Source organism: Corvus moneduloides, chromosome 10, assembly GCF_009650955.1.
Source record: "Corvus moneduloides isolate bCorMon1 chromosome 10, bCorMon1.pri, whole genome shotgun sequence".
NCBI classification, from domain to species: domain Eukaryota; kingdom Metazoa; phylum Chordata; class Aves; order Passeriformes; family Corvidae; genus Corvus; species Corvus moneduloides.
In genome coordinates this window covers 26,692,669-26,833,444 of record NC_045485.1, presented here as the reverse complement: position 1 = coordinate 26,833,444, position 140,776 = coordinate 26,692,669, and the positions used below count along the sequence as shown (strand labels likewise).

Here is a 140,776-nt window from a genome sequence, read left to right as displayed (position 1 = left end):
CAGGTTGAAAATTTGCAGTGAAATATAAAATAACAGAGATTTTATGGAGAAAACACAGCTAAAACATCATGTATGGCATTCATACAGAATATTAGGACCCTGCAAAATCTTAATGATGAGTAAAAATACCATCTAAGCTGGTTGATGTTTTATGTGAGACATTTTTAAATGTATTAATAAAAACGTAGCAGTCACTTGCTAATAAATCAGTTATTAAGAAGCAGTAAAACGTTTGATTTGGGTATCCAGAAGGAGGTTTCAAGGCAGGAAAGCTGCTGGCTCAGGCATTTGGATTCTACCCTTCCTGAATGGATCAGTAAAACACAAATCCAGGAGGATTTGAAGGGGTCTGGCTCTCGGGAACACGTTGCTGGAGATAAAAATGGTTCTCTTTGAAATACCAAACATGATTTTGCTCATGAAACAAGCATTAAATATGAAATTAGTTTCCCATTGAGTTAAAATAAATGAGTGGGAACAAACATCTTCCTGGAAATCAGTCCCAGGGAGTGGATTTGCACTGTCCAAAGTCAGGGTGTAGGAAATCAGCCACGTCCAGAGTGTCCATGCTTTGGGGGGAGCTTGGGGGTTTGCTTTATTTCGCTTTTTTCCCTCCCACAAACTACTCCAACATCCCTCTTTGGTACTGAAACAGTTTGACACTCCAGCAACAATAAAAACTACCAGGATTTGTGATTTCTGTGTCTTTAAAGGATTTTCCTTTCTGTAACCAGTATTTTGAGGATTTTTCTGTTGCATATTTCTCACAGAATTGTAAAGTTGGGATTATTTCCCATCATAGCAGGCATTTGCAAGAGCAGGAACCAAGCAGTTGTTTCTCCTGTTGTTTTTTGTTCTCGTGCTTGGTGTGACTCTCTGAAGATTCCCTTTGTAGGGGATTTGTGGGATCAGTTTGATTGCTGGGTTCAAGCCACTTTTCAGCCTCATGGGGCATCACCCAGTTAGAGGGAGGTGACAGGTCTGGACAAATGCTCAACACAGGGCGAGGTCTGCAGCATAATTGTCTAATCAAACAGACTCCCCAGATTAAAAATCAATAATGGTGATAATGTGTCTGTTCTTAGTGCTGGGAGCAGCAGGGCTGCAGTAGCACATGCTCCTAAAAGATTTCTGCTTTCATTTTATTACCAGCCAAATCCTTTACTTAATCACAGATAAAGAATCATTTTTCTTCCCCAAGTCCTTGTGGTTTTTCTTTAGCCCATCACAGCTCTGGCCTTGCTCTGGGCGGGTTGAAATTGCTGGTGATGCTCACGAAATCTGAATTTTCAGTCTTTTGCTGCTCCTGCTCCATAGGCTACTTCAGCCCCTAAACAGAAACTTCGTGGTGTGCTGCCATAGTGAGGCTGATGGGAGATGATGGAAAACTGCAGGCAGCTGGAGGAGCTGGGGGGCTGGAGAGGGGAATGTTAGCACTCCTCATGGAAAGGAGGTGTTTTCATCTCCTGAAGTGTATTTAGTGGCACTTTAAAGACCACTTGGAAGAGCTTTGAAAATGCAAAGGGGGAATAGTTTCCTGCAGTTTTAGGTAGGCTGCAGTTCAAACAGCCCCTGTTCATGCTACAAGTGCTGTTGAAATGTATTTTTTTATGAATTCCAGCTGCGGTGGGAAGGCTTGGAAGGGTGAGAGCTGGGGAATGCAGGGCTGCTGTTGGAGCAGAGTGTGACGAGGCAATGGCTCATTAGTGCTTTTCAGCAGGCTCAGTGCAGGAGGAGGCACAAGAATGGATGGAAAACAGTCCCAGTTCCCTGCCACGAGGGGTTGGGATCAGGCTGCTTCGGAGTGTGACTTAGAGAAGGTCCACACTTTGCTTCTGGAGGAAAAGCAGGAAGTCAGGTTCTCCTGTGGAGCCAGGCTGGGAAAAGGGAAGGCTCCAGGGAGAGCTCAGAGCCCCCTCCAGGGCCTAAAGGGGCTCCAGGAGAGCTGCAGAGGGACTGGGGACAAGGCATGGAGGGACAGGAGCCAGGGAATGGCTTCCCACTGCCAGAGGGCAGGGCTGGATGGGAGATTGGGAAGGAATTGTTCCCTGGGAGGGTGGGCAGGCCCTGGCACAGGGTGCCCAGAGCAGCTGGGGCTGCCCCTGGATCCCTGGCAGTGCCCAAGGCCAGGCTGGACATTGGGGCTGGGAGCAGCCTGGGACAGTGGGAGGTGTCCCTGCCCATGGCAGGGGTGGCACTGGGTGGGCTTTGAGGTCCCTTCCAACCCAAACCATAATTCCCATAATTCTATGTTAAAGGACATGTCTTTATTGTATTTTGTTTTGTCTGCTTGGCCTAAACACTGAGGGTAAAAAATTGTCTCCAAGGAAAATTAAGGTCAGAATCTCTTTTTTTTTTTTCCTGTTCAGTTTTCCCAGCCAATAAGTAAGGACAGTATTTCAAAGCAATTTTAATGTGTAGGAGAAGCAGGTCTGTAGGAATTTTGACATATCCCAAATAGCTTGGCTTCAAAAAGGCAGGAATACAGGCAGAAAAATTCAGGCTTTAGACCCAATCCTTTGATGCTGGAGTGTGAACTCTGGCCATGGGTGAGCAAATCCAATCCTTCTGAATGCAGGAGTGCTTGTAATGTGTCACTGGGGGACTGGGAGGGGAGCAGGCTTTGCCAAGATAACATTTGTTCCCTTCTTTAAAGATTTTTTAAGGTCTTGGAGATTGTCATGTTTGCATGGTTGCAGTTGTTGGTTTATTCTGTTGAGGGCACCGAGGCTGCCCTTGATTTGTGTCACTCAAAACTATTTAGAATCTGGTCCCTTTTTCTGCTTTTTCTCTGCTGGTTTTCTCTATGAAGGTAAAAGAATTGAGCAGAGGGCCAGAAAGCTCAGCCTGGCAGTGGTCAGCAACATGTGCTGGGGGAGATAAGCCCCAGTCCCTCCTTTCCTGGCACATCCTCCTGGTTCCTGGCAGCTTTCAGTGATTTGGACACTTCCTGATGGCACTGGTGAGGTCTCCAGAAGGATGTAAATCTGGAGTCCATCCCTGGGCTCCTTCCAGACTTTTGTGAGTCACAAATAAAAAGAAGGACTTTCTTGTACAGACAAAAAAAAAATATCTTAAGAGAACACAGTACATGAAATATTATAAATACAAATAATTAGTTCTGTTCTGTGCAGGGACTTGGGGTGTTACTTCACTTCTTTGGTCTCCTTAGAAACACGTGGTGAGGCCACGTTTTCCTGCTCTGACACTGTAATTTTTCATGGATGTATTTCATATTTCTCACAGATTGTCTGCTATGCTCTTTAAATAAATGTACTGGAAACTGTGTTAAGTGTACATCTGAATTTGGGCTGGCAATAATGTTCTGAGAAAAATGAAATATTTTTGCCCCTTTTGACACAGCTCATTGGCCAAACTCAGGGTCCATACAAGGGGTGTTATTTAGTAGGTTTTAAATAATTGCTGCAACCCCCTGTTGCCCAGAATACCACAGAAATCCAGCAAGAGGGGCTGGGTTCCAGTCTGCCTTGGCCAGGGATCTGTGAGCTCTCTATTCCACTTCCTTGACCATCTTCCAGGTTTGAGCTTCCAATATTTTCCAGGCTGATCCTTGATGGCTGAGAGAGGACCCAAAAGCCTGGGAGTGCCTAGAGCCGAGAGGAAGGTGGAGGATCCAAACCCTCCTGGGAGATGGCAGATGGCTTTGAGCCTCAGGCAGTGTCCCAGGCCAGGCTGGACACTGGGGCTTGGAGCAGCCTGGGACAGTGGGAGGTGTCCCTGCCCATGACAAGGGTGGCACTGGAGAGGCTTTAAGGACCCTCCCAACCCAAACCAGTTTGGAATCCTGTGACACTGGGAAGAGGTTTTCAGCAGAGGTTGGTGCAGCGTTGGTGAGCTGGGGTCCCTGCAGCCTTGGGGCTGAATTAAACCCCAGGTAACCCAGTCTGGTTTGGGCAGAAGGATCAGCTTTGCACCCCAGGGGTCCCTTCCAGCCACCCTCTGTGAAACCATGCCTGATTTGGCATGACAATTTCATAAAGCCCGATGAAATAAAACGTGTTTTCATCTGTGAGTTGTGCAGCGTGCTGCTGTCCCAGAGCAGTGGGGGCTGTGGGCAGCATGGGCAGCCCTGGGCCTGCCCTGCCAGCAGGGCCCGGAATGGTGACTCACAGCTGCTCCTGCTCACACCAAAACCCTGCCAGCTTCCCCCAGACCACGCTGAAAGAAAGGGAAAATGAAACTGCTCCCTGTGCCGCTCTCTGCGTGCTGCAGGGATGTGGGTGCCACCAGCAGATCCTCTTGTTTGCAGTGCCCAGCCGGGCAGTGAGGCACAGGCTCGACTCCTGACCCTGGGAGCAGGTGGGGTTTGCAGCCCTGCATTTATCTGTGATCTTGGGGGCAGGTGGGGTTTGCAGCCCTGCATTTATCTGTGATCTTGGGGGCAGGAAGGGTTTGCAGCCCTGCATTTACCTGGGGCAGGTGCAGGCATTTCAGCCCAGAGGCTCGCTGACACACACCAGGTTTGTGCCGTGGCTGCCCTGGACCTGCTGTGCTGTGGGGTTTCTGTCCAGCAGCTGCCGAGGCACTGGGGGCTGAGGGGCTGACGGGGTCTGCGTGTCCTCAGTGGCCAATCTGGGATCCCCAGCAGGAGAAGGACAGGGAGCTGCTGGAGTGAATCCAGAGGAGGGTCTGGAGAGAGGAGGACACCTCTGCTGTGAGGAGAGGCTGAGAGAATTAGGATTGTTCAGCCTGGAGAAGAGAAGCTTCAGGGTGACCTAACTATGGCCTTCCAGGGCCTGAAGGAGCTACTGGAGACACAGAGAGAGACTCTGGACAAGGGCCTGGAGGGACAGGACACAGGCAATGGCTTCCCAGTGCCAGAGGGCAGGGATGGATGGGAGACTGGGAAGGGATTGTTCCCTGGGAGGGTGGGGAGGGGCTGGGATGGAATTCCCAGAGCAGCTGCTCCTGGCTGCCCCTGGATCCCTGGCAGTGCCCAAGGCCAGGCTGGACATTGGGGCTGGGAGCAGCCTGGGATGGTGGGAGGTGTCCCTGCCCATGGCAGGGAGTAGGATGGGATGGGATGGGATTTAAGGTCCCTTCCAACCCAAACCATTCTGGGATTCCATGATCTATTTGAGCTGTGCTTATGAACCTTCCCATAAAGTCTTAACTACAGGAAAATAATCTTCCTTTTTGTGCACATGTATAAAACATTGGGTTTTTATTTAGATTACCCCCAAATTGTCAGAAATGATATTGGATTGGATTTTGTAGGTTTTGCAGGAAAAACAGAAAATTACACAGCTCTACCACATGTGCTTCTGGTCTGATCTCACTGGGAGTCTGTTAGGAATTAGCTGTGGAGTTGATGGCTTCCAGAGTGGCTGCTTACCCAATGTGCTGCTTATTATTTTTATTTTTCACTGAAAACTTCACCGGTTGTTGCTGTTTCCAAGTAGGAGCTGGGGCACTGTGCCCTTGGATGCAAACTGGATGGTTAAATTCCTGAAAGCCAGCTCTGGGCAGGCTCTCCTGGGTGTTTTGCACATGCCAGGGGCTGCAGTGATGGTAATTCAGCCAAGGAAGAGGAAACAGTCCCCAGTTTTTTTCTGTGCCCATGGTTCATCAAGTCCTCGTGTACGTTCGGGCTGTGCCCTCAGTCTCTGTCCTTGTCACAGCATGGGCTCACTGAAAGGTTGCTGGAAGGTTTCTGACTATGGTGAGAGCCATTCTGAGTCACAAAAATAAGTAAAATTAAACATGAATGAAACTGAGACGGATTTGGCCTGGTGAGACTTTAAGATGTGGTTGTTCTTGCAGCATTGAACCCAGTATCAGTATTACAAAGTGTGACTTCTTTCTGTTGGCTTTGCATGTTTTGCAATAGGCTTTATTTTCATTACCAGAGAACATTTTTACATAAGCATTTGAATACATTTTCCTCTGTTCAGCAAGTTTTCAGCACAGGTTTCCATTTGTATTACCATTCTCCTTATTAGTGTGCACATTTTTACCATGTTTTTCATTGAAATCTGCTTCCATGGATGTGGGACTTGGTGCTCACCAGCTCCCATTGACTTTGGTGAGAATTCTCTCCAGAGAAGACTTGCAGAAACCATCTGTATAATTAAATCCATCTATTCCCTCATGAAAAACTCCTGTCCATGCTCAGTGTGCATGAAAACTTCTGAAACCAAATTGAGTGAAAGAGGAAACAGCGTTGAAAGAGACCACCCAAAGTACAGAACCAAACCAAGCATCATCCCTCTCCTTTTCCTTTATTCCAGAACTGGTGTCCATACTCCCACATCGAGGAAGAAGAAAAAATGCCACATTTATTAATTACTGGCAGAGATCTTTTCAAATAACAATTTTAAAAAGGTCAGAAAGAGCTGTCTGGGAAAATCTTCTCCACAGCAGCCTGCAAGGATGGGCAGAGGGCTCTGCTCTTTCTGGTGTCCATCCACACTAATCTGGGCTTAATCTGTTTTCACAGAGTCACGTTCCTGCTGTCAGGCTTGGCTGGTTCCCAGTGTTGTGCCTCACATCTGCTTGGCAGCTGAAGCCAAAGCTTCTCCCTTTTCTGTAGGAATTCTGACAGGCAACGGCAGGATGAATGACAGGAAATGGAAGTTGGATTCTTTAGCTTTGGGAAAGTGCAGGACAATGCACTGCTGAGGAATGCCCAGTGAAGGGACCAGAAGGGACTGCAGGTGGCCTGATGTGTCCAGAGGGTGCTTGGCCACCACTGTGGCTCGGAGCCAAGGGAAGGTGCCACCAGTTCTCGCAGCTTGGAGCTCTGCTCACTGCAGTCCACCTTCCATCGCTGGCACTGACATCTGAGCTCTTGGTACCACAGGTGCAGTACACAAAAATGGGTTTGGTTGGTTTTGGCACCCATGGCAGGTGGTGGAGAAGGTGCTTTGACAATTAACTTCCATGATTTTTGCAAGGGTTTAGTCGAGTCCAAAGAAATCGTACCTTTCTCTTGAAAAAGCTGTTTATAAATGCTGATAGTTTGGGAATGGATCCAACAGGCCCTGTGTGTTTTACCTTGTATCATTCTCTCCCTGGTTTTTTTTGTTGTAGTCTAATGACCAACTTTCCTTTTCCCTTTACTGAAAAGAGAGGACCCTTCCAATTGTAGGATTTACCAGAAAAAGTGTGGCTGGCGGGAAATCCCACGCTGGGATCATCCATCAGCATTGCTAGAAATGACTGAAAGAGACATGTGGGAAAAGTTACAGAAATTCAGGAAATTGTGGCAAAATGATAAATTTAAGAACAGGAGTGACAGATTTGGCTTCTGGGAAGATACATCAGAGAACTTTGATGGACCGTCTTGGGAGCTGTCCTTCAGAGACAAGGTCACCTCACTTTGTTTGCTGTTGCATTCTGAGGAAAAATCATGTTTTTTCTTTCACTTTTAGATCTGTTGCAATGATTTGTCATTGGATTTTTTTCCATGTAGTTCATGGTGCTGCCTTTTTGGTAGAAACTTTGATTTTAAATAATTCTTAGGCTTTCTGGAAAGGCAGCTCTTGTTCACAAGCTTATTTAGAGATGCCCAAGTTGATGTGGCTGCCCCATCCCTGGAGTGTTCCAGGCCAGGTTGGATGGGGCTTGGAGCAACCTGGGATAGTGGAAGGGAGTTGGGACTGGATGAGCTTTAAGGTTTCTCCCAACCCAACCCATTCCATGATTCTGTGATATGTTCATGGAGATGAAAATCAGATTAAGCCATGTGCTGTTGTTTCAGTTTATGGGGCTTCACATCTTCAAGTTATGGCTTTTCTTAGGATTTAAAAACGTAGAAAAGGATGATATAAAGGCACACAAAACCAGATGAGATAATTAAACTAAGAAAACTGGGATATGTACTGGGGAAAAAGGCAGTGGCTGATTGGAGCTGAGGTGGTGCGTTCTGACAGATAACATTTGGAGAAGCACGTATCACCACTACGTTAGTGCCAAGGTTTCAGGTGAAGTAAATTCCAGGTGAGTTTTGGGTCCACCTTCCTGCATGTGTTTGCTGTCAGCTTTATGTACAACCCATATGATTTAAAGCATTTCATGTGTCAGTGTAGTTGAAGTTGATGTTTTCTGGTGGGATAAAAAGCCCCGAACAGACAAAACCCAGCTTTTTGCTGTAAAGGTACTCTGCTCGTGTGCACCACTCTGCCTGGGAGCAGGGAGCTGCAGGTCTGGCATGGAAACAAACCACTAAAGTGAATTCATTTAGTGTAAACACAGACACAACCTCGTGTTTTTGTTTTCAGATTTAACAAATCAGGTGGAGACAGCTGGCCTGCAGCTGCAGAAGGTGACAGCAGAGATGGACCACTACAAGAAGCTGTTACTGTAAGAATCCTGTTCCTTAATTGCTTCCCACTGCACAAAAAACACACAAACCACTTTTTTTTTTCCAGCAAGTGCTGCTTGTCACGATGATCTGAGAAGGTTTTGGCCAACAGAAGAACTATTTTATCTTCATGTTATTATTTCTAAGCACCTGCCTGAGCCAGCCTGGCTGTGGGAGCAGGGCTTCCTATCTCCAGCAGGCATTAATGGAACTGCAGAGGAGGGATAATGAGCCTGATCCAGTGCCTCACATAACACACAGGTGTAGGATGCATTTTGGGAAATCCACATAAATTCGGGACTGAAAATGTGTGTGGGAAGTAGTGTGTACTGACAGAGCAAGGGGGAATGGTTTCCCACTGCCAGAGGGCAGGGTTAGGTGGGATATTGGGAAGGAATTGTTCCCTGGGAGGGTGGCGAGGCCTGGCACAGGTTTTCCAGGGAATTTGTGGCTGCCCCTGGATCCCTGGCAGTGCCCAAGGCCAGGTTGGACGGGGCTTGGAACCACCTGGTCTGTGGAAGATGTGAGTGGAACAAGATGGGCTTTAGGGTCCCTTCCAACCCAAACCACTCCAGGATTTTCTCACACTCCCAGAGCACTCCACAGCCCCTCAGAACACTCCCACAGCTGGAGCCTGACACCCCAACACCACCCAAACATTCCAAATTCTACAGCCAAGTGCTGAAAACCTCAGTGGGTGCTGGAGCAGCCTGGGGAAATCATCTCCAGGAGAATTCAGAGGGTGCCAGAGGATGCTGGAAAGGCACAGGCCCTGCTCCAAATGTGAAGCTCAGGAGTCAGGAACTGGCACTGCCTGGCTCAAGACCATCCAACGTCACTCTTCTCCCACATGTTCCTGAAATTTAAGCAAAGGATTCCTGCCTTTCTGCTCTGCACTTTCTGGTTTCAGTTCCTGTATTCAGGGGGGCTGACCATGACCAAGTTGCAAATATTTGGGATGCTTAGCAACAAAGTATTTCAGAGATAATGTAAGGATTGAGTGGGAAACAAAGATGTCATGAACACAGTTAAATAAACACTGAGGGCTTTCCAAGTGTAAATTAACATTTCAGTGTAATATGGGCACAGTTTAATAAAACAACATATTCTATATCTGTTTAAATGTAAATATGAAGCTTAACCATGGTTATTAATTGGTGAAATGATGACATAATGACATGAAACCTGCAAAGGTTCCAGCCCTTTTATCTCCAAAATTGGGATTTGTTCCATTTTATTCATTTATTACTCAAAACTGTCATCAGTGTTGCAAGATCTCACTTCTTGTTTGCAACAGTTGTGATCCAGGTCAGGCTGAGATGACACTGGAAGTGTAACTTCCAATTGTTAACAACTTTGCTAGAGCTGACAGAACTTTCTATTCGTGGTCTTTCACCTGGAATGGAAAATGCAAGGTGGGAAATGCACCAGAAGTGATGTCCAGGCTGCTGCAGGAGTAAGGGCTCATTTCTTTGGATAATACCCTTTTATTTCCAATGTTTTTCAGGGTGAAGTCAACAGAACTTGATGTCTGTCAAAATGAACTGAAAAAGATCAAATATGAAAATGGAATTGCTGAGGCCAGGTAAATGCTGAAATGATATTTCATTATAGATATTTTTGAGCAGTGAGAGCAAAAACTTTATGATTTTTAATGCATTTTTATACAATATTTTTTAAATTTTTCTTTCAAATGTCTAGATTTTACTTCATGATGAATATGGGGGGTTTTGACTGATGTTTTCTTTTCTAGGCATTTTTATTTCTGTCTATAAGTAAGAATGTAGTAACTACAATGCTGCTACTCCTTTATTTCATCTGTAGACTTACAAAAGAGCTGAAGGAAAAGGAGGAATCCCTTCTCATTTGCCAACAAGTCTGCAAACATTTACAGGAGGAAGTGGCCGAGAAAGAAAGGAAAGAAGAAGATCTGAAGAGAAGAACTGGGAGATCAGAGAGTGAGCTGGAAACCCTGAAAGCTCTCCTGAGCCAAACAGAGCAGGAGCTGCTGATGCTGAAGCAGGAAAGGTAAAGGGAGCTGAGCTGGACTCAGGTTCTCCTGAAAATTCTGGAGATTTTGGAGGTCATTGGATTGGTTTTTTAAATTATTACGGGATAGAAAAAACTTGAATGGAAGAGAAAAAAAGAAAAGGTCCTATAAAAAAATAGGAGTAGACAAGTTCTGCTTGGACTGCAGGGCTTCAGCTGGAGTTTAATCTGAGCCCAAATCCCATTTCTTGCAGCTGTTCAGCTGCTCTTTGTGCTAAAGGTGCAGGGAATGTTCAAACCCCTGAAATGCAGAACAGTTGGTGCCTCCTGGCACTTTCAAATGCTGAAAACAAGCCCGTGGTTGTCAGGAGTAAAACTGGATACGGAGATTCTAGTGCAGGTAATTAAAAAAATATGGATTCAGGTTGGTGAGTCCAAAGCAAAGGCACTCAAACTCGATCCCAGTCCAGGGAAAACAGTCCTCAGAAGCCCAGTGCTTTATTTTCCACATCTCAAAAGCAGTTCCAGGGACAATGGCAGCTTTGTTCATAGCTGAGACCCTTCAGAGCCACACTGAACTGCTGAAGAGTTGCTCTCACACCTCCCCAAGCACCAGATCCTATCCAGGACCCTGGCTGAGGGAATACTGACGGCATTTTTGTGGTGGACAAGTTGTTAACAACATCACTGACAGGAACTTAACCTCTCCAGGAGTCTTGCCCTACAAGCCCCACGTAACAAACAGTACCTTGAACAACAGAAAGCACTCTGGGGTTTTCATTCCAAACCCATTACAATTTGTAAATTAATGATCCTAACATTCCAAGTTCATGAAATACAATTTCTGGTTGGAATATTTTAAGTTTCTCTGTGTTCTTTGAAATTTGTCTTGAGAAATATCAAAAAAATATTAAAATACCATTTGAAGTGGCAGGCCAAGTTCCGTATTTTCTTTAAAACACGAAATTCAGGAAGCAGGTCAGGGCATGGTGGAGATGCCAAGTGGCAACTCCTGCCCTGCCTCCGGGCAGGATTCCTGGGATTTATTGCAAATATACAAATATACATACTGAACAAAATATAAATACTGAGCAAAAGGGGAAGGAGAAGCAGGACTTCAGTGCAAGGAAATGGATTGCAGCAGTGTGGGCAGGGCCCAGCTTCACATGGAATTTTTGTTTTTAGGGAGCTGCTGCTGGTGTCGCAGCAGAGCAGGACGGAGCAGCTGCAGGAGGCGCTGAGGCAGAAGGTGCGGAGTGAGGACTCCTGGAGGGACAAGGTGACTCTGGGGGCTCTGCTTTGGGGCTTTTCAGTTTCACAAAGGGCACAGGAAGGCAGGGAACGACCTCCTCAGGTGCCACATGTGATGGAATCATGGACTCATACAAAGACTGGTTTGGAAGCCACTCAGCCAAAAGTTCTATCAGGAACACACAAATCTTGTTTGCCTGGGACCTCTGGGTCTGCTGGGGCCTCAAATGCAGAAATTTACAGGGAAGGGTTTGTTTTGGGGTGCCTCCTATTTCTAAAAGCACATTTAATGTTTGTTGAAGTTCATGGAATCACAGGATCCCAGACTGGTTTGGGTTGGAGGGACCCTAAAGCCCATCTAGTGCCACCCCTGCCATGGCAGGGACACCTCCCACTGTCCCAGGCCGCTCCCAGCCCCAGTGTCCAACCTGGCCTTGGGCACTGCCAGGGATCCAGGGGCAGCCACAGCTTGTCCAAAGTATCCTTTGTACAAGGAGTTCTCCTGCCAGCCTCGTCCAGTGGGGTTTGGGAAGCTGTTTCCCATAAACAGCTGGCACCATGTCAACTGTGTTTTCATCTGCAGCTTTTTCCCTTGAGCACCAAAAAACCCTGAACTGAATAAGAAATAAAAATACATTTATATATTAAAAAAAATTATATATTAAAAAGAATAAGGAATTAAAACAAATGTATATATCCGTGAAAGAAAATTTAAAAGCGGAGTTGAACAATAACTGTGACTTGTCTGATGTAAGCCTCACATAATTGGTGACTGAAATTACTGTATTTTTTGTTTCAATGTCTGAAAGCTTTATTTAGTCCCAGGAAAATCTGGGGACTGGTAGCAATTAGGATCAGTTACATTTCTTTGAAAACACCTTCACTGCCCTGTCATAGGATATAATTTGGGAAGGGGATCATGCTGCTCCATAATCACAGAGTGTTTTCAACCTGACATGAGAACAAGATAAAGATTGGTGGGAGGGAGAAGGAGCAGTATCAGCTTTGGTGTCACAGCCATTAAAATGCAGCCGTGGCAAGGCCCCAAAACCGGGCTCAGCAGCCAAAAAAATTCAACAAAGTGACAACGTTGCCTTTGGTTTGTGCCACTGCAGAGTATCAAGGGCTCAAGATTTCTGTCTAAAATACACATAAACCTTAAGTTGTTATAGTGGAACAACAAAAAAATCACTTTTAGGAAGTAATTTAAGAAATGACTCCATTGGAACACACCATATTTAGAGAATCCCAGGATTACTGAGGTTGGAAAAGTCCCCCAAGACCATCGAGCCCAACCTTTCAGTGACCACCCATCACCTTGTCACCAGCCCAGAGCCCCGAGTGCACGTCCAGTCCTTCCTTGGCCACCTCCAGCTGTGGTCCATCCTTCCAGTGCTTGACCACCCTTTCCGTGGAGAAATTCCTCCTGGAATTCCTCCTGCACACATTTGTTTTCTGGACTTTAAAAATATTAATTAATGAGGAGCATGTAAGTGGGTTTAAATCAATTAGTGGCCATTATGCTCTCTTGGAACATCAGCTTCCACTTTATTTCCTGTCCTGGTTCTCAGCTTCATTAATTTCAAATATTAGATGTGAAATGTTTGTGTAAATGAGCTCAGGTTTCTCTATTGCCTTTATTTGTGTAGTCTTTGTAGTCAAGTAGCCTCCAACAAGTGATCAGGATCTATAATAATAGGTAAAATTAATAAATTTGGGGAGTTATGTTCAGAATCCCAACTCCCATCTAAGAATATAGAAATAATAATAATAATAATAAAAAAATAATAATAGTCTACTTTGAGCATCTTACAAATACAGCAATTTTAAGCTAAACCTTAATGGGGCATTTGCATCTCTTCCACACCCAGAAGTTGGTGTATTTTGGTTTAAAAAGTAATGAAAATATTTCCAGTTTCTCTTTTCCCCCTAAAGAGTTCAGGGAGATTTATTATACTTCTGCTCATAATTAATGTGTGAAATTAGATAATTGTAATTAAGCTCATTGTGGGCTTTTGTGCTTTTAATCACTTGAAGTAATGAGGTTTGAGTTGTGCATTTAATGTGCCTGTTGTGCTCTCAGCCTGCTGCAATTAAATCCATTAGAATCAGCCTGCACAAAGGGAATGGGAACATCCTGGGTTAGGAAAAGCATTTTCCTAAATGCAGCCTTCAGGGTTTCCTCCAGAATCCAGGCTTTTCTATTGGGGAAATTACGGCTGAATTATTGGAGAAGCTGTACGGACTGGGATATTTTACCCAAAACTCCAGCCTGGAGAAGGGTCTGGGATGAACTTCCAGGGCCTGAAGGAGCTCCAGGAGAGCTGCAGAGGGACTGGGGACAAGGCATGGAGGAACAGGACACAGAGAATGGTTTCCCAGTGCCAGAGGGCAGGGATGGATGGGAGATTGGGCAGGAATTGTTCCCTGGGAGGGTGGGCAGGCCCTGGCACAGGGTGCCCAGAGCAGCTGGGGCTGCCCCTGGATCCCTGGCAGTGCCCAAGGCCAGGCTGGACATTGGGGCTGGGAGCAGCCTGGGACAGTGGGAGGTGTCCCTGCCATGGCAGGGGTGGCACTGGGTGGGCTTTGAGGTCCCTCCCATCCCAGACCAGTGTGACAATGCCACTGACACCCTCTTGTCCCCCAGCTGGAAATGGACCTGGCCAAAGGGGAGGCTCGGCACAAAGAAGCAATTCTGAAAGTCAGGGAAGAGGCCAGAGTGGAGCTGGACCTGGAGAGACAAAAACAGCAGGAACTGATCACAAAATATCAGAGAGAACACGAGGAGCTCCAGCAGAAGGTGTGCAATGCTCAAGAGAAAACTTGTGGCAGAAGATCACATAAATCTGTGAATGTGAAGGAATAAAACCTTCTCTCTGTGTCGTCCTCTATCTGGCTGATACAGTACTTTTTCCCACTCTTAGTATATGTAATTTTTTTTTAATGGAACAGGCTGAAAATAACTATTCCAGTCCAAGTTAATTGGTGTGGAAGTTCTTTCTCATCTCACATTTTCACCACCAAAACTCCATCTATGTCCCCAGACTAGTTGTTAATTATATTTAATCTGACATCATCATTTTTTTAAAGCTTGGGACTGTTTCAGGCTGTGATGAGGTGCCACAAGCCCACCCACATTTTTCCCCCTTCCCAAGTGAACCCAGCAGCTCCAGGGTGAGGGGCCAGTAAAGCTGGGCTGGACTGGTGCTGCCACCACAGGGGGTTGGGGGCTCCAGATCCCCCTCCAGTTTTATACAGAAATTGAGAAACTGTACCTGCAACCTGAGTTTTCAAAAGGTTTGAAACAATTCCTGAGAAACCTGGAAAAATTAAAAGGAATGTGATGAGGTTATATTGTTATTTAAAATCTGGGGCATTGTGCAGTGGTTTAGAGATGAGAATAAGGTTGGCTTTGTTCACTTGACAAATATTTAACCATGAGTTTTAAACCCTGAGGAAACACCGACTTGCACTAAATTTATCTTGAAGTTAAATTTTCCCATTTTTACCTCAATGTCTCTGTTTGATCCTGAACACTCTAATTAATCTCTGTGTTCTCAATGAGTGGTGATTAATTTGCAGCTCTCTGGTGTCCTCTGAGGGTATTATGTAAATTCAGAGCTTTTTTTTCCTCTCTGAGGACCTGTAAGTTTAAATTTGTTGGTTTTTTCCTCAAGTTAACATTTGTCTGCTACTAATTCTCCATATTTAGAGGTACTGAGTGGAGATTAATTCCTGTCTGATCTCACCCAGATCCCAGGTTTAATATCTAGTGCCACCAAGAGCTTGAGGATGGAGACGGAAATTCTGGAGAAGAAGCTCCAAGATGCCCAAATGAAACTGGCAGAGAAAGATGGAGACAAGGAAAAAGAAATCCAGAGCCTTAAAAGGCTCATCAGTGAGCTTGAATTCCAGCTGACCATGGAAAAGAGCAACAATGAATCATTCCTGGATAAACTGAGGAAAGAAATTAAGCACAAGTCAGATGAACTGGAAAAATTAACCCAGGAGAGGACACAGCTGATTCATAGTTTGAATCAAGTTCAAGAGGAGGTAGGAACATAACCCAGGAAATGCCTGGTTATTTTTACTTGGAGACATGTGATATCTAAAATCATTCAAAGTTCTGTGTTTCAGACCAGAAAATCCATTGACATGCAAAGATTTCCCAAACAAATCCATTGTCATTTCCTAAATATGGTAGATCACAAAAGATGGGAAGTTTTAATTCAGCAAATACTTAAATTAGTGTTTTATAGGAAAATGTATCTATTTTTCAGGTCCTGCAAGGCCTGCCTTAGTCTGTAGCCTCATGCCCCACTGCCCAAACATTGAGTAAACAAAAATGAATTCCCAGTTCTTAGAGTAGAAAACATGGATATTTCTCATTCCTTGGACTGGTGTCCCAGCTCCCACCAGTGCAGCCACGTTCCCTAACTCAGGAATGCATAAAAATGAACTAAATGCAAAGAGAAATTTGACTGATAGATGTTCTGACCACAAGCATTTGCTGAATGCTTGGAATATAATGGGAAGGGAGGAGAGAGCTGCTCCATGAGAAATGTGGAGTCAGGGACTGCAGATAAGATTAGGCTGGAATGTCCAAAGCAGTTAAGTGGCAGGAAAAAGAACTGGTCAACAGTGAAAATAAAACTCTTCCAAGTGAATTAGTGCTGGGGCTGGTACTGAGTTACTCCTTGGAAAGGTGGGAAAGCTGTGAGTGGAATTACAGTGAGGTTGTGCCCAATCTGTGCCCAGTCCAGGGTGGGGACACGAGGTAGAGGGGCATTGGCAGTGCTGGGACAACAGAGGGACTCCATGGCCTTTCCATGAGTGATTCCATGATTCCAAGTGTTCATACCTGATTCCATACCTGATTCCATACCTGATTCCAATCCTGATTCCATGGCTCCATGCAGGTTGTGCTCTCCCACTGCAGAGGGTTCAGGGAAAAGCAGTTCTGACTCCCTTCGGTGTCACCGCACCTCTGTCCTTTGCCTTTCCTTCCCAAGAGCAGAAATACCTTCTGAGCCCTTCCTTGGGATTTCCCCCCGGCTCCCGAGGGAACAGGAGGGCGGTGCAGGGCAGGTCCGTGTCCCGGGAGTGTCCAGGTTTGAGGGATGGCGCTTTTCCCGGTGTTTCTCTTTGCAGAACGCCCTGTTTGCAGGTCCGTGTCCCGGGAGTGTCCAGGTTTGAGGGACGGCGCTTTTCCCGGTGTTTCTCTTTGCAGAACGCCCTGTTTGCAGGGACGGTGTCCCGGGAGTGTCCAGGTTTGAGGGATGGCGCTTTTCCCGGTGTTTCTCTTTGCAGAACGCCCTGTTTGCAGGGACGGTGTCCCAGGAGTGTCCAGGTTTGAGGGATGGCGCTTTTCCCGGTGTTTCTCTTTGCAGAACGCCCTGTTTGCAGGGACGGTGTCCCGGGAGTGTCCAGGTTTGAGGGACGGCGCTTTTCCCGGTGTTTCTCTTTGCAGAACGCCCTGTTTGCAGGGACGGTGTCCCGGCAGTGTCCAGGTTTGAGGGACGGCGCTTTTCCCGGTGTTTCTCTTTGCAGAACGCCCTGTTTGCAGGGACGGTGTCCCGGGAGTGTCCAGGTTTGAGGGACGGCGCTTTTCCCGGTGTTTCTCTTTGCAGAATGCCCTGCTGCAGGACACGGTGCGCCGGGAGTGCGAGGAGCGCTTCGAGCTGACGGCGGCGCTGGGCCGGGCCCGGGAGCAGGTGCTGGAGCTCCGCAGGCTCAGCGGGACCCTGCCGGCCTCGCCGCGCTCCCTCCCCGCCGGGGAGCTCCGCCTGTCCGGGCACTTCGGAACGGCCAGGGCCGCCAGGGGCCCCGGCTCCATGGATCCCATCCCTCCCAAGGGAAGGGCGGCCTCGCTGAGCGAGCCCCGGAGCCGGGTTCTTGCCGGGATGAGGCGCCGGCCGAGCCAGCTCTGACAGCTCCACCTGCGAAACCATTCCAGCCTCCAACTCGTCCATTTCTACAACTTAAAGTCCAGTTAAATTTTTATTTATTTTTGATGCAATAATGTTTACCTGTCCGTTAATTTATTCACGGTGTAGTGAAATGCTGGGTGCATCTCAAGATGAGAAAAGTAAAAAGAGTCTCTCCAAGAGGAGCACAAAGAGCAGCACATCTTCAATGGGTGGGATTGAAATCAGAGAACCCCTGGATCCCAGAAGGTTTGGGTTGGAAGGAACCTTAAAGCTCATCCCGTTCCAATGCCCTGGCCCTGGGCAGGGAATAATGGCCCATCCTCACAGGATCCAGGATGGATGGGGCTTGGAGAAGCCTGGCAAAGGGAAGGTGCAACTGGACGAGCTTTGAGGTTCCTTCCAACCCAAACCAGTCTGTGATTCCATGATTTCAAATCTGGGCTCTTACCCACAGCCCCCTGTTTGTGTCCTGCACCAGCAGCTGGAGTAAAGGGGAGTGGGCCAGAGAGGAACAGCACGTAAAATAACGGGAGCAGGAACGGGATCATGGTTCTGGCATGAGGGAGTGGCCAGGTCCTGGATCCAAACCAAGTCCAGAACAAATATTTCCCTTCTCCCCCTCCCTCCCAGAACCCAGAGCTCCTGCTGCTAAGCAATAAGCAAAATAGGGAAATGTCAGGGACCCTTTTTTACTGGCTTTGAAAACAATTTAATGGATCTCACCATGTCAAGGAAAGTTTACCAAGTGTTTTCCATGGTGGGATGAAGGGCAGCAGCACAAAGTGCCACAGAGGATGTGGACACCTCATTATAGCCCTGAAATTTTAGGAAATCAAACTTCCTGAAGGGAGTGTTTCTTGTAGGAGTGGTGTCAGGGACCTTGCACTCCAGGACTTGTGGCACGAGGCAAAGCCAAACAAAGCTCCAGGCTTGGAACAAACCTGTCCCTGTGGATCCTGCCCTGCTGGCTGTGGGCAGCATTCCAGCCCTTCCCTTGGACAAAACATCCCATGGCACGGGGCTGTCTTGTCCTTCCCTGCTGGAAAGGCTTCAGCTTGCCCATGGCAGAGCTGGGCGTGCTGCCTGCTCTGGAGTGAGCTCCTGCAGTCCTGAACCTTTCCAGAAAGGATCAATGCTCTGTGCCAGGCCTGATTCCTGTGGGCAGGAAAATGGGGCTCAGGGGATGGGTCTGATCCTTCGTGTGAGCCCCAAACACGAGCCATGGTGGGGTCCATCCCTGCTCCCAGCTAACGAGAGACAGCACAAGAGGAAGCCACGGAACCTCAGTCAGTGCCTCGGTGTGGCTCACCCTTTTTCCACCCAAAGTTGCCCAAAACATAATGTTCTCCACAGATAATATTGTGGAGAGCCCAGCCCACGTGTGGTGCTGCTGCTCCTTCCGCAGGAGATGGGATTAGCCCTGGCCATACACAGCTTGCCATGGATATCACTTCCCTCCCACTGGGATATCACAAACCAAAGCTGGGATGATCACTAGACCTTGCTCTGAGGTGTGTGTAGGATCTGGGATCCCGACTGTGCCTTGCAGATGGAGTTTTTCTACAAAAGAAAAAATTGGACTGCAGGAAAAAGCATCTTAGTTCCTAAGCAGTGTTAAAAGTGCATGGAAATAGAAACTGATGCCACAGATCATTAAAATATATTAACCAGAACAAATCAAGACTGTCTTGCTTTGTACTGTGCATTTTCAATACCAGAAAAAGAGCAGGATAATGAAATTGAGGGAATTTCCTTTCTCAGACAAGCCCCCACTGCTGCATTTTTAGTTATTTAAAAGAGGCCCTTATTTCCTTCATGAAAATTCGATGTTGGGTTTTGTCCTTGGTGGTCACAGGTGGTCGAGAGTGTCCTGCTGGAGGAGAAACAACCCCCAAACAGCCGTAATGGTGTGAAACCCTAATCCAGGGGTGTCATCCTCACAGCACGGCACAGAATTCACTTGGGTGGGATGATGGAAAGGGCACTGCCAGGGATTAATGTTGAGGGGATTTTAACACCAGAGATATAATTTGTGTGGAGCATCTGGCACTGCCCTGGGAGCTGTGCCCAGATCATGGTAAACCTTCCATGCCAGCTCCCATGGATTGTTTTCCTTGGCCCTTCAGGCTCTGGATCCCTCCGTGCTCCACCCCGAGTGGGGACAGGGATCAGTGCCAGGGTGGGACTCCGCTCCTTCCCAGTGAACCGAGGGATGGGCACAGGTGCCACCAGACCTCTCAGGGGATGGAGACCATTCCAGTGAGGGGGGTTTGCCCCTCAGTGTCTCTGAGGCCACTTCTCCACTTCTCCACCCTCCCTTCTGTTCCCTGCAGTGGGATTTAGTCAAGAATAGCAGGACCCAGGCACTGGTGCCAGGCACGGAATGAACACAGGGTGGGAAATGTCAGGGAAAGGGGGGAACAACCCAGGGGGTCCGGGATGGGAGGAAAGGGCTGACATTTGGGAAAGGAAAGTCTCAGTGCAAGAGAGAGGAAAATGCCCTCCCCCGGGCAGTGGTGGAGCCCCTTGCTTGAGTCATTCAAAGTGGGTGGGAAAAATCCATGGAAAATGTCCTGTCAGGAGCAGCCCTGAGCTGCAGGAGTGGCTGAACCGAGTGCCCCAAAGGGTGTTTTCCATCTCCTGATTTATGTGACATGGAAAGTGGTTTGGTTTGGCCTGGCACCACTCCAGGGAGTAATGCCCAGCTGGCACCTACCTGCCTTGAACTCCAGGGAAAGAGTCCTGGCAGAAACCTCTGGGCACAGAGGAAAGGAGCCTGGAGAGCCACAGAATGCAGCAAGCTCTTCTTCCTGCTGGAGGGTCACACTCTGTGCTGCCCAAATGTCCTTCACCATCATCATCATCATCACAGGCTGGGTTGAGTTGGAAGGACCTTAAAGCTCAGCCCGTCCCCTGTCCTGCCCCCTACCCCAGGCTGCTTCCAGCCCCATCCAGCCTGGCCTTGGGCACTGCCAGGGATCCAGGGGCAGCCCCAGCTGCTCTGGGCACCCTGTGCAGGACCTCCCAGGGAACAATTCCTTCCCAATATCCCATCCATCCCTGCCCTCTGGCACTGGGAAGCCATTCCCTGAGTCCTGTCCCTCCATCCCCTGTAACACAGGCACTGCCCTCTCCTGACATCCCTTTTCCCACATCCAGGGCAGCTGAACACCACTTCACTGGCAGCAGAAAGTGGGGATCAATCCCCCCCCAGGCTGTATTTTGGGAGTTCGGCTGCTCTGCTCCATGGCTGGTGCCGGGGCGGGCACGAGGAATTCGGGAGTGACCCAGAGCGCGGCTGGCTCTGGAATCGTCTCCATCGGAAGAGGCTCCTCAGGAGCCCGAGGCTGACCCCGCTCACTGAACGTTTCCATGAATCATCGGCTTTTATGGAAATCCCGGCGTCCTCTCCCAGCTGTTTCCTGTGCACTGCGCTGCCCGCAGGGGTTGGTTTCACTTACCAGGACTGAGCGGTCATTTTAATCACCGTGAAGTTCTGAACAAAGAACCGCATGTGCCTTTGGGGAAACGTACCCAAAAAAGGATCCTCGGGAACAGCTGGAGGGCATCCGGGAAGGGTCAGACGTGGAGCAGGATTTGGGTGTAACCAAGTAGCAGCACGGCCTCAGTGGCTGCCAATGCCATTCTGTTTGCTGATGTCTGGGTTTGGGGGTTGTTTTTGTGGATTCCTTCTAAAAATAACCCCAGCATCTCCTTGGAGGGTGATGGAAGCCGTAGCTGGAGCTGGATGAGGCAGGAATTCACCCGCTCAGACACAGGGAGAACTTGGATTTCTGATCCCCAGGTAAAAGGTTGGTTCAGGAGACCAGAATTTTCTGTGAATTTGTGTTCACAGAAATCCTTTCCTCTGGCTGGCTCTGGGTAAGGAGAGCCTTACCTGTTCCAAACCTGCTGAAGATCCACCTGACAGGGAAACTGTTTCTTGCCCACAGGACTTCCACTGGGAGAGGATGTGTGTGTGTGCCTGGCCCCGGCAGCAATGGAGACGTGGGGAATCCACAGCTGGGCAGGGCCATGCAGGAGGGCTGTGGAACATCCCCTGCCCGGGATCTGTGGAACAGCCTCTCCCCCGGATCACAGCACGAGTCGGGCTTCATGTCATGAGCATTTAATCCAAAGCCAGCACCTGAAATGCCTGGAGAGCAAAAACCCAGGCAGGCTCCTGGCACAGAGCAGGATGTGTGGAGGAGATGCACACATCCCAGAAGGCAAAAGTCTCCAAGGATCCCTCTTAGCCTGACCCAGGGAAAATGAGGCCGGGACCTCAAACCTCATGATCACCATAGCCCTGAGAGTACGAGCAGGACACTCAGTGCTCAGGGTGTCCTGCCCCTGGATCCCTGGCAGTGTCCAAAGCCAGGTTGGATTGGAGCAGCCTGGGATAGTGGAAGGTGTCCCTGCCCATGGCAGGGCTGGGATGGGATGAACGTCTTAAAACCTCTCACCTGGGGGGTTGGAAGGTGGGTGAGGACACGTTCCTGCTCTCTGGCCCGTGCCAAGGTCAGCGCTGGCTCTGCTCCGTGGCTGCTCAGAGAGGAGGGCAGAGGGGAAGGCTGGCGGTGCTGCCTCTGTGTCCCCAGCTCTGGGATCCCTCCGTTGGCTTCGCTGCTGCCAGGGGAACCCCAGAGGAGTCCTGAAACAAAAAGCAGCCGCGGGCCATCCCGCATCCATTGACAAAGGCAGACGGAGCTCCCTGATCAGAGCCAGATGTCAGAGATAACACCTCTGCTTGCTGCTCGCGGTTTCCTGGACCGCAAAGCACCACCGTGCTCTCACCCCGCCCGGCCACGCGTCCTGAGCATCGTGCTGGGTAAAAGTGTGGAATCCTGGAGGGCTGGGCTGGGGCTGGGCTGGTGCTGAGGAGGGAGGAAGGAGGGTGCTCTCTGCCCAGGGAGGATGAGTTTTATTCCCTTGGGACAGCGGTGGCAGCACCAGCCTCTCCACTCTGTGCTCCTTCAGTCAGTCACCCCACGCGTGTCCTCAGGCCAGGTGTCTCCTCAGCATGGGGGGCAGGCTTTGAACCAGCTGGCAGAAAGATGCTGAAGATGTTTCCTGTTTTAGAGGTGTTGAGGCATAGAAAAACCTTCAGGCTTTGAACAAAACCTCAGCTTCTCAGCCTCTAAATCCCTTTAAAATGGGACCTCAGGCATTTGGGTCCCAGCTCCTGATTGCTCCATACAAACCTGGGGTCCCGAGTCATGAAAGAATTTTGGGAAGCTGCACCAATCACTGATCAGGGGTAATTAAATCTGTGAGGGCCCTTCAGGAGATTCACTTGGTTTGAGATAATTTTGCTGTGGATTTCCCCTCTTGGCTCCTGAGCACAGGCCCTGGGGCTGCCCAGCACCTGCAGGGCCTCAGAGGGATCAGCATTCCAGGGATGGGGCAGCCACAGCTTCTCTGGGACACCTGTGCCAGGGCCTGCAGGAGCTCAGGCCATGGTGAGAAACCCTCATTTTCCCTCCCCCCTCTGGGGTCATTCAGGGCTGTCCCCCGCAGCTGTCCCAGTAACTGGCCACTCCTGGGGAATCTCCCGCAGCTGGTGGCTGATGCCATCCCTCGAGGCTTTGATCCATCCTCAGCTCCCAACAGCTGGAATTCGGGTGTTCAGCCGAGGCTGAGACCGCGGGGATGGGGCTGCTCTGCCCCCATGGCCCAGGGCAGGACATTTGTCCCCTCCTCACCTTGGTGGCTTCTGGTGTGTCCAGAAGAGAGACAGAGAGCCGTGAGTGCAGGCTCGGCTGGGCTCTGCAACACTTCCACCTACAGAGGAAACCCAGAACGGCAGCGGGAGCAGCCGCGGCATCCCGGGAATGAGGAGTCCAGAATCCCTGGGAATGAGGGGTCCAAAGAACGCCCCGGGAATGAGGGGGACAAAGAACCCCCCGGGAATGAGGGGGACACAGAACCCCCCCGGGAATGAGGGGGACACAGAACCCCCCGGATGATGGGGACACAGCATCCCTGGAGCCCCAGGGGATTGGGAAGCTGGAATGTCTCTGCAGGGTGGGGACACGAGCCCCTCACCCTCTCCAGCAAACCCATCCAGAAGGATTCTCCATCCTGGGACAAAAACGGTCACTTCTGCCAAGTTTTTTCCTTCCACTGGAATATAAAGACTTTTTTCTTCAGGCTAGCTTTACTTCCTTTTTTTTTTTTTTTTCAATGGCCCTGCTGGGCTGTGGCCAGGCAGGAGGAGGGGATGGAAAGCTGTTTCCTCTGCAGGAGTGTTTTTTCCAAAGGGGGATGTGATTGCCAGCCTGGCCAGGGGGGTTTGCTTCCTGCCCCAAGGAGCTTGGAAGCAACAAGGAGCATGGACAGGAGAGTCACAGACTTGGCCTGATGTGAAGTCATGGATTTCATGAGCATTTCCTGGCAGGAGCAGCAACCAGGGAAAGATTTCCTGGAAAAGGGGCCCTTATCACCTCCCCTGCTGCCACTCACCTGTGGGGTTTGGGGGGGACTGAAGCCCTGAGAGGGACCTGTTGGGCCGATTTCCATCAGAAATGTTCTCACATTGTTCATTTTGTCTCTTCCCAAACCATCCAAAGCTCCTGGCCCACGCTCATCCTTCTGATATCTGTAACAAAGCTGAAAGTAAAGGACAAGCAGAACAGTTTGCATGAAATGCCTTGAAACCTTTGCATCTTTTTGTTGAAAATTAGTAAAAAAATTTTAACAAAATCCTTTTCTCAGAGAAAAAGCAACTCTGAGACCCACCCAGGCAAAGCCCTGTGCCCAAGGAGAGCTGGCTGGGACATTTTTCTGGTGCTGTGGGTCTCAGATGTTCAGAGCCCAGTGGCAGCACCTGATCTCCAGCAGTGTGGCAGAGGCTGCAGCACCACCCAGGGCAGGAATACTCCAGATTTCCCAGGAAAATTGTCTCAGCTACTGAGATACGAGCAGAGTGTGGCCTCAGGTGACTCCTGGAGGTCGGTACAGGTGCTTGAAGTCCATCAGCCCTGTCAAATGACTCATTTCTGTGGTTCAGAGCTCGATGAAAATACAGGGACGCTTCAAAATTCAGGGACATTTCCAAGTCCTAGGAGAGACAGGAGCTGTGGTACAGGGACATTCCGGTTGCTGTGCCCAGCAGCTCCCCTGATGAGTCCTGCAGGGAATGGGGCATCGAGGGGCCACAGCCCCTCAGGACTCTCACCTGCCTCTTGTCCCCCTGCAGAACCCACACAGGCCCTGAGGGCCAGGCTGGGACTCCCAGCTGGGAGCTGCTGCTTTCCCCTCAGGAAGTGCCTCCTGCACATCCCAGCGCTGGCACAGCCCTGCTGGGGGCCAGGCTGCCTGCCATCCATCCATCCACCCACCCATCCCTGGCTGGGGATGGGATCTTCCCCCAGGGAAGAACAAACTCTGAACTCCCTGCTGGGTTGCCTGGGGCAGCAGGTGCTGCCCTCTGTTCACAGCTCCAGCTGCTCCAGCTGCTCAGGGGAGCAAAGCTCTGGAAGCACGGAGGGGTCACTGGTGCTCCCACAAACCCAAGGCTGAGCCCTCCACGGGTCCCTCCAACACAAACCCCAAATCCAAGACAGTCAGCGGTGCTGCTCCTCCAGACCCAGGGTTTTCTCTCTGCTCTGGACTCAGCATTTGTGTCTGGGGGAAAAAGCTCCTTCAATTTCCATAGCAACGAACGCATTTTCCTGAAAGCAACACACACAAAACAGTTGTTACAGATTGAAAAACAGTGGAAACCAAGGAACAGAAAGAGACATTTTATCTTTCCCTCCTCCAAAATATACACTCACTTTCTGCATTTCCAGAGCAGCTGCAGAGGGGCCCAGCAGGACACAGGGCAGACGTACCAGCCACGGAGCTCCTGTTCAGGTTTCCTCCCCTCTCTGAGGTCTGCAGAACAACTGCCCAGCGAGACTGGCACTGCCCTGGTGCCAGGGACCAGCCCGCAGCACTGGGCTCTGCAGGGGGACACTGTGATCAGCCTCAGCACGAACAGGGAGAGGCCTTTTAGGAGAGCCCAGGGGCTCCAGGGCTTGGCACCACCTGGGCAGCAGCTGGAGAACCAGATCCGAGTCCTTCGCTCCCGTTCCAGCTCTCATTTCCCACAGCAGGCACAGCTCCAGGAACGTCCCAGCAGCTCCTGCTCCCAGCACAGCACAGGGAATGTCTCCCCTTCCCCAGATGTGCCACAGGGAAGGGGTGGCTCAGCCCCAGGCTGTGTCAGCATCACACCTGCAAGAGGATCCCCCCTTCCCTGCCAGCATCCTGCCACTGCAATGAAAGATGGGGATAAAGCCCTGAGACCTGAGCCCTCCAGGAATGGCACCCGGACAGCTGAGAGCAGCTCCAGGGGAGAGGGGCAGGGCAGGGAGACTCCAAACTCCCCAGGGGCAGCTGAGAGCCAGGGGACAGCAGCAGCCCCTCCCTGGCTCATCCATGACCATTTACTGCAGCTGCTGCGTGGCCGCACAGCTGCACCCCCAGGACACAAACATCCAAAGCTTCCTCAGTTTTGCCCTCCCAACAGCAGCACATCCACAGCCCGTGTCCCACTCTGGCACAAGGGTCAAGCCACGGCGTGTAAGAAAACCAAGTTCAGTTTCCACACATTTGGCATCCAACAGGCAGTAAAAAAAAAAAAAAAAGCTTTATATTTTATTTCTTGTAAAAATCTTTGAACACATGCAGACTAAAACCAGTGTAAGAAAGTCTCCACCATGTTTAAACAAATAACTATACTTAAATATAAGCGTCTGCAATTGACTGGTATAAAAATAAGGTACGTTTTGCTTTTTTACAGAAATCCTTTCTCCAGTTCTCAGCTCAATAAACAATACACAACTCTAATACATACAGTGAACCTGATCGTTTGCCACCTCTGGGATACTGCTAAGGTATTATGTGCAAAAGTTGATAACAGTTTCTTTCCCAAAAGAAAAGTCTTCTACACCTTTCAGAAACCGAGATTTGGGTTGAAGCTGCCCCAGCCCCGTGCAGTCCCCGTGCCGTGCCGCAGCCCGTGGGCTCAGCGCCGGTGCCGGCCGTGCCCCGAGCGGCCGCTGCCGTGGTGCTTCCCGCCCTTGTGGGAGCGCTCGAAGGAGCGCGAGCGCTCGCGCCGCTCCCGGTGGTGGCCGCGCTCGTGCCGGTGCTTCTTGGCCGCCTCCGAGTGCTCCCGGGATTTGCTCTGCGAGCGGGAGCGGGACTTTTTCCGCTTGTGGCCGTGTCTGCTGGCGCCCTTGAGCTCCTCGCGGCCGTGCTTGGCCTTGGCGTGGGGCGAGCCGTGGTTGTGGTGCCGCCGCGGGCTCCCGCTGTGGCTGCGCGAGCGGCTGCGCGAGCGGGAGCTGTACGTGCCCGACAGGCTCCGCCGGTTGTTGTAGCTGCACGAGAGGAAAGGGTTACAGCGTGTGCCCAACACCAGCAAAGTCAAACAGAAATCAGCGCTCAGAGCTTCCAAGCTACTGGAAGAAATCAGACTTTGCCCCACAGGGATGAGTGAGGGCGGACAGAGAATGTCTCGAGACACACAACCTGCCCCATGGAAGGCTGGGGTCGGTGATGTGGCATTTAAGGTCTTTCCAACCCCAACCACTCTGTGAGTCTTTTAGCTGAGCTCATTTGAAAACAAATAGCTCGAACTAAAACCAGAATGCAGCACCTTTTGTCCACCTTGTCAAGGGTCTTCCCTCAACAGCAGATCACTAACTGGGTATTGCCTTTTTCCTTCAGCAATGCTTTGGGGAACACTGAGATCCAAGCTGGCAGCCTCCAATTTAGATGTGAGCCTGAAGATTCTTCGAATATTCCCATCTAAAGGCAGCAGCTCTCACTGCATCCCCCTCTCCCCGTCCCAGGAGAGGGGCAGAGTCCTGAAGAGCCAGGCACTGCACCAGGGAGCACTGACACAAGGAAGCTGCCACACCTGGAGCACTTCTCCCCCTTCCAAGGGCACTGTGCTCCCAAAGACTGCTCTCACTTGTAATGGTATCCTTGTGAAGACTATCCAATGAGGGAAGACTAACCCCTGCCCACCTCAGACTCCTCAGGTACAGTGCAGTTAGGACAGGCTTAAGCTTCCATTTTACAGCCTGAACTCTTAAGAGCTGCTCCACACCCACAACCAAGAGCCTGAAGTCAAGCCAAGCCTCCCCCCTTTTGCTGGGCAGCACTTGGGAGTGCCCCTGGCTCTGAGAAGTGCAAAGCCCAGCTGAAATACCCTGTATTTACAGGACTAAGTGTGACAAAACCCACGAGCCCCCCAGTGCAGCCCCCCAGCCCCACTCACTGCCTGCGGGGGGTGTGGGAGCGGGAGCGGGACTTTGTCCGGGAGCGGGACCGGCTGGCGCTTCTGCTGCTCCGGCTCCTCTTGCTCTCCTTCCGCAGCCTGCGGGACAAACCAGCACTGCTCAGGCACTGCCACCCCAGCGAGAGCTCCCCAGGAGCTCCCTGGGCTTCAGCTGAAAGCACTGCTACTGAAGCCTTCTCTTACCAGGAGGGGAGTTTTACCTACCCGTTGTAAGGGCTCTTTGACGTTTGCTGCCTCTCTTCTGGCTCTTTTTTGATGGTTTTGGTATTCACAGACACCGGAGATTTCTCCTCAGCTTTTACTTCTCTTGGGGAAGCTAAGAATTAAATTTCAGTTCAAAGTTAGCTCTTTATTCATCTTTTGTCATAAACACACTGTACATCCCTGAGACACCTTCACCAGGACTTGCATTAAGTGTAGATACGAACTCCACAGCTATTATTTCATCCCATCTCTCCATTTATACTCACTCCTGGAATGGGATATTCATGGGGACACCCTCTGCCCATGAAGGAGGAGCAGCACTGTGACCTTCAGAGCACACAGCCAGGCTCACGTGGGGCCAAAAGGTACAAAACAAAAGCTGCCCTCGTGGCCCACAATACAGAATTGTTACCCTGACACTTATTTCCAATGTTATAGAGAAAGGATTAAGCCTGCCCAGCAAAACTACAGATTTCATCTTTACATTAATGGCACAAATACAAATGAGCAACAAATAAAATCATCTAGTCAGGATGTCAGTGTGTCTCTAGACAGTTGGTACAGCCCAGAGGTGGATTCCCCTTTCATGGAAGGGCTGTTAAGCCCACCACAGCTCCTGCTTTCAGACTCTCCCAACCCTGGCTCCCTCCTCACAGAAATGAAACACTTTCCTTGTTCAGTGAGAAATTCACACTTCCCAGCCCAAAGACCTCTGAAAACTCAGGACTCTTCAGGAGAAACCATGAGAGTTCAGACAGACTGGCAGTTCAAAATACATGCTCCAATTCATTCCCTCTGATGCCAAGGCAGTGCTGGGCCTGTCCCTCCCCCATTTCCTGCCCACCAGCTGTCTGCCCTCACTGCACCACACAGTTGCCAAGTACATTAAAAACAACCAGTGGAGGGAATTTTCACAGATACCTGCTGCAAAAAGGGGCCATGAAGGCTACTGCAGCACCCTCAAATCAAATCCAGAAAGGCTCTCTTCACATCACAGAACACACAGCAACTCCTGCTTCAGTCTCTTAAGGGTGCATATTATTCATGTATCACTCTCTTATCTGGGGAAATATGGCATAAAGCATCCCTTTTCCCTCTAATCTGGTTTTAAAATCTATGTTAAAAAAAAAAAAATTGCCTTGCTGCTTCATTCTGTGAGAAAACCTGAACTGCCTAACAGCTCAAAAAGCAAACCTCCTTTATTTTTACACAAATACTTATCACACAGTATCATGCAAGTTTCTGTTCAGAAAACAAGCTTACATGGTTTGGATGCAGGAGAAAAGCCACCCAGCGTTGAGAGTGCTGGAGTTCCATCTGGATTTAAACCTTTTGCCTTCAGTTTTGCTTCCTGTAGTGCCATTTTCCTCTTTTCTACTTCTTTATCCAGAAATTCGTAATTGGGCTGTGGAAGTAACAACCAGGTAAGAAGTTGAACTAATGTAATTCATATTTTCATCTCCTTTTACTGAGTTGGCTTTTAATGATCTGTCCAGTAATGTAACTTCCAGAATTTGTTCTCTCCTTCGAGGAACCTTCCCCATTAGTACATCTGTATTAGTCATTCCCAAACTTTTCTGGACCACCATAACTCAGCTCAAGCTGCACTGAGCCTCAAGCAAGAAAATCCAAGATGTCCAACTCACCTTCTTTCTGGTATAAAGCTTCAGAGTTGTTAGGCAGATCTCCTGAATCTCCTCTTCTGTGGTGCCAAAGAGCAGGAACCAGTGGGGACGGGTAGGCAGTGGGATCTGAAAATCGAACAAGGGGAAGCGTAATGGAGATTTCAGGCCAGGTTTTGCTGAAGTATTTCCATGAATTTTCTTTAAGCCAGACCAGCAGCAGTGCTCAGGGCAGCCAGTGCTCACCTGCAGGGCTCTAGCAGCGAGGTAAATGCACGCGCACGCGATGGTCTCCGGCTGGAAGCGAACGAACACGTTCGTCCGGAGGCTGTCGTTCATGTAATTCCTAAAAAACAAAGCAGCAGAGGTCGGATCTCCGGTTTGCTTTTCTTTTAGAGGATAACAACACTGGAGACTCAATTGACTTTATTATTTTTTCTGTTGTTATACGAAACGTGATTTCTTTTGGATGACTGTGTTGGATGTTTACATGTGTCACTTCGTACCAGTATGCACCGCTGCCACTGGTTTAAACCCAAGGCAGTAACGTACAGCAGTAAATTCAAGAAGTGTGGAATGGTTACTCCCGAGGTTAAATTATCCTGGGAAGTGTCCACTGAGTTACAATTTAACTACTTTGCATCCGTCCAGCTGATTGTCTTAAACACCAAAGGGTTTGTATTTAAAAATCATTGTAGAACTCAAGTACCACCAGGAGAGCAAGGTGTTATTTTCAACCTACCATGTTCCAGAGGCTACGTGCAACCTACGGAGTTCATAAAACTCCGACTGCATTTTAATTTTGTGTGCCTTGAGTCACATCAACTTCATCCAGGGAGATGCATCCCATTTGCTCACTATTGGAAAAGACCTGTGAGTTAGACCTGGACCCCCACTCCCCTGAGCTCCTGTTCTTGCACAGGGCTGGCACTGCCAAGCAACACACGCCCAGAGATACCGAGAACAGCAGAGTTCCACGGATTTCTAAATTCCCAAGCTATGGGAAAGAGGAACAGCAGTCAGTCAGTGAGGACTCTACACCCCCATGCCCAGCCTGGCTGCTAAGTGAACATGCTGCATGCACTGTCCTCCTCTGTTTAACTCAAATTTAAATGTTAAATCAACTAAAGAAATGCTGGTAGAACCGTCCCCCACGTGTCCTTTAACATACAGCAGGTAGGCAACAAAGACATCGAGAAACAGTTGTAACAGTTACTTCTAGAACCAAATATACAAATCCTGGCGCCAGGACAGAACTAGGAGGTGCTGCCCGATGGCAGTGAACTCGCTGAGGCTTGCACTGGCTTGGCTGGAGAGAAGGGCAGCCAAAGCAGCCATCCCCAGGTCATGGGCTGAGGTGCAGAGGGCAGAGCTCTATGACTTACCAGCAGGGACTACCCTTCAATCAAAGAGTAGAAAAAAGAACAAAGTTAAATTGAGTTCTCCATTGCTACGCTGGAATCAAGCCATGAAAATAGTAAGCAGAAACAAGCACCACAAGATTTTCCAAATGTATTTGGGTGGTAACTTACATCTCATTGCTTTGCATAGGGATCAGTAGGCTTGTTATTTCTGCTACTATTTTCCTGGCTAGGAAAAGAATGGAAAACAGCAAACTTACCAGGCTGTCTGTACCAGGGTTTGATTACGTTCACATTCTAGGACTTGTAAATACATAACAATGATCTGAGGAATAAGGGGGGGGAAGAGAAAAAAGACTCAGTTTCAACATATAGAGCAGGAGTAGGGAAGTAAATATATACATATGTTAAAAAAAAATAAAATCAAACACTATGCCCAAGCAATGGGGGCTCCTTCTCTCCAAGCACACACTCTCATGTTACCCACAGACAATTCTTATTTCACTACTTTTCCGTGCTTTTCACACCAGCCACCTTCACCCTTTCTAAGGGAAATGACTTCTACTAAAGTCAACAGGGCTGTTTGCCCAAGTACTCCGGCAAAAACACAATTAACTACAGAGGAATAAAGAGAAGAATCCAGGTCGTTCTGACACCTGTGTTTCTTGTTCCACAGCTCCCAGTGATGCCACCAAGGTAGAGTAAGAATTACAATTACATTATTGTTGAGAACTCACCTTATGAGGATGCTTGACATGAACACAAAATCCCAACTCCTTCAGTACCCTCCTTTCTGCTTTGATTACTTGATTTTTGGTGTTTATGTAGTTCTGATCAAGTATCAGGGGGCTTGGAGTCCTATAGTTTGCAAGAAATAAAATCAAAACTGTTTTGCATATCCAAAAATAACGGCAACTCTGTTTTCCCTTCCAACCAACTAATGGCAACAGAAACCGGTTTTCAACTCCTGCAAGCAAGTTTAAGCATTAATCTTGTGCTGTCCAAGTTTAGATAAACTAGTTTAGTTGCTGCTTTTGGCTAGCTAAAGATTAGATGGCTGAGATTAAAAAAAAAAATAACCTTCTGCTCCTGTGTATGCAAACTGCACTGCTCCAGCTGCTGGAAGGAGTTGGCTTGATGGGGCACGCCCAAGAACATTTCCTCTCTGTGGCAGAGGTGGCAGGAGTCCTTTGCCAGGCAAGATTTCAAAGCAGAAGTAAACCAGAACAGGGTTCTTACTGGTACTAAAGTAGCAACTCGTGCTTTAGAAATGGCAGTTTCCTATGCAGCTGGAAGAGCAGCTGAATCACCCTTCAGAGAAGCCAGCCCTGCCCTGTGATGTGCGAAAAGCTGAGTGAAGCACAGAATCACCCTGGGAAATGGGGACAGACCTGCCGGGGACTCTGGGCCTGCACCCTCTCCAGCCGTACCAGGGATGTTCCTGCTGTTTGCATTTGCAAAACAACAGCTCATTTAGAGAGAGATTTCAAACTCCAGCAAAGTCAAGCCCTAATTCCTTCCAAATCCAACCCCTGAACTGTCCAGAGCATGTTTAACCACAGTAACCTTCTGTACACTTTATGCACAGGTGTCACACGCCATTGCATATTCTTTGCTTTGTCCGTGCTTAGACTCGACCTTTCAACATTCCACATGGGATATTTTAATCCACTTCCTCCTGAAGACAGATCAGCTTTTTCCCTGTAATATGCCTCACACATTCCATGTGCTTTCCAAAGCAGAATAATGTTTTTGCAGCTCATTATGCTCTAATAAACCACAGTCTGTACATGATACACCCCAAGCACTGGTGACAAATTTATTTTACATTACCTTCAAAAGAAAAAAAAGTAATGCAAAGTGGATTCAAAATACAGTTTTTGTTGTATCAGACAAAATATTTCACTGCCAACCTGCAAATTCCACGAGTGGATCTTACTTCTCTTCCCTGATAGGTCACAGAGCAGAAAAAAACACTCAAAAAAACAAGGTTCCCACCCCAGGAAGAAAAGGTCAATTTGATGACAAGGCTGGATGAGCTCCCCAACTTCAACAATCCAGTTTATGGCATGACCTCTGCAGTCACCTGGACAGACACAGATTGCCACGGGCAAAGGACACAACAAACCTCCCTAATAAAAGCATCTTGTTGTACAACCATGCACGTGAAGCATGAGCTGTCCCTGCTCTTCCCAAGGGGCTGAGATGCAGCACCCAGCTCTGGAATGAACGACTGCAGCTTCCTGGTACAATTCAAGTACTGACTCATTATACAAATTACCAGGTTTTCCACGTTCCATCAGAGTAACTTCTCTAGTTAAGTGTGTTACTCTCACTCATCAGGAAAAGTTAATTTTCAGCTCCTCTAAATAAAACCAGACTTGAGGGATTTTTTTGTTTTGTTTATGGTTGGCTGTTTTTCTTTTCTCCCCATAAATTAACTGAAAAAGAAAAGGTTTTCAAGCCTCTTTAAGGTAACTACTTCAGTGAGGAGCTGATTTTGTCTGAACACTCCAGTACTACAGAGATGGGCTGAACACAGTGCTCTGGAGTGGGACAATGGAACAACCAAGCTGAGTTCTTCCCATCAGTGAAACTGATTCACTTCCAACCCATTCCTGTCAATTTTACTTGTGTTGATAATGTTTCCTTCAGTATTTCTCTCCTCAGTTTCATCTTGAGATCACTGGCATTAACAGGATCTGCAGAGCAGCATCCAGAGTGAGTTCAGGCATCCAGGCTGTTTGTTAGCAGAAAACTTCATCACAGGTAGGAGATCTTGGGTTAAACACTTAGGACAGCCATGACTTCCAGTCTATTAAAAAAATCTCCAGTGGGATTGCACAGGACCATCCAACACCCCACCTTCCACAGGACCCTGCATCCCCTGAGAGCTCTGAAGTTAAGGTGGCTCCAAGTGCAGCAGGACAGACATGAGCCTTTACTGTAGTTTAAGTTTTCACTGTCCTCACACAGGGCCATGGGATCAGCACCAACAGCTCACACTTGGCACATGTTCCACAGCACAGGGTCAGGAAACCCAACATACCAAGTGTGCTTTGCTTTACTCTGCTGTCCCACATTCCTTTGGTCACAAGTCCTAGAGACCTACAGCCCTAAGGAAGCCATGAAAACCATCAGTTTATCCAGACAAGATTTCCAAACAAATGCAACCTTTTATCCACTTATGGAAAAACAAAAATCCCCAGAAGGCTTAAGTGGTTTACTGCACCTTATTACTGGCAAAAGTCAAGTTCTCCACTGCATTGATTCGTTAATTTAATACTTTTGCCATAAAATCCGCAAGGCTGGTAAATAATCATTTACAAGTCAGAAACTTCAGAGATTCCCCTTTGAAAAACTTCTTTGCTTTCTACTAAGAAAAAAGAGGAACTTTGCCACTGCATTTGCTGCACTTAATTCTCAGTCCAAGAATTATCTTAGGGTCAAGTAAGAAACCAGAGAAAAAGAATTTGTAAACTTATATATGAAATATAAGCTTCAAACCCTGTACAGCCAAGGAGTCTTGCAAATTCTTACTTGGAATCTGTTCCTACAGACCAGCACTAGAACTCCAGGCAAGACTTTATCTTTAAGAACAGAGCACACAGTGGCCCCTCTGGGAAGTCAATCAAACACTTAAGATGCAAAACTTGATTGGGATTTAGATTGCGTAACAACCCAAAAGATTAACACACACTGTGTTTGTAACAGTAAATAAATTAAAAATACCTTTTTTTAAAATCACTCTGACAAATGAGACCTAAGTTCTCCACACAGCTGCAGCTTCATTTGGTGCAATAATAAACTCTGATGGCTTTGACGTGACTAATACTTGGAGGAACAGTGCCCTGCGTGGAGTTTTGTTCCTAATGAGCAAAGCACTTGTGACAAGTACAGCAGAGCACCAGCACCTCATTTCAAAGAGCAGATATCTGTTATGCTGGTCAGCAAAAGATCACCAGTTCTCTGTTTGTCTCCAGGATCACAAACACAAGCAGCACAGGTTTGCAGGACAGTCTGAAGGCACTAAGAATGTGTGTCATTAACGCAGCCCCGCTGCAGGGCCCCTGAGTGAGGAACAGCTGACTGAGCACCTCAAAGCACCATGTGAGATTACAGCACCACACGAGTCACATTTCCAGTCTCAGGACTTTCTGCAGCTTTCAGGCACAGTTAAAAGAAATATAATCAACTTCAAACTACATTCTACAAGTTAAACAACAGTTGCACTTTGCTCAGAACACAGAGGTTTTGGCACACAGTTATTTAAAAAGCAGTTTTTCCATAGTACGAGCTTTTCTCCATGCACACAAACATTTTTACATGCAGTTCTACATCACATATGCTCGTCAAAGATCCCAAAGAAAATATGCTTGTCCAAAACACTTATTTAGCTTTTTCTTACTTCTCAGCATTAGAAATACCACCTCAGTTGACTACATGTCTCATAAAAAGAAAATTCCAATGCAATTCCCAGTTCTGCAAACAGGTACATAGAAGGGACTGCTTACATCATAATTGATAAAAACGTACAAATTCAAGACTTCCGCACCCTTGTTTTACTGTGAATTCAAACTGCAATTATACAGAGCCAGAAAGTGGAACTAAGAACCCAAAACTGGTTAAGAAAGAAAGCAAAGCCTACCCAAACTACCCCAAATGTGTGCAGGTTAAGAGCTTCAGTTAACAGAAATGCTAGACTGAAAAAGAAAGTACAGCAGCCTGTTTCAGTTCTGGGTTGTGTGTGAGAGACTAACTATAGCCTAAGTGTTAGCTTCAGTAAAAAATAAAAAAGATTAAGCTAGTATTCTAAAAACCTGGACAGCAAAGAAAAAAGCTTATAACAAGATACAGGAGTTCTTCCAAATGGTTCACCAGCGGCCAACCTGTTAGTCCCCCGATTCCAGTGACCTATGCTCAGAGCACTGGCTTCTCCTTGGGGATTTTCGATACTTCACTCACTGTTGCCATGACGACAGCTTCATCTTTATGTACCACTCCACATCACCCAGGCTTTGGTAAATGTAGCTGGTCGCTGTATAGTCGGTTGCAAGGGAAAAAAGAGTTGAAGTTAATAACGTGTACAGGTGATGGAATTGTCAGCTTGTAAAAAGTACAGAAAAACGTTTACATCCTGCTTGCTAAAAAAAAAAAAGGGGAGGGGGTGTGCAAGTCTGAATGTCAGACTGCAGCATTTTTAAGGTTCGTTTCATGCAGATTCACTCAGAATCGCAGAGCAACAATACCCATTTCTCCCGAAAATAATGGGTAGCAGTGCACGATTTCTCTGGACATGATGCACTTTAGGCACCACGTAACATGCACAAGTTGGGATTTGGAACAGGCTAGCTGGAAAGATTTAAATTCACAGGTTAAGTTCAGTTTCTCTGATCCTTCACACAGCACAAAGAAACAACTAATTTGTATTCTTGATGCAAAGAAAAGCAAGGCATATGATTAATTAACCTTCACTGCCTGGATAGAGGCCAGAACGTTACTAATCACTGAGCCTGCTCCAGTAATTCCAATAACCAGACTCCCTTAATAACTGCGAAGACAATCCCACTGAATTCACACCTGGCATAACTCCACACAGCTCTCTTGGGGCCATCAGGGATAACAGCTTTAAAAGCCAGACAGAACAAAGCTAAATTCCAAAGGATAACACCGACTCTTTCTTCTTGGATCTAAAACTAACTAGAACAGCACCATCAGGAGGCAATAAAAGCCGAAGCTCTGGCTTCAACAGAAGCATAACCAGGATAAAGACACTAACAAACAGCTGGTTTCCTTCGGGATTTCTACTCTGTTTCTCAGAAAAGGTTCAACAACACTGAAGTTTAAATTCCTGCCGTAACCTGGTGACACACGGCAGAGAAATAAAGTATGAATTTAACAGTGTAGCTGGAAACAAAATCCTTTTGTAGCTACAGAGTACCTAGAACTTTAAGCAATCAGCCACCAGAGGCAAAGTTGAAGCCTCCAATCCCAGACTGCAATACTGCTGCCCGACAAAATTAAGGAGATTTGTGTTTAACAGCAACTTAGAGAACTCCTTCCCTTCAACCACTCCTTGCTCCTTTCAAGGCATCGTTAATTTGCTTTACACATGAAAAATGTTGCTTTACACACAAGAAGCAGCATTAAGTCCTCATAACTTGGACAGCTCTACACCACCTGCACAGGCGCACGGCACCAGAACAACGCAGCTCACACTTTCTGCACCTAAAAATGCCTTCAGCCTCCCAGACTCAATGGCACATTCCTCACCATTAAAGCTGCAAACACTGCAGGCCAAATCAGACCTTTCTTCAGGTACTCTCTAAAATGGCTTTTTTTTGAAAGTAACACTATCACCACTGAAAATTCAGCTTCTTCTTAAGAGGTACTTTCTTAGCACCACAACCACACTTGGGCAGCCACAGACTAATGACAGAAAAGCATCACAACTACTGAATACGCTTAAAAATCTGGAGAATACGCAGCAACTTGCTAACTGGCCACTCACACCTAAGACTACCTCACAACAACTACAAGACATCAAAAAAATCAACAAACAGACCTGAAACCACAACCATGAATGTAAAACTAGAACAATACCTGTCAACCATAACCTGTAGCTAAATCAACAACGAAAACGGGTCTACCACGTGAACAAAAGCAGAAGCAGCCGGGATTGCACTGTACTGCCTACACAGCAGCCAACGGGCACTCCCTTCTCAATTTTAGGTCGTTGAACTTAGCCTGGAAAAATACTGTGAATTGAGAACTGCAACGTACATTAGTGGTAACATGTGCTTATGCTCATAACGAAGCTGATCTTACCTTTTTGCTCTTAACTGCCGCAAGTGATGGAACACGTTGATCACGTCCCTTATCCGACGAGGCGCCTCTTCGATTTTGGACGCGAGATTGATGCAGGCCATAGCAACAATCTGAAAAGAAGCCCCGTTTCCGTTAAGCAAATAGCTTTTAACCCAGATAAAATCAGAATTACATAACTAAGAAGCAAATCTGCCGGTCTGGAAGCGAGCGGCCTGTGTAGCGCGTGGCCGCCCCATCCGCCCTCCCCCGGTACCCTCGGGCCGCGCTCACCTCGAAGCTGTGCTTGACGAAGGACTTGGAATAGAAGAAACGATGGAACAGCACCTGCCCCGTCGCCATGGCCACCTGTGAGGGCAGAGGAGGAGGAGGGAGAAGGAGCCGAGTCAGTGCCCTGGCCCAGCCGCCGCCATTTTGTGTGAGGCACCGCCGCCCCCCCGCGCCGCCTCACGCCCTTCCCGCCGCCACAATGGCGGCGCCCGCCCTTCCCTTCCCTTCCTCCCCTGCCCCTCCGCAAGCCCCGGCAAGGGCTCACCTGCGGCAGCCGCAGCAGGATCCCGGCCGCCTGGATGAGCTCGCAGCCCAGGATGCGCAGGTCGGTCTCGCACTGCAGGTCCAGCCCGTCCTGCATGGAGGGGGTGGGCGAGAGGCGCTCCTCAGGGATCAGCGAGTGGTCGATGGTCAGCGACACCTCGGAGTAGAGCCGGTCGCCGATGAGGATGCCCGGGGCGGCGGGGGGCGGCGGGACGGGGGCGGCAGGCGCGGCGGGGCCCGGGTGCGCGGCGGCCATGGCGGCGGAGCGGGCGCTGGGTCTGGGTCCGCTCCCGGGAGCGGCCGCGCGCCGACTGCGCGGCCCCGCGCGTGACGCACCCGCCAGCGCCGCGCGCGCGGGGGACGGCGGGAAAAAAGAGTCCGCGGGACACGCCCCGGGACCGGGAACAGGGAACGGGACCGGGACAAGGGATCGGCAGCGGGACAGGGATCGAGAACGGGACCGGCTTTAAACCGGTGCAGAGTAACTGGATGTGCGCCGCAGCAGCGAGGGAGCGGGAACGATGCTGGATAAACTGCGGTGTAATCACAGCTGAAAAGGATCGTTCAGGGTCAATCCACTGCAGCCGTGTCATGGGCGGAGACACGGTACAGAATAGGTACATAAAACACAGAAATTGCGCATAGGTGGTTAAGCAGGCCTCGTGTCCTGGATCAAAGCCCTGTCTTAGAGCTTTTGGTGCTCGAAATACGTCACATAGACAAACCCCGAACCTGAATAAAAAGGTGATTGTGGGCAAAAGGTTGGCTGCGCCGTTCCAGACGGGAAACGTCCAGCGGAAAGTTACCTCCAACTTCATTTATTAAGGAAAAGCAAAGTAAAAATGAACCAGCTCCTGCAGTTTTAAACGCTGTGGGTAATAAATTCACAATAAATGAAACATTCCCACATGGAGCAGCCGCTTACCGCCCTCACGGCGGAAGAGCACAGCGGCCGCGCACGCCGCACCCGCCGCTGCCTCCGGGTACCGCGCGCCCGAACGCCGCCCGGGCGGCGCCAGCGGTGGCTCAGCGCTCGTGGCCAGGCCCGCCTGTCGCGACATCCCCCGCTGTCGCGACCACACGGGACGCGGCGAGCGGGAAAGCCCCGGCGGTTGCGTCACTTCTGGGAAGGGCCGCAGCACAGCCCGCACCGCGCGCCGCAGATCCCTCCGCCGCCGTAACCGCACGCGCGCGCTAACTGGGAAATCCCGCCCCCCGCGCCAGCCGCGGCCTCTGATTGGCTCGTTGGGTTTGAGTGGCACCGGCCCCTCAGAGGCCGTGCCCGCCATGTTGTGTGGGGAGCGGGCGGCGGCCCCGCCCCGCCCCGCCCCTGGCCTCGGGGGTCTCTCGGGAACGGTCAGAGACTCCCAAGAGGTTGGAAAAAACCTCCAGGATCGAGTCCGAGCGGTGCCTGTTCTCCACCTTGTCCCCAGCCCAGAGCACTGAGTGCCACATCCAGGCCTTCCTTGGACACCTCCAGGGATGGGCACTCCACACCTCCCTGGGCAGCCCCTGCCAAGGCCTGAGCACCCTTTCCATGGGGAAATTCCTGCTGCTGTCCACCCTGAGCTTGCCCTGGCCCAGCCTGAGGCCGTTCCCTCTCCTCCTGTCCCTGTTCCCTGGGAGCAGAGCCCGACCCCCCCGGCTGCCCCCTCCTGTCAGGGACTTGTGCAGAGCCACAAGGGCCCCCCTGAGCCTCCTTTGCTCCAGCCTGAGCCCCTTCCCCAGCTCCCTCAGGATCCACGGGATCAGCCGTGAGGAGGGGGCTGAGGTGCTCGAGGTCTGCTCATCCTCCTCACAGGGTGTGGAGCAGCGCCTTATTTTGTGTCATGGTTACAGTCATTAATAAACTTCCCCATTTTTACAAGCACGTCCTTTAGAAAGCTCTCCACAGTGTGATTTGTATCCTTCTTTTCCAAAAATAGTTTGGGGCTTGAAAGTCTGTAACTATCACCAAAGTAGTTAACGGAAATAAAGCATTTAGTTGGGAGCAGTTATATGTGCAGGTTCATGACTCAGCAGTGATTCTGGCTGTTTGGAAAGGACGCTATTTATTATTCAGTTATTTGGAAGAGTTCACCCAATTTTCCTGGCCCTTTGACAAGCTCCCCTCCTATAGCCGTGTGCTGTACAATCCCTGGGATTTTAAAAACAATTTTACAGGGAATAAAAAAAAAAATCTCACCACCAACCTGGAAGAGCACCGGCCTTTTAGAAACCTGGAACAGTCTTTGGAGTTGTCATAACAGAGCCAAAAAAAGTCCTGTGAACCCACAACACTGGTGCTAAACACCTCTGCAATGGCAAAAAGCAATTTACAGCCCACAGAATGCACTGAAGGTTAAAGAAATAGTAATGAAAAGGAGAGCTGGGAAAAGTTGAGTCAGTTCTCTGACCCTCAGATTATTCTGAAGTGAAAATCCTGGGTTTACGTGGTATTTGCAGAAGGCGAGCAGCACTTTCCATTTCCCTCCCACCGCGTGCCAGAGGGGCTGGAGAGGAGGAAAAACAAGTCACGGAAGCAGCAGGTGTCAGCGCAGTGGAATTTGCCCCTTTTTTTTTTCCCCCATGCACACACCCATCATTTATTGGTTTTAATGTGCTCCAGTTTTCCAGGTTACACGTTGATATTTCAAAAAGCTCAAAAAGAGATTTGTATTTGCTCTTCTTCCGCAGCTCAACGCTCCTGACCGTTCTTACCGATCCTTGATGTTTTTATGTGGATATTTTTGAACTCAATAAAGATGAGCAGTGCCTTGTCCCCTCGGCAGCAGGAGCAGTGCTTTGTTGCCAGGACACTGCTGGAAAACAGCATCAATCAATAATTGCTGCTTGAGTCATGATGAGGCATTAACTAGCCTGGTTCTCCTGAAACCCTTCGGCCTGGAACTCTGCAGGCCACGGAAGCTCCTCTTCAAATCAGTTGTACACAAATGTAAACTGATTTTGTTCTTCCAGGTGTCTGATTGCAGTGAGAGACACCAAAGCTGAGCGATAAAAAAAAGGGAAAAAACAAAACACCTCATGGAAAGCGAGTTTTGGACATCCCAAACCCTCCTTCTGGTGGTCAGTGACATCACCTCAGTGCCTAAATCCCTCAGGATTTACAGGCTTGGCAGCAAATGTTTCCCGGAACAAAATACAAAGGGTTTCTTAGCAAATTACTACAAATTACAGTGTGCAATTACCTTAACAAAAAAGAAAGGATTATTTTGGGAAAATAAGAATCCTTGACGACAGAAAAATCTGATTTCCTTGAGGAATGATGGCTGTAAGAAAACAACGTGACAGGAATTTAGGCAGGAAACTATTTTGACATGAGCTGATATCTAAAAGTTTCTGCTGTCATATCAAATAGACAAGACTCAGACAATGCAGAATATGCTTAGATCAACTTACTGATCAATTTACTCATTGAATTCTAAAATCTCCAAGTAAAACATTAGTTGAAAGTTGTGTAGTTTTTTTAAAAATCAAACAATTTAGGAGATTGACTTTAATTCTTCATGCTGAATGTGATAAATTAACTGAGAATCTGGAATTCTCTTCCATCTCAGTGATAAAAATGTGCATTATCAGCTTGAACGGGACTTCTCATGGCAAGTACAGCCCCAGGATGTGTCGAGTACTGGGTTTGCATTGAGATAAAAGTTTGGTGCCAAAAAAACTTGGCAGTGGGATTTATTCCAGCTGGATAAACAGTGTGTTGCTCTGCCAAATTATAACTTGAAGAGAAATTCGTTAGATACCTTTATGAGAGATTTACAGAGACTCCAATTTTGGGCTCTGAATGAACAGCTCAGAGGAACAAGGAGGATTATTTGAAATCGTTCCCAGAGGGCGAGTTCTTTAAGCTCTTACTCACTGGTTTTGAAAGAGAAAAGAGGAACTGAGCAGGGGAGTCACACCCTGCAGTTTGCACCGTGAGTAACTGGGTGTGAAACCAGGGGAGCTGGGATACTCTTGGCCATAGATGTTTCTCTGTTTCAGGTTAACTGAGCCTTTACCTTCCACTCCCCAAATCCCTCCCTCTTTGGTTTCAGTGGAATTCCTCTCACTCATTTCTTATTTACTGCAGCGGAGGCACAGCTGGTGACTGGCTTAAAGTCTTTATCAAGAAACGATTTAAACATTGTTCATGTATGAAAGCAGGGTTTTTTTTCAATTATTCTGTCATCTAGAATGTAAAATACGCTGCATTAACTGGAAAATCTCTGCTCTTCAAATCTCATACTCAAGGCACAACATTTGTTGCTTTCTGTTTTCTCAGTAAATCTGCATTTCTGTGAGTGTTACACAGCTTTTTCAGAAGATTTAGTGCCTAAATTAAGCCTGTTTCTCTCAGTTCATGAGTCTATGGACTCAAGGCTTCAAGTTTCTCATCACAACATACACAAATTGCTTGAACTTCCATCAAAGCAGTGCAAGGCATTGGGAAAACAAGGAAATAAGGAATACTCACCATGTATTAAAGTCAGTTTTTCCTACCGACTGATGTTCACTAGCTCACCTATCTGCAACAGTAGTATTAATATAAATAAATACACAAATATAGCAGTTTGATGCATTTGCAAACTGAACATCAGGCTTGAAGTCACTGAAGTTCAAACCTGTTTTACAGCACATTTAGAACTCAACCCTGCTTTTCTCCTTGAGACATGCTGGTATGCCAGGAAAAGCATTTGGAATTTGATTTATTGGACCTTATCAAGTCCTACTGAGGTGTAGATCAGTGACAGTAATGACCTTTAAGGCTGGATCTCTGGGCTTCACTGCCTGGAGAGGTTGGGTGTGAGCAGCTTTAGCTCTTCCACAGGGTGTGTTTGTGCATGGCCTGGCCACGAGCAGCTGGAATTCTGTGTGGGCAGATCCAGAAGGTGGAAGGAGAGCTTTGCACTGGTGTCGGTAATTGCCCCGAAGTATGAGGGTGATGTGGTGACATCTCTGCTGCCGGCTGCCTCCGGGGGCAGGTGGTTTCTGCTGTGCCCCGGGTTTGACTCAGCACTGCCAGTGACGCCCGAAACCGTGAAGGTGTGACAGAAACAAACAGGCTGCTTCACGTCCCCGCAGTGGCACAGCTCCATCCCTCGGCACAGCCAGTCCTGCGGGGTCACAAACGCTTCTGGCCACCTTTGGGAACGGGGACAAACGCACAAGCAGCCCGGGTGACATCCCTGCCAGTACTTGAAATCCCATCTGGCCCAGTGAAGCTGCCATGGGTCTGGTGGTGTTCCCAGCTGGGGGTAAGCAAACTGGGAAAACAGCACCTGGGAGAGGATGACATCAAGCACGGACCAGGTTTCCAAACCCACTCTGCTTCAGCAAGAGGCTCTTGCACCCTGGATCGTCCTGATGGGGAAAGGCCTGAGCTGGGAACGTGCCCGGGTTTGTCCTTGTGTGCAGTCCCCTCCTGTGCCCTTGTGTGCAGGTGTGGGTGTCCCCAGCCTGCCCCAGCTGAGCGGTGCAGGAGGGAGCGAGGAGGTGCAGGTCAGGGGGTTAAGCTGGAGCAGGTCCCAGCAGAGCCACTGGCACAGGGGGGACAGATGAGAACAGGCTGTGTCCTGCAAGGCTCACGTCAGGGACAGATATAGCTCTGGCTCTGGCAGGAGGACATTTGTCACTACAGTGAGAGGCCTAAACTATTTTTAGAGCTTTCCTCATGAGTCTGCAGCTTTGAAGGACAGAAAAAGAAAGATGAGGCTGGCTTGGCTGGCGAGGCTCACCTGGCTGTCGTGGGGCGGGAGCTGAGGAGTGTGTGCCAGCAGGGACAAGCCACCTCCAGGAGCTGAGGAGCACGTGGACATGGACAAGCCACCAAGGGCAGTTCTGTCATGACTGTGGCACTCAGCCTGCACTCAGTGTTGGGGAAGATGAAACAGGAAAGCCTTATGATTGCCTGACAAAAGATTTTGGGAATGTGAAAACTATAAGCGACATCGAAATGAAGGCCACCTTTGAGATACCAAGTCTTAGTTACTGAACAACTGGAAAACAATGGTATGGCCAGCTGAAGGTAATCCCCTCTTGATTGAACAATACCCTCTGCTTGCAGGCAGGTCCAAGGGTCAGAGCAGACCCTACTAGCTCAGCAGAAGGGGTCCAAAGAATAGTTTTTAGGAGTTAAGATGTAACACTCTATGGTAATATAAGAACTCTTATAGGCTGTATGTAAATGCTATAGGATTTGTATCTTGTATTAGATTGGTTAGTGAAAATTAGAATATTCAGTACAGAAGATGATTTATTGTATTGTAACCAGGACTTCACCATTCCACTCTTACTTACTCCCTTACCCCCTTACTCTCTTACTTGATTCCACTCTACTTACTCCCTTACCTGCTTACTCTCTTGCTCTCTTGGGCCTGCTCAGAGCTGCCAGCTGCAGCTCTAAGCAGTGCCCCTGTACCCACGCCCTTTGCAATAAACCGCATGTTCCAAGATCTGACTTCAGAGATCTCTCGTCTCCGTCCGTCCCGACCGTCCGGCCCACCCAAGCTCCTGCACTCAGCCTCCTGAGGGAGCGACTGCAGCGTTCCAGTCCCAGAGCCCCCTCGCTGTGCAGCAGGAGCCACAGGTGCCTGTCCCGGCCAGGCTGCTGGGACACAGCGCGGCTCTGCAGCGTTTGCGAGCCCAGCGAGGCCCCGTGTGAGCACCCCGAGGCCACAGGCCCCGTGTGAGCACCCCGAGGCCACATCCTGCTGCGGGGACAGGGCTGTCACCGAAACCCTCTTATCTGATGGCCTGCAGAGCAGCTGCGCTGGGACGGAACTGGCGAGCTGCAAGCAGCCCACCGGTGCCAGCAGGTGCTTCCCCTGCACAGACACAGCCGGTACAGAGATGCTTCACCTCATGTAAATACCCAGCAAATCGTTCACCACTTCACCACTTGCATATTTGCATTTACTGAGCTGTGATCAGCCCAGGGTGAGGGTAAGGCAAGAGCAGGGAGAGCAGCACTGTCTGTGTGCATGGTCAGAGGAACCAGGGAGGCTCTAGGGCTGCTCAGATGTGCTCTGGAAGGGCTCTGAGGGGCTGACACCTTCTCCTGCTCTGCTGCTGGGTTTTTGTGGCCACAACTCACTGCTGTGGTAGTGAGGAAGAGCTCTTTGTGTGTATAAATGAAAAAAGCTGCTTTAATGTTAAACAAGTGGTTACTTCTATCATCCAAGTGCTAAAATACCAGTTGGCAAAGCAAGGAGGGCACAGAGCAGAGTGAGTGTAGAGCTGGGGGTGCTGGCCCCTTTTCTCCCTGCAGGAATGAATTCCTGTCATGGTCTGTGAGCTCTTCAAGCATTTTTTTCACAGCTTTGCAAATTTGTTCTGCTTTTAAAGCATTTTCAAGTGTCTCCTTAACCTCAAGAGGTCTTTTATGCTATTTTTTCCTCCTCAGAGAATGATTCACAGCAGAAAGATCAGGGCCATCAGGTCCTTGCCTCTTTATCTACTGCTCTGTCAGGGACTTTATTTCTCCTGCAGTATTTGAGTGAAATCTCCACTGAACTCTGAGTCAGTGGTGAATTTCCCATTGATTGCAATAAAGTGTGAAATTCTGTCCTTACGGGCGGAGCGGGGCAGTGCAGGAAGGCAGCACAACCTCTTTGAGGTGTGTCTCACACTGACAGAAGGAAGAGGGTGAACTCTGTCAGGATATTGGGGAGAAATTCTTCCCTGGGAGGGTGGGCAGGCCCTGGCACAGGGTGCCCAGAGCAGCTGCCCCTGGCTGCCCCTGGATCCCTGGCAGTGCCCAAGGCCAGGCTGGACATTGGGGCTTGGAGCAGCCTGGGACGGTGGAAAGTGTCCCTTTAAAGGTCCCTTCCAACCCAAACCATTCCATATAAAAGCTCATATTGTACCTCAACATTCCAGAATGTGAAACAGCTTTTACTGTTATATCTTACTAATGATCTTTTGACAGACTTCACTGTGGTCTGGGGTTAACTAAATGCCAAAATGTAATTCCATTAGCGATTTACCTGTGGTGAATTTTACCGGCTTTGTTTATATAGGACAGCTGTATTTGTGGGCTTTTCAAGGGGTTGTTTGCCATCTAGTGGGTTGCTGGGATTTTGCAGAACAGCCTCAGGATGGTTATTTTTGTGTCACCCCCTCAGCCACGGGACAGGCAAAAGGAACATGGACAGCAAGAACCTCCCCAGCAAAGGGAGGGGAAATCAAAGTGAGAATGTGTGGGCAAGATTTTCCTTACTGATATAACAGCAGCAATACTGAACACCCCCGGATATTGCCAGCCAGCCCATGAGCCATTTGTAAATAAAAGAAATTGGTTATTTGAAGTAATTAGTTATAGGTGTCAGCAATAAGCTCTCTGTCCCCAGAACACCAAGAGAAAATTGGCTTTTAAACATATCGAAGGTGTACATTGCCAGGGTGCAGTGGTGTATAAATTTAGTCTGGGATATTCATGTCTCAGAATATTTTCAGTTCCTGTTAGTTAAGGGAATTACGCAAGGGAATAAAATGAATTTTAAAAAATCATGTTAATAGGTCATTTATGAGGATGTGGGAAGACATTTTGTTCAAGGATTGACAGAGATAGGGATGTCTGCCTTTATGAGCAACGTTCCCCACAGTGTACAGTATCATGTATTAGAGTAAGGCTTTTCTTTAATATCTATGTCTCCATTTAGTCAACAGTATTGAGTAATTCTGTCACTCATTTTTGGAACAAATCAGAGTCTGAACTCTGAGATTCCTAAAGATGCTTTAAGCCTTCTCTAGTTTCTGGAAAGACTGACAATATCATTTTCTAGTATTTCCCTAAATTATTAAAGAATGGGTTTTGGCAAGTATATATAATAATAATGCTCAGCAATCTCTGCAAAGCCTTTTCCAAAGTTCAGGTGAAAGAAATCCTCTATAATAAATTCCTGAGCAGTCTCTTTTACAGGGCCCTGCACCCAGCAGGAGGCAGCACTTTACTGCAAAACAACCCAAAACTTCACAACATTTGTGAGTGACCTCAGGTAAAACTCAATTTTGAGGAGAATTAAACTGGAAAAAATCAAAATAACACCCACGGTGTGGTGCCTGTCTCCAGCAGCTTTGGCAGAGGCTGTACAGAAGTTAGGAGTGGATCCTGCAGTTCTGATCCTCCCCCAAACAGGGGAGGGAGGCCGAGGGGCTCAGCCCCTCCAGGGAGAGGGTGGGAAGCTCAGGGGTCTTTAGGAGAGAAATTCCAAATTCCTCCTGCACTAGTTGCAAATAGAACTGTACTAATAAAGGATTCTGTCGGGTTCAAAAGGAGTTAATTCTGATTTAGTGGCCCTTTTGTGCCTGCAGGTATTGCCAGGAGGGCTGGAAGAAAGACCTTCTGACCCTGTTGTGCAGCAGAACAAGACTCGTGGTGATTCTACACTCAAACCGTGCCAGACGCCTGCTCTGGTGTCACAGTGGAGCCCCAGAAGGGATCAGCATCATTCAGTTGTTCCCTTAAAGCCCGTTTGCATACATCATTATCAAGAGAAAAGTCACCATTTACTATAATTGTCATCTTTACTGCACTGGAGCTTAATAGAAGAGCTGAGTGACTCAGGCAGCTGAAAGCATTGGAATCTCAGCCATGCATGGAGCAGTTCTGGCTCTCCCATGCCCCCCCCCCACCAAAGCACCCAATTCAGGGTTTCAGACTGATGGATTTCACAGGCTGGGCTCCCCCAAATTATTGCCCCTTCCCTCTGTCACTGGAACAGAGCAAGGCTGTCCCTAAAGCTCTTTGCTCCTTTGGGATAGCACCAAACTCTAGGTGCCGGACACTCACCTGCTTCCCTTGGGCAGCCAGAGCAGCACCTACAGGGAGGTGGGACCAGCTAGGACCACCTCCTGAACCCCAAAACATCTGGATATGAGCATTCATCTTGCTCCTGGGATTCCTCTTGAGGAGTCCAAGACCAAGCAGGCCACACCACAGCTTTCTCCAGGTCACCACCCAGCTTCCAGCACATCCAGGAGCTTCATGGATCAGAGCCAAGCACCTTGTTCTTTTAGGTGGACTTTTCCTGCTGAACGTTTTTGGCCTGTGAGCCAAAAATCTCACCACCCAGCAGTCCTGAGCCACAATCCCCTCCTTCCATCAGCAAATCCTGCTCTTCCTCTCCATGCCCATTTTATCACTCTGGCACCTGCGCATTACTGCGTAAACCCCTGCAGCTGAATCTCCGTCAGCACAGGAGCCCAGGCACTCCCCTCTCTATGCCCACCTCTCCAGGAGTTCAGAAAGCCTTGTTTGCTCCACGATTTATGGGAAAATTCCAGACAGTTCTGGCAAAGTCCAGCTGACCACTCTGCAGGGCTGTTTTTCCCAAGCCACATTTTGGGATGCAGCGATGGCTGAGGGGCAGAGTGCTGTGTAACCTCACAGGTGAGCCCAAATAAAAGAGAGATGTCTCCATCACAGGACTGTCAGGTGTTAGTGGACACTGTGCTTCCATCATTTTCCTGCTGCTGACATTGTCCTGGTCCCTGCTGTCTGGGCAGTAGGACACAGAGGGATTCATGGAACCAGAGCCATCCCTGGCAGTGTCCAGGGCCAGGTTGGACAGGGCTTGGAGCAGCCTGGGATAGTGGAAGATGTCCCTGCCCATGGCAGGGGGTGGGACAAGGTGGTCTTTAAGGTCCCTCCAATCCAAACCAGTCTGAGATTCTGTGATTCTCTGAGCTGAGGCAGTCATGGACAGCTGGAAAAACAGACTCTGCTGCTGCCTAAACACCACCTGCACTGGAGCAAAGGATCTTCACACTTGCATCCTTCAAAGCAAAAACAACACCCCTGGCCACGAATGTTTTCCCTTGGGCTGGAGGCCCCGAAGCACAGCCAGGCTGGGCTCTCTGGGTACGGCTCTGTTCTGTGACACGTGGCCTTCTCCTGTTGTTTACTCCCAAAGAAAGCCTCGTTCCACCAAAGGCAGGCCTGAAGCCTTTGGCGGGAGTGTTACGTGGTGACGCAAAGTTATCCTTTACAAAAAATCCCTACGAACAAAGGACCCTCTTACAGACACATCTTTTCCACGAGGAGCTGCCAGTGAAAAACAAGGGTTTTTGCTCCCAACCTGGAGGCACTGGCGTTCCCTCTGTGATCCTGGATTTTCAATGACCTTTACCCACGCTCTGGGTGGCAAAACCACATCCAAGGCAGTGGTGGAGCAGTGCCCAGGGGTGGCTGTGGTGCCACCAACCCCAACGAGCCACCTTCTCTGACACTGCCAGCGAAGGCATGGCCTGGTTGGGAAGGACCCATTCATCCCCTCTAGGACAGACAGCCACCACGTGTCCACGCTGATTTTCCTACTGAGGAGGAGCCAGAAGGGAAGGGCAGGGCAGAGATCAGGAGGCAAAGCTTGGCTCTTAAACAATAGCTATTGTGTAAACATATTTTTATTTCTGTCCTAAAAAAACCAAGTGATTTTGGTGTGTCCTAAAAGTTACAGTCACTTAAATGCCAGGATTATCATAGAATCATAAAAGGGTTTGGGTTGGAAGGGACCCAAAGACCATCTCGTTCCATGGGCAGGGCCACCTTCCACTACACCAGGTTTGTCCAAGCCCCATGCAGACTGGCCTTGAACACTTCCAGGGATGGGGAGTGAATATCCACAGAAGATGGACACAACATTTGTATTACAATGTCCACATTTGTAGAAATTGAATTTAGATTTCAATCTAAATCTTGGGATGTCCTGAGACTGTGAGAGCTGTCAGGGCTGCCTGGGCCCAGGGGCATCCCCTGGAGGGGCCGAGACTGGGATCCCTGGGGTGGTACAGAGACCCTGAGCTGGGGCATTGGGGGTCCCAGGTGGGGGACCCAGGTGGGGCCAGCCAGCCACATCCAGGTCCTGGCAAAACCAACCCCAGCACAAACTGTTTTGAGAGCTCCAGGTCATTTCAGTGAAGCAGTCAAATGAATCAAGTCTGATTTTCCTTCTTTCTTCACCTAATTAGACAGTGGGGAGATTTATGGAATAATTGAGCCAGCCCAATGTAGCTGTAATTTGACATCTAATTAATCAATGTCCTGCTCCTTCACAGGTGCAATACAAACCCTTCCTAACTGCTGCAGGCATGTCTCTATTGTTGCTGTGGAAAAAAACCCCAGTCAAACCCCATTTCTTGTTTCCTCCTGCCACTGGAGCATGAAAAGCCGCAGGAATTCTGTCGTTGCCCCCAAGCACCAGGAGCGACGTTGCCGGGTGGTCACATCCCACAGCTCCCACGGGATGGCCTCAGTGCAGGCTGCTGGAGGCACAGCTGATTCCTGATGCTGCTAAAAGTTTGGGAAGCAGCTTTTCTCCCCAGAGTACTCCTGGCTGCTGACCAGGTGTCCATGGGGAGGGAGGGCATTGTGTTCTGCAGCTGGCCAAGCCTGGGGAGTGCAGGAAGCCGTAAAGGTACCACCAGGACATGCAGGGATCCAAGGAAAATTCTGGCCCTATTAGAGTTAATAGGAGTTTTGCGTTTGACCTCAACAAGGTCAAGGATTTTACCCAAGGAATATTAGTCATCAGCATTGGGATGAATTAGAGGACTTGTCAACAAGAAGCAGGCAAGGTTAGTCCCATGGGTAGCTGAGCTTGGAATTGGAATGGCTGGAAAAATAATGTCCAGCTTATTCCATTTCTCCCCGTGCTGCATGCGAGGCCTGTGTGCGATGCCTCAGCGTTTCTCGCCTGCTCTGTTCCATTGCTGTCAGACACGCTGGGGAATGCTTTGTTCGGGGGGCAGGGGGAATTGTGGGGTAAAATTTCCTTGGAAAGCTTCCTGGAGCTGGGCTCAGCTCTCACAAACCAGCCCTGGGAAGGCAGGGTTGGGGCACAGCCTACGGTTCCTGTTTCCAGGCAATCCCGTCCAGCAGAGCCCATGGAAGCGCAGGGGGCTCGGGGGGTGCACACCCGGCCAGCACCACGGCGTGGCCTTGGAAATTCCTGCTGGGATTTGAGAATGTGACCCACCTGGGCCTTAGTCAGCACAGCAAAAATGGCAGAGAAATTGGAATTTGTGTTTCCAAGCACAGGCTGTTAGCACCAGGGAGGGAACAATGATTTAAGCAGGAAGTTTGTGGGTGAAGGCTCCTGTTTGTCCCTGGCTCCGGAAGGTGTGATCCCACCATCGCATTCAGGCGTGGATGTGCCTGTCTGGGCAGGAAAACCTGACCAGCACGGCCTAGGTGTGATCAGAAGGAGCTGTTCGCAAACACTTCACAAGAAGGAACACAGGAACTTTTCAGGGAATAACAGAACCAAATAGAGTATTTGAAACACAAATGATTTGCTTGTGAGCAAGAAAGAAGTTTAGCCCAAGTAGTTAAATTTGTTACAGCAATCAGTGATTACCTATCATTTGCCTGGCTAAATATCACTACATTTCATATTTATCTTACAAACTTTTACCAGGGAACTGCCTCATTCTCCATGTTCCTCTGAGCTGCAGAAACCAGTGTTGTTCCTCGTGGTGTAACTGGGCCTGGGAGTAGCCACAAGCGCCGCTCTCCCTTCAGGAATCCCAGACCGGTTTGGGTCGGAAGGACCCCAAAGCCCATCCAGTGCCACCCCTGCCATGGCAGGGACACCTCCCACTGTCCCAGGCTGCTCCAAGCCCCAGTGTCCAGCCTGGCCTTGGGCACTGCCAGGGATCCAGGGGCAGCCCCAGCTGCTCTGGGCATCACCGACACGCAGAGTTCTGAAGGAAGGAAGTGAATCACATTTTCCCCTTTTCCCCCCAGCAGCCTGTGGCCTGACAGTCTATTCCTCATTTCCCTTCTCCTAGCAGTCCTCCCAGAAGGAAATCACCACAGCCACCCCTGGAGAGCGCGGGGAGGCTCTGGGGCCGTGCTTTGCAGCTTGTTTTGGAGTGGCGATCATGGCTGCTGAGACATTCCTGGCAACCCTCTTGGCCCGCTGTACATCACAGAACAATTCCTGCTGGCAGGGACCTCGGGAAGGGCATCCAGCCCGACTCCCTCTGGCAGCAGGGATCCAGCGCAGTAGATTCCCCAAGGACTGCACGCAGCTGGACGCCAGCTCGTCCCACCACTGCTCCCACCCTGCCAGGGGATACTGCTCCCGTGCTGCCTGGCCCAGGGCTGGGCCCGAGTTCCGTCCCCTGTGCAGGAGTGCGAGGTGACGAGCCCCAGGTGTGAGCCAGCCCTTCCCTGGCAGAGCCCTGGCATCGTTCCCATCACCGCAGCGTCGCGCGGGCGAGGCAGCGCTGCCCCAGCCCAGTTGTTCCTGGGTGTTCTTGAGGCCACACACTCACCCAGACTGGCATCCCTGAAGGGTAACCAGGATGTGGCACCAGAGGCATGGGGCACATCAGCTCCTTCAGGAAAACATGGATTATTGTCCTTGCAGAAACATGTTCATCGAAGTGGGAGCCAGTATTCTGAAGGATTTGTTTCCTGGAGAAGTGGTGGTGATCTGTGAAACTCAGGTTTGGAAATTGCTCACATTGGGGAGTGCTCAGGTCTGGATTTTGGTTTGGTTTTCCAGCGTTGGGCTCAAGTTAAATCCTAAAGCTGGGTCTGTGCCCCCAGTAGGTGGAAGGTACTGGGGGTGCTGGTTTGGACTGGGAGCTCTCCTCCGTGGCAGAGTCCTGGAGCTGTGGGCTCTGAGGGGGTGTTTGCATCCAGTCCTTTTTCCAGGATGTGCCCAAGGACCCTCAGTGAGCTCTCAGTGTTGTCATTGCAAAGGACCAGGATGGGTTCTGCAAGAATGAGCAACAGAGAAAATACTGCACAACCAGAGCTACCAACATGTTCCTGGTGGATATTTGAATCCAAAATGTTTTGGATATTTAAATCCAAAGTGTCTCGATATGTGTTGTTTGAAAAAGAACCAATAAAAGCTATTTATACATTTGCTTGAGAAGTCCCCTGCTCTCATTCTACACTCGATTGATGATCTCTGTGTTTCTGCTTTTAGGAGGGTGACTGGAAGAAGTTGCCAGCTGAATTTCTCTTTCATTTTCCTCCAAGTTTTAATTGAAGTCAGGAGAAGTGTGGCTGAGCTCCCTATTTTAGGGAATTATTTCCTGGCACAGCACCCGGGGTGTCTCTAACTCCAGAGCAATGCAATCCATATTGTTCCCATCACACTGAGGTTGAAAGGAAGGATGTGAGTACCCGCTGAGTGCTGGTGCCCAGCCTGGGGCCAGCAGGGGACACAGAGCTGTGTTTGTCCCCCACACGAGGTGCATCGATGACATCCTTCAGAGGTGGCAGACTGAGGCTTGGCTCCAAGGGTAGGAAACACGGAGTATTTTGTCTGTAAAAGTTGGTTTTGATGGCCGACTCACCGTTAGCACTGAACTCATCCCAGGGTGGGTGAACTCCGGGTGAATTACAGGATGTAATTTGAGCGCTCAAGGCCATAAAGCCCCAAGTTCTCACCTATAAATTAACTTCATTCTCCACAGACTCAGTGGTTTGTCCTGTGGGCAAGGTGAGGATTTGTTGGTCCAGGTATTGAAAATTAAATGGATGAAATCTCCTTTCCTCATCTGCCAGGCCTCCTGTGGAAATTCCCATCGTGTGTCTGTCTTCACCCTTGCCCTGCTGCCTGTTCTGTGGTGGGTTTCTGTATCTTCTGTGACTAAATTTAGCTTTAACAAGGTTCTTCTGATCACTTTGCCACATTCCAGGATCTGACATCTGTCTCCATGTTTTAGCTGGTACAAGGATTTTCAGGAATTTGAACATTTCACATCTTTCCCAAGAGCACTGGAAAGTCTGGAGCCAGTTTTGAGCCTTTTGGTTTTACTACCCACCCCACACTCCCTGTGCTGAGCCCACGGGTGGCCTCAGCGTCTTCCTGCAAGTCCCCTGGAGCAACACTGTCCCCTGGGGCCACCACAATGGGAAATGATTAAAAATTATGGGAAAAAACCAAGCAGGGGAACACAGAGATCCCCAGGAGTGCAGGCAGCCAGAAAGGGAGACACAGAGGAAGCAAACAGCCTTTAAAGTTCAGCCTGATTTCCCTTTCCCTGTCCGTGGCAATTCCTTGCGCTGGCACAGCTCCAAGGTCCAGGGTGTTTCTCCCCAGAAGGTTTGAGGGTGTTTGGATGGATCAGGTTGAGAACCCCCTCTGTGGAGCTGCCAGCTCCTGTGAGGCCCAGGCAGCCCTGGGCCCTGACCTGGCAGCAGAGCTCGGGCACTCCCGTGCTGCCAGGAACTCGTTTTTCCTCATTCTAATTTGGGTGAATGCTCATTCCCAAACATTGGCATCTTACCTGTCAGGATAACAAATTACAGAGCTCTGGCAGCCGCAGAGACAAACACCAGGAACACTCAGAGCTTGTGAGGGATCTGACTCCAAGGACAAACATTTGCATTTCATGGGACAAGATTCCCAGCTTTGAGCCATAAACCTGCAGAGCAACCTCACCAAGGGAGCAGGAACCAAACCACCCTGGTGGATCCCTCAGATCCCACTCCCTCCACACCTTTTCCAGCCTCAGGCCCATCCTCCTCCTCACACACTCCACAGGCAGACTGGGGTAAGGCCAGGAGCATCCCTGCTCCAAACCTGCACCCACTCAGTGGAAGGTACGGAAAAAAGCATTTTTTCCTCATTTTTCCACATTTCCCACAACCATGTTTTGCCAAAGATACATTTTGCTAGGTTGGAAAATTTCGATTTTATTTCTACTCAGCCTCGAGTGATCTCTGAGCTCATTTCTTTGCTTGCAGACCTCTCCTTCCTTTTCCCCCCCTCTTTTCCTTTCAGTCTCTTCTACAGCGCTTCCTCCACTTTGGAATCATTTGAAAGTAACAAAGAAAATCAAACAAACTGGGAATTTTCCAGATTTGCAGAAATTTTGAAAAGTTACAGAATGGAGAAGAGAAAAAAGAAAAGGAAAATCTAAAAATTACATTCAGTTACAAAGTAGAGCAAAAGCAGGAAAAAGAGGGGAAATCAAACCAGTTAAATATTTAAAATTATTTTCCAGCTGTACAAAAATCTTTCAAATTGCCCAATTTAAACCTGAAAGCAGCAGCATGGACACATAGAAACAATAAAATGATAAAGTCCACTGGGATTAAATAAGGAAAATTAACTTTTTACATCCAAGTGTTTGAGGAAAGCAGAAAGTCCTCATTCCTGGAATTCTCTTGGCAGTGTCAGAGACCTGGTGCACCTCAGGCCGAGGGGTTGGCTGTCTAACCACGTTCCCTGGCTCTCAGGCCACCAGGCTGAAGAAAAACCCCTGGATTTCTGCCAGGAATGTGGCAGCTGCTCCTGCACTGGGCAGTGTCCCCATGCCAGGGCACGCTCCCAGTGGCACTGGCTCCCCGGAGGCGTCCTTGCCCTGCCGGCCCTCTGGCTCTGCAGGCAGCTCTCCCTGCTCCCTGTGGCTGTCCCACAGCTCCTGGGGCCACAGGGTCTGGGGGTGGCCTTGTGGCCATCCCGCGGTGCCACGCAGGTGTGGTTTGGTGGCCCCAGGGCTGCAGGCAGGTGGTGGGTACAGGTGGTGGGTACAGGCAGGTGTTGGTTACAGGCAAGTGTTGGTTACAGGCAGGTGGTGGTTACAGGTAGGTGTTGGTTACAGGTAGGTGGTGGTTACAGGCAGGTGTTGGTTACAGGTAGGTGGGTACAGGTAGGTGGTGGTTACAGGTGGTGGTTACAGGTGTTGGTTACAGGCAGGTGTTGGTTACAGGCAGGTGGTGGTTACAGGTAGGTGTTGGTTACAGGTAGGTGGGTACAGGCAGGTGTTGGTTACAGGTGTTGGTTACAGGTGTTGGTTACAGGCAGGTGGTGGTTACAGGCAGGTGTTGGTTACAGGCAGGTGGTGGTTACAGGTAGGTGTTGGTTACAGGTAGGTGGGTACAGGCAGGTGGTGGTTACAGGTGGTGGTTACAGGTGGTGGTTACAGGCAGGTGTTGGTTACAGGCAGGTGGTGGTTACAGGTAGGTGTTGGTTACAGGCAGGTGGGTACAGGTAGGTGGGTACAGGCAGGTGGTGGTTACAGGTGGTGGTTACAGGCAGGTGGTGGTTACAGGCAGGTGGGTACAGGTAGGTGGGTACAGGCAGGTGGTGGTTACAGGTGGTGGTTACAGGTGGTGGTTACAGGCAGGTGTTGGTTACAGGTAGGTGTTGGTTACAGATAGGTGGTGGCCTCGTGGCTCTGGCGCTCGCGGGCCTGCGCCACGGCCACGTTGAGGCACTGCAGCCACTCCTCGGCGTTCTTCTCGTCCTTGGCTTTGAACACGTAGCTCCTGCTGTCTGTGAAGATCTCGAAGGCCCGGGGCAAGCTCCGGTCCCGCCGCTTCTTTGCCACCACTTTGACGCTCTGCACTTTGCTCAGCTCGATGGGGCACTCGTCGGGGTCGTCCTTCTGGAACACAGGGGACAGAGCAGAGTTCACCTGGGGCAGGAGTCACCCACCAGCCAACAAACAGCTGAGGGCTCTTGGGAGTGTCCCAGGCCAGCTTGGAGGGGGCTTGGAACAACCTGGGATAGTGGAAGGTGTCCCTGCCATGGCCAGGGGATGGAATGAGATGGGCTTTAAGCCCCCTGAAAGTTGGGGATGCAGCAGTGACAGCTCCTGTGCAGCACGTTGGCTGTGGCTGTCATGTCCCTTGCTCTCCCCTGCCATGCACTTTGCGAGTGGAAGAATTACCACGGGCAAAACTGGGGGGTAAAAGCCTCTGGGAGTGGTGTTGGGGAGCAGGGAAAGGGAGCAGTGCAGCTGGTGGGCTGTGACTCACGGATTTGCCCTTCCGGAACAGCAGCTGGTTGCCAGCCAGGGTGAAGTAGCGCGTTTTCCACCTCTTGATAAACTTCCAGCGGACCTGCTTCTCCTTCAGCTTGCCCTCCATCAGGGGCTGCCCGTCCTGGTTCACAACTGCGGAGGGGAACACACGGCCAGGGTTAGTCCTGCCCTCCCTTTGCCCCAGCCAGAGGCTTGAGCTGTGCTGCAGGAAGGCTGTTCTGCCTTCCTCACTTTCCTCAGCTCTCACGTCACAAAGACAGCTCAGCCCTCAACCATGTCCTGCTGGGGAGGCCAAGCAGATGGAGCTGACAGCTCCCTCTTCCATCTCTTTTCCCTCAGCCATCCCAAACTTCTCCCCACCACTACACCTCCCAGTTGTTCCTCAGCCCTGTGATAACCATTTCTGGCCTTGGGCACTGCCAGGGATCCAGGGGCAGCCTCAGCTGCTCTGGGCACCCTGTGCCAGGGCCTGCCCACCCTCCCAGGGAACAATTCCTTCCCAGTGTCCCATCTAACCCTGCCCTCTGGCAGTTTAAGCCCTGACATCTCCTAGTGGTCTCTTTTTCCTTTCTCTTCTATCTTCACACCGACAGCCAGGTCGCAAAGGACCAGACAGACTGGAGGGCAGTGCAAGGCATAGGCAACCTGAGAACAGATGTTTTTGGATGGGATGTTTGCCCTGGAGCCCATCCCAGCATGTGTCAGAGGGGCAGTCATCCCTGGCTGGCCACTCTCCTGTCCCTCAGCCTCCACGTCCATCCAGCCCTGCTTTTCCTTCAAAGCCGTCTGCAGCTCCTGGGCCCAAAGGCCGGTGAGGATGGAGGTGAGCGGGGTGCCCAAGTGCCACCCAAGGGAGTGCCAAAGGCTTTATGGCTTTTTGGGCACCCACCTCCTGTCTGGAAGAGGGCAAACCAAGGCCAGCACAAGGCATCAGCTGTAGATGAAGGATGTGTCCTTCCCCCGGCGTTGTTTTCCTTGGCAGCGGGGTGGGCGGGGGGTGCAGCGTGGACTTGTGCAATTTCCTCAGGAAAGACCGTAAATATTCCTGTCTCTGCAGATAGGGAGCGTTTGGAAGGAGATGGATGAATGAAAAGGGGGTTGGCAAAGCCTCAGCGCCGGGGGGGAGCTGCAGCTGGGATTTCCACGACAGGAGCGGGGCGTGCTCTGCTCCACGCAGCCACTTCAGCCCTGACCCCACAACTGTTCTGCACATTTTTGTGCCAGCACCGATGTGCTGGATCACAGCACCCAACCTGGCATGGGACAGAGTAAAGCAGAGGGTTGCCTTCTCCCTGTATGAATGTTGTCACTGCAAAAGGGGACAAATTCACCAGGAAGCTGGCTTGGGGCTGCACCCTCTCCCCACACACTCCTTAGTGGGACAGAGCCACGTTTTAGTGTCCCCCTTACTAAAAACTTTGCAATTTTGTTAAATACTGTTCTCTGCCTGGCTCCTGGTCCCAGAGGAACATCCTCAATCCCACTCCAGAGCAGTAGGAACAGGCTTTAACCAAACTAAGAGGGGCAAAGCACAAAAGGCTCAGGGGCCAGATGATACTGAGATAGTTTGTGGTCAGGGGCACAACATGAGAAAGGAAGTGAATGTGCAATTTTGGCCTAAAGTGAATTTTTATGGCCAAAATCTTTCAAACCCAGGATTTGCTAAGAAATGTTGATCTCTCTTTAAGGAGCCAGTGGCTTTAGGCAGTGCTATGAGAGGACTTCTCCTGGGTATCCACTAAGAAGCCTGTGGGGAGTTCTGATGGCAGCTTCCAGAGCGGCTGTAATGAATCCGATGCCAGCATGTCTGAGGGGCTGATTAGGAGAGAGATATTCATGCAAGATAAGAATGGAGCTCTTTTCCAATATTTTTCTAAGTCCTTCTGCTTGTTTTCTTTGCGGTTGACTTCACAGAATCCCAGAATAACTCAGCTGGAAGAGAGCTCGAGGGGTGTCTCCTCCAGGCTCCTGCTCCAAGCAAGGTCACCCACGGGATCAGACTGGGTTGCTCATGGATTTATCCATGTGGGACTTGAAAAATCTCCACATCATCTCTGGACAAGCTGTTCCAGTGCTGGATATCCTCATGGTGGGAAAGCTCTCCCTTGTAGGGAACGGGAACCTCTCCTGCTCCAGTTTGTGTCTCACCCACAGTGCTGACAAGGGCCTGGCTCTGTCTCCTGGGTGATCTCCTTAATCATCAAAAGTTATTTACTGTAATATCGAATCCTGGAATGCTTTGGGTTGGAGGGACCTCAAAGCCCACCCAGTGCCACCCCTGCCATGGGCAGGGACACCTTCCACTGTCCCAGGCTGCTCCAAGCCCCTTCCAGCCTGGCCTTGGGCACTGCCAGGGATCCAGGGGCAGCCACAGCTGCTCTGGGAATTCCAGCCCAGCCCCTCCCCACCCTCACGGGGAGCAATTCCTGTCCAAATATCCCATCTAAATATCTCCTCTTTCAGTTTGAAAAGGTCATGAAATACCCAAAGGTCTTGAAATACCCATTTTTTCTTAAATCATCTCAATATAGACACACTAACTCCAGCTTAACCCTGAGTAGTTCCCGTTGATGTGTCTGCTGGAATTTTCTATTTTCCATCTTGCTTTCTTTGCAGAACTACAACACATCCAGCTCTAAGTAGGTTGGGTACTGAATAAAAAGTTGAAAACCCTCCAAACTCTTCCAAGATGAACTTGAGGCAGATAAAACCCAAAGCTTTAAATCTTGCATTTGATGAAACATAAAATCCTCCACAAGAATTCGTGAATGATCTCAGTGATAATAAACTCCTATGAACGTGAAAGAATGGAATGTGTGGCAGATAAATGCAATTAACCTCGGGGAATATGGATTCACTCTCTTCCATTAATCACCACATTGGGTTTTGCTGAAAACCTGGAAAGAAAACAACGCTGGATGCCACCTTTTATGATCTTCCAGTGAGCGTTAGAGCTGGGCTCCTTCATTTCCCTGGATAATCGGCACTGCTGGAGGGAGATAAATGTATTCCCAAGTTAATGTGCTGTAGGCTTTTCCATGGCGTTGCAGTTTTCCAGAGGAATTCGCAAGCACCCTCAGTTTTCCCAAATCCTGACTCCTTGCCCCTGGCTCCTGTGCAGCTCCCTGGGATCCCTGCCTTGCTCTGTGAGCTTCCAGGGGGGAAAATGTGCTGTGATTCCCCCTGTGCAGCCCCCTGGGATCCCTGCCTTGCTCTGTGAGCTTCCAGAGGGGAAAATGTGCTGTGATTCCCCCTGTGCAGCCCCCTGGGATCCCTGCCTTGCTCTGTGAGCTTCCAGAGGGGAAAATGTGCTGTGATTCCCCCTGTGCAGCCCCCTGGGATCCCTGCCTTGCTCTGTGAGCTTCCAGAGGGGGAATGTGCTGTGATTCCCCCTGTGCAGTCCCTGGGATCCCTGCCTTGCTCTGTGAGCTTCCAGAGGGGGAATGTGCTGTGATTCCCCCTGTGCAGCCCCAGGGATCCCTGCCTTGCCTCTGTGAGCTTCCAGAAGAGGAATGTGCTGCAATTCCCCCTGTGCAGCCCCCTGGGATCCCTGTCTTGCCTCTGTGAGCTTCCAGAAGAGGAATGTGCTGTGATTCCCCCTGTGCAGCCCCCTGGGATCCCTGCCTTGCCTCTGTGAGCTTCCAGAAGAGGAATGTGCTGTGATTCCCCCTGTGCAGCCCCCTGGGATCCCTGCCTTGCTCTGTGAGCTTCCAGAAGAGGAATGTGCTGTGATTCCCCCTGTGCAGCCCCTGGGATCCCTGCCTTGCTCTGTGAGCTTCCAGGGGGGGAATGTGCTGTGATTCCCTCGCCGGCTCTCCGGTGGTTTTGAGGAATGTTTTGTGCCAGAGCTGGTGAAGCCCAGCTCTCAGTGCAGGGGGTTGTGTCGGAATGGGGCTCCCAACAGCCAGCTTGTCCCAACAGGAGGAATCCTTGCATTGTCCAGCATTCCAGATGCCTCGTGGCTGTGCTGGAATGGCCACGACTGGAACACACGATGGAGTGAGCTGGTGCTGCTCCCTCTGAGAGCAGGGCACCTACGTGTGTGTGGGCAGCTGAGCAGGATTTGTGGGAATGCTCCTCCTCAGTGGCAGGAAAAGCCAATTCAGGGTGATTTAACAGCACTGCTGGAAAAGTGTGGTTGTACAAGACATGCTCTGGAACCAGAAGAATGCCTGAGAAAGAGCCAAACTTTCTCTAATTGTCACCGTGGGTGCATCAACCACTTTGCTTCAGCCTAACTGGTTCTTTCCACACAGGATCAGCTTCCAGCTCCAAAAACCCTCCCAGCTACAGCCAAACAGGAATCATTCATCACAGAATCATGGAATGGTCTGTGCTGAGAGGGACCTTAAATATCTCATTCCACCCCTGCCATGGCAGGGACACCTCCCACTGTCCCAGGCTGCTCCAAGCCCCAATGTCCAGCCTGGCCTTGGGCACTGCCAGGGATCCAGGGGCAGCCACAGCCGCTCTGGGAATTCCATCCCAAGGCCAGGTCAGGGCTTTAAGGCAGTGTTTGCCCGAGTCTGGAGGATAAATGGCAAATTGCAACACGGCATCCAAAAAATGCAACAAAACCCCACATGAGCCACCCAGCAGACAATAATAGAAAAAGAATTTGCCTCTGAATTCCTTCTTCAACAGGAATTTGGTTGCTAAACAGCATTGCTGAGAGGAAGAAATTGCTTTCTTGTCTCTCAAAAGTATTTCAGATTTCAAAGGGTCTTTCCCACTCCGGAATGAAAATAAAAGATGTTTCACAGCCTTTAAATTCCCTGCCAATCCAAGGAGACCCCCAAATCCTTTCTTGTGTCAGATCTTACAAACCCAGAGAGACCCTGCAGGGTCTCCCACTCTGCCACGAGCCTTCCCAGCTGCCACAGCTCTGCATCACCAATACAAAGGTGGAGTTGTCATTCTCTGCAAATTTTTATTCCACTGAGCTCCCTCTTCCACGTTCCTTTCCTCAGCTTCCACGTGATCCATTCGAGGACTTTATTTGCTTGGTTTTCTAAAGGCCTTTGGAGCTCAGAAGCAAATCATGATACTCAAAATGAGCCTTACAAGAATCCTTTTAAACTGAGACAAAGAGAGCAATTGCTCATGAACAGGACAGTCACAGCCAGGAGAGCAATAGGGAGGCAAGGCTGGACTGGTTCAATGTCTTTGGAAATTCACACCAAAGTGATTTCATTAAGCTTTGACATTTTAAGCAAGAGACTCGTGTTCCTCATAGCTCGACAGCACTGATGTGATGGAGAAACCACGCTGAGACCACTGTGGAGGTGAAGCTCTAACTCAGAGCAAGATTCCTTTTCTGGCCCTGGAGTCCCATGGCAGCTGGGGAGGGAGGAGATGCTCAAACCCTCACGGAATGAGCACGGGCAGCCTGGCCTGCAGCAGCAGCTGGGCCACTCCTGCAAGACTTCGGGGTAGATGCAGTCCAGAGAGACGCTAACTGTTAAAATAAACAGCTGAAACAGCCAATTATTCAAAAACCTGGCCAAAATAGTCAAAATTCTTGGCCAGGATTGGTCAGACTTTTACAGAGTGGCAGAAAGCATCTAAGAACAAGACATTCCCCTGCCTGCCAGGGCACTGATCTGAAACACATGGGTGCCAGAAAGCTTCAAAAGGAGGGCACCAGGATATTTCACCTGGGAAAAAGGTTATTTTTTCCTATTTTCCACTCACCCTGTTTTCCAATACAGCTGAAGCATTATGCCTTAAAAACACTTAATCACCATGTCCCTAAGGAGATGGGCACTGCGGATTAAATTATATTAAAGCAAATAATTCTGAGAGTGAAGATGGCAGCAACCAGCTGTTGTTTCTATGCCAACATCCCCTGACTTGTGGCACCTGGGCGGGCTCCAGAGGACCTGGGATGTGGTCCAGGAGATGCAACTCCTTTATCTGGACACTACAGGGTGGGTGCAGAGCCCTCCCACTCGCCAGGGGTCAGGGATGGTGCAGATTTGCGGTTGTGTCCCTCTAAGCACACACCAAGTCAGGTTTGGGCCTGACTCTCACTGAAGATGAGTTTAATGGAGAATTCCAATTAAAATAGACACTGGAAAGTTTGGTTTCTCCTTTCCCCACCATAACCAGACACCCAGCATGACCTGTGAGCTTCACCCCATCCATTCCAGCCCACCTGTGACAGAGGCAGGAGCCCTGTACCTGTTGCCTTCTCGGGGTTGTTGCACATGAAGCACTGCCAGGCTCCTGCCTCCTCGCTGTACCCGAATAAGTCAAAGAACCTCACCTCCTCCAGGTGCATCTGAACGTTCTCCAGGTCCTGGGACAGGAGGAGAGAAACCAAACTCGTGAGGTGAAGCACTGCTCAGCCACCTGCTCAGAGCCCCAAATCCAGAGGGATACAGAGGCTCCTTCCCACATCTCCTGCAGAGGGACAACTGCCAGGGCAATGTTCTGGGCAGGATGGGTCTGTCTCTCCACCAGCAGCAGCAGCTGAGTCATAAATAATGGATTAGGGAGGCAGGGGATGGTCTGGGATTTGTTTCTCCTCTCCCACGCCGCTGTCAGCAACCAGGCCTGTTTTCCAGCAGCTGAACCACCTTGGAGCAGGAGTGTGATGAGGAGAGACCGAGGGAGCTGGGAAGGGGCTCAGTCTGGAGCAAAGGAGGCTCAGGGGGGCCCTTGTGGCTCTGCACAAGTCCCTGACAGGAGGGGGCAGCCGGGGGAGGGTCGGGCTCTTCTTCCAAGCAATAAATGATAGGACAAGGGGAAATGGCTCCAAGTTCTGCCAAGGGAGGTTCAGGTTGGATATCGGGAAAATTTATTCATAGCAAGGCCTGCCCAGGGCAGTGGTGGAGTCACAGGAGGGATGTGTGGATGTGGCACTTGGGGACATGGTCAATGGTGGCCTTGGCAGTGCTGGGGAATGGTCGGACTCGATGGTCTGGGAGGGCTTCTCCAACCAAATGACTCCACGGTTCCATTACCCCAGCCCTCCCCCAGGGATGTTTCAGTGCCCCAGAAGGGTCTCTGCTGACACCCTGCTGCCCCACGGGATCCCCACCAGAGCAGAGTGATGAGCCAGGGCAGTGGCACTGTGTACCCACAGACAAACACCTGGCTTGCTCAAAGGAACACCCCTGAGTTTGGGAAAGGCAGAGGATTCTCACTGTGAGGTAATTCACACCACTGCAAAATTCAGTGTGTTTTAAAGCCCGTGATTTGATGTAACACCAGACTGTGATCCCACACCTAAACAAACCTCGGTGTTCAGCAACAGCAGCCAAGTCCCTCACTTGGGGAGGGACACTGCCAGCCCTCAGAACCCCTCCCGTGTACTGGTGTGGGGTCTCACAGAGCCGAACACCGCCCTGCAGTCCAAGGAAAACACGGATTTACGCAGTCAGGGGGGAGACACCGTCCCCTGCCAGGGCTCTTAGTCCATCACACTGCACAAGGCTGTGGAGGGATGCAGGATTCCAGCCTTTCCAGAGCAGCTGTACTCAAGGAGAGGCAGCACAGCACAGTCAGTGGCTTGTCCTGCCCCCAGCTCCTGCTGTGGCACCCTGGGGGACACAAGATGGGCAAAACAATGGCACTGTAGTCCCTGGCCTGGGCAGGACATTACAGGACACAGGGATGAGGCTGCACACAAAGCCTGGGAGCTTCCCCATCCCGTGAAAAAATCTGCTGATGGTTGCAAGGAGCCAACTCCAGCCTGAAAGAGAGCAAATGCCACTGAAATATCAGTGCAGAAATCTGCCTGTTCCACTCTGCACTCGAGCACGCTTGAAATAACCTGCAAGGGGCCACTTATTTCAGGAAGGGAAGCCTGGGGGAAAGCCTAATTGGAGAGAAGAGATTTATCTCACCCCCTTGCTCCATCACCTTGAAAACCTCGAGTCCATTGTGGCAGCGTGGCCCTTCCTTCTGCCACGTGAACCGAGGCAGCCACGGGGAAAGGGGAGAACAGAGCAGCCCACAGCTCCAAAATGTTCATTCTGCTCTTGCAAGGCTGAGCAACAAAGGAGCTCTGAGGGCATCATGGGGGGCTCATAAAGCAGTCACCATCTCAGCACTGCCACAGGGGAGCCAGCACAGCCCAGCCCAGCCCGGGCACAGACAGGACTTTGATAAGGAGCCGTGAAGAACCCGGCAGAAACCTGGGAGGATGCACATCTGGAAGTGCTTTGCTCCTGGCACGTCTCGAGCCGTGTTGAATAAATGTTTTCTGTGGCATGAAGGGGCTGCCCAGTGAAACACGGCATGCTCTGTGGGAGCCAGGTCCTTGCTGCAGCTCCTGGCTGGCTCAGGGATCACCACAGTGCTGCACGTCTGAGGATACTGCTCAGAATTCAGTCTGGAGTAGAGCACTGATGTCAAACATTAGTCTCCAGGTTTGAAAAATGCTTTAGAATCCGTATTGGAAAAAAGTTTATCACCTTCCACTGTCCCAGGCTGCTCCAAGCCCCAGTGTCCAGCCTGGCCTTGGGCACTGCCAGGGATCCAGGGGCAGCCCCAGCTGCTCTGGGCACCCTGTGCCAGGGCCTGCCCACCCTCCCAGGGAACAATTCCTGCCCAATATCCCATCCAGCCCTGATAAAGCATTTCAGACTCTGCTAGAAAATGCATAAAACTTAGTATCAAATACAGCAGACAATGTTGATGCTGCATTTGCATCAACATGTTTCAAACCATTTAAAATTAAAAGTGGTGTGCTTAATGAAGCAACCACACCCTCAGAGTTTTGCTTCCTGGAATAACATTAACAAATACAATAATTTTGTCCAATAATTCACAATATTTGAAGTCCTGTTAGCAATGGGAAGAACTTCTGAGACGACAAATTCCCATTATGGCAGAAGCTGAGGAAAGCAAGGACCAGGTCATGCAGGAAATGTTCCAGGCAGATTTTTTTGAAATGCAAAAGCTTCATTCCCAGAAAACTGAATGGAAATTGCACTAGAAACAAACTTGGGTTCTTAGTAGTAAACAAAACCAGAACAAACTCTGGTTCTGTATTCATGAACAAAACCAAACCAGAAAGTAAATCCCGCAGCAAACGGCCAGGACTGGACCCTGAGCAGGTCGGGTGTGTTCCAGCTGTCCCAGGGCTGCTGGCAGCCGCAGCTCCCGCAGCTCCCCGGCTCCAATCACTGCTGGATTCCCCAACCCAGCAGAGATCAGGATCTCCCTTCCAGCTCTGCTGTTTTGGGAACTCTGCGATACTGTCATGGAGCGATGAAAGTTCCCAGAACAGGCAGACTCCCGGATCTGAGCACTTCCAGGCTTATGCACCCCCTGCAGACGAATCCTGTTTGAGGGTGCTGGGCTGTCCTGCAGGCTGTGTGTGCCTGGTGCCCCTCATCCCATCTGTCTGTGGAGGAATCCTCTGCCCTAAGCTCCTTATTCCCCCCAAACTCTTCACGCTGCACCAGCTCTGACTTTGGATGAGTGGAGCTTGGCAGTGGCTCAAGTTAAGCCCGTGCTGAGCAGCAAAGCTGCTCTAATGCCCCTGGATGAGCCAGGCCTGGATTTCAACAGCAGCTCAAATCCTCAGCACAGCTCCTCTGTGTGTCAGTAAAACTGGCCCCAAAGCTGCTCTCAGATGTGGGGGTCCCCTGCTCCTGTGAGCCCCAGGAAGGGTTCCCACTTCATCACCACATTATCCTGGGAGTTCAGAAGCTGTTCCTAACAAAACTCTGGTTTTAAATCAGCCATAAACTTGGTAATTTAATCTTATTCCACCAGACATCTTCATGTCCACAATATTCCGAGTAAGAGTGTTTTAAAATCATGTCTGACAACCCTTTTCATCCAACTGAGCTGGATGGAGAGGCTCAGGAATAAATAGATGTTTGTTTCCCGATCCAACAGCGGCCTTTTCCAAGGAAGCTGATTAATAGCCTGGAAACAGCATTCACTGAAATCCTGGGGACAGTAAAGAGCTTTGGGCTGTAATCCCTTCAGCTCATGGGGGTAACTAATGGCACATGTGCAGACAGACAGTTCCATAAAACCCAGGGCTGTGTCTCACTAGGTGAACTTCCAAGGGCTGCCCAACACCCCACAGCAGCAGCTAAGCTGAGTCTAGAGCTTGAGACTGTGAGCAGGAAAAAACCCACATGCAGCATCCCTGGTTTTTCATTGCAAAGGTTTCAAAATGCAGGGCAGAGTCCTTCTCCTATTTTCATTTGTGAGGAAAAGGAGCCCTTACCTTTTGGTGCGGGAACGTGGACTGGATCATGGCAGTCTCAAAGCTGTGCGTCCCCTTGAGCTGTGTCTTCTCCCACAGGGCCTTGAGGACTTGCACTGAGTCGCTTTGTATGGACAAAGGTTCTGCAAACAGGCTCTGAAGGAAATGTTGAAAATTATTTCAGGCATTTTTTCACTTGGCCATTACCAGAGAGCATCTTGTTCTCCCAGGGGGACAGCCATGAGAACAGCCAGGGGTTAGTCCAGCTCTCCGTGAGGAGCTCCGATGGATCAATAGGCTCACAACTGGATACAGCACACAATATCTCATTTCCCTTGGGGATTTTGAAGTTTATTGCACATCCCACGTCTCTGAGGTCTGTGGCTCACTGAGGATTGCCCTCCGATGACCATACACAACCTGGGGTTGTAGTGAAATGTTAATTTATCAGCACGAGAGCAGCACTGGCCCCTGTGAACCAGCCTGGGTGAGGTGCATCCCCCTGGGAAAACCTGGCATTCCCAGCCAGAGGGAGGAGATGCTTCACCCCCCTGTGGGTTTGTGTGAGTTTGTTGGGAGCTCCTTCAGCTCTCGGCCCTTGTGCAGCAAGAGCAGAGTTTGTGACTGTGCTGGACAGAGAATGGGATGAAACACAGGAGGGAAAACTCCCCAGGACACTCTCACCACAGAGTACAGGAGGTTTCAGCACCTGGACACTCGCAGGACAAGATGACTCCTTGTTGGGGTGGGTGCTGTCACCCCCAGAGCTCCCTGAGCCAAAGGACAATGAGCATCCAACCTTCCACCTCCATGAATGATCCTGGTATTTCAACAGCACCAAGTTCTTTGTTGCATCAACTGCTCAGTGGTACAGGAACACTGTGGCTAAGAGAACACTTCTTCCTCCCCTGTATTTCCTACGTGATCTTTCAATTAAAGAATGCATTTGCATGCAGGAGCCAAGCTAAGAGTGCGCAAACAAATCTGATTTTCCATACTACAGCTATTTGATTTCACAATATGGGCAATGTCCTTTGAATGTGGGATTCCTGGATGGACTTTCTGTCTCCTCTTTCTGAGCAAACCCATCAAGCCTAATCCTGCTGTCCTGCACTAATCATTTCCCAGTTTCCATCCAAGGGTTTTGAAATATAGTAGGACTCTCCATTAATATTATTTTAATTACCTGACCAGTGTTCTTGAAAAGTATTTATTTCTAGGAACACACACAGGGCAGAGTGATTCAGGCTCTTACATCCACAGCATCCCTCCCTGTGTTGCATTCTGGATAAATCCTGGGTGTTTCCAAGGCTGCCTTAGGATGGAATAAACTGCAGTGAAAGGCCCATGTGTGTTAAGAAACTGAACATGGTGTTTTAATTCAAACCCACGTGTTTCATCCTGAAGTGTGGTTCTCTCTTAGTTTCAGACTATTTGTAACCTGTTAGGAAATGCCACACATGTCCAAATACTGGGCTGTACTTGGGAACAGTATTAAACATGGGAAAATCACTTTAGGGCTGGCAGAACAGCTCTGAGCAGATTTACAAATCCTGCTCAGTCCAAACTTCTGCAGGAAAAACCCCAGTGGGTTCTGCCCCTCCACCCTCCTCCTGCAGCCTCGGGGTTGGTGCTGTTCCCCTAAAATCCACTGCCAACTCCTGGCTGCTTCCAAGGCACCTGGCACTTGCTGGAAGTTTTGCCTGAATGAGGACAACATGGTTTGGTCCCACTTTTTTATCCCCAGACTTTGTAACCTCCTGAGCCAGTTTGAATTTGGGGCATTTACCAGAAATATAAAAACTTATAAAGCACAAAATAACTTCAGCCCCATCGAGCGACTTCCTGAGGGGCTGCAAGGGTCACAAACCACTGCGAATTAGAGGTGTATTTAATGAGTTTGACCATGAAACATTCTTTTCCAAGAGCCACATGCACAGCCCAGAGGTGGCCCTGGTTTGTGTCCCCCTCACCTGCTGGAACAGGAACATGATGTGGATCCAGAGCAGAGGCTGCTGGCTCACCAGGGTGAAGCTGGATTTGCTGTACAGGCAGTAGCGGCCCTTCAGGGGACAGCTGAAGAACAGCTTTGCCATGCAACTCTGAACAGTGTCTGCAAGGAAACACATGGAATGTTCAAATCAGCTGCAAACCAGAGAGAAAACTCAGTGCCCAGGAGCGGGGTGCCAGAGCCACAGGGGCAACCATTCCCACTCTGGGGGTCTGGGACACTCCTGCAGGTCAGCAGGGCACTGATGTGTCTGCACCCTTAAAGGAGGAGAGAAATTCAGTGTTCAGTGCTTCAGATCTTCCCCAGTAACCCTTTACTGCCAAATGCACGAGGGGCAGCACAGTCCAGCCAGGCTGCTCACTGTCTTTGTGCTTTCTCGTGTGTTTGGGATATCAAACCATCAGATCCATCAAAACTGTGCGTCCCTCATCCTTATTTAAAGGGTTTGTTGGAAAACCCCTGCCCTGTCAGGCCCCAGCCACGAGGGGCTGACACCTGTGGGATCCCTGCTGAGGTGATGGTTTTAACTGGAAATGAAGCCTTGAGATACACAATTCTGCTTTTGCTGAATATTATAGATCATGGAATGGTTTGGGTTGGAAGGGGCCTTAAAGCCCACCCAGTGCCACCCCTGCCATGGGCAGGGACACCTTCCACTGTCCGAGGCTGCTCCAAGCCCCTTCCAGCCTGGCCTTGGGCACTGCCAGGGATCCAGGGGCAGCCACAGCTGCTCTGGGCACCCTGTGCCAGGGCCTGCCCACCCTCCCAGGGAGGAATTCCTCCCCAATATCCCATCCAGCCCTGCCCTCTCTCCAAGTGAAGCCATTTCCTCAGCAAACTCAAACAGCTTTGTCAAAGGATGATAAAATGGTTTCCCCTTGCCAGCTTCTGGAGGGTTTGCTCACAGCCTCACAGCCATCTGGCCTCTCTGTAGCATTTCTGGCAGATTCCAACAGCCCACTTTTAGGTTTCCTGCATTTTCAGTGACAATCTGACCACTGACACTTTGTTCTGGCAGTGCCTCCTTTTGTACTTCAGGTAAACTCCTTCCTCGCATGTCGCACTTCCAGGTGAAATTCTGCATTTATTACATTTCCCTCCCATGTGTTCACGTCTTGATAAGATGAAAAATGTTAAAAACAAGCATTTCTAGCTGGTCTGCTGTTGGACACACAGGCTGCCTCTGCTCTCAGCCTCTCCTCCTCAGGAGATCCAGAAACCGTCTCCACTTAGTCACGTTTTCTCAAAAGCCACAGCTCATTTTTCCAGTTAGGAGATTTTCTTGGAGCATTTTATTCCTTCCCCCTTCTCCCCACGGTGACTCACCAGGACAGCACGAGACTGAGTCACATCCCTGGCCCGTGTGGACCTCCCCACTGCGCTCTCCCACCACGGCCATGGGCAACACGCTCACCCCAGCAGGAAAAAACGGGGCATAAATCCACTGCTCTTGGATCCATGGCATAAAATCCTCTTCTCTTGGATCCATGGCATAAAATCCACACCCTTGGACTACTGGCTATGGGGAAAACTTGAGTTGAATTACCCAATCCTACTGGTTCTTACCCAAACCTGCCAGTGCTCATGTTCAACATAACAGAGGAGTTTGGGAAGCCAAAGGGGTTCACTAGAGCCACCCTAAGTCCTGGGGCACACGAAAGCACACGACAATGTTTCCAAGGAGGCTGTTGACAGATGCTCTTCCACACTGCAGACCCCTCACAGGTGCTAAAAGTCCTTCACTTGATGCACTCAACCAGAAATCGAGGCTTGGCCTTGGGCCATGTGTGTGAAAAGCTGATGTTTCACGATGGGAAATGGCTCTTGGCTAAAAGTGACCCTAAACCCTGGTGAAGAGGAGCAGGCAGTCCATCCTTCCTCTTCCCTGGAACACAGCCAGTATTCTTCCAGTTCCAAACATATGGATTGACAAGAAACCTGGGAGCAGAAGGGGCAGAGCTCCAGCCCCTGGGGAGCAGCTGAGAAAAGGCACCCAGGTAGGATCATGTTTGATGGGCTATGAAGGACATTCCTGAATGCTGCAGGCTGAAAAATGACAAAGGATCTATGGAGAGACAGGAACTCCTGAGGAAGTGCTGAGCAAGGTTTTGTGGGTGCCACTGAGGAGCACACGGAGGCTGAAGGCGCGTGCCAAAATCAACACAGCTCTAGACCAGAGTCCTTGCTGGCTGAGCAGAACGGTCCTGGAAAACTGCAGCATTCTTTTGTCACTACCCACTGCAGAAGGCTCCTTCCCAGACAATCTCCCAGCCTCTGGAATGAGCTGAGCCATTACTCAGGGCTTTTGTGTTGTGTTTGATGTGCTGAATTTGGCACTGGCTGATAAGAAGCCCGCATTTGCTACGTGCATTTTTCGGCGGCTTGCAATGAATTACCAGGTTCCATTCATAACAGGGAATATCAGTTATTCCAATGTCAGCGAATCACGGAATCATGGAGTGGCTTGGCTTGGAAGGGACCTTAAAGATACCTCCTTTCACCCCTGCCATGGCAGGGACACCTTCCACCATCCCAGGCTGCTCCCAGCCCCAATGTCCAGCCTGGCCTTGGACACTGCCAGGGATCCAGGGGCAGCCACAGCTGCTCTGGGCACCCTGTGCCAGGGCCTGCCCACCCTCCCAGGGAACAATTCCTTCCCAATATCCCACCTAACCCTGTCCTCTGGCAGTTTAAGACCCTTTTCCCCTGTCCTTTCATTGTCTGTCGAGTTCTCCTCCTTCCTCAGCCTGGCTTGGCTTGGCAGGAGAGGCCAAGTACCACAAGGAAAGGATTTTAAAGCATGAGAACATGTGAACAGCACCACAAACCCACCCCACACAGTCACCAAAAGCCCCAGAGGACCGACTGAGACCCCAAGGAAACGTTCCTCCAGTGAAGGAACATTTCTCAGCCCATCCCTTGGCAAGGCCCTGCCTTCCAGCAAAGGATAAACAACAACTTGTTTCTCCTGCAGGAAACAAGGGAATATATGCTGCAATTTTAAAGTTCACAACCAAGTGGCTGTGCCTGGGGAGAAGGAACAAAATATAACCAGAAGAATGTCAGTAGAGCTGTTAATTGTTACTTATTCCAGCTCAACATGCTGGGCTAAACCAGGAGGGTACAGAGTCACTGGCTCTGGGAACAATTCATGCATTATTTGATTTACATCAGTAATCCTTTACTATTAAATGAAATCTGTTAATAGGAGTAAAAGTATGCTCATAAATTTCCTAAATAGAATCAAACCCACACATAAACATGGAACCAATAGGAAATGGATGCAACTTTTTAAATTTTGGGTTTAAGCTTTTTCAGCTTCCTCAGTTTCCTTTGCCTGACCCCTTCAGTTTGAGCTACAAAAAGTATGCAAACAAAACACATTTATGGGAGGAGAGGGCAATTTTTAAAGCAGGCAGCTTCAAGAAATGCTGCTTTATATTGTTTTTAACACTACTGACTTTGTGTGCAGGGCATAACTCAGTCCAAAGGTTTCACCTCCAGTGAGTTACACCAACACTAACAGAGAAGACAGGGCTGTAACGGGGGGTGGACACCAACAAGGAGGCACTCAGCACAGACTGAACATCCAAGGGGCAAGTCCAGAGGCTCAGAAGTCATAAAATCATCACAGAATCACTGACTGGGTTGGAAGGTCCCTAAAGCTCATCCTGTTCTACCCTGCTTCCTTCCTCTAGACCAGGTTGCTCCAAGCCCCATCCAAGTCCAAGTCCTCTTGTTGATGCCACCACCCATCAGGAGTGTCCCAGCTGCCAGGTAAAGCCCACCTGGAGAGCAGCCTGTTCCAGGGGTGCTCCCAGGGCAGGGTGAAGCTCCCAGGATGTGTTACAGCTATGCGAGGGCAGCCACGGAAGAGCTGGTCACGTTCCCAACACCCTCCCTGTGCCACTGGGATTCCTCCACGGTCTGACAACGTCGATCAGGAGCACGATGGCCATCCTGAGTGGTGGCACTCCCGTTGCCACTGTCTCACTCACCTCTGGGATGCGTTTGGAATGCCAGTCCTGCAGAAGAAATGCCAGCTCACGTTTGCTGTGTCCCAGCAGAGCAGCGCTGCTCCCCGGAAACGCTCCCCTGAGCCTCCCCAGCTCTGTGATCCCGCTGAAGGACCCGGGGCCCATCTGTTCCCAATCAGGGCCTGGCCGATGGAATGCTGGAATTTATCAGGCCGGAGCAGGGGTGAGCACTGCAGGGGAGCAATGAGCTTTTCCATCCACGCCGGCATCTGGTCCCCATTACCCCTCAGTACCACATAAAACATAATAACAACCACATGGAGGGCCAGCACGCTGCAACCTGCTCCCCCTGCTGCTCCTCGTCCTGCAGCCCTCTGCCAGCAATCCCACGGAATGTGTACTGGATGGATCTCCTCCTGCATGGCACCGAGGAGCCAGGAGTGACTGCTGCAAAGTGGTTCTGATATTTTTCACTGGCTGTCATTGGATGTGGTGTCAGTGAGCGAGGGGGGAATGATTCCATGGTCTGCCAGGGCTCTGTCCTTCCAAAAGGAGCCTGGAGGTGGCAAATCCTTCAGCATCCTTGGCACACAGATATTATCAAATGCTTTCTTCCCAGCAGCTACTCGACATTCAAAGCTCTGAGCTCTGAGCATTAATGACGGTTTTTTTATCCAAATCACCTAAAAATCAAGCAGAATTAGAGTGGAAAACAAGGAGCTGCCCTTGCTATAACCACTCCCAAAGGCAGGATACACATGGCCATGACTCTGATCCTCCATTCTGGCAGCTCTGGGATACAAGGAGAGCGAGTCAGAAATCCTCCAGCGTGCAGGGGTCACAAGGTGGGAGCAGCAAGGCTGCAGCAGGTGGGGCTGCAGTGGCTCCAGAGCTCCATGCAGGAATCAGGGGTGGTGCCAGGAGAAACTGAGTGGATTCAATCCCAGCTGGATGTTGTGGCTGTCCCAAAACCAGCACTGGGACATCGTAACACCAATTACCACAGAATCATCCCAGAACCTGGGAATGGTTTGGGTTGGAAGGGCCTGGGCTGCTGCCATCAGCAAGATCCTGGAGGCACCAGGATGATACAGGATCTCAACCCACCTGGAAAAATATGGGCTGAGGAAAACTCTGCTGAGGTCCATGAAAGCTGAAGAGCCTGGCAAATACGGTGGTTTGGTTTTTGCCTTTTTTTAAGGAAAAGATCCCCAAGATTAAGAGGCTTCAAGTGATGAACATGATGTAAAAAAATGCCTCAAATTGCTTTAGGTATGCCACAGATGTGGGTCAGGGCACAGGGCTTCACACTAACAAGGAACTGGACCAGTAAATGGATTTTTGTGGGCTTGGGTTCCTCTTTTCTGCCCCAGCTCAAATCCCCTCTCTGACTGCAGAGTTATTCCAAAAAAACTCCCTCATGCACACGAGTCTGGTGTTGCAGCTTGTCTGCTCTGTGAAACGCCCCCGGCTCAGCCCTTTTCTTTAGGATAAAACCTTCTGGCCAACAGCCCAGTCCTAGCACTGCTCCTGCTGTAGGATCATCACCCAATTCACAGCTCTCCCCTGCCCAAGGCACACCCAGCCAAAAATAGTAAATATTAAACAACAGAGCTGACAGGGCAATTTTTCAAGGTCTGTATGAGGCATCTTCAAACTGTCACAGACAGTTCATGGATCCACCCTGACACTTCCTAACCTGCAGCCCTCCCCAGCTGTAAAATCTGACACTCCAGTTAATACTGCATCCATTTGGACGTGGAATATAAATTGAATGAGCTTATAAGTCAACAAGGAGCCTGCAAATCACACCCTGTAAAGCAAAAATACTCTGCGAGGGGTAAGACCTACACAGCAAACATCTGACTCAAGAGCAAGAAAACCAATTTGCAAATCACAGACAATTTAACAGAGCAGAGGTGCCTATTTTGTGTATTTTGAACTCGCCTCTTACAACTTCATTGCGTGTTCTCCAGCACCTGGATCGGGGCAGACACTCAGTTAATCCTCCCAGTCATTCCTGATACTGCAAATCTCTTTTCCAGGCTGCAGAGCCCATTTATCTCCACATGGAGGTCTCTGATTTCCCTCACACTCCTGCAGCCACTCTCCTTTACCCTTCAAGTTGAGGCTCTAATTCATGCAGACAATCCCAGAATGGTTTGGAGTGGAAGGTACCTTACAGACCCTCCAGCTCCTGGGCAGGAACACCTTCCCCTGTGTCATCAGTGCCAGATCTGAGGGGTCCTACAGGAGAATTGGGATATTCCCAAGGCTCTGTCCTCACCAGCACGTCACCTTTTGGAGGAGCCTCCAGTCTAGGGTGAAGCAATGAGGGATTCACCCCATTCCCAGACAGGCTGCCCCAGGCCAGACACCACCACCAGTAGAAATGCAAGCAGGGGGTGGAATTCTGGTTAAGAGAGCAGAATTTGGCCCATCATCCCATGGAAATTCTTCTAACTGCCATTAACACCCTGCTGACCCCTGGAGCTGCCACCTGAAATCCCGGGAAAGGCCTGAGCAGGGAAAGGAAAGGTTGGGAAATGTGGAGTGCCCTGGTTTGCTCAGCACGGGGCTGTGTTCTTGCAACACATTCTGCCACTATTTCCTTCAAATACTCTGTGTCGTGAGGGGTTGCTCTGAAGCTCCTATCTTTTCCTATCTTCCACGTCTTACATATTACATTTCCAGTTCAGACTCCCACACAGCCAACACAGAACCAGCCAACTATGTTCATTAATATTTTCTAATTTTGTTTTTTCTTCTGAGCACGTTGGTGAAATGTAAAACACGCCTTTGAGTGGGCCCTGTTAGAGTTTGGAGCTCTCTGAAGTGCAATAACTGCAGGTTTTTGGAGAGGTTTCTGCAATATCTGAAATATTAACAGAGCTGTCCCCTGTGGAATGAGCTGGGCTGCATTTCTTCAACAGATTTTGAACGAGTCCCATAAATCTCTGCTCTGCACATGTGTCCCTGCTCAAGGAATTTCCCTAGGAATGCTAGTTGAGGGTTTTCAGGAAATTACAATAGTTTGAATGAATTTAGAAGTAGTCATATGCCTGGGATGTATCGTAATAGGTATTGCAGAAACGAAACTGAGCAATACATTTAAAAATATTCAATATATGGGATTTCATTAACGCGGGGTCAGAGCACTCAGCACTTCAAAAGCCACATTGTTCACTCTCATGTTTTCACTGGAATTTTATGGAACACAAGTTTTATCCTTAATTCTACCAAATAACTATTTCAACTACTAAACTTGGAATTTAAGGTATTTAGGAGATTCTTCAGAAGCATAAGCCTTTAAAATATATATAGAGAAGGAATTATATCCCTTTTTTGAGTGGAAACTGCTTTTCTACTTCTTGACCACTGAGAAAGGAAAGAAATAAATCTTTTATCAACTTCAGTTGATACCTGTTGGAGCTAAAGTGACGTTAGAAGGTGATGTTTGAAGTGACTGAAAATTTAATAAATTAAATTAAATTAAATTAAGTTAAATTAAATATATTGAGGCAGCTGCTATTTGGGATCAACATGGCCCAGGGAAGGTTTGGGCTGTGAACAGCTCATGGCTGCCAGTGAGGGGTTGGATGCACCCAAATTCACCTCAAAGGGAATAAGCAGGAGACTCCCAACCCAACCCAACCCAGCCCAACCCAGCCCAACCCAGCCCAAAGTATTCACTTCAAAGAGAAGCAGATCACAGACCCACCTGGGATGAAAGCAGAAAACATTAAAGCACCCCAGGGATTGGTGAGATGGGATCCAACCCATCCCACCAGGGATCTGACCCTGCTGTGCCCTCAGGGAGTTTTGTGGTATGAATGTGAGGGTCCTGACCTGCACTGTCACAATGCAGCTAATTTAATAACATGATAATGAGGAAGGAGACCCAGATCTGCCCCAAACCAACCAGCAGGAGCCTCAGGGATCAGCACAGGGCCCACGGCACGTGGACTGTCCAGCACACATCGATCCCTGATGTCCAGCTCCATAACTCCAGCCTGGAGCTGGGAATGTCCCCCTGCCCTGCCCTGCCCAGAGGCTCTGCCACCCCTCAGGGTTCATCCTCTATGGCACCCAAAAGGAAATCTTCACATGAGCCTTCACAGCAGTCTGGGAGAGGTGAGGGATGCAGAGTGACCCTGAAGGAAATGAATCCTGGAAGGTTTCATAAGATTCCATTTGGGAAAGACGTTGTTTTCTAAAGCTGATGTTCCTCCCTGCCCGTGGGGGATGTGCTGGGGGCCTTTGCTCCCCTTTGCCCAAGCCCTGAGGGTGATGCCATGAAGATTTTTTGCCTTTTCTTTTATACCCCTGTTTTACCTTTTTTACAACTTCTGTATTCTCAGTGCTTTTTGCCTACATTCTTGGACTTGTTCGTCAAGCTGAGAGACTCAACATTTTAGAAGCTTCGTAGCCAGGGATCAGTGTGCCCCAGAGCCCAAGGTCCTCTCCAGAACACATTCTGTAAACCAAGATAGAACCATCCAGGAGAAGGCTCCTTGGGGAGGGGGGCTCACTTGAGCCTCTCATTAGGGAATCTTTGATAGATATGCTAATTAGTAACACCTATAATGTTATACCCGATGTTGGGGGGAGACACACACACACTCGGTGGGCTGCATCTTGGTGCATATGACCTGGACGTGTGCATCTAAGGTTCCTTACAATAAATACCAAGGTAAAATCCCTTTCCTCCTTCTAACCGTGTTTGACTCTTGATTTTAAGACGAGGAAAAGGCATCAAGGGCAGTCTGGGTGGGCTGCTGAAGCCCTTGGAAAGGCTCATCCCGCTTACCTTCAATCACACACTGCTCAGGGATGGGGATTCTCCTCCCCATCTCCATCACATATTCTTTCACTTTCCCCAGGTTTTCCTTCAAGTGCAGGTACAGCTTGTCCTGGTATTCCACAGGGCCCGTGGCTGCCTCTGCCCTTCCTTCCACGGCCTTTCCCGGGGTCGGTTCTGGCAGATCAGCTGCTGGCAGGTAATCAGCACTTTGGTGTGGAACCAGGGAGTTCCCCACGTGTGCTGCTTCGGGGGGGACCCCAAAAGGCCCTTTGTCATGGTCCTGGCTGAGGTAGATCTCAGAGAAGGAGATGCCAGCAGGGATCTCTCCGTTCTCCTCGTCCGGCCCCCCCTCCGAGCTCGCCCCCTTCATCCGGAGCGCGTGCAGGGCCAGGCTCTTGGACCTGCAGGGGGAGGAAGGAAGGGAGAAAGGGTTTGGAATAGATGCAGGGCACAAAAATCCCCCCAAAATGTGCTCTGTGCAGCTGCCTCAGAGAGCTGAGTGTGGGGCTCACCGAGCCAGGGGCAAGAACCTTCTGGGAAATCTGCATTTCAAAAGCCAAGCTCAAGCCACAGCTTTAATAAGCAAGTGAAATGAAATAATATCCAAATGATATCCACATATCCCAACATCTGCCACAGGGGGAGCGAGGCAGCCCCTCTGCAAGGATCTTATAACCCCAGGAGTGGCGTGGCTGCTTTATCAATCACATCATAAAAATGCCAACCAGCACTGCACTGAAGCAGGCCCCAGCCTCCAGCTCCTCCTGCCCTGGATCCGCGTGCTGGGGATGGAGGGGAGCCTCTGTGGGAGCACAGAGGGCAGAAGTGCCTGGAAGGGCAAATCCTGGAGCAGGAAGAGCAGAGCTCTGTGTGGAGCTGTGGGGCAGGGACAGCCTGAGGACCCTGTGGGTCACATTGCTGTCATTGATAAATACTGTTAGTGATAAAACCCCAAAAAAGCTCGTGGTACCTTCCTTTCCGTGATATCTCAATGCAGTTATTTTCCTGCCCCTTGTGCTGCCTTAGGGCACAGAGAGATTAAATGGGTTCCCCAGAGCAGCTGGGGCTGCCCCTGGATCCCTGGCAGTGCCCAAGGCCAGGCTGGACATTGGGGCTGGGAGCAGCCTGGGACAGTGGAAGGTGTCCCTGCCCATGGCAGGGGTGGCACTGGATGGGCTTTGAGGTCTCTTCCAACCCAAACCATTCTGGGATTCAGAAAGATTTTATGTGGCCTTTAAGTTAATGGATGCAAAAACTGGTTAAAATTAGGCTGATGCTGCCTGTGGGTATTGCATGAGCAGACCAAACCCTCCATGTTTGGATAAAGCTTTATGACAAAATTGATCTCCCTGAGCCCCTCACCCATTTTCCAGAGCCATACCTGTTAAACCTCATATCCTTCCTTTCTTCTTTAGAGACCTGGCCCAGGCTGTATCTCCTCACCGAGCCAGGGGTGCTGTTGTCCACATTTATTTTCTCTTCAAAAGCCTGGATTTTAACTTGGAGCTTTTCATCTTCTTCATTGTCATTCATCACAGATTTTAAATCATCCAGTGGTACAGGACATTCTGCCTCAGGGTCGTTTTCCATCCTGAGGAAGCAGAAAGCAGAGATTTAACCCTGGCACATTTTGTTCATGGTGCTGATGCTGTGTTTCTGCCTGGGACTTGTCCTTTGGATCTGGTAAAATAATTATGTTTAAACAGAGATTCCCTGAGATTATTTCCAGGAACATATTCTAGATCAATGTCTCTGATGGATCAGAAACACTGAACACCTCTGACAGCCCTGGATTAGAAACTGCCAAGCACAAGCAAATCACAACTCTTTCCGTGATAGGCAAAATTTTTTCATCTGAACTCAAACCACTCTCTCAAAATTGCTAAACACTGACTTATTGCATTATTCTCACAAGGCAAAAGTCAAGCTATTTGCAGACTTTATAGAATTCTGTGGTTTTAAAGCTTTGACCAAAGTACATGCAGTTCTTACTGAATTATTGCACTCTGAGAAAGAAAAAAATCTTTTAAAACTCGGGAAAAGTTCTGAGCAATGTGACTCCAGTTCAGCAAAGAGAAAATGAAGAGTTAAAATGAACCTGTAGGACTGCAGGACAAGCAGTTTTCTTTTGGATTTGTTATGTTAGTCTTAAAATCACAGAATGGTGGAACCTTGGAATGGTTTGGTTGGAAAAGACCTTAAAGCCCCTCCAGTGCCACCCCTGCCACGGGCAGGGACACCTTCCCCTATCCCAGGCTGCTCCAAGCTCCAATGTCCAGCCTGGCCTGGGACACTGCCAGGGATGGGTAGCCACAATACATAACTTTTAAATGCAAAATCCAAAGGTAACTTTCACATAAATTGAAGGGAAGCTGTTGATCTTACAGGACAAAAAGAAATCTGCTGGGAAAAGACACTGCTGGTAAGAATGTGCTGGATTCCCTCAAACAGATTTGAAAATGGCTTTTTCTGGGTTCCTTCATCTCTCAGAGCCTGCAGAGAGACTCAGCTCCTCTCAATATGTGTTCATTTGCCCAAAACCTGAATTTTGAGCATCTTTACCCTGCCTTGAAGATGCTGCAGCAGCAGCAGGACTGGATTTCCCAGGAGGTGCATCATTGCTCCTCCCACTCTCCCTCTCCTGCTGGGATGATGTGCAGGCTCCCATCTCACTCCTGCAACTCGGGAGTAACTGGCACAAAAAATCACGGAGGCAGCACAAAGCAACCAGGAATCTCTTGGAGAATCAAGGGGGATTGGACAGTATTTACTTTTTAAACTCTGCCCACAGCTCTAAAACAAGTTTGTTCTGCTTCTGACCATTTCTTTGTTTAACTTTCTTTTTTTTCCCCTGATGAACAAACATCTGAATAGCTAAATCTGTAAAACATGGATACATAAAACCACAAGTGAGGGGTTTAACACAGCCCTTCCAAAGCAGCAGAGTCTCACAAGTCACGCTCGCAGTGGGGAAGCCCATTAAAAACTCCCCAAACTGCAGATTACCAGTTGTAAAAAGCCAGGTTTTTAAAAAACAACCAGAAACACGGCATCACAAAATGCACTTTTCCACTTGTTTTGATAAAGGCAGTTCAGGATTTTTCTCAGGGGAGCTGGCAAGTTTTGTCTTGCTTTGTTTTTAATTTAAGCAAGATCTCATAATATATTAACACTGAGGAGCACTTGAAAAATATTCTGTAATAAAGAGCCTTGATGTGACCTTTCCTAACAAATCTTTCTGGGGATGTAGGACGAGATTTAGTTTATTGGAAAGCAGTCCCTCCACCACAGCTCCCAACACTGCTCCCTTTGTGGGAGCTCAGCTCTAAGGAAAACTTCTGTTACCTGTGTAAATACGGGCAAAGCCTTGGGACACAGAGAGGGGATTGATGGACTGATGGGCTGTGGCAGTGACAGACCCCAACCAGGGAGCCTTGGTGAATGTTTGGAATTAAAAATTGTGTTTCAAACAGCACCTCTTTGTCCAGCATTCTCCTGTTGAGCTCCCGTGGCTTTGTGAAGGGAATACAAGGGAATACTTCTCCTAAAGAACCATAAAATCATTATGCTTAGAAAAGAAATGCAGATTAATCCCATTTTCCATATGTAGAGCAGAAAAAAGTCACTCCTAGGGTGTGAAGGGTGGGCCCCTCAAGCCACCATCTCATTTTTGCCCTGCTGATGCCAGGATTTCCAAGTGGGAAGCAGAGGAACTCCAAATGCCCATCCCTGGGCACCACGAGCTCTCCTGTGCACCAGCCTTGTGCTCACATCAGTTTCTTGGGAAGCCAAAAGCACAAACCCCACACAAAACCCTCAGTGAGGGCTCCATCCCACCCCACTGGGATGCCTGGCAGCCCTTCCTGCTGGGCCCCCCTTCCAGCTCCACTCAGACCAACCACTGTCTGCAGTCTTGGCAAGAGGCACTGGGCCATTGCTGAGGCTGTGGAGCAGGATCAGTTTACACCAAAGCTGGCTGCAAGAGGAGAAGGATGCACGAGCTCATGGAGAAACCATAACAACAAAGATAGTGCTGGGCTGTGATGGCTTCATCCTTTTAAACCCTCTGGACAAGTGCACCTCAATGTCTCAGTGTAAAGGACATTTCTCAGAGCAGCAGCACCATCAGCACATCACCAGCGGGGTGCTCACAGTGGGAAAAAGAACATCCCAAGGGGAGGTCGATGAAAGTACACCTGGGATTGTGGCCTGGGCTTCACCTCCGTGCATATGGACGCCCCAATGATGGATCGGGTGCTTGTGGTTTGTTAAGGGAGAGAAAATCACCTCCTCAAACAGGATGGACAAGAAAGTTTGAAGAGGGCAAGCGGTGAGGAAAAAATAATGGAATTGTCAGCAGAATCCCAGACTGGTTTGGGTTGGAGGGACCTTAAAGCCCATCCCATTCCAACCCCCTGCCATGGGCAGGGACACCTTCCACTACCCCAGGGTGCTCCAAGCCCATCCAGCCTGGCCTTGGACACTGCCAGGGATCCAGGGGCAGCCACAGCCTCTCTGTGCCAGGGCCTCCCCACCCTCTGAGTGAAGAACTTCCTTGTACTTAACCTAAACCCCTCCTTCCTCAGTGTAAAAGACAATTCCAAGCAGCCACAGCACTGAGGAGCAGCACTGGTGCAGCCTGTTGTGCTCAGTTCTTGCCCAGAACGAGGACTTCGAAGCTTTCTTTCCCTTTAATTGACTACACTGTACCTCTAGGCTGGACAAGTCCATTAAAACCCCATATATGTTCTTTAAAAGCCCCTCTGGGACAGAGTAACTTGCAATTTTGGGACAGTAAGGAGCAGCAGAGCATAGCCTGGTTTTAATTATGCTCCCCAGTCTCTGCATGTAAAATTCCCTGTGTCAAACAACGCCGGGCCAGCCATGGCTCTGAAGAAATCAGCTTCTCCTTGTGTAAACACATGAGTTTTGGAAGGAATGGTTATAATCCAGGCACACAGATTAAAATCCTGTTTTCCTTTCACAGCACAAACACTCTGGGTTGGTGCTCTTTAGAAACCACTGCAGCTCAGTGACTGCAGCAGCTCCAGAGCTGGGAGGGCACTTCCATGTTCACATCTGGACTGGTCCCACTTCCCAAGCACGAGTCAGAATCAACTCAGCTTAAATCAGCAGAGAACTCTGGTTCAGCCTTGTCTGATTTAGCTGATACTCTGCTTGACACAGGCCTGAAATGTAACACCAAATAGCTAAAAACTGAAAAATCAGTATTTTGCTGTGATCTCTGACAGCCATGTTGAGATAACAAAGGCACACAGGGCTAGGAAGGGAATGAAATTTAAAAGAAATAAAGAAATAAATAAAATCAAGGAGCAGAGAGAGAAAATAATCTGTGACCACACTCACACAGACAATGAAGCTTCTGCTCTTCAGTCAGTCCTTAACAAAGGAATTTTAGAGAAACGGGGAAGCAGCAAGATTTTGATGAAAACCTTTTCTTGTTTTTAACTGGGTATTTTTAGCAGCTCTAGAGATAAACGTTAAGCACAGAATACAATAAGGAATAGGAATATCACAGTATTTTAACAAATAAAGTAACTTTTCAGCCATAAATGGAGGGACCACGATGGGTTGTGAATGCCAAGGGCTGGTTTCTGCTGAGGTTCTGCCACCAGGTGAAGCTTGGACATTTCTCACAGCCTTGTAGTCAGATGAGGGGCTCTATCTGGGCTCCTCTCCTTTTTCAGTTTTACCTCTCTCCAGGACACCAATTAATTGTCTCTCCACTGACCTCAATGTTTTGGCTCCACCGCTCCCAGGCTGGCTCTAGCGCTGTCCTTCACCTTTAGGAGTTTTCTGACATCTGTGTTCCATTTTTTCAAAGAATCACTATTCCTCTGTGCCCCCCTGACCTATTGCAGTACACACAACTCTAATTAGAAGTCTCTCACTAATTAGAAGTGGCTGCCACCATGTATTTAAATAACACTTCTATCCTCACCGTGACGAACACCACTACGCTTTAACTTCAGTATGCACAGTCAGAAGCAGCTAAGTGAGCAGAACATCTCGCTCTGGATGCTTCAGAAATCTTTTTCAGACTTTTCTTAGGCAAATTTTCACCAGGGAGCTCCGCCAGCCATTGTTCTCACCACCCTCAGTGGGCATTTTCTGGAACAAACTCGATGATAATTGTGAGGCCTGACTTCACTGATTTATTTTTAACTGAGGCTTTTTAGCTTGCTTAGGTCTGCTTATCTGGGTCATGGCTTTCTTCATGGCAATGGGAATATATTTAACAGGAATTTCGCTGCCTCACAGGGCCCTGGAGAGGGCTGAGGCTCTGTCAGACCCACAGTACCTGGCTCCTGCCGCGCCGTCGGTGTCGAGCTGCCGCACGAGCAGCTTGGCGATGGCAGAGAAGCTGTTGCTCATGCGATAAATGTCCCTGCTCTGGGAGCCCAGAATGCTCGAGAAGGTGTCGGTGAGGCTCTTGATCTCCAGCAGAAGGATGTGGTGAAAGGAGTGCTCCATGTTGGCCAGCTGGTTCACCAGATACAGCAGGGACGTCCTGGCTCGCTCCTGGGCAGCGTGAGGAGATAAGAACAGCGCTGAACACAGGAATTCATTGTTTGCTGCTGTGAGGGGTTTGTGTGCTGGGACTGAGTCACTGTCCCTGGGGAAGAGTGTCTGCCCCAGGATGACAAAGAGGCAGCTGCCTCGTCTATTTGTGGTTACACTGAAGTGACCTTTGTTCCTCTTGGTGTTACCTAACCCAGCCTAACTCAGGACATCTTGTCTCGAGCCAGATCCCTGAAGGCTCTTCAAGGACCCTATATTGTTCTGGGTTGCTAGATCAGCCTGGCTCAGTGATCAGGGCCCCAGCAGCACTGAGCTCCCTGGCTCCCTGCACCTGGCTCAGCTACTTCATAAAACCAGAGAATGGTTTGGAAGGGACCTTAGAGATCACCCAGTCCCACCCCTGCCATGGGCAGGGACACCTTCCATAGGCCAGGTTGCTCCAAGCCCCATCAACACCTCCAGGAATGCAGAACATCCAGCCTGGAGCTGAACATCTCCAGATCAGGGTTCCTCTGTTACAGTTGTCCTAATTAGATTGGATTCCACAGTCCTACAAATACCCAAGTGGGAAAAGCAGTGGAAAACCCAGCCACTAACTCAGGAACTCCCATCAGATCCTTCACTGGGGTAACTGGGCATGGCCCCACTCAGGGAAGCCCACTTGGTGCTCAGCAGATGGATACAGAAATTGGGAGATGTTTGGATTTCAGCGCCTGTGCTGAAACACAAAGAAAGGCAAAAATAAACACTTTTCTTCTTCCCAAGGGCCAGCAGGGAGCTCATGTGCCATGCACGTGCTCTCGGCTCTGCAGGGCCCCAGCCCTATTTCCTCCTCTCTTCTGGGACCTCGTAACCAGAGAGCAAAAACTGCTGGAAGTTTGATTCCAAATCCAGCTGGGCCATAAAAATACCCAGGAGACTTTGGCAGGACATGGCCCAAGCATCACGGGCATGGCTTTTTGTGAAGAGCAAGTCAATGTAACTGAAGGAAAAGCAGCTCTGCTGCATTGTGCCATGACAGAGATAAATGGGAACAGTGGATCAGACCAGTTGCTTCCCTTCAGCCATATGGGGAAAACTCCAGCTACACCCTGGGCTGGGCTGATGTGACGAAGGAGCTTTTTCCTCAATGGCTTGAACGAGGTTGACTTTTTGGTGCACAGTCACTCATTTACTTGAAAGCTGATCCTTCCTCCAAGAGATAAACACAGGCTCAATTAACATTTAAAACACATTTTTGTTTTCTAAACAAACTGTGCAGCAGACTAAATGGAGGAGCAGTTTTGACCATTTTCCTGTCACTTTGATCCAGCTGGAGAGTCTCCAGCCATGCTGAAATGCTGCTACTCGCCTGGAGTGAGGTAAAAGAACAATAAACTCGCCTGAGTAATATAATATGTAACTGTTATACAAAACAAAATTACAGCAAAATAGCTCAACATGAAAGCAGCCGTTATCCCAGCCACAATTCCTACCCAAAATGTTTCACAAAGCCTATTTGGATGCACATAGCCCCTTGTTATTTCAGCAGTGCCTATTGGATGGATTCATGTATTTTCTCATAAGCAGCCCTTGCATTTTATGGCATTACATCTGCCAGAAGGTGAAGAGCTAAAGCACAAGCAATGATGTGTGGCAAAGTGCTGTGCTTTTTCCTTAAAAACAGGTTCAGGAGGCTACTAAAAGATCCCAAGGCTTTCAGGAATAACTCCAGCTCCCACGTGGTTCAAAACATAGGGAAAAAAATTAAGTGTCCAATTTCTCTGAGCCCCAAGATGGTTTTTTCTTTACACAAATTTACAGTTAAGGGACAAGCTCTGATTTCAGCTTGCCCCCCGAGAGTGTTGCTGACACCAACAGAAGTGGTGTGTGTAAACACAGGGCAACCTTTCAAACCCAGAGCTCTCCTCTCTCCTGGCGTCCCTGGAAGCACAAGAGGCTGCTTCTAGGAGCCAGCAAGGATTTGCTGCTCAGATCCGCACTCCCGCCCGTCAAGGGCCAAGCTTCAATCCTTGCCACCTCTTTTCCCCAGGCAAGCCTTCCAGTGAAATAAAACATCAACAAATAAAATTCCAGCACTGCCATTGAAGTTTCCTTCCCCGCGTGTTTTGCTTGGCCGGGACGGGGATGCTGATTCCCATCTGAGAAGTGGCAGCATATCCATGGCACGGCTCCGTGACAGGAAAGGGAAGAGGGGGAGAAGTGATGAGGGAGGGTTTTCGGAAGGCCTTGACACGGGGGGCTGTGAGATGACACCATCAGAGGCACACATGGGTTGATGGTTGGACTTGATGGCCTTGGAGGTCTTTTCCAGCCTGGGAGATTTTATGATTCCATGAGCTCACTTATGCTCAAGAATCAGCCATGGAGGCATTTCTTTCTCCTTTCAGGTGAGATGATTCTTTTTCCAAGGCCAAGTTGGACGGGGCTTGGAGCAACCTGGGATAGTGGAAGGTGTCCCTGCCCATGGCAGGGGAATGGGATGAGCTTTAAGGCCCCTTCCAACCCAAACCACTCTGTCATTTTAAGATCTTCCATAATTCAGAATTATTCACACTTTCTAGAGAGCAAAGCAAGAGAGGAGCCGTTGATCTCCTGTTGGAACATTCACCTCTGCCGCCCTTTGCGTGCTGTTTTCATCCCTGTTTGTGAATCTGGAGCGCAGGGTCTCCGGACACCAGCGACAAACACAGCAAACAAATGACAAATGTGTCCTCCCCATGGGCTGGGATGCTGCTGAGTCAGCAGCTTCCCAAAAAATCAGACTCATGACACGGGACACGGTGCCAGCCACTCAACACTTACTCCAGGGAGATTGGAGATTAATTGTTTAGTGCAGGCTGTGTGTGCTCCGCTCAGTAGATTGGTGTAGCCACATAAACCAACAGGTTAAAAATATAAGGAGAAAATATTCTTGGAATCCTGTCTTTGTAAACTTTGTGTAGCCTGTAAGTTCCAGCACTACATGAAATCCAACAGGGCCACTTGGTTCCTCGCTTATTCTTGGTATTGGTATAAAACAATCACAGCAACAAAAGGCAAAATAAATAAATTCAGCCCCTTTGAAGTAGCAGAACTCAGCGGAAACGGAGCCTCAGAGACACCCAGATGGGGAGAGCTGGTTCAACACCCCAAAACAGAATCCGAATTAAATCCTTCGGTTCTGAGCCCAGCTGTGCTCAGCTGAGGATTGGCTGGTTAGCAGCTGTAAAGCTTCTAGAAAATGCTGACTCTCAAGTACGAAATGCAGAATTAAATGTGGTCACCTGCAGATCTTACAAAAGTAAAACTTGCTGGGGGATGGAAGTAAACAAGGAGAGAACAACAAACTTCATTTGACTCCCAGGGCCTCAATGGGATTTTGGCTCCTCTTCCCACACAACAGAAATAAGAATTACAAAGCCAAACCAAATCTGGTTTTGATTCTTCTGAGATAAATTTAATTTTACATTAATATAAAGCTCCAGATCAGTAGAAACAGCAAGGATGGTGTCTTCCTGTGCTGCACCCCCAGCGCTCAGACACCCAAGGCCCAGCCAATACACACCCAAATTAAATGCCAGAGGGGGAAGGACTGGAATAAGATGGTCTTTAAGGTCCCTCCCAACCCAAACCATTCCATGATTCTGTGGCAGGGCAGTCTGGTTACTTGTGAAGAAAGAAATACGTGGATGTATTATTTTATACAGGATTAAAAGCAACCCAAACCAACCCAACCCCAAACCCAACCAAGCCCTTTTGTATCCCACCTTACCTCATCAAGATGTCCAACAGCTCCGAAGATCTTTGCCATCTGCCCAATCAAAGTGGGAAAACTCTCCCCAATTTCCCTCAGCGTGGGAAGGAAAGGGGCCAAGGCTGCAGGTTCGTAGCTGGATATTTCCAGAAGGATGTTTAGAACCACTTCACTGTGGTTGGGGTCTCTCAGGTGTCCAAATAAAAATGGCAAACACTCCTTCAGCACCTGTTAAAAATCAGAAACAAAGTGAAACCCTATTTTGAATTGTGAACATATATAACCAGAGGAGACACAACCAGCAGAGTGATAAAAATAAACCACTAGACTTTGAGTTAATAGAAGAATTTTCCACCCTTGGTGACCTTTGCATGGAGCTGTTGCTGAGGTCAATCCAAGTTCAACTGAACATATGGAATAAGGGTAAGCTCTGCTTTAAGATATGGCAGTTATGCATAAATAAGGAAATGCCCAATTAAAAAATAAAAGAAGACCAAAAAACCCCCTTTACCAAATATTTTCCTTGCTCTAGGCCAGTCTATATTTTATTGATGAAAACAATGTAAGACTGAGCCTTCCTCAATGACACAGTAAATTAAAGTACTTGTAGAAATTTTTGAGTTCCACCAGAAACTAAACAATGTGACAAGGTCAGGAGCTGGAACAGAGGGAAAAACAAGGGGCAAGACCATCATTGCATAACAAATGTGCTGTAGGTAAGTTGTCATTTCTTGTAAGAACCCAGTTTCAGGAGGCTGAGGGTGTAGTCCTTGGAGCCATCTGCCAAACTGGATGCAGTGTGTACAAGTCCCCACCGAAGGATTAACGCAGGGTAAACACAGGCACACAAATGCACCTTGGATTCAGGGAAAATGCTGCATCTGAGGAAAAGACACTCAGACACACACACGGGGCATAAAACAACCTGTTCTTCTGTTCTTTATTTTTGAGGATTACCAGTTCTCATCAGTTCCTAAATCATTTTAATTGTCCTTGACATGGATTTTAATACAGTTCATGTACTCCGACAGAAACACAGTTATGGGAATTCACACTCAGCTGACAGAGGAAGAGCCAAAAACATTGGAGACAAATGGTTTAACCCAAACCTTTTGGTCCAGCAGAGTCATTGTTCTGTTCTCCTTACGACTAGGTGGAAAACTTGGAATGGGGTTAAAGCATTTACAGGGAATTAGCGTAGGAAGGCACTGCCCTGCATGTTGTGGGATTCCTCCCTCACCAAGCCTGTGAAACACAAACCCCTCAAAAGGAGGGGCAGCGTCGAGCAGGGAGATATTCCCAGTGTGGTTTACCCCCAGTTCTCTCTTCCTGGCCACGGTGTGCAGGAGCCTGAGGAGGTGGAGCTGCTCGGCCGGGTCCAGCTGGGCCATGGGTGCCACCAGCTCCCGCAGGCAGGCGTGGATCGGCTGCGGCCGCTTCTCGTAGAGCGCGGGCAGCACGCGGAGCAGCATCGAGTTCCCTGGGGACACAGCAGGGACAGGGACCAGCTGTCAGGCAATGCCCAGCACTGGAGAGAGCCCCACAACACCAGCACACCCCTGGAGACACCGGCTAGAACAGTCACAGAACGGTTTGGGTTGGAGAGACCTTAAAGCTCATCTCGTTCCACCCCTGCCCTGGGCACCTTCCCTACACCAGGTTGCTCCAACCTGGCTTTGAAGGATCATCAGTACAAAACCAGGGAGGCATAAAGCTGCAGGAAATTATATATTTGGCCAAGAAGCCAAATAAATTACCAAAATAGAACAAATCATTGCAGGCGTAACAACATTGTGTAAAAAATCCCCACTAATTCCTATTAATTATCATTTTATTTCTGAATATCATGAGAACACTGCTTAATAAACTTTCAGATTTAGATGATGCTCTGTTGAGTCCTAGGCCAAACTAAGTGTGATTTCAATTAACAGAGAAACAAAAGAAGAGAGAAAGAAGGAGAGAAATGACAAAGAAACTACAAAGAAAAACGACAAAACCAGCAAAAGAAAAAAACTATAATTCTTCTTTGCTGAGATGCAGATTTTCAAATTAAATAAGCATCATATGAAAGGAATAGTTGGTTGATAGAGAACTAAACACACATTTGAACAGAAATAGTTAAGGGTGCCATTTCCAGGAATAGAAAGGAGCCAGAGAGAGCCAACTGCAGACAGACAGAGATATGCTAAACCCTCTCTCACACGTTTTCTTAAGATGTCTGTGCATAATGCAATTTGAAGCCCAGGCTCATACCAAAATATATAACTTCACATTGCAGTACATGCCTGCCTCCATGGATTTAAGTTTCACTTGAGCAACATATGGAAAACATCTGCCTATTTCAACCTAGCATGGCTCCTTTCTGTAAACCCTTGGAAGTCCTCACGGTCTCTTTGGATTTGGTTTCCAAGAGGAATCAGCTCTCTGGCCTGCTGCTTTTTCTCCCATTTAAATCTGAGCTGGATAACTTTGGAAGATAAGCAGATCTGTTCATGGATGGTAGCAAAAGGATATTTGGGTTCAGGCTGGAGCACGTGGGGCTCTTGCAGGATACAGAAATACACCCCAGGACACGGTTGGGTCTCACAAGCTCCCCCCTGAGCCAAGAAACAAGCACATAACTCACTGCAGGTTCAGACAGCTCTGAGCCCAACAGCTCGTAATGATCCCTGAGGGGTCCTGATCCTTCGCAGGAGTGTCTCTCCACTCCAGCCAGCCACACTTCTGCACCTTCTCCTGCCTGGAGAATCCCTGGCTGCTGCCCGAAGGCCGCTCCGAGCCCCCTGTGCAGCCCCAGCAGTGCCAAAGGCGAGGTCAGACCCCACTCCCACCCCACAGCAAATTTATCTTGTTCTGTTCTACACAATCACAAAGGCCAGGGGCACCAGAAAGAGATTTGCTGATGAATCACCCTGAAAAGATGAGCAAGCTGCTCCATTCTGGCCATTTTCTAACCACATTCCCTGGGCTCTTCCTGATGTTCCCAGTGGATGTGGATAAAAAGTGTCACCACTAACACTCCATGGGATTGATGCCAAGCACCAATCCCCCCAAAGAGAGAACATGGACATCAGGAAAAGGTTCTTCACCAGAGGGTGCTGGGCACGGCCCCGAGGCTGCCAGAGCCCCAGGGGTGTTTGGACACCGCTCCCAGGGAGGCACAGGGTGGGATTGTTGGGGTGTCTGTGCAGGGCCAGGGGTGAGACTGGATGATCCTTGGGGGTCCCTTCCAGCTCGGGATTCTCAATGATAAAAAGGTGACAGGATGGATTCACTGGAACTTTTCTAGACTCATGTCATAGTTCAAAATTGAAACATTTCATACTGAATACACCAAAAATTATTTCCTCTCCGGATGATGTCGTGCTTCCAGCACTAAGTCCTTTCTTCGCACTTGCCCTTGCTTAGGAAGTTTTCTGCCCACATGGAGCAGAGCCCTTACCCTCCAGTCAAATTTCAGCAACAACTGCAAAAGATGAAATCCCCGTATTCCTGGACAGGCAAAATTCCTCTCAGCTATAGAAGTGTGATGGGAAGGAATCCAAGAGGGAGTAATAAAAATAACAGCTTTGAGCAAGGAAAGACACCAGCCTGAGCCATGCTATTGCTTAAGCTGGGATGTCAGGGATAGGAAGGGATCTGGGAAGGAAGACTGATTCTTTAGTCTGGCAAACGAGCATTTGGAGCGTGGGGTGTATCAGAGGAGTGATGCAATCACACGATGGACTGCAGCCACCAAACCTCTCGGAACAAAAAATACTTTGTGCAAGTGCAGCTTTGGGCAGTTTCCTGCAGCAAACACCGCTGGGCTGATATTCCCTAACCAAGATAAATGAAAAGCAAAGGCAATCAGAGCAATCCCCTCCCTCTGCATCGAGATTGAAGTGACCTCACTGACATGGAATTGCTTTTAAGTGAAGAACCTGTGTGCACACGTGTAAATAATCCCCGATAGCCCAGTTTAGGTCTGTTCTTCAGAGACCTCAAGAAAGTTCATCAAGCACAACCCAGCTGGCCATTTTCTGGTCTTTTCATGTTTGAGTTAGCAAGGGATCCTCAGAGCTGTTTGTTTGTCACACCTTTGTATGTCACACATAAATCCACGGGGATTTATGCACACACAGCTCCCCAACCTCCTGATTCCCAGAGCTCAGACAGCCGGAGGCAATATTGGGAATTACGAATAATTCACTTTTTCCCAATCTTGCTTCATCTGCCTCAGTCTAAACTAAGAGCCTGAAAATATGTTTGTTGTGTGAGAATGGAAAAACATCCCACTCAACTCCCTAAATACCTTCCTTCCCTCTTCCTCCCCTGCCACCCTGACCCCCAATACTTTCCAGATTAGATTTCCGCACATTTCCCAAGCAGACCTCACACTGGGAAAGAGACAGTTCTGGCACAAAGTGTGCTGCAGCTGGGGACACTCCATGGCTGCATGGCAGGCAAGGAGGGACCCCAAGGGCGTGGCTGGGTGGTGCCAGCCCTGCTCCCTTCGTGGAAAAGGCTGTCCCGAGCTCCAGCTCTGCCATCCAGCAGCACAGAGAGCTTGGGAAGAACAAGGGCCCTGGAGCACATTGCAGTGCCCCATGGGCAGATGGATTTTCACTCTGAAGGGAGTTTCCAAAGACAAAAGCCCAAACACTAATTTTTCCCCCAGGATGACTCAGGTTAGGCACATATCTACCTGAAAATCATGGAATCATTTTGGTTGGAAAGGACCTCCAGGATCAGAGTCCAAGCTGTGCCCAATCCCCACCTTGTCCCCACCACCCCCACAAAGAGGAATTCCTCCCCAATACCCAAGGCACAGGTAGTGCAGGTTTGTATAAGCAAAACCAGAGACACAGGGAAAGGGAAACACAGATTCCAAGTTAGATGTAATCACAGGAGGAGTTTTTTGCTGTTCTCTGGATATTTCATAGCCAATACATAACTTGTATGAGATCACCCCTAATCTCACCCATGCAAAGCATCTCTGACATGATTAATGGCCTGTTGAACCAATAAGATTACAGAATTTAAACCAGATTAATACCAATAATACTTAGACTAAATCAATGTCTCATCCAAAAGCACCTTGCTTTGCTTTTTCAAAGGTAACAGACACAGCCCTGATCGTGCAGCTGCAGACTTACATTTCCCAAAACGGGATACAGCACTAACAAATTATCCACGGAGTGATAGTGGTGTAAGTGCTAATTAGGGCTGGAAAAGCAGAACCCTAGCAAGCTGTTAAGAACTCCTTAAGAGTTCTCCCTTATTGCTTAAAGCAATAAACTGTTGGTATATAACAGAATTTATCATATAACAGTGCCTAACTCTCAAAAAAAGCTGCACTATTTAGCTAAACCAGACACGTGTATCCAAAGCAACTCCAGGTATGTTTATTTTTCTACCAATCCCCTCCAGAGCCCTGGCACACACCGACCACAAACTGAACTTGCAGGGAACGCCTTCTTTTCCACAAATAACACAAAACACCGCAACCGGCTCGGCCAGCGCAGTGCGAGCGCTCCCAGCCCCTCGCGTCGCTGCACGTTCCAATCCGCCCTGGGGCAAGAGCAGCTTCCCCCCGGTTTTGCCCCCGACCCGTCAGAACATCCCCGGGCAAGCCCGGAGGGCTGGGATCGAGCTCGCTGCCCGCCCCCTGCCCCTCCCGGCCGGGAGCGCTCCGGTTACAGCGCGGCCGCTCATTCATTCGGCCCGAGGCGCTCGCAGCCTTTATAGGGGCTCGCAGCCTTTATTAGGGGCTCGCAGCGCTCGCACAGTCCCGGCTCTGCTGCAGCCCGAGCAGCTCCACGCAGCCCCGCGATTGTCAGGAAGCGGCCACGAGAATGCTGCCCCAAGAACTCCTCTCTCTGCTCACGCTGTTCTGTGTTTTCAGGGCTTCTGGCTCTGTGCTGGATGAAGACAATGACTACGAGCTCATGTACGTGAACCTGGATAACGAAATCGAAGGTCCTGCCCCTGGGACTGAGGAAGGTCAGTAAATTCAAACTGAATTTGGGTTAAGTGCAGAACTGCCGTCGTTGCTGCCTCGCTCTTGTACGAGTTATTACTGCAAACATACTTACCGTTTTTTAGAGGGAGAAGCTCGTGCTTGTAGCAGCAGATTCTTTTGGGCAATAATGGTAAAGCCCTTGCATGGGGTGCCTTGGACTGTGCTTTAGACTCTTTATCTCTCGGTTTTTCTGCAAAAGGTGTTGCTGGCACAGAGGTTTAGGATCTCTGTAGCCACACCACTGCACTGTTCTGTCCTGATACAGAGGGAAAGGCACTGGCCCCACCATGGTAAGGGGCTGGAACCAGATTGTCTTTAAGGTCCCTTCCAACCCAAACCAGTCTGTGAGTCCGTGGTTCTGTGACAGGCTGGAGAGCACAAGCCTTGCACAGAGCCCGATTTTGCCAAACGCTGCCATTTAAAACTCAGTACAAAGGAATAGTGACATCCGTATGTTCCCTTCCAGCTGCTTCGTGCGACTGCCAGCGGGAGCACAGCAAGTGGGACAAGCTGTTCATCATGCTGGAGAACTCGCAGATGAAGGAGAACATGATGCTGCAGGCTCTGGAGGAGCTCCCCAGGGCGGACCTGCAGACCCTGAAGGCAGAGCTGAGCCAGCTCACCACCACCCTGGCGGGCACCTTCGCCACTGTCACCTCCCACGTGGTGGCCCAGGTGGAGCAGGTGCTGGTGAGGAGCAGGGACCAGGCCGAGGAGGCCAGGAGGCTGCAGGAGTCGGAGCAAGGGAAGGTTCTGGAGCACGTCCTGCAGCTAAGCCACAACGTGTCCGTGAGGCTGGGCTGGCTGGAGAGCGCCTGGCACAGGAGGGCCGAGGAGCAGGCGCAGGAAACAGCTCTGCAGCAGGATAAATTCGATGCCAGCAGAGGGGATAATCTCATCCTGAACTCGGTGTGGAAGGAGCTGCAGCAGACCCGGGCTGAGCTGAGGGCATCGCTACAATGGGCGGCTCAGCACCTGCTGCCGGCGGGTAAGTCCAGTGTGCTCCACCCGAGAGCTCTGGGGAGGGCCCTTCCAAACAGGGATCCACAAACTCCTCCAAAGCAACCTCAGGAGCAGCAGGGCAGCTTTGAACAGGCTATGCATAAATGGGGGAACCCCAGAACTTGTGGGAAAAGAGGCACTGAGCTTTTCAAACGTGGGATGAAAGAAAGTTTTCATCAAAGTCGTTGTGCAGGGCAGAGCCAGCCAGGATCCCACCTCCTCCGGGCTCTCCGAGATCAAAGCCATTGTCAGAGAGCAGCAAATGTATTTTAGACATCCAGATTATGTTCTCTCAGCCTTTGCCTTCCCAGCTGGTGACTCGTGTGCATTCACACCAGCCACAGGACTCTCCTGTTCTCCTGTTGCTACTCCTTCCTCTTCCTAAATTAACATCTCCTCACCAACTCCAGTGCCCAAGAGCTGGACATGCTGCTGCTGCCAGCCAAGCACACTTCCAGGGCAGGGAGGGCACATTCCCTGCATGCAGGGTCAGGGCAGAATATTCCTTCTGGCACAGAGAAACCAGTAACCCGTGCTGCTGTTGCTTGGGGGATTTTCCCCCTTCCAAAACATTTGCTCTGCTCAGTGACGTGGCCATAGAAAGGTGGGCTCAGACCTCAAATCCCAACTCAGCTTTTCTGTGCAGTGCAACGAGACACCCCAAAAAGCAGCAGCTTGGGTGTGGCAGAGTAGCCCCTCATTTGTTTAAAGTGTGGGTGCCAAATTAGCATATGCCAGATAAACTGCATTGGTATCACCCTGCCCACCAGCGAGCTGTCACTGCCTGGCTTCCCAGTGCTGATTAATGGCTCTGTTTTACACAAGTATAAGTTATTGCAACCTAACCCCCCCCCCCCAAATCTACCCCCGCAGGGTGAGTGCCTAGGAAGGAGGGGGTGCAGCATCTCCAGAGTGAACTCTTACAGCAGGGAGCAAAGAGGAGCAGCCTGTAATTGCTAAAGCCAAGGCAACAACACAGCCACAGCATCGTTTACATCAAAGCTTTTACAGCCTGCCCGAATCCATCCTTTGATGCCGGGCACCAACTCAGCTTTAGAAGTCAATTGTTTTCACTGCTTTATCACCACACCTCAGAAATCTTTGTGTGCTGGGAGTGGATCTTTGAGCATATTCCTCTTCTCCCCAAACACAAACCTCGCAGAGAGCATGATCTCATTCCTTATCTCCCTGTAACCCAGCCAGCCTAGTGCTACTCTGCTCTAGGTGAGAGCAACAAACTTGATCTGCTTTGAGGATCATCAGTGGAAATTCAGTTTATTTCCACTGGTTCCTACATGATTTTACATACAACCACCATACTTCTTAATTTAAAGGCTACATTTTAAGTACTTCCAGAGTATCTCTCCAGATTTTTTTTTTCAAGGGAATTTTTAGCAACTGACTTTAATTTCTCACATCTTGACTTACTGCCAGCCATACTCTTGAGGGGTTTTCTAATCACACTTTTTTGTTCTTCACTGAGGCTGGTTTTAATTTTGATTCAGCTTTGATAATAAAGCCTGAAAGCCTGCTAATTAAAAGCTTTTTCACAATAGTGCTCCTAAGTAGCATTTTAAGGAGACTCCCCAGCAGCTGCTCACTGACCCTGCCCCTCCTCAAAAGGGTCAAATAGGAGATGTAAAATCTGCTCAAAGCTGGAGGGAAGCAGCCCATGAAATACCACAGCAGCTCAGTCCTGGAGGGCACAAAGAATCCTTCATTCCCTGGAGCAGAAATTTCCACACACGTTTTAGACATTTCAGATCCTCCAGCTTCTTTAAACAGGAAATGAAGCAGCTTAATTGGAGAAGGGGCTGCTTGTTCCCTCCTGTCACCTTGGATATTAACTTAGGTACAACCAGGGAACAGCACAGAAACCACCAGAAATGTCTTGGCTTTAGTGACCACCAGTTGCTTGCCCAAGTTGCATAGATTTCTGTTAGTGGTTTTAACTGATCTAATTTCTGTTATCAACACTTTGATGAATTGGACATGAGAGAAGAACTAGTTTAAAAGTATCAGTTGTCTCATAATTTCCCCTGTTTAACCAGTGCCCATGAATGTTCCTGACCAAGAAATCCTAAGGGCAGGGCCAGGAAAGGGAGCCATTATCTTAATTAAATAAGCAACCCCATCTCAGCATGTTCCTGCCAACATTTTCTGCTTTTCAGAAGCTCCTGTGCCCTGATGCCCATGATGGCACAGCCTCCCACCCTATCCTGGGAATGCCACAGTATCCAAACCTGTTGTTTGAGGGGATCCCTGACCCCCTTCCCTCAGCACAGCGTTGGTATTTTCACTACTCCGCACTTAGAACAGAGGATAAATCAAGACCTCAGTGGCACCAAGGGAAGGTTACCCAATTACCTGGCATAATTACCCAATTTCAAGGGCTAAAGGAGTCCCTCTCCCGGGAGGTGGTGCTGCATTCAGGGCCTCAGGAAGCTGGCCTTCCCAAGGGACGTGGCAGGGCAGGCAGGCTGCATTAACCCTGGAGATGCCTTGGATGTCACAGGACTGCACAGTGCCCCACGCGTGCAGGCAGGGAAGAGCAGAGAGACTCCTGCAGCCGGATTATCCCTTGCCATAGTGTCCAGCAAATTCCTCCATCAGCTCTGGCAGCTCCTTCACAGCATCCTGGGGTGGGTTCCTGCATCCCACTGGATCAGCTGAGCTCTCAGCTCCCTTTGGGAAGCCTGGAAGCAAGCACTGGATCAGGCATTGGGACAGACTTCCCAGAGAAGTGATGGAGTCCTCATCCCTGGAAGTGTTCAAAAATGGGTGGATGTGGCACCTGAAGGCCTGGTTTAGTGGTGAACATGGTGGTGCTGGGCTGGAGTCAGACTCCACAGAATCATGGAAGGTTTGGGATGAAGGGATCTTAAAGATCATCTCATTCCAATCCCAGCTGCCACAGGCAGGGACACCTTTCCCTATCCCAAGTGCTCTAAGCCCTGTCCAACCTGGCCTTGGACGCTGCCAGGGATCCTGGGGCAGCCACAACTTGGTGATTGTAGAGGTCTTGTCCAACCTTAATGATTCCATGCTATGCTGTGCACACACAAATAAACCAGTTCTTATTTACCTGACAACATTCTAAACCTTTCCAGGCTGTGAAACCGCGATTCTGTTCCCCATGCGCTCCAGAAAGATCTTTGGGAGCGTCCACCCGACCGCTGGAATGAGCCTGCGCTCCTTCACTGCCTGCATCTGGCTCAAGGTGACCGAGGCTTTGGACAAAACCATCGTCTTCTCCTACGGAACCAAGTTCAACCCCTACGAAATCCAGCTGTACCTGAGCCGGGACTCGGCCGTGCTCGCTGTGGGGGGTGCCCAGCACAAGCTGGCTGCCAGAAATGTGGTTATTCCTGGGAAGTGGCTCCACCTCTGTGGCACCTGGAGCTCGGAGAACGGATCCGCAGCCCTGTGGGTGCAGGGGGAGCTCACAGCCAGCGCCCTGGACCTGGCTGGTGCTCACACCATTCCCGACGGAGGCATCCTGCAGCTCGGGCAGGAGAAGAACGGCTGCTGCGTGGGAGGGGGGTTTGATGAAGCCCTGGCCTTCTCGGGGAAGCTGACTGGCTTTAACCTGTGGGACCGAGTGCTCAGCCCCGCCGAGGTGACAGCCCAGAGCGCGGGGGACACCTGTGGCACCCGGGGCAACATCGTGGGCTGGGGGGTCACGGAGGTGCTGCCCTACGGAGGAGCCCAGTACGTGTCCTAAAGCCTGGTTTCTGCCCAGGGCGTGGACTTCACAGAGCTGAACGTCAATATTACAGTGACCAGAGCTGCAGGAGCCCCTGTCTCTGGAATTCCCAAGGAATATCAGCGCTGCAAGTTCACAGACTGAGGTACTGCGGAGATGGGATTCGATCTCTGCCTGCTGTCCTGGAAAAACACTGAAAACACACCCACAGATCAAGGCATGGCATTGGAAAAGCTGTTCCTGGGGTCAGGCAGCTCTGTCTCTCCAGTGCAGGGTTTTCTGATGTATAAAGTGAGGGTCACCATGGACATTCAGGAGCCAAACCGTGCTCCTGACATCCCTGCTGAGCTTTGGAGAACAGACAGAGCAGCTGGGGCTGCCCCTGGATCCCTGGAAGCATCCAAGGCCAGGTTGGATGGGGCTTGGAGCAACCTGGGTTACTGGAAGGCGTCCCTGCCCATGGCAGGGGTGGGATGGGATCAGCTTTAAGGTCCATTCCAACCCAAACCATTCCAGGCTCTTCCAATCCTTGTATTCTATAGTGTTAAAATGTGAATTTTACAGAGGAACCACCCAAGTCAAGGGATGTGTTGTCTATTAGTCATTGTTAGTAATTTGTAGACTCTTAAGAAAGCTAGCTCCTTGTTTACAGCATTATTTATGCCACAGATCGATATAAAAATAATATTCCCCATCATAATCTGATGCTACATTGGGAGAAAATGCAGCTGTATTATATTGTACATTGACTTTGTGATAATTTTATTGAAATTATTTTTGTAAAGTTGTTTTGTAAATAAAGATACTTTACTAGACTAAAACTCTCTACTGGTCTCATAAACCAAAATTCTGAGCCAAGTCCCAAATGGGACTTTTTCCATGTTTTGAACCATGAAGTTTTAGCTGCTGATAGAGAAAACATAAATAGCAACATCTCACAGGAGCAGAGAGACCCCATGCACAATCCCAGCCCTCTGGGGCCAGGTTTTGAGGTACATTTGGGCTTGTTTGCTGCCCTCAGGGGGCTTGCACAAGACAGAATTGCTGCTCATTGCCGGTGATTCTCTTCTCTCTCACACACACTTGTCCCAAATCCAGTAAAAGCCTAGGGCTGGATACAGAGCACAACGGCAGCTGCAGAGAGCCGAGGAGCTGGTGATGATTTTCATGTAGAAAACAGCACAAACAGAGAATGATGAATAGCTGCTTACTGGATATGTAACCATTAACAAGAACCATTACTTGCTACCTGTTGAAACAAACCTCTGAACAAGTTATCATGAGGCATGTCTTATTCAAAGCAATTCCTATTCCCCCTGGAAGCAGCCCATCCTTCTTCTCTATTCCCATGTTTCCACGTTTCTCTCGTTCTCTACAGATGTCCTAAGAACACACTTTGACAAATTTCTTGACATGTTGCTGCTACGCTTCCTCCTGACCATGACAAATCCTTGCTGCCCAGATACAAAAGTAGTAAAAAAAGGTAAATTCCCCTTTCCTGTGCCATTCAAGGGGGTTGTGCTTCATACCTAAAGTTATACGACCTGCTCCAAAGTTTTGGCAGCACTGCTTATTTAAGGGAAAAAGAATTGCCCTGATTGCTGGAATTTCTCCTGTTACCCTGCAATAAAAATGTATCTAAGTTATAAACGCTTGGCAGTAAACTTGACAAAAATCCCTTGCTAAGTAATATCTGCAAATAACCTTAGCTAGAGAACAATGAAATATTACCTCTGTTCATCTCTGGCAGCCAAAACCCAGATCTTCAGAGCTACAAAAACACTTGGGGTCCCAACATTGTGCAAAGGCAAAACCACTGTCAAATCCTCCCTCTGTTCAGTGCCCTCCATTAAGTGAAAACAAATGTCCACGAAATGCAGCAGGAAAAGGAAAATCCTCAGAAAGATCCCCAGAAATCCTTCCTGGCTGCTTCTCTTACTGCAGCTCATACCTGAAATGCTTTGTCTTGGAAGGAGCCTTCGGCTATCTGTGCTCAGGTTTGGCAGAGGAGCCAAGGCAAAGCCAGTCCTTCCATCCTCCCTGACTTCGCTGGGAAAACTTCCCTCTTCCCAAGTGCTGTGCTCTTCCCTTACCACCTCCCAGGACCAGCAAAGCTTTCCCACAGCCCAGCACCACAACTCACCTCCACCAGCACACTTCTCTCCTTCCTTCCTTCCTTAACTACACCTTCCTTAGTCAACAGTCTGGAAAACACCAAGGAAACAGTATTTGGGGGGAATTTGGGCTCCAGTTATGGACAAGCCCCTGCAATCCCGCTCCTGCACTGCCAACACAAGTGAAGGAGCGAGGCTGAGCCACAGCCCAGCACCACGGGATGCCTGAACTCCTTTGGAAGGTGGAGCAGCCACGGGACTCTTGGATTACAGGGCAGAGTTGCTGCTGTCCCCTGGGAATGGGAATAAATCTGGGTGAGCCCTGGTGCTGAGGGCCGGTGCCAGCGCAGGGCCGGCAGCCCAGGCGTGCTCCGAGCCCACACCCACTGGAGCAGAGCGCCCAAACTCCTTCTAAAGAGCTCCTTTTTAGCTAAGAAGATAAGAACCCGGTTATGCAGCCAAAGAGTTGCCCCAAGTCATAAAAAGCTCCAGTTCCTCTCCAACATTTGCAGGCAAGGGGCCAAAGTTTGCTGTGCCTGGTGCCACGAGGCTGGGCGCCGTCTGTGCAGCCCCACAACGCGGCTTTGTCTCCACAAACAGCCTCGGAAATCCACCCTCAGCAGCTCTGCCTCCCGCTCCCCGTGCCCCTGCACGAACACACTCTCAGGGCAGCTCGCAGCCTGCTGCGAACCCAGCTTTTCACGCCTCAAACACGAATTGTGTGCAGGGCCATGAAGCCGCTACACAAACCGCATCATTCTGCCCGTTCAAAGCGGCCTCTTCCAGGCTGGAATTCCCAAACCTGCTATCCACAGCAACATCTGCTGGTGCGAGGACAGAAGTACACGGCTCGGCCGTGCTGAAACCTCCGGTTGTGAGCGGGAATCGCTTTTCCCAAAGCTGTGAACATATTCGCTGTTTCTTTCTGTTCCTACCCCAGAGTTACAAATGGCAACGCACGGCGTTAACACATTAATAGTAAGCCTTGCAAGAATAAATTAATAAGTTAATTTTAAAATTAATAAATACAGCATGCACACATTTAATTTGAGGGCTGAACATCTTCATAACGACGTTCTTTTAATAATTAGTTATTGCTATTTGCTGCTATTGCCCCTACTTGAAGGAGAACAGTGATTTTACCACTGCAGTAGCACTGTACTGCAACAAACACTGTGAACTTTATTACTCCAATTCAATTGGACTTCCTTTTATAGAGGAACAAATACTTTTGGCTTTTTAAACCACAAAAAATAAAATGTAAAGAGCTTAGCAACATTGTTCTATATAAAGCTAATAACATAGGCAAAATTAAAGAACCACTACAAAGCTTTTATATCTTCCATCTGACTATTTCACCACAGAATGGGATTAATTTCATTCCCATTTCTCTTTTGGAGCCTTGCCAGTGACACTAAGAGGAAGGATAAGAGCTCCAAGGCTGGTGCCTCATATCAGGGCTGGTATTTTGGAGTCCATTAGCAGGGAATATTAACGAGGACAGATGTATTTCCTGCCCTGTGGGTCAGCCAATCCATACCAAAACTTCCAGAGGTGCAGTAAATTCACATATTCCTTGATACAGTCTGTTATTAGCATGTGATTAATACATTTGATCACATTTATAGATATTTCCATAGGTCTGCTTTATACATCTCATACATTTTTATGCATGATTTGTTTAATGGTTGGATTGATCCTGGAGCCTTTCCCACCCTTCGTGATTGACTGATTCTGTAAGATAATGGTTCTGTGCATGCCCAACACAGCCTCACTGATCTAATGGTCACACACTTGGACTAAACCCAAACTCTGGGGTGGGCCTACCTTGAAGGACACTCCTGACAATGGTTTCTGTGTGCTCGGCCAGCAGCTCTGCCTTGGCAATGGCAGCCAAGGACAGGTAACTGGACATGTTCCTGCACAGCTCCTTATTGCCTCTCTGCAGGAATTTCACTGCCACTGGCACAGCCAAGGCCATCACTGGAGGCCGGTTGTAATTCTGCAAAAACACGGGGAAAAAAAAATGATTTATATAAAGTCTCATGCTGGGCAGAGTAGGGGAACAAAAGTCAAAGCAACAAGGGGAAAAGAGCAAAAAACCTCTCCAGAAAGGCCATGTTTTGGTACCACCAGTGAAGGAAGGCGTCAAAGAAAGAGCACATACAGAAATTTAAAACTACTGCAGCAGGAAATGTTAATAATGGCCCTATTTTTATCTTCTGCTAGAGGAAGCAGAAGTGCACTAATAACATATGTGGTGCATAAATATAAATAAATATAAATAAGATATATAAGAAATGAAGTGCACTAATTAAATGTTAACATTTCTAGCAAGAAATTTTGTGTTTGGTGCTCCCTGGGAAGACAGAGGCTGTATCCATCAGCCCCAAAGCACAGGAAACACCTTGGAGCAGCCACTCCCAGTAACTGCCCTGGGAACTTGCTCACAATGTAATAGCTTTAGTATTGATCAATAATTATTCTGTAATCATTAGGATTTCTTTTTGTTATTTAAACTCACAGAATCCCAGAGTGGTTTGGGTTGGAAAGGTCCTCAAAGCCCATCCAGTGCCACCCCTGCCATGGGCAGGGACACCTCCCACTGTCCCAGGCTGCTCCAAGCCCCAGTGTCCAGCCTGGCCTTGGGCACTGCCAGGGATCCAGGGGCAGCCCCAGCTGCTCTGGGAAACTCCAGCCAATTTCTCTGAACACCAAGGTTTTCCAGGACTGCAAACTCCTCTCCCTAAAATGTCTCCAAGCGTCAGGAACCCCAGGGTCCCTGTGTGTATACTTGGGTTTTGAATCAAGGTCAGAATAGGTTTTCTGCTATTGTTTATACAACAAATTATGTGTACAAACCACACACATCCAGTGCCTGCTAAATTCCCACACCAGCAGGACACATTTGTGTGGAACTGGGGACCTCCATTCCCTCTGGAGCCTCCTTAACCAGTGCTCTGCTCTCCAGTCAGTTCTGAGCAGCTCTTTGAAACTGGAGCACATCCCTGTTTCTGAAAATAATCCTGCAATGTGATTATGTTTAATTAGCAGCTGAAATCCCAGGCAACCCCTGGAACCCAGACATTTCAGACAGCAACAGAACAGTGCAAAGGAAGGCAGAGCAGACTTTCTGGACTTTCATTCTGGAGCAGCTCTGAACAGAATAAATTTAGACTGAGAAAACCCCAAATCTGTTATTCCACAGAGTTTAAGTGGCTCTGAGGGTTTTTCCTTGGAGCACAGACTTGCCAAGCAGTGGACACTCCCTTCCAGAGACCCCTGAGGAAGAAGGGGCTGCAGCCACCCCTTGGTGTCAAGACAGATAATTCTGGCAGCTGCCATATGACCGAGAGCTGCATCTTTAATGAGAAAAGCCCTTCAAATAAATGGAGCTTTCTGCAGCAGCATGTTTAAATCAACATAATGCCTCGTTATGTTTGGCTGAGACACCACTGAGCAGGAGCCAAATGCTGCTCCAAGTTATTGCTCTGCTACTCCACACAAAGAATGGGAAGATAAGGCTTGGCTCTCTGACTAGCATTTAAAAGATCTAAGAGAATTCCAAAGAACAGTTCTTTTCCCCCCCTCTTCCAATAAAGATAAAATCCTTAGTTAAGAAAAGGTCTGAATTCAGAGGGAAGGAGAAAGGTTTCATTTGATCCATGATAAACATCAGGGCAGGAAGGCACACTTAGAAAATGTGGAGGTGACAATGAAGAGCAGATTTCAATAAAGTGATACAGTGATGTTTGCAAACCTTGGGGACCTCCCTGCTGCTGCTATCAACAGAGACCTGCCTGAGATCCAGCCCAGCTGGCAGATATTCCTTATTGTTCCAACTGTCCCCCACATCTGCTGTAAAACCTCATTTTATACCCTTTTTTTTTAATGCAAAGGAACTTGCCAATAACAGCTCTGTTTCAGGGAGCAGTAAATGTACTTTTGTAGCTCAGCTGTGGCTGCCCCTGGATCCCTGGCAGTGTCCCAGGCCAGGCTGGACTTTGGGGCTGGGAGCAGCCTGGGACAGTGGGAGGTGTCCCTGCCATGGCAGGGGTGGCACTGGATGGGCTTTAAGGTCCCTTCCCACCCAAACCAGTCCATGACTCTATGAGCTACCTCAGTGGCTTCAGGACAGAAGGAATCAGTAACAGGGCAATTCCCCAAGCTCTCAATTTTAAACACAACCACTCACAAGCACCCAAAAAAAGAGTTACAAAAGCATTTAAAAAATAGAACTGAATTGGCAATGAGTGCACCGGACTCGCTGGCTTCCAGCCCAGTTCTACCTGCAAGATGCAGCTCATGATGTCAGATGCAATTTTGGCATGTGGGGCATCCTCGTCTTTTCCAGAGGGCTTCAGGTTGTGCTCCAGACACGACTCCCAGAGGGCCACCAGGGCTTTCCCGTGCTTTTCGATGGATGCGGTTTCCCGGATGGCCGCGGTGATCCGGGTGATGCAGATCTCCACCACAGCCTGGTCGTTGTCATTGGTCTGGTAGTCCTGGGGCACAGGAAGGGACATTTGCAATGAACTGGTTTGCCAGGACCCCACAAAATTCAGTTTTCAAAGCAGTCCATTTTCCCACACCCACCTTTACAACAAATGCTCAGCGTGATTAAGCTCTGGAACTTGTCATCCCACAGAACTTAATTCTCATTAGTGTGCAGGTATGGACCCCTGAAATCTCATTTAATCTTTATAATAATTTTTATTAAGTAGTAATTTAAAGCATATTAAAGATGAACTTGAAATATCTTTGAAGGAAAACCAGCTGGTGGGAACTAGATTTTGTCACCACATTTTTATATCTTACACTTGGCTCTTCAAGTCTTATCAGAAATTTAAATTATGTCCCCACCTTTATTTATACATTATATTTAATCTCATGAAAAATTATTAAGGACAATATTTCACTCACTGCAGCTGAACTAATGATTCTGATCTGTTCAAGAGCTTCAGAGAGGCTTCCTTCGATCTCAGCATCCTCCAGGGAGAAGAGATCCCCTGCCCGGGAAAGGTCCTTCTGTGCCAAAACCAGCCTGAAGAGATGATGCATGGCCCTGCTCAGCCACCCTCTGCAGGCACCATGGGCACAGAGCGCTCAGGTGGGGACAAAATGGGAACAATCCTGGCCAGGAGCAATCAGTTTAATATGAAGGATAAATCTGCACTGTATTTCAAGGCTTCCTTGGCCCCAGTCTAAAAGAAAACAATAACAAATAGAAAGAAGAAAAATTAGCAAATGCATTGATTGACATATTCCAGTTCAGCAGAGATTTTTAAATGGGTGTGAAAGCATCAGACAGGACCCCCTGACCCAGGGACAGCCTTAAGCACATTCATGAACTGTGTGAATTTTTACCTTCCAACACTAAATAGCTTAAAATTAGATTAAAAAATACATAATAACTGAACCCAAGGTTTTCTTCCTTTCAGTGCATGTTACCTGGGCAGGCTGGTGACTGGACCAGCTGATGAGGGTTGCAAACCCCTTTCCCTGGTCAGGAGTTGAGCTCGAGCAGGAAGGTGAAGCCTCTTCCTTTGTTTTCTGGGTTGTTGTGTCTTGACTCCAGAAAAACGTTATTGGCAAGATTGAGAAGAAAACGAGTTTTGTTTTGAAAAAAACATCACTTTTGTTGCCAAAATGATCCCTGGGGTCTTTTCAACTCATGTAAAGCAAAGCCTTGGCTGAAGTGAAACCCTGCACTTCTCCTTGGCTGGGGAATGGAGCAGAGGCTGAGCCAGGCAGAGCCAGGGTCACACATTGGGAAGTGTCCCACACTTGAGTCCTAAAACTCTTAGAGGTAGGTCCCATGTGGATTCACTCTGGGTGTCAGCTCCTCTGGATTCTTCTCTTGACTTGACACACAAAGCCACAAATTACATCACTTCTAATTACTATTTGAGATAAGGAGAATCCTTAATCCCCATTGCTCTATTTCGTGCTGTTTTACAGGGGGAAAAAAAGTCAAACATAGCCACAGAATGACAACGTTAAGGAGTTGGGAGGGACCTTAAAGCCCATCCAATCCCAACCCCCTGCCATGGGCAGGGTCACCTCCCACTAGCCCAGGTTGCCCGAGGCCTTATCCAGCCTGGCTTTGAACACTGCCAGGGTTGGGGCATCCACAGAAGGGGCAAAACCAATGCAAAACACTGAGAACCTCCTGGAAGCGAGTCCCTGAAAGAATCTCTACTTGAATAGACAGTACATTGCACTTGACAACGCCACAAGACAGGGCTGTTTTAATTTCCCCAGCTCTATCAACACCATTATTCCACAGGACTCCCAATTTCATCAGGCAGAGGCAGGAAGGAGCTAAGCTTGCAAACCCCAAGGCACGCGAGGCACAAATCACCCACCACCGAAGCACAGGGATGGTGTGAGTTCAGATACCCCACAGCCTACTCACACTCAGCCATTGCCAAGTTCAAAACTAAAAGTTCAAAAAGCCCCAGATTTTTTTACCTGCTCGGGATTGCCCCAGGCCATCCTCAGGGATGGGCACAGGTGCTCCAGGGACAAAGCCTGCCCCTTTGCTCCTCTCCCCCCGAGCAGCATCCAGGGGCACAGGCAGCAGCAAGCCGGGAGGCAGGCAGGGATCCTGGAGCTGTTAATTGCGGTGCCACGGGGAAGGCATCCCAGGAATGCAGACTAAAGCAGCCTAAAAGTTACCCACGGCTCCGTCAGGTGACTGAAGGAACCCAAATGCAGGGAGGCCTTATCTCTGAATGAGCTGCACTGTTTCCAGGGGAAAATACAAAGCCTGCTCCACTTGAGGGCAGTTGTTTTTAATAGAGGAAACAGAACTCTCTGTGTTAGTGGAAAGCTATCCTTCCCTGGGAAGGAGGGGAAAAGGCCCTCAGTAAGCTCCCACTGTTTGAAAGAAAGAGAACAAGTGAACAGCTTTGCTGGAGAGGAGATTTCCTGGCCAAAGGAATAAATGCTGTCGTTCTGTAGCCTTTACATGAGCACAAAAGAGGGTCTGAGGTTTGCTTCGGCTTTTAACATGACCCTCAGGAGCAGCACAACAAAATGTGCCCAACATAATGTAGGAAAGTGCTCCAGGAAGGAAGGTCCATTGAGCCCTCCCTTGGATCAGCTGCTCTGAAACACAGCAGCCCGTTCTGCAGGAGCTGGGCTTCATCATCCTCCTGCATCCCTTCCAGCTCAGGATATTCCCTGATCCTTGGCCTGTTGCAAATGATCCTCCCTCCCCTGGGTGTGCTCGTGCAGAGGAGTTTCTCAGAGAGGTCCTGAGCTCTACCTGAACAGACAATTTTATGTGAGTTTTATAGACAACACTCAGGATAACGCAGAAAAACATTTAGTTATTTATTGTGAGCTCTTTGAAATGGAATCATAGCAAATCCTCTTAATGCTTACATTGTGTAACAGTGCTGGAAATGCTTTCCTTGCATCAGCATTAAAGAGAATTGTTCCTTAAGCATTTCCTTGCTCACTACAAGATTTGCTGTTGATAGGCAGCAAGCACTGGGCAAGAGGGAAAACAAATCACATCTTATAAGATGTCATTTTAAAGGCTTTTTTTTTTAAATGGTCAGGTTGGGCAATAGAATTGCTTTGGAGTGTAGTTCCTGAGGCATCTCATCACCTTGAGCCTACATCACCTCGACTCCACACCACCCCTCAGAGTTTTCTCACTCACTATATTTGTGTCCCATGTACTGAAGGAATGGAAAAGGCAAAGGGTTTTGCCAAAGTCTGTCCATCCTGCCTGGACCCCCCCCAGAACTGCATCTGAGGGGACCCACAGCAGGAATCCACACCTTTCCAAGGCCAAAAACATGGGGAACAAAGCAGGAACTCCAGCGCTTGTAACAAGCTTCAAGTCATCGTTATGCAGGAAAAAAGCCTCGGCTTATAACACAAACCACTTCCACTGGTTCTGGTGCAGTCCCACATTAATTCCAAGGTTTGATCTGATTTTCAACACCTCATTTCCCTTTTCATGCCAAGCTGAAAGAGCCACCCTTTCCCTGGGACCTTGAAGCTGTTCCCCTCCAAGGTGAGTCTCTCCACTTGCTGCAGGCACAGCATTCTTACCAAAGCTCCTTATCAGAAGCAATCAGAATAAAAGCCAGCCTGACAGGTTTCAGAGCTTGAAGCTACTGAATTGGTCTGTTTGCAAAATAATTCCCCCAATAATAGAAGATTAACAATAAAAATTCCATGTAAAAGGGCAGTTGGACCTACAGGCATCCAAAAGCCAATTGAACTTGAGCTGAAAGGCTGAGCCTTACAGTTCATCAGGAGCTCAGCTTCTGCAGAATGACATTAGAAGGACAAGAAAAAAAAATCTTTTAAACCAAAGAGGAAGGGAGAAGATTTTTATATATATATATTTTTACAGTGAAGGAAATTCTGCAAGAAAATAATTTCCTTAACTTCCAAAAGACTTGGAATGTAAATCCAGCTGCTTGATTTTCTGGGTGTTATCCCACTGAAAACAGAAACACAGCATTCAAAGAATTGTGCAATAACATTTTTTACCTACCTCTGTGCTACACAACACGCAGCAGGAAAGCCTTCACGCTGTTTAAGAACTTTTAGGGAACTCAGGCCACTGCAGTTCATGTTAAGTGAACCTTTACAGGATTTTCTGCTTTCTCCCTTGCTGGAGCTGCAGCGAGGACAGGGACACTCCCAACCCAGCCCAGCCAGGGCTACCAAGGGAATCCCATTAATTACCAGAGCCCCCCCTCCTCTGTGACACCCAGCTTGCCATGGGCACCACACCTGGTTCTCCTCAGATGCTGCAGCACAGCTCCCACATGGAATTTCTCATTCCCCACAGAAGGGCTGAGCCACCACAGGTGCCAAAGCTCTTTGATAAACACAAGGCCATGCTCTTTTTCTGAACTTGTCAAAAATCCAAAAGGTATGGAACGAGCATCTGGTTCAAAGATGTGACTTTGAGTGTCCAGTAAATTACAGGGGAGAGGAAAGTGATCTGGGAATTTCTGGGAATTCCCTTGAACTGGAGAGGCTTGTGTTAGAGAACTGGGAGGTGTTGGCTTTACCATGGTCATCTGGGGCACGACACAGCCCAGAGCTTTGAGTAACCTTAAAAAGGAAGCAAAACTCCATTTCCTTACCTTGCAGCCATGCTGCCATGCCTAACACATGGATTACGCAGAGTGCTTTGGATGCCTCGGATGAAAGGCACTGGAGGAAAACAAGGAAAATAGTGTTAGTGACTCTTTGCCTTTCCAGACTGTAAAATGCCCCTCAGGACACCTCCAGGAATGATTGGCTTTCACCAAACAGGGTTTGATCATCATTTGGGCTCTTAAAGGCGGGGGAGAGCAGCTCTGCTGCAGCTCTGGGGCCGATGTTATTCACACACGCATGCAGTGGACAGAGCAGGTTTGGACTTCCATGCTCTGGGGATAGATGTTTGCAACTGGGGATAGATGTTTGCAACTGGGGATAGATGTTTGCAACTGGGGATAGATGTTTGCAACTGGGGATAGATGTTTGCAACTGGGGATAGATGTTTGCAACTGGGGATAGATGTTTGCAACTGGGGATAGATGTTTGCGACAACTGCATATTTACTTTTATGTTCCTTTTCCATGAATAGCAGGAGGATTACAATCACCTTCAAAGAAAACTTTGAATTTCAGGTAGAATTTCCTTCTGTTGAAATTCCTCTTCCCCATCTTACAAGAAGAACTTTTGTGGAATTTCAGTCTCAAAGAGCTACAGAAGTTTGCAATATTGCCAAGACTGCTGGATACTTCCTTCCCCCCTTCACCCACCCAGGGTAAAAAAAAAAAAAGCCTGGATACATTTTCCAAGAACATCTACATATGCAATTCATGGATGGAATATTACAAGAGATTTCAGAGACTCTTCCCCCTCTGTGTTGCACTAATAACAATTTATTTTATTTTTATGCTTGGAAAGCATTTGCTCCCTAAAACAGAGCATTCTTTCAAAACTTGGAAATAAAGTCCTCACATTTTTCAGTGAAAGAAAAGGATTAAAGATTATATTGAGAGAGCATCATTTTCACACAGGATGAATAGACTACAGCAGTTCCCATGGGATCAGCTGCATATATTTAAAATCTTCCCACAAGACAACCATTGTTTCCTACAAGCCTCTCTCTTTTTTTCTGTCAGGACAGGTTTCCACACTTCACATCCCTTGAAATCCCATGGATGCTGAGCTGGACCAGATGATGAAACGATAAATTATGAAGTCTGTTAATTAGGCTGGGGTTAAAACTGGTTTTTACTAATGAAACACCTTGCTGCAGTGCTGGGAGCTGACCTGCTCTCAGCATCCAGCTCTTGTACCCAAGGAACCTGTGTCCCTGTGGAGGCCACTGCAGGACCATCAGGAATTACAGAGCCTTTTAAGAGATCTCTCCTACCAGAATTCCACGGCTGTGCCACTGCCCACAGCCTGCAGGCAGTTCAGGGTCCTGCCAGATGTGGGAATGTTCTCCCCTGTGATGAGCTGGTTTAATCAGAGGGTTTGATGGGTCAGAAACAGCTTGAGGTGAACCAGATCTCACACAACTCCAAGGCAACTTTGGCTGCACAACCCATGCAGAGCCCACTGCTGCAGAGGGGTAAGAATGTACTTAAGAACTTGCCAGCTTCTGCTGCTGCAAACAGACAGCTTGATCAATTTTTTATATAAATAAATTACTTGATAATCTGGGTGCTGTCAAGACAGTTCTCTCTGATTTTCAGTCTATAAGAAACCGTATTTGGCTGCTGTTTCAGCACACACTGATGCTTTGTATAACACTTCATAAGACTTAGCATTTTTAACATCAGTAAGGCAGATTTGTAAAAATTCCATGTTTAAATGACCCCATAATATTAAAATATTAGGCTAAACTCAACACAGTGCTAAGATGGAATAAATTGCTTCATAACAAACACCAATTCCATCACTGTCACAATGATGCCGTCAAAAGCTGCTCATTTGCAAGGGTTGCTTAACGAGCTTTTAGATCTATGACTTATTTTCAAGACTGCAGTGATGTTACAGAAAAAGAATTTGGTTTAAAATTTTACAAGGCGAATAATGTGAATTTCTATCTAAAGAGAGTGAAGGAGGAAATGGGGCAGAGCATGAGGGACCACAGGGTTGGAATACAGGAACCCTGTCATGAAAAATGCCACTCTGGAAGGGAAAATTGGACTGGAGCAGTAAATAAATGCAAAAATCATTGAACCTCAAAGTCTCCTGAAACAGCAGTCACCAGAGAAGAACTGAATGTCCTGAAGTTCCTCCCAGGTACCTGGCAATCCACCCCAGTGTCTCTCCAGCTCGTGATTTAATAGGAGCAGCAGCTCCCCAGTCTGCCAGAGCTCCCTTAAAGCAAGGCTTTAATTCTGCAGCCCAGGTACAAAGTGCCCCCTGAGCACAGCAAGGGGAAGGAAACAGCTGAGCCCCAGGAGGATCCAGGAGTGCTGCAGGTGCATGTCCCACACACAGACACTGCTTTTTTCCTTCCCTGGCACTTCCAGCCAGCTCACACCACTTCTCATGTAATCACTGTAATACATTTCTACATCTAATAAGTACAGCTCCTGCAGTCTGAGAAAACCAGGAACAGCCACACCATTAACAACTACATTCCCTCCAAAACCTCCTCCATTATTTAACACTCAGCCCTGCTCCTCAACTCCTCTCCTCACAGTAATTTATTCATTATTCAAACTGGTACATGAACACATATTTAAGTTATTCATACCTCTCAGAAGCGAGACCTCAGAAAAACATGAATAATTGATGGCAAATTGGCGCTCTTTAGAGGAATTCGGATCGGCTCCATCCCAGCTGCCGGTGCCCCTTCCATCCCCCTGGCTCTGGTATGTGAGTGAGGCTGCTGGCGGGTGCTCAGCCCTGTCAACCCAACCGTACAGTCTGTTCAGTTACCCTGGAGTTGTCATGTGGAATCAAGCAAACAAATATCTTCTCTCCCTTTGCCCCGACTCCGGCGCTGGAAAACACATCAGGAATAATTCCTCACCCAGCTTAACTTGGGCAGCAGCTCGAGTGAAAATGCTCCCAGCTCGATACGGAATTTGAATTAGTTAAAAGGATTTATCAACAGCCAGTGGTTACATTCAGTTAATTAATAACCTGCTTAAGAGTAACAAGGAAATCACAGAAGTTAATATTACTTATGGGGCCTCTTCTCAGAGGCTGGAGCCTGTCAGTGCCTCTGGAGGAGCTTTAGCCAAAAGGAAAGTCAAGGGAGAGCAGGACACCGAGGAAATGCAGCCTTTCAGCTGACACTTGTGGCATCTCACCAACCCCTGAGCTTCAGCCAGCCCTTCCAAAGGGAGCTGCCCAGGTGGGACCCGTGCCCAGGGCATACCTGAGCACCTCCAGAGCCTGGCAGCTGCAACAGGAATGGTTCCCAAAGCATTCCACACATACACCTGATCCTTCCACATTAAGCATGTCCATACTCTTCCCCTTAACCTCCCTCTGATAAATGCATTCCAGATTCCCACCAAGTCAAGCTTAACTAAAACCTACCCCACAGGCCGACCCCATGGATCCAAGCCAGGCTGTGTCCTCCTCTCCTGGGAGAGCACAGGAGCAAACCCCCACTGGGAGTGTCCCAGCAAGGACGTTTTTCTAATAACAGCCAAAGAAATAGCAAAGGAACCAACTGGGAACAGCCAAGTGTAAGGTCAAGCACCCTTGGGCAGCTGCTGGGAGAAAGGAAAGCCTGTTTGCCCAAAGATAATGAGTAGAAACATTTGTACGACTCTTGTTAGGGCTTTTGCAACACTGAAGGAGTTTATAAATTATAGTTTTTAAAAAAACCTGCTCCCCAGAATCCACATTCAGTCATACAGGTCCTTGATTTTGATGGCAATTCCTCCTAATGGCTTTGTTGCTCCTGTTCATTGCACCACAGCCTGGGCAATCAAATACAAAATTAATGGGGGGTGAACACAATTCTTTTAACGATGTTAAAGCTGTTGTTTTTTAAGGGAAATGCAATTGTATGTTCCCTGCATCTTCCTTTTAGCTCAGGAAGGACATGAAGAACACAGCTGGCTTCTCTCCCACTCCTCTGAGACTGTAAAGCTTGTGAGATGATGGCAGAACAGAAATATTCTTATTCTGAAAATAATTTTTATAAAAAGATTTTAATACAATAAATTTCACAGCGCAGGGTGGTCTGACTAGGAGAGCACAGACAGGGGGTTGGATTTTATTTCTGCATCTGATAACTACTTTATTCATGGTACAGCAGGAATTCAGAGGTTCCTTTGCTCACTAGGAACCTAGTTTTGATTTCTAATAGCAACAAAAATCACCCAGAGATCACAGATTCCCCATCCCTGGAAGAGTTCAAGGCGAGGTTGGATTTGGCTGGGAGTAGCCTGGGATAGTGGAAGGTGCTCATGACAGGGGGTGGAACAAGATGAGCTTTACAGTCTTTGCTGTAACAATAGGACAAACCAAGATATCGTGGCAATAAAGCAAAAAGGTTCATACACATCTTTCACCAGCTGAAAAAAAAAAAAAGAATTTACTTTATGAAAATAGGTTTTCCCCCCATCCTGGAAAAAAATAAATTGGTTTTAACTTTTATTATAACAGCTACAGTGAATGACGCCCTTTTTCAGCAAAGCCCTGAAAATATTTATTTTGTTAGACTTTTAAAAACAAACATCTTGTTAGGGAAGAGACAGGCTATTGTTCTCCCTCCAACTAATTGGGGAAAAGCAACAGAATATTCCATATGCATTACATTTCACCAAAATGAGTCATGTTATCTTCCACCCAGACAAAATATTTTAATTTTAATAATGACAATGCTGACAGCTACAGTACCATCTTGCAGAAGTTTGCTTGTAAATAATTAACAATTGTTGTATAATGACAGAGGGGGGGTTGATAGCTCTATTAAGTTCACAGTCAGGCTGGAGTCTCTTTAATTTTGGGTTTTTGTAAGGACCCACTCCCCTCCCAACATAAAAGGCTAATGGCAAAAATCATGTTTATGTCCCTGCAGCCTGTCCTGACAGCAAAATCCTGTTGTACGCCAGGAATCAGCCATGGAAAACCAGGGAGAATTGTGCAGGACTCACGCATCACACCTCCAAAGGGTTTCAGTTCGGCTAATAATTGTCTGGGTTTGAGGCTGAAATCCGGGATAGGATAAATAATGATTTTCAAATCCTGCTCTGCACCGGGGTGGCCTCGGCAGGGGACAGATCCAGGACAGGGCACCACCTATTAATGGCCTTTAAATATGTGCACTCCAAGGCTGGCCAAGCGGGACACCCTTGAATGTTCCCCTAATCCACTCATATTTAAAATCAGGCAACATTCCCCTGATTCTGATGGAACCAGCCAGGGCACAAACATCTTTAGGACAGTGTAAAGGTTTCCCTTGTAAGCAAGGTCTTTATCCCACACCCTAAACATCACTAATGCACAGCTAATTCACATCTTTTACAGACATATCAGGAATTTCATCCAAGAATTTTGTAGAACTGGATGCTGTATTTCCTCTATCATAACAGGAGATACACAGCTTGGGTTTGATTTTTCTTCTCTTCAGAAAACACATCTTGGTCTTTCCATCCCAGAGAGGATGAAGCATTTAACTCTAAAAAATACCAGAGCTTCTCAAAAGCCCACTGAAATTAATGGAGAGATTCTCATCGTCCCTACAAGGATCTGAAGTCCTTTATCCTCCCAGGAAGTATTTTGTGCTTTTACCTTATGCTGCCCCAGATAGAAAAGGAGATAATGCCACAGACTTTTATGAAGAAGGGAACAAGAAGCATTTCTGGGCCATGTGTTTGACTAGCAGTAGCCCAAGATTCAGTGTATTTGCACAGTTTTATACACTAAGTGCATTATTCAGGATTGTAACCACAGCCAAATAAGAAGTGTTACATGCCAACTTCGTATTTCAATCAAATTTTGTATTTATTGCTAAAGCTGTTTTAGAGTCATAGAACATGGAATAAGTTAGGTTGAAGTGCAACCTTAAAGCTCATCCAGTGCCACCCTTGCCATGGGCAGGGACACATTCCACTATCCCAGGCTGCTCCAACCTGGCCTTAGACACTTCCAGGGATGGGAAATCCACAGCCTCTCTGGGCAACAACTCTGATTTTTTTCCATACCAAGTCTTGCTTATTTCTCCAGTTACTGTGTACCAGGCACAGTCACAGCTCCTGCCAAAATTAAAAGAGGTTTTCCCTGAATAAAACTCTGGGGTTATGACCCAGGTCCGGGAGGAGCCAGCCCCTGCCGAGCCCTGGCACTGCTGTTTAGGGAGGTTCGCAGGTGGGTATTGCCTCGTACAACGCTCAGAGCTCATTAACAGCTGCCCTTCTCCAAAGACTCACCTGCATCACAAACCCAACACCTGCTGCGCCATCGTGGTGATAAAGTTTATCACAAACAGGGAAACTTTGCATCCTCATTTCTTTATAACCACTGCAGGTTCAGAGATGTCTCCAAAATACTCACAAGCAACAAAAAAAGTCACCTCAGCCTCTCTTTGGACAAACCCAAACGCACCCAGCCTCATTTTTACATCCCCACACACATTCACATCTCAGGTAACATTTTCATCAGCCACCTGCATCATTTTCCCACTGAACCGCGTATTTTATTACTTCAGGCATCTCAGTCCACTGGCTTTGCTTTCCACGGACAGAGGGCTTCCTTAATTGAGCTGCATAGTTTATGAACTGTGCTAATTGAGCTGCATAACTCCGCTGCCGCCGGGGTTTCAGACCCTGAGCCCGACCCAATATCGAGTGCTGGGTCGGTGCCACTGGAGCTGCAGCTCTGCAAGTTGAGGAGCCCTTTAGCAGCTCCGCTGCACTTTTCACTCCAACATTCCTGTAGGGTTTGCCTACTTGCTAATGCCCCAAGGGGGCAAAAGCCGCATTCGGCTCGCACAGGTTCTTTTTTTTTAAGGAGAGCCACGACACGTGAATGAAGCTGCTAACAGCCCAAGGAACCCTCGTGTTCTGTCCCCGAGAGCAGCAGCGAGGAAAACTTACCCAGGAGAGCAAAGGCAGCTACTCCCACACAGAGGAAAACCCGCCTGACTACAAAGACTGCTCCAACCACGCTGCCAGGTCCTGGTTAGGAGCCAGAAGCCTTTAAAAAGGTCCTGGAAGCAGGAAGGAGGAGCGGTATTGATAAGTAACCGTGAGGACGTGCTGTTCCCAGCTGCCCCCAGTTAAGAGCTCAGCAATCAGGGCAGAGACACCGCGTCTGGAGCCAGGGCTGGCTCCGCACGGCATCCAGCTGCTTCTCACCCTAATTAAGTCTATAGGCTAACAGGGATTATTAATATTAATCACCCAGCCTCTGAAGCTGCTAATGAAACCAGATAATCCATAGCAGTGAAAATTAACACAGGGATTTGTGCTGACTTACACAGGAGAGAAGCGGTGCCTGCTCCGCAAGGTGCTCACGCCTTGCTTGTGCACAGGTTCTCCTCCTGGCTGCGGAGAGATGCCTCACTAAAAACCCTAAAACATCTGCCCAGATGCTTAATAAGCTTTCCATCGTTAATGCTGCACCTCAGAGGGCTTTGAAAGGGGAACACGCTGCCACCAGCACCTCATTTCACAATGGCAGCAGGGCTAAGCAGCAGCAGTTGCTTGGGAGCTTAAGGAAAGCAGGCAGGGAAAATAGAAGAGAGGTAGCACCTCATGGGAAAAGTGATTTAAATTAATTAATATTAGCACTGATGTGGAAGTGGCTTGGCAGGCAAAGTTTTGTTCACTAGATTTATAGAAGGAAGTCTTTGTATAAATAAATGAGCATGAAACTGTAGGAATGCTGGATTGGAACATCCTCGAGGTTACCAAACCTGTTGAGGCAAGAGCTGTCAGGTCTAGGCTCACCTGATGTTTGTCCTGATGTTGCTTCCCTAAGCAAAGCTTTTCAACACTCCACAATTAGGAAATTACTCATTAGCCAGAGACTTTTCTGTGCTCCATTAGGAACAGAGGACACCAGATCACTGGTTTGTCCTGGTGTTTGGATTAATGACTGATTGCTCTCTCAAACGTCTCCTTTTGAACAAACATCTCTTTCTTTTCATCTCTTTCTCGCTCTCCTCATGTTGTCCCATCCTTTTCCTGAGCCATTCTCACAAAGTTTTCATTTCCTCAGTTTCTCTGTGGTTTTGGGGGGTTTTATTAGTTTGGGTTTGTTTGTGGGGTGGTTGTTTTGGGGTTTTTTGGGTGGTATCACTGTATCTGTTTTGTTTTTCCTACAACATCCTCCCTAATCTGAGAACCTCTTGAGAAACCACTTCCCTGAATTTTCAACACATTTCGCAGAGAAACCATTTTTCTCTCATAACTTCAAAATTTAACCAATAGTTCCTGCGAAATAAAACAAGATCTGATCCTTTGTGTCCAAAATGTGGTTCCTGGCTTTTCCCCAGCAGGTCTGAATTTATCAAATCGTGAGGTGTACACATTGCATTAAAACCAAGTAATAGAAAATTCAGTGTTCACCTTTCAAGTCCAACTCGGTAGGAAACCGATTCAATTTTGCTGTCAATTACGTTAGGGAGAAATAGGAGAAAATAGAAAAAAAATCAGATTAATGCGTTCTGAGATAAATGGTATTTCAGATAAGTTTAATCTTACTTTTGAGAGGTGCAAACTTATCACGTGTATCTACATGGAGGAGTCTGGAAGGCTCAACACCAAAACTGTTCCACCCTCATCTAACTGCATTAGGGTTTCCTTTTTGTCAGCAGGACTCACGGGACAGGACGAGGATTTCAGCTGGGGCCTGAAATTCCAGATCCAGTTTAACTGACTTTAACCATAAAGGCAATTTTCTCCTAATCAGGAGTTGGATTGGCCCTTTAGGCTCCCTTGTCAGGCTGTAAATAGATGTTCCCCTCTCTCCTCGGGAGGACAAGGATTAAAGGAAGACAACAGGGAAAAGAGATGGAAACCCACAGGAACTGGAGGTGGAAACCATGAAGTTCAGAGATGTTTTTAGGAGGCACCAGATCTCAGTTCAGCAGATTCTTCATAGGAGTAAGAGTTCATCTTTTTAATTATTCAATGTCCCATCTCTTAGAATGGGATTGAGATTGGAAGGTGCCTGCAGTGATCATCAAGTCCAAGCCCAGCAGGGTGGTCAGGGCCACCTCCAGCTGGATTTTGAGCCATTTTCATGGCTCTCGCCTGGATTCAGTGCGTCCCTGTCCTTCTTGTACTGAGCTGTTTGTCTTTTAGAAGTGAAGTGCATTTATCTCCTCTCATCAACAGAAAACTCCTTCCTGAATGTCTTCAAATCCCTCTGATGAATATCACTAACATTATTTCACCTGTAAAATGATAAAATCTACTTCAATTTTCCACTCTAACAGTGCCTTCACCCAGCCTACATTTTGCTCCCAGAAAAGGGTTAATGTCACGCATATACACACACCAAGGGGTTTTATCTTTTAATAGCAAGGCAACAAAGAAATTCACTTAATGACAAGTTCTTGGACTGATGCATTATTCATTTTGTTATGTGACAGCAGAACAAAATTGTAGCCATAAATATATAATGTTATACACCACTTTTAATACCGTTTACATTTATGGAGTAATTGGCTGTCTTCCATATTATCCTCTCTTCAGTCACTTCTTTTTTAAGGGAGTGTCATGAAATGCAGCTCGTGACATCCAAGATGTGTTTATTCAAGAACAGGGACAGCAACAAGCCTGGATAAACCTAGGAATCTCAACCTCTGTTTCTGAAAGCTTTTTTTAGTCTCTGGAAGGCTTTTGGAGATATCTTTACAGTGTTTTTCTACATATAAATTACTTTTTTTGCTTATTCCCCCCCTATGATTAACATGGGTTTTTAAATATTCAGGAACAAAAGGGGAGAAGGTGAGAAAGAGGAGCTGTGAGCAAGGCTACAGCACAGATCCAAAGGAAACAGGGATTCAGGCTGGTAGGACAGTGTGCTTGTATGAAGGGCCCATCCAGGAGCTCCCCTCCTACAGCCACAGAATCCTGGAGTGCTTGGGATGGAGGGGACACCTTCCACTCCAGCCCGGTCTTCCCCACATAACAAAACCTATTCCTTCCACAAGCCTGCCTCTAACACTGTTACAAATCCTCCTGCTTTTGCCCATCCCCAACAGATGAGTGTCATGGACATAACAGGGAATTTCACTGAGCCAGACAAATGCAGCTCCACTGCCAAAACCAACACTGAATCATTGCCTGAGCAGCAATTAAACTGGAACAATGCAGATACCCAGAGCCTGCCTTTAATCATTCTCCCAGCCCTGTGTTAATTAGCTAGGCTGCAGCAACCACTGACATGATGAGCCTGTATGAGAATAAAAAGTAAAACTCTATTAAAAATGCAGTAAATTATACAGCACTCTTCCCTATCAAAATATTCTAAAATATTCATGTCCGGCTTTCCAGGACCTAAAGAGGGCTTGCAAAGAGGCTGGAGGGGTTTCACAAGGGCCTGGAGTGATAGGACGAGGGGGAATGGCCTTGAGCAGAAGGTGGGCAGGGTTAGGTGGGATTTAGGGAAAAATTCTTCCCTGCAAGCGTGGGCAGGCCCTGGCACAGGGTGCCCAGAGCAGCTGGGGCTGCCCCTGGATCCCTGGCAGTGCCCAAGGCCAGGCTGGACACTGGGGCTGGAGCAGCCTGGGACAGTGGGAGGGGTCCCTGCCCATGGCAGGGGTGGGATGGGATGAGCTTTAAGCTCCTTCCAACCCAAACCATTCTATGGTTCTAAAATGGCAAAAATCCCTACAAAGATCCCAGGATTGTTAATTGGAATTCTTTGTATTGTGGTCTTTCTCGATCAGATTAAAATGTGTTTAGGCGAGCAGGTGGGTGCTGGTGCCGCAGCGGGAAGGTCTCCTGATGCTCTTGCACTTCCAGCAGGTCAGGGGGTGTTCCTGCCCCTCTTCCCAGCTTTGGGAGGCACCTCTGGACCCTGGGAGCAGATGACCCGCTGCGGGCCCTTCCAGCCTTCCCCAGGCTGGGATTCAGGGATCAAACCCCAGGCTCGCGGGGTGTTTGGGCTGAAGGGCCCCAGAGCCGCTGCGCTCCCGGCGGCTCCCGGCCCTCAGGCGCTGAGGCCGCAGCGCCGCCCGCCCGCCCGCAGGGGGCGCCCCGGGCCCGCGCTCTGAGGCGATGGCGGCGGGCGGGCAGGGAAGGGGAGGGAGGGGAGGGCAGGGAAGGGGAGGGGCGGCGGGGATGGTGCTGCTCGGGGCATCCCGGCTGTCCCGGGCATCCCAGCTATCCCGCTCATCCCGGTGCTCCCCTGTCTCCCTCCCCGCCCGCAGGGTTTCCCTCGAGGCGAGCCCGCCGGATCCCGGAGCAGCAACCGCTGCCCTCCAGGTCGGTGCCGGCCCCGCTCGGGCCCGTGTCCCTCGCTCCCGGTGCCCGGGGCCTCTCCCGACGCCGTTCCCGGTTGTTATTGCCGTGTCCTGCCTCTCCCGATCCCGTGGCTCCCCCGAGGACCGCCGGCGCTGCCCGGCTCCGTAGGGAAAAGGGGAACAGCAGCCCCGGCACCCCCGTTCCCGCAGGGATGCGGCTCCCCGGCGTGGGATGCTGGGCTCTCCTGAAAGGCGCTTCCTTCAGTTTTGTTGTTTGGTTTATTATTGTTAATAAGACCATAAAATCATAGAGCACAGACGCAAAGAACCCGGACTGGTTTGGGTTCGAAGGGAGCTTAAAGCTCATCCCGTTCCAGCACTGCCATGGGCACGGACACCTTCCACTGTCCCAGGTGAAGGTAAACTGGGATTGTTCTCTGGGAACTGGCCTTGGTTCCCAGGTGAAATCTGGCCAAGCAGAATTCACAACCAGTAGTGTCTAAAATGCTTTCAGAGAACAGTTTAAGCCAAAATCCAGTGACCAGGTTAATACTGGGACATGCTTGCAGAAGCCCTGGTTACTCCATAGCCCAGCTCCACCTTTTCCTTCCCTAGCAGGAATTAAATGATGAACACTGTACAAATGAATCCCTTTTGGGGTTTGAGCTGTTTGTAACCGCAGTTTAAAGAACTTGCACATCAGCCAAACACACATCTGACATCCTCATACATCACTTGCAGTTCTGGTTATTTGACATCCGGAGCACAGGGATGTTCACAGCAGCTGGAGAGGCAGAGGAGCTGTGGCAAATCTCCCAAATTCCAGGGAAAACTTGCTTTTTCTTGTCTGCACTGAGAGGCTTTTCCTAAGCAAGTGAATTTCACTTCTAAACCATTGTCTGTTTCTGTTTACTTAGTCCAGAGTAAGATATTAAATGAGAAGAAGTGTCCAAACAAGAGGCTCAGGTTACTGATTCCTTATTCCTAAATGTCTTGGGCCACAACAGTTTTATTTGTAGCTGGAGAAGCACTAAACCTTTGCAGAAAGGGATGATGCCAAGGATCCAAGTTCACGCCTTCCCTGGAACTTTTCCAAATGGAAGTAACCAGTATTTAGGCAGCAATCTAAGAAAGAATATGAGGTTGCAGGCAAATAATTATTATAGGAACATAAACCATTTTTAATATAATTTTATTATTTGAGGGTTGGAACTGGATGATCTTTAAGGTCCCTTCCAACCCAAACCATTCCATGCTTTTCTCATCACTGACAACTTCAATACTACAGGAAGCAAAGAAATGTTCTGGCAGTCTCCCTATCCTCTTTTCATGTGGAATTCCTGGGTTTGCTCTTCCTGGGACAGGATATTTTGCCAGGGATTTAAGAAGAGTAGCAATTTTTGTAATACCAAAATTATAGTCTTAGGGACTGGCAACACAAATATTCTGCTGCATAAATATTGAATAATAACAACCCAAAAAATCAAATTTAAATACCATGTCCCATTTTAGTGAGTCTGCTCAGCTGCACAGTGCCAGAATGGGATAAAAAATACTTGAAATACTACTGGCAACATTTTTTTTTAACTTTAAAAGTTATTTTCAAAGATGGCTACAAAGTCTAATAACTTCCCCGGTATAAGCAGAATAAACTGAATATATCCTCCAGGCTCAGGTGATTTCTCAGTGTATAAATGTATGCTGTATTTTTACTGTTTAATTGGTTTAGGTCCAATGATGACAGTTCTCTGGAGAGGCAGCCAGTTCCTGCAGGAAACTTGTTCCAGCATTTAAAGCCACAAAAACCTGAAGTCTCGTGGAAAGAAAAAGGAGTTTCTGGCCAACGAGCAAAGTAAGTCCCAATTTTACAGAGAATGATGCTCTGTGAAAACGAACTTGGAATCTTTTTCAAGAATTGAATAGTTTGATGCATCATGATGGCATCATTTGAGGAATTTTGGGGGCAGGATCACCCTGCATTTGCCTTCTGCAAGTTTTTTATGCTTCCCATGTTTCCTGTGGCATGTTAAATAACACAAACTGTGTGACACTGTGTCGAGTCACTGATTAGCCTGGGTGGATTTTAGTAGACTCTGAAGCTCACCTGGAATCTGAGTCATAAATTACTTGTTGTTCATAGCATTATCTTCAAATTAATTGCATGGAACCAACAAATAGATAAATATTTTATATAAGCATGTTTTTTAAGAGTGAGTAGCGTGTTCAGAATCTGGGTGAGCACCTCTAAGAAAAGTACTGTGACTTTATTAGCATCACATTGAACATGAAAAATCAGAATTTGGGTCTTAAATTCCAATAAGTTCCTTGGTTTAGCTTATCCGGTAGCAGATTTCTGCTCCCTCAGTGTCACTGACAGCCTCATCCAACACAGCTCAGACTAAAATGCTGCAGTGATACATTTGGAGTGTTACATATTGGATCCACAAAGTATTTTTCTTTCTTGGAAGTCCAACTCGTGTCTGTAGTCAGTGAATAGGAACGAGCATTGTGTGGGTAATGCCTCATTCACAGTGGCTGTATTTATCCCCTGGAATTTGGCAGGTTTCTGCAGGAGATTGGGGCTGACTGGGAGCTGCTGCATCTGTCTGGATGCACAGGGCTTTGCACAGAGGATGTTCAGCATCCGTAACCGGATTTGGGGATTTGCACAGGCTGGGAATGGAGGCAGGAATCAACTTCTGGGGTTGGATCTCCATGCAGGAGTGGTGGCTCCTCAGCTGCATGCACACACTCTCAGTATCTGCCCAGCAGAGAACAGGAGATGGTGCAGGAATGGAGCGCCCTGGATTTGGCACCTCCTGGAAGAATGTGCCAGGGCTGTGTGGGAGTGCTGGAGTGTTGTCACAGGGCTCATTTCCATTGTCTGCTTGCTGCTTGCTGCACTCCCCTAAGTTGAAAGTCTTAATCAGTTCTCAGACTCAAACATGAGTAATCTTGCCTGAAGCCTTTTGCAAAAGCTGCCTTTTTTCTTTTTTTTTTTTTTTAATTTTATCTTGGATATGTTCCTCTATCTGCATAATACAGATAGAATAATATGCCAGAGAAAGAAGCATGTTGTTCATGTTTGCAAAAATATTTGGTGGTTGACAAATGAGCTTGATGTACTGTGCTGTTGTACTGACTTGACACTAATCTCTGCCACTTAGAGCAAATGAGAATAAATCACCTTTCCTCTCTTATCTTCTCCACCCTGAGTTGTGTGTGCACTTGCAGCACAAGCTGGCTCAAGGTTTATATAAATCCCATGCTCTCCCACCAGTCCTGTCCTGCCAATTCAGTTTGGGTTGGGAAAAGGTCAGGAGCAGCACTGGAGTTGGCACTTGCACAGTGCTGAATCACTTTGTCACTGGGTTCAGGTTTCAGACATGCAGGTAGGAGATGACAAAGGAAAAGTGGGAATGATCTCAGCAGCTAAAAATGCCTGGAAAAGAATGGGATTGACTCCAAAGTCTGTCCCTATAAGGGGGATATAATTTACTGACCTGGTAAAAGGGCTGTGGAAATCAAGTGAAATAAAACCATGCTTGCTCAGCTGTTGAGCTGCAGAAATGTGAGCTGAAATATTAATTGGAGAGGGGCTTTACATTAAAACTGTCATGTTTGTGAGCATGGAATTCAGCAAGATATGTCCAGTGGGCGCAGGTTTGGGACTGCTCCCTAGTCCTCATTGTCAGTCACAGCTCTCCAATTAATAGGCTTACGTGGAGTTGTGAGCCCTTCTGTGTTAAACAACAGAGGGTTTTCTTATCTCAGTAACTGAAAGGCTGGTATTTACAGCAGGTGAGTGTCAAATGCTTGTGATGTAGTTCTGGTCACAACAAAATGGTGTTTCAGGGCAGGTCACTAAAGGGAGCACATGAGGCAGTGAGGAGCTTGTGGTTTGTGCCTTTGTCACTTGGGGTAGGACTGGCTGAGCTGTGGTGATGCCAAGTTCTTCCAAAGGTGAGGGGGGGATTGCTGTGGGAGGTCCCTGTGTCTGCAGCTTTCATCTTTCTTTATTTTGAAAAAAACTTCTGAGTTATTAAACCTTGTTCTGCTTACACTGTTTTATGATTCCTTCTGGAATTTGTTCCAGTCAAATTCACATGTCCTGCCAGAGTGGGAGAGTGGACCAAGCACTGTCCTGAGCGTTCCTGCTGTGCTGGGTGGCTGGAGACCTGACCAGTTTCCTAGGCTGCTTTTTAACAAACCAGTTGCCAGTCCAGGTGATCTGTTAATATTCCTGCTTTTTCACTTATCCTTTTAGAACTGTCCCTTTAGACTCTGGGATAACCTAACATTGCTCAGCCAAATACACACTGGGAGAGAGAAGAGTTTTGTATTCAGTTCACTGATCTGCCATCTATAAACCAAGTCATAATTGCACAAATATTTACACTGATGTTTATTTCTGGCAGTGATTTGGTGTTTGTCATTCACATTGTGATTATGAAGCAGCATTTCCATGCAGTTGAGGTATTTCAAACTATCTGCCTACTGAACAAGCAAATGTCTCTTCTCTTTCAGATTGTCACTGCTGCTTTTTATGTGAACAAGGATCTAATTATGATTTCACAATTTGTTTACTGTAAGCTCAAGAATCAGAAGGTGACAAAAGGTAAGTTTTTACAGCAATTAAAATGTTCTCCATGATGTAGTACAGACTTTACTGAGAGATTTTCCTACAGCATTTAATTTTTTTTTTTTTTTCCAGAGGGATCAAAAAATAGAGTGTACAAATTCTGGAGTTCTGGGACCTGTTGCCTCCTGTTTTCCCTATTGCCTCCTGTTTTCCCTTCCTTCTTGCTTCTGACCCACACACATCTGTGAATATTTTCCATGGAGTACTTTCAGTTGATACAGACATAAAAAATGCAGTAGGTTTGTGGAATCTGGTTCCATATTTTAACCAATTCCATGGTTTTTGTGGAAATATGTGGGAGTTGAAACCCAGCCTTATTTCTTTGTGGAGTTCAGTTGGTTTCCTCCCCGTTGATTGAAACTGGGCTTTATTTGCTTATAGCATAAAATATGTTGACATCTTCATGTGTCCTGTTTCAATATCTGCATTTAAAAACACATATTCCAGGGAATGAAATTATTGGAGTTGTGCTTGAGAAGATCCTGGCAGTGGTTGGAATGTTCAGCCTGCCCATGGACTACTGTTTTGTCTGAAATGGAAGACAGCTCTCTTCATATTGTATCAAATCAAAACCATTAACTCATCAATTTAAAAAAAAATGTGAAAGAAAATCCGTGGTACAGCAGAGGTAACAAAAAGCTGAAGTAAACCAGATGCCTCCCCACAGACTAAATAGGGATAAAGCAGATTCAATATGGAACTGATAATAAACTTGGAGATAGGGCAGTGCTGAGGGATTTCCTTCCTGCTGCCTCCTCTGGGAACAGACCCAGGCTTTGGTGCATTGAGCTGCCACTGCCTGGTCCAACATGATAGAGTCATCAATATCTTAGTGAGATTTTACTCATTCACATTTCAAATATCCTTGCTTTTGCAGGTTTTAATCAAGATGTGTGGAAAAAAGTTGCATTCTATTCTACTCAGCAGTTTTGTTTATTAGCTGTTATTTAATCATAAATTATAAAGTATAATATATAATTATAATGTAAGAGAGAAGGTGAGAATGAACCTTTCCTCTCAGTAGCAATGTCCACCAAGGGGTTCCCCAGCAGTTCCTCCACTGCTACAATCAGTACTACAACAGTGAGCAGGGGTGGGCACAGAGCCCAGAAAAAAGAGGTGAAACTTCCACTGCTGCCAAGAAAAAGAGACATGAAATTCTACCTTTACATTTGCATATTTGTACTGCAAACAGAAAGTGACCTCAAATCAACAGCAGATGTTATTTTTCAGCTAATTTGTTTGTGTGTCATTCCAGGCAGTCCCAGCCTGAGGAATTTGGGCACAGCCTGGATTGTGGGGTGTGGAGCTCTGAGGGTCACTGCCCTCTGTCAGCTGCTCCTTGGGAACCAGGAACGTAGTCCAGCAATCCCGAGGAATAATGTAAGTTCTTACCTGTTTGCATTAAAAAAAAAAAAAAATCCCACCCAGAAGTGTCTTGAAAAGTTTGTGTGCTTTAAAGAAACCTGGAGGATTTTTTAACAAGGATGTAGAAATCATGTATGTGAATGTTTTTCCCACACATCCCAAAATAGAGAAGTTACAGAATTGCTTCTTTCACCAGCATCCTGGGCTTGTTGTGTCCTTTGGGTCCCGAGGATGTGCTGCTCTGAACTAACAGAACATCAGTGTTGTGTCTGTGCCTGTGGGAAATGCTGTAAACATCCACGTGGAGACCACCAAAAATCAATAAAAGTGGAAAATCACCATTGTACCTGCTGCTGTCAGTCCAGCAGGGAAGTTCACAGCCTATTCCAGCAGCTTCATGGCCTTCCTGCTAATGCCAGGGAAATAATTGTAATCCAGCAACATGGCCCAGCAGGGAAGCAGCTTATTTTCAAAACACAGCCAGAGTGAGAAAACCAGCAACTCTTAAACTGTGAAAAATGAGTATTTTGCTTTCTCCAGACAGGATGATTCATTTTTTTTCGTGGCTGGAGCTGCAGTTTTTAGTTTTGGTTTGAGTTATTGTGCCCAGGCTTTTTGAGCAGGAGGACTGGATTGATATCAGTGTCATATCCCAAAGCCTGGCACCAGTTTTGATCTGCATTGTTGTGAGATGAAGATTAAACCCTTCCTAGCCCTCTTTGGTCATCTGAAGAGCTGCACTGCACTGCTTGAAAGGAGTTCTGTCCACAAACTCAGCCTGTGGACTCTCAGTTTAATCCTCTGAAATGCCTCAGAGCATTCTTGCCAAAATCCATGTGCTTTTCTTTTCCAGGGCTCTCCTGATATGATTGAAATGTAAGGCTTCATTTGTGGCATGTGTGTCCTGTGTGTTTTACCTGGGCAGCAGATTCCCTCAGTTCCATAAAAATGTGAGTGGGTTTTTGGCACTTGTTTATTTAACTTTCTGTTCCTTCCAGTGTTGGATTCTCCTCACACTGAGCCCTCCTCAACTCAAACCCCCACTTCGCTTTTGCGACTGAAAAAAATGGAGTTTTTTTCCCATTCAGAGAATGCCAATGAGAATTTTGGAAAATGCTGGTCTTTGATTGCTGGAAAAAAGATTGATTGGCAGGGGAAGAGGAAGGAATTATTTACAGCTGGATTTATCAGCGGAAATCTGCTTTGTATGATTGTTGTCGTGAGCAAGTGGCATCCTCCCTTTTCTGTCTCCAAACTATTCCATCATGGGAATAAAAGTTAGAATTAGTTTTAAATCTTAGCCCCTTTTCACCAAGATACCATTACTTTTCCCCACAGCCTCTTCACTATCAGTATATTTTTAAAAACCCAACAAGCACATCAAAAGAGTAGAAGGCTTTACTTTGTCAGTTACATGCAGAAATTTTAATTCATTATGGAAGTGACTAATTAATTTCTAAGCCTGTTCATATTCCCTCTCTACCTGGAACGTCACAGTATTTTCAAAAAGATCTACTAAATACACTGCTACAGCAACAGATTCCTTAAAAACTAGTTACCATTTGGAAGCAGATTATCCCTGCTGTTTGCACTCCCACAAAAATGGCATTAACCAGAGACCTAAGGACTGTAACAGTTCCTGAATTTTCAGTGGTTTGTGCTGAAACTCAGAAATTCAGAGCCCCAGGAAGACAGGGACAGGAATGACTGAAAGTTTTTGAATGTGTTCTATCACAAAATGCCCAAATTATCTCTAACTGCGTACTGTGGGGTACATTTTAACATTTCTTTGTATTTATAAAGCTGTTATTTTTTTGATTTGTGTATAAAATTTGTATTTAGTTCCAGAGAAGGTGCACAGAAGGTACCTTTTTCCTGCTCTTTGCCTTGGCCATGATGGGAAACTGCACCTGTGGACTGAGGCTTGTTCTAAAGATGCAAAAACCCGAATCCTCCCAGGCTCTCTGCTTTCTTCACCACCTTTCATGGCCTGTTGGGAGCTTTGGGGTTTTGTTCCTTGACATTTTTGTATCATTCTCCCATTACAGCTAAAGATTCTCAGGACAGGCTTGTTAATAAATAGATCAGAAATAAAGTGGATTTTTTTAAATCACATTTCTTCTAACCTGATAATAAAATCTTCTTGCTGAACAATAATTTGTACCTTTTCTATAATGATAATTCTTACAAGAATAGCAAGTCTATAGAAAATATAAACATTAAATCTGCTTTGAACAGGTTAATTTATAACTTGGAGACAATAAAAATTGGGAGGGGTTGCACATCATGCTGGGGTGATTTTATATTTAATATATTCATGCCCAGTGTAGTAGTTATTGTTAGTCATGCTCTTTCTAGGTGGAGCATTGGCATTTTGTGCTCAAGAAATTAAAGGCAAAATGTTTGGAGAAACTTCTCTACCTTGGCTTTAAACCTGGTAAACAGGGATGGGTTGGGACTGTGCACTACAGTCACCTGTCTTGTTACCAGAGCTTGGATTTGCACTTAAAGGAGCATAAAAAGGAGATTTTAGGATTTTTTTCCTGCAGGAAGAATTGAAGGTTTGTGTGTGACAACATCTTGGAGCTTAACTCCATGAACTGGAGCCATAAACCAGGATGGAACGAGGAGGGATTTCAGGCATTTTATGTTAATCCATTCCAGATTAAAAGCAAGTTCTTCACCAGCTTTACCTGGAGCTCTTCCAGAAGTTATGATTCCCAGGCATCAGTGTTGTCTTTCTGATTAAAGGAATTTCAAAAGGCTCTGCAATCAGAGCAGTGACCAGACAGCCCTGGCCTCGGGATGGGCCCTGAAATTCCAGTGTCATTCCAACCCCTGGTTGTGGATTGGGTAAAACGTGCATCATGGAACACAATCCCCCACTGAGGTGGGGAGGCTGCACTGTGGGTCCTGGGCTGTTCTGAAACAAATTCTGGTTTTACCTTTTATCGGACAATGCATTCTGTGAGCAGATTGTGGGATCCAGGGCTTAGTCCATGAACTAAGTCCTGACTTTCTTCTGCTTCAGCCCCCAGCTGGAAACATAAACCAGGCAGTATTTATTTACCCAAAAACCTCTTGAACTTGATCTTGATGACCCTCACAGTACGTTCTGTACAGATTTGCAGATGCTTTCCTGTGATAGACTCTGAAAATCGACTTTTCATTGCCCCCAAAGCTCCCCCTCTCCATTCCCTGCCCCGGGATTGCAGTGCCAGCCTGCACATGGCATTAATTCCTGGGTTCTGGCTTGATTGGGGTCTGAATCCAATCTTGTTAATAGTCCTCCAGTTCAAATTGTATGGGAAACAGATGCTTCCAAATCAGATTGAGGAGCTTACAGGAATCTGGTCAAGTACATAGTGTTGGTTGGGAATGGATGAAGTATTCATAATCAAGAGAAAACAAAAGCAGACCTCCTGCTTGGAGAGCCCTGAAGGTAAGGAAGGCACTGCTTTTAAAAACAGCTTCACTGCTGCCTCTTGCCAAGCATGAAAATAAAAATCTGACAAATTTACCCATCACTTTAGGCCAGAAACCAAAAGACGGGCTCACCTGGGTCTTGGAAAACAGGAATTAACCCCAAAAGTCCTAATTTCTAAGAGGGAGGTGTTTCATCATTGCTATTTGTGTAACAGTCTGTTTTGAGGAGAAATTGCCTAATTCTGGTCGACTTTATTCCTGATTGTGTCCAGAGTTTCATTAGGTGGAAAATAAACCCTCATTTCTCAAGGTCCAAGGCAGGATTAAGAGTTCACTCACTCTGTGTCTGCTGCACTATTCCTGTGCTTCCATCTGACACGGCTGGCACGGACTAATTCTGGAAACAAATGGGCTCTGCTCGTGGCTGGAGCAGCAGCTCCAGTGCAGGATTCCCCTGGAGCCGTTTCAGCCTGGTTCAACAGGATCACAACACGCTCATCCCAGTGCTTTGGTGGCTGCAGTTAAAGGTGTGTGGTTGCACAAGAAGCCAGTTATTCCCATGGTTATGGCAGTGTCCAGTTGTCTGTAAAGCATGAGTTGTCCTCCTGTTCCTTTGGAGAGGAGTTTCATCACTGCACATTTGAATTATAAACTGGACATCATTTCCTTTTCCAGTCAGTGTTTCCTCCCACTTTGCCGTGGGAGGTGGTTGGGCTTCCTCGAGATACTCTGGGTCTTGTCAGAGATGTGAAATCCAGGTGTGGATTTTATTAGAGCTTTATGTTCTATGCATGACTGTTTAATGTTTCCCTTGTACACAGGGCTGCAGTCCTACATGTTTCAAAGTCCTAAATCAGTCCTGCCCTTGCTCCTGGAGCAGCACCATCCTGAAGTTTCTAACAGCCTGAATCCTGTGAAAATTTTTCTGGAAAGCTTCATCCTTTCCTCTTATTTCCTACCCTGTGTCCTTCCTCCCCCGCTCCCTCCAAACCCAAACAACTCTGCTTTGTGTTTAGTTCAGACAAAAGCCTTCACTGAGATTTTTTTTCCTTTTTTTTTTTTTGCTTTGACATCACCCTATTGTCAGAGAATTGTGTTCAGCTCTTCCACGTTTATCCTTTTCATTGAACGTAGCCAGGCTGTTACAGGATAGCCAGAGTTTATTCAGCAAGAGCCAAGCTGCTGTACACAGACTTCTCCTGCACCTTTGGAATCCATTCTATCCCTCCACAAAACATTGGGCTCTGCAATTTAATTACTGGGCTAAAAATAGAAGCCTGGCCTGACAGTTGAGCCAGCAGAGCTTCCCAGCCAGACATTCAACTTCTCTGCTCTCCTGTGAATGCTTGGGGTTGCCTCCAGTTTTTAAACTCAGCTTTTAAATTCATCTCAGATTTTTAAATTGTCAGTACATTGTTTCATTTCATGGAACAAATTTGCTGCAGTGGCTCGGTGGCTACAGGAAGTTTACCCTGGAACTCACTTTGGTTGTCTCCTCCACTCTGGGCTGACTCTTGAGGTCTCAGAGTTCCTGTATTCAGTATTTTGGCAGTTTAGCTTTTTTTTTTTTTAAGAAGCAGCTGATGTATTTTCTGCAGTATATAAGCTGCATATAACCTGTGTTTATAATTTATTCACCTTCAGAGCTCTGGTGCTGTTACCAGCCTGATGGCTCAGGGTGATGCTGCCCAGTGTTACAGCCCAGGAGCTTCGGGAAGACTTTTCCAGCCTTAACAATTCCATGATTCTGTCATTTTATGATCCATGGTGGGACTTCAGCAAATTTTCCCAGTTCACAGGGAAGCCTCTATTAGAAAACCAAGTGGTTTGTACCAAGTTCAGAACTCAAGTACAAGAAGTCCTCGATTATCCAGCAAAACTTCTGGAGAAGTGTGATTATTTTGTATTTAAGGGCTGTCTGTGCTCCAAGTCAATAATTTACTGAGAGCTGACACCATCAGGAAAAAGGACAAGGACACACTTGTTAATTGTTTTTAGATGAGAATTGTGTTTCAATGGTCTGGTTTACAGTGGGAATAAATAATTGTCTAATTGCACAACTTGTGTTGAAAACAGCCCTAAATGTTGAGCCATTTGTTGTCTGAGTGTCAGTGCCTGCAAATTTGATTGCCTGGAAGTTTTGCAGGAGATGATAATTGTGTTTTGTGATCAGGCCCTGCTGAGCTATTGCTAAGAAGAGTTTTTTGATAATTTTTACTAACTTTTTCTCCTTACCAGCCTCCCCGCTCAGCCCAGCCCACAGCATTTACAGCACTGGTGCTGGAGTAGTGCAGGGCAATGTGTTTGCTCCCACAGCTGTTCCTAGATTAACCTGGTTCTTATCCTTGTATTTCTCACTTAGGACCCTTGCAAGCACAAGGATGAGGTAGAAAGGACATTTTCATGGATATTTGAGCCACATATCCAAGAGGATCTGAAGTTTGGAGCTGGAATTTTTCTCCATTTTCTCTTTTCCAAAGTTACAAGTAAAACATGATGGAACTTTTTGCCCTGAAGGAGTACAGAAGATGAGCCTTGAGTAGGATTTGGAAAAGGTGCTGGGCTAATGTAGAAAATCCCCCAGTCAGGATTAAATAAATGGATCCCAGTGCAGGAATTAGGCACAGCAGGTTCTGAGCTTTCCTCTGCGGAATGCAGCGTTGGGAGCTGCAGCCAGGACTGAAGGGGTGCTGCTGTCGTTCTGTGGGGCTGATTTGGGGTTTAATGGAAAGCTGGAACTGCAAGTGCCCCCCCTGTGTCCCCATCAGTGCCTTCCTTACCTGGGAATGCCAGGTGACCCTGCACCAGCAGCACAGGGGAAACCCAAGGAGTTTGGGAGCACTGGAAGGGGAGAAGGGGAGCCACTGCTGGAGAACGAGGATCCTGCCCCGTGTCCAGCGGGATCTGGCTCCTCTTTGCACAGAATCCCAGGGTCACTGAGGCTGGAAAAGCCCTCCAAGATCATCAAATCCAAGCTGTGCCCGATGCCCACCTTGTCCCCAGCCCAGAGCACTGAGTGCCACGTCCAGGCCTTCCTTGGGCACCTCCAGGGATGGGCACTCCACACCTCCCTGGGAGCCCCTTCCAGGAAGGAATTTTCATCGGATTTTGCTCTTGGACAATTTTGGCAAACCATTAAGTCTGCAGTTGCTTGGGGACCAAACTTATTACTTTTCTTTTCTAATTTATTTTGCCATTAACGTGTCACAAATGACCTGCCAATAATATTTAATATATACTGTGTTGTTTCCAACAGAGAGAAATATTTCATTGAATGTGTGTCTCATTCATGAAGCTCATGAATAAACAGACTTTTTAGATAGGTCAATATGAGTCTTTTATACATTTGTGGGCTGATCACAAAGCTCCTTTGATTTCAGGTAACTTAAAGGAACACAATGTAAATTTTGTTTTTAAATAATAAAAACTAATCAAAAATAAATTTGTTTTTAAGTAACAAACGAATGGATTCAAAGGATTGTATTTAAATTCCTGCCAAAAGCACACACTAAAAATGAAATGTTTTCCCTGTGTTTTTGAGGATCCACCTTGGAGAACTCCACTGCTTTATTAGTTTCATTTCCCTGATTTCTGGAGTGAGTAGAAGGAGTTGAAAATTAACCTTTTCAGTCCATAAATTAAAATGCAATTTGTTGTCCTCCCAGATTTATCTGCTGTACACATGAGATTAGCAATCTTCTGCCTGGCTGTGATTGAAACCATGACTTGTTCCTTCTTAATGCCCTTAGAATTTGTTCTTCCATCATTTCTTCAAAGATTATTTCCCCTTTTATTGCTGCTCTGTGTAATCCTATTTTGGGATGTCTTTTATCCCCGTTTCATACTGCTGGTTAGAACAGCCAAATGTGGGGTGTATAAAGTTGCTGTGATTTAATTTGAGGCTTTTGATTTGAAAATAATTTGAATTTTTAAATGTGAAGCAGTGGCAGTTATTTACTGATAGGTCATATATAAGTAATATTTAGTGTACAGTTTAAATCAAGGCTTAGACTTGGGAAAATGATGTTTCCATGCTCAGATATTCCAGGTTAAAGGCTGAAAGGCAGATCCTGATCACCTCTTTCTTAATCCCAGGAAAACACAGCATAGAGCTTCCATCCCAGCTACTTTATTGGAGAGCAAAGTGCCTTAAGTCTTCTTGATTTATTTTACTAATTCTTCCCTGGTGCTGCTTGTGATCCGAGATTAACAGCATTGTTTGCTAATTTTATTGTTTTAACTATCATGGAAATCTCATTAACTAAAGGAAACATCTAAAATGTCTCCAGGGCTTTATTTTTAAACAAATTAATCCCATCACTGAGCTACCACAGCTCTCTGTTGTCCTCAGAAGCCTCCTCCAGGACTGGAGTTGCTCCTGGTTGTTACATACCAGCCTTGATCCCTTGTTCACTAAGAAAACTGTGTCTAAATTAAGAAAACTGTGCTTCATTTGCACCTTCTGCCTATCTCTTGGAATGTGAGGTTTTCCTGAGTTCGTCCTCGTGTTCCCAGTCCCCAGCCTTGTGCTGTTGGGAGGGGAAGTTGGTCCAGCACAAGTGTGGAGCAGCACGGCCACAGCTGGTCACTGCGGTGTCTCCTTCCCTCTGGCTCCTACTAACGAGCTCTTCAGCATCCTCTGGAAGCAGCAAAAGCTGCTCCCACCATTTTTTTTGGTACAACCCCTGTGAGAGGGGCAAAACCCCTTAATGGATGATGTGGAAAGGACATGGAATGTGCTTGGGCCAGTGGCTGCAGTGAGCCAACGCCACGACCCTGAGCAGGTCACTGCGGCTCCTCGGGCACATCCCAGGCCCCAGCAGTACAACCCTGCCCTGTTTTCCTGGGGCAGAGGCTGGGAGGGGACGCCCTGCACAGGGAGAACTCTGTGGCTGAGGGAGGGCAGGGCTGGGGGTCCCTGGGAGGAGATTGGATTTGGCATCCAGCAGGAAGAGGCAGCGCAGGATCCAGCCTCGCTCAGGCTGCACCACCTCCCGCTCCAGAGCCAAGGTCTGGGTGACATCCAGAGGTTTTATTCCCAAAGCCACAGGTGGACACGGCCCTGCTCCCTGCAGTGGTTGGGCAGGCAGGAGAATGGTGATCCCTGGGCTCAGGGAGCCTTGGGACAGCATCCATGCTGCTGGAGAAGCCCAGGTCCCTGCTCCGTGCTTGGCTGAGCTGGAATTGCTGCTGGGCTGTGTCCCCTGGCCCTGGGAGGTGACAGGGACGCACGCAGAGATTCCCTGGCAGCGCAGCACTTGCTCCAAAGGCTCTGGACCTGTCGCCTGGAAGCTGCCCCAGCCTCTCCAAATCCCAGTCCGTGAGTGTTTCCCAGCCCTCCTGCTGACAGCGTGGGGTTAAGGGGCCCCATCACAGCAGGAGAGTTAAATCCAACCCTGCTGGGGGTGTTAAGGGAATCTTAATGGCAGGAGGGAGGGCTCATGAATATTAACAGCTTGTAGTGCCTTGGTGTCCATCGTGTGGCTGCTTGTGAGAGGCTGCTGGAAATATATGGGATGGAGACAGGGCATTGATTCATTCCCGGATGAGGGGGGTTGCACTAATGTGCTCCAAACAGCTTTTAAATAATGACTGCGGAGGAATTAAGACCAGTTTAATCCGACTAAATAATACTCCTAATGATAAACCATTAAAATCAAGTTGACTTTTAGATTCCAGCAATTGTATCAGACAAGGTGATTACACTCACCATCAGTATTGATAATCAGTAAAATAGATTAAACCATCGACTGAGAAACGAGAGATGCTGGGTGACTCTGGCAGAAGAGCTGCTTTGACTTTACAGCAGGGCCCCTCCTGCTCCCTGGAACTTTCTTCTGCTCCCTGGGGATTCAGGGGCCAGGCACTGTTCTCCACGAGCCTCACAATGAGCAACTCTTGAAACAGCACAATTTATCTTAACATGCCTTTGGAGGGTGGCTGCAGACAGCAGGAAGGAAAAGGATTGCGTGGTTTTGCCTTGATCCACCTGCTCCTTCCTGGAGCCCAACCTCGTTCTGCTAGAGGACATCTTCCAGGGAGGGAACACATCCAGAGGGAACAGCCCTCTCTGGGAACTGAGCTGTAATTTCTTCAGCAGCAGCCTGAGGTTTCTCCTCTTAAAGGGAGTTCTTGTGGCCCAAAGCGACTCTGAGGAAGCTGAACATCCAGAGCTGCCCACGAGCACAGCCTGAGCTGAACGTGGCTGGACACGAGATAGCCCTAAAGCCACCAGCCCACAGGGTCAGAACCAGATGGTCTTTGAGGTCCCTTCCAACCCAAACTGTTCTGTGATCCTGTGACACTGGGAAGGACCAGAAGCAGCCAAGGAAGGGGAGGTGATGCTGGGGGAGAGGAGAAACCACCTCCTCAGAACTGATCTTTTCTTGCCACAGGCAGCACTTCTGCCCCATGGATTGGCCAGAACCCCAGAGCTCGATGGTAAAAATCCCCTCCACATCAATGAGAGAAGATGTTCTGTGAGTGGATGATGCAGAAGAGCTCTTGGGCACGTTAGAAAGGGAATTTCTCAGTGTTCCAAAAGGCTCCTTGGAAACGGAACCTCCCTCTCCAGTGCTCCCTGCGAGCCACCTCGTCCCCTGTGAGGGCTGCTCGGGGTGCTCCAGACCTGTGAGCCACCTCGTCCCCTGTGAGGGCTGCTTGGGGTGCTCCAGACCTGTGAGCCACCTCGTCCCCTGTGAGGGCTGCTCGGGGTGCTCCAGACCTGTGAGCCACCTCGTCCCCTGTGAGGGCTGCTCGGGGTGCTCCAGAGCAGCGTGGCTGCTGCTCTGCCGTGGGAATATTGATATCGAGCACTCACTTGTCTGTGCCTTCAATTGCAAAGGGCTTTTTGAAATTGATTACTGGTCTGGCTCGGGTTATTGGATGACCCTGTAAATACAGAGCGAGGATGGGCGTTTTATGATGTCTGACTTCCCTACAATATTTTTTTATTAAGTAAACGGTAATGGAAATATTGGGTTTTCATTCCTTGCTTGCTCCTTTTCCAACAATTGCCAGTAAATCAAAGTTGCAAAGAGCTGCTCTGCGTTGGCAGAGCTGACAGGGCCTGGTGGGCACTCATTTTGGAGATTATATCCCCTTATTTCTAGACACTCAGCAGACTTCAGCGCTGATGTATTGATGCTCCCAGCTTTCAGGTCAAGGAAATAATGCAGGAAAGCATTTTCAGCAGAGAAATGCCCATATTTTAAAGTAAGGACTGCCGGTGGTAGCGACGCCAATTTGCTGAGGTACAAAAATGCCACGCTTAGAAAGCAAGGAAGTATTTCTTCCCTTCTTCTTCCAATGTCCACATCTGTCCGGGTGTCTCCATATCCATCAGGCACATTGGGTAGCACAGAAACTCCCTGGGAGCCCCTGGCCACAGGCCCAGGCTTGGGCCATCTCTCTCATCACACATCTAAGCACCCACAGCGAGGCAACTGGATCTCTTTGGGGGCAGCTTGATCTCTTCTGGGGTGGTTTGATTCCATCTTGGGCAGTTTGATCCTTTCTGGGGTGGGGGCTCATTCAAGTTGGCCATGGATATATAAATGCCTGGAGCCATCAACGTCCGAGCAGATCCACAATCATTAGTTTGGGGATGAGTGCTGCAGTCCAGCCTGGACTCTCAGGGCTCTCCCTGGCTAGTGAGGAAGCAAAAATTCACATGAAAGGAAAGTTTAAGTTCTAGACATCGATTTCCCCCCCCCCACCCCTGCATTTCTGTGTTTGTTTTTTAAAGTGGAACCTGGGACCCCAGGCAGAGCCCAGCCCTGTGTGCTCCCACCCCTGCCCAGTGCCGGGCTGAGCCACGCTCCCGGGAAACCTCATGGAATCCTGGGATGGTTTGGGTTGGAAGGGACCCTAAAAGTGATCCCATCCCACCCCTTGCCATGGGCAGCGACACCTTCCCCTATCCCAGGCTGCTCCAAGCCCCAATGTCCAACCTGGCCTTGGCCACTGCCAGGGATCCAGGGGCAGCCACAGCTGCTCTGTCAGGGCCTTCACACCCTCACGGGGAAGGATTTTCCCCTCATATCTGATCCAAATCCCCCTTCTTTTAAGTGATTCGTTTATAACCCGAGGGCAGCTGGCCCGGCTCAGCCCGGTTTCTTTATCCCGCACTCCAGCCGGGATTCCCGGGGATGCTGGCATCCCCCGGGATGCCGGGACCGGCCGGGCCATCACCGCCGCTCTGCCGGGGGAGCCGCGAGCCCTCATCCTTCATCCCACATCCCTCGTCCCTCATCCCCCATCCCTGATCCCTCATCCCACATCCCATCCCGGCCGGAGCCGCTCCCACCAGATGGAGCAGTTGCTGTTCCAGCGCTGCCGGGCCGCGAATCCCAAACCCTGCGGAGCTCCGGCTCCAGAAGGGACCCGCTGATGCTCTCGCTGCTGCCGGGTGTGAATCTGCCCCAGAGCTCACGGAGCCACGAGAAACAAACTTCAGCCCCTGCTGCTTTAGTCCTTTGCTTCGCTCCTCTCAGCAGCCCCGGCTTCCCGAGCACGTCCAAGCTCTGCCCGTGTTTTTCCCGACTTTGCCAGGTTTTAGCTGGGCACGGGGCCGCTGCTGTTTTAGCGGACTCTTTTCGCGTGGTTTGGCCAAAACGGCAAACCGGTGATTAAAGACCAGGCAACACCTAACACTAAAATGTGCTCCAGGTGTGGATTGGGGGCGTCTTTCCCAGGGGGGAGCGGAGGACGCCCACACAGCCACCCCCATCCCCATCCCTTGGCACAGCTCTGGCAGCCGCTGGCTGCACCTTGTGGCTCTGCACAAGTCCCTGACAGGAGGGGGCAGCCGGGGGGGTCGGGCTCTGCTCGCAGGGAACAGGGACAGGAGGAGAGGGAACGGCCTCAGGCTGGGCCAGGGCAGGCTCAGGGTGGATACTGGGGAGATCTCTTCCCAGAAAGGGCTCTCCAGCCTGGCACAGCTGCCCAGGGCAGAGGTGGAGCCCCCATCCCTGCAGGGCTTGACCAGCCCTCTGGATGTGGCACCCGGGGATGTGGCTCAGCGGTGGCCTTGGCAGTGCTGGGGGGATGGTTGGGCTCAGTGACCTTAGCGGGCTGTTCCAAAGGGAACAATTCCATCAGTCTGTTCCTTGACTTTCCTACTGCTTTAAAGAGAAATTGTTCCCACCCCGCCTGTCCTGGCTGCCCCTTGCCATGGAGGGTGATGCCCTCTCCCTGTGTGCTGGTGACAACCAGGAGAGTTAAAACCCGAGAGTTTTCCATCTGCTCTGCTGGAGGTGAACCTTGGGGTCCAGGTACCCCCAGGATTTGGGAGGCTCAGCCAGAGCTCCAGATGTTGCAGTCTGGAGCCGGCTCTGAGCTGGTGAGACACAAAGGTGGGATTTATTATTGCATCACTCGTCTCTACGTCGAAAATAAGATTGTGTTACATAACCAGAGCTCATTTGTTATTTATTGCTTTCTCTCCCTGCACAGATGTGGATGTTTCTCCCTCTCTCCTGGTGGATAATCCCCGTGGTTTTCCTGCTGGGGCTGTGGGAGGTGCTGTGGGATGGGTGGGGAGCCGGGGGCTGGAGGGACGGGATGGGTTGAAGTCTTCCCAAAGGAAACCAACATCTTTTGCCTGTTTGTGCCTAAAAAACTGCAGGACCTTCTGCAAAGGGTGAGTTCAGGAGCCACGGCTTGTCCTGGAAGGTGAAATGCTTGGATATTGAGCTGATAGTACCACAAAAAATGCCCCAAAAAGATGCTGTTGACACCAAACCCCACCACTGCTTGTGCAGGGAACTCTCCCGTGCCTGCCTGCTGCCTTTTCCTGGCAGTGGAAGTGCAGGCAGGGCAGGCAGCGT

General features: G+C 48.5%; 5 protein-coding genes and 1 long non-coding RNA gene across 21 annotated transcripts in view; 3 read left to right on the top strand and 3 right to left on the bottom strand.

The window, feature by feature from the left end:
• LEKR1 (leucine, glutamate and lysine rich 1) overlaps positions 1-19,177 on the top strand; it is a 36,041-nt gene extending 16,864 nt beyond the window's left edge. For 8 of the 9 annotated variants that reach the window (XM_032119819.1, XM_032119822.1, XM_032119824.1 and 5 more), the window contains 7 exons: positions 8,244-8,325; positions 9,834-9,911; positions 10,151-10,354; positions 11,501-11,594; positions 14,214-14,366; positions 15,320-15,619; positions 17,197-19,177. In XM_032119819.1, coding sequence (XP_031975710.1) covers positions 8,244-8,325; positions 9,834-9,911; positions 10,151-10,354; positions 11,501-11,594; positions 14,214-14,366; positions 15,320-15,619; positions 17,197-17,496 — 1,211 coding nt within the window. In that variant the 3' untranslated portion in view covers positions 17,497-19,177. The remainder of the gene's footprint in view (positions 1-8,243; positions 8,326-9,833; positions 9,912-10,150; positions 10,355-11,500; positions 11,595-14,213; positions 14,367-15,319; positions 15,620-17,196) is intronic. The other variant, XM_032119828.1, reaches the window with a different exon arrangement.
• A 1,374-nt stretch (positions 19,178-20,551) lies between these two features.
• Positions 20,552-23,664, bottom strand: LOC116449118. Its single transcript, XR_004242242.1, has 3 exons — positions 23,202-23,664; positions 21,395-22,569; positions 20,552-21,240 (listed from the first exon to the last, which is right to left on the bottom strand). It is a non-coding gene; the product is annotated as an uncharacterized LOC116449118 (long non-coding RNA).
• Positions 23,665-26,123: 2,459 nt separating this feature from the next.
• Positions 26,124-38,607, bottom strand: CCNL1 (cyclin L1). Its single transcript, XM_032119440.1, has 11 exons — positions 38,338-38,607; positions 38,076-38,150; positions 37,806-37,915; positions 31,715-31,835; positions 31,238-31,302; positions 29,863-29,962; positions 29,641-29,745; positions 29,258-29,399; positions 27,995-28,106; positions 27,770-27,868; positions 26,124-26,864 (listed from the first exon to the last, which is right to left on the bottom strand). Exons 1-11 carry the CDS (start codon positions 38,590-38,592, stop codon positions 26,513-26,515), a joined length of 1,536 nt encoding a protein of 511 aa, XP_031975331.1. The 5' UTR covers positions 38,593-38,607; the 3' UTR covers positions 26,124-26,512.
• A 16,357-nt stretch (positions 38,608-54,964) lies between these two features.
• On the bottom strand, positions 54,965-117,363 carry VEPH1 (ventricular zone expressed PH domain containing 1). Of its 8 annotated transcripts, XM_032119869.1 has the most exons (16): positions 117,189-117,363; positions 112,883-113,034; positions 110,259-110,328; positions 106,057-106,337; positions 105,423-105,638; positions 102,961-103,135; positions 89,621-89,787; positions 88,326-88,535; positions 84,351-84,571; positions 79,410-79,619; positions 78,035-78,429; positions 69,210-69,349; positions 67,258-67,392; positions 63,243-63,360; positions 57,055-57,191; positions 54,965-56,681 (listed from the first exon to the last, which is right to left on the bottom strand). In XM_032119869.1, the coding sequence occupies exons 4-16, from the start codon at positions 106,192-106,194 to the stop codon at positions 56,445-56,447; spliced, it is 2,499 nt and encodes an 832-aa protein (XP_031975760.1). In that variant the 5' UTR covers positions 106,195-106,337; positions 110,259-110,328; positions 112,883-113,034; positions 117,189-117,363; the 3' UTR covers positions 54,965-56,444. The 8 variants fall into 8 exon arrangements, with proteins under 8 accessions (XP_031975760.1, XP_031975759.1, XP_031975762.1 ...); XM_032119868.1 differs by lacking the exon at positions 117,189-117,363 and having other exon boundaries at positions 112,883-113,185; XM_032119871.1 differs by lacking the exons at positions 110,259-110,328; positions 112,883-113,034; positions 117,189-117,363 and adding an exon at positions 107,608-107,827 and having other exon boundaries at positions 54,965-56,678.
• On the top strand, positions 93,802-99,456 carry PTX3 (pentraxin 3). Its single transcript, XM_032119876.1, has 3 exons — positions 93,802-94,292; positions 94,778-95,299; positions 98,424-99,456. The coding sequence occupies exons 1-3, from the start codon at positions 94,145-94,147 to the stop codon at positions 99,035-99,037; spliced, it is 1,284 nt and encodes a 427-aa protein (XP_031975767.1). The 5' UTR covers positions 93,802-94,144; the 3' UTR covers positions 99,038-99,456.
• A 7,533-nt stretch (positions 117,364-124,896) lies between the features above and the next one.
• Positions 124,897-129,677, top strand: SLC66A1L (solute carrier family 66 member 1 like). Its single transcript, XM_032119986.1, is given in 7 exon segments — positions 124,897-124,902; positions 125,436-125,473; positions 125,607-125,736; positions 126,038-126,128; positions 126,225-126,391; positions 127,411-127,535; positions 128,374-129,677. Coding segments are annotated over 5 exon segments (381 nt in total). The 3' UTR covers positions 126,341-126,391; positions 127,411-127,535; positions 128,374-129,677.
• Positions 129,678-140,776: the final 11,099 nt, after the last annotated feature.

Excerpts from the sequence above, each read along its gene's own strand:
- PTX3 (XM_032119876.1), top strand. The coding sequence starts at position 94,145 with ATGCTGCCCCAAGAACTCCTCTCTCTGCTCACGCTGTTCTGTGTTTTC. Across the intron at positions 94,293-94,777 it reads TGCCCCTGGGACTGAGGAAG|CTGCTTCGTGCGACTGCCAG; the intron begins GTCAGTAAATTC and ends GTTCCCTTCCAG. Across the intron at positions 95,300-98,423 it reads TCAGCACCTGCTGCCGGCGG|GCTGTGAAACCGCGATTCTG; the intron begins GTAAGTCCAGTG and ends AAACCTTTCCAG.
- VEPH1 (XM_032119869.1), bottom strand. The coding sequence starts at position 106,194 with ATGCATCATCTCTTCAGGCTGGTTTTGGCACAGAAGGACCTTTCCCGG. Across the intron at positions 84,572-88,325 it reads CTGTTGGACATCTTGATGAG|GAGCGAGCCAGGACGTCCCT; the intron begins GTAAGGTGGGAT and ends CACGCTGCCCAG. Across the intron at positions 57,192-63,242 it reads CAACCCCGAGAAGGCAACAG|TTGTGAACCAGGACGGGCAG; the intron begins GTACAGGGCTCC and ends TCCCCTCCGCAG.
- CCNL1 (XM_032119440.1), bottom strand. The coding sequence starts at position 38,592 with ATGGCCGCCGCGCACCCGGGCCCCGCCGCGCCTGCCGCCCCCGTCCCG. Across the intron at positions 31,836-37,805 it reads CGGCAGTTAAGAGCAAAAAG|GACTCCAAGCCCCCTGATAC; the intron begins GTAAGATCAGCT and ends TGCAAACTATAG. Across the intron at positions 29,746-29,862 it reads TCGCTGCTAGAGCCCTGCAG|ATCCCACTGCCTACCCGTCC; the intron begins GTGAGCACTGGC and ends TTCGATTTTCAG.